Source organism: Mobula hypostoma, chromosome 20, assembly GCF_963921235.1.
Source record: "Mobula hypostoma chromosome 20, sMobHyp1.1, whole genome shotgun sequence".
In the NCBI taxonomy this organism is placed as follows: domain Eukaryota; kingdom Metazoa; phylum Chordata; class Chondrichthyes; order Myliobatiformes; family Myliobatidae; genus Mobula; species Mobula hypostoma.
Window position 1 is genome coordinate 27894123 of NC_086116.1, and position 144179 is coordinate 28038301.

Below are 144179 nucleotides of genomic sequence, written 5' to 3' on the forward strand. Positions count from 1 at the left end.
TCATTTCCTCTCTTCCATAAATGAAGCCAAGCAGTCTGTAAAATGACTCCATCAGCTTGAAGCGCTCACTAATGCCTGTGATGGCAGAGTCCACTAGTGGAAGGAAAACCTCTCTCTTGTACCGTTCCTCAGGTGCCACTGTCAGGGAAGAACCTGCCATTTTGGTTTTCTGATTCGTGCAGTAGGAAAGACCGTTGGCATCCCTATCTCTTCAGCTATGTCTCAGGCATCTGTTTGGGCGGATGAAAGGCCGTTCTCTCTGTATTCCTTGAGAAATTTCAGAACATATTCCACCTCGCGCTGTAGCACATCGATTCCCACTTGTGGGCGCTGGAACAGCTTGCTGACACGATTCACCTCATGTAAAACGTTGTACCAGATGATAACAGTCAGCAGGAATTTCCATGACATGATCTCCTGTTCTAGGCCTCTGGCTGCAGATGTGGTTTCACTGTCACCTTTCTGTGTGGCATGTTCAATCAGTGACAGGAGCGCGTTGCCAACATCGGGAAGCTGGTAGCACAGGACTTTCACACTTTCCACGTGGCACTCCCATCACGTGTTGGATATGGCCTTGAGGGTCATCTGTGGCACGTTCTCCTTGAAAAGCTTCCATCTCTGTGTTGATGAGCTGAATAGTGTGTATAGACATTGTAGCACCCCAAAGAAGCTCACAGACTCCACTGTTGATTTTGCAGCATCGACAATGACTAGGTTTAGGCTGTGGCTGGCACATGGCATGAGCGTGATTGTTTTACTCTCTCTGTTATCGCTTCCAGTGTCTTGTCTCCAATAAGTGTGATTAACTCATTTTGTATGGTTTTCTCCATGTAGTGGTCAGCAATCTCTTTTTTTCCTGTTCATCTGACATGTTTGCTCATCACTGGGTCGAACTCGGCAAGCAACTCCACCAGACCTAGATAGTTCCCATTATTTAGTTCATGTAGAGTGGAATTGTGGCCATGGAAAGCAAGGTTTCGTGCTGCAAGCTGACAGACTATGGCAATGAACCTCTTCATGACATCATTCCAGTGTTTTTTTGCCAGCATTTGCATTTCTTGGTACGTGCTGTCAATGGCACTATGCGTTCTTAAGCACGTTTCCAGCTCGTGCCAGCTATCCACGTTGGCACGGTGCGCATTTGATTTCTCATGATCCTAGAGTGTGAGAGTGAGTCGCTCCCACACTCTGAAACCTCCGCAAGTGAGACTGTGATTTTGCTTGCCAAATAGGATACAGCAGAAACAGAAGATTGAATCAGATGATTCTGAGTACACTAAACATGACCTATGAATGGTTTCTCCATTTTTCATCTTCATAAGATATCTGTCCTTGGTAAAACGATGGCGTGATTGGCTCCGTGGAAAGTTAATACTATAATAATTAATACTACAATTACTACCATAATTAAACCTCCAATTTGGCAAGATCAAGATCTACAACACCCTGGCGAAGCTACTGACCCAGCGGGAGACCACTGCACCAGAACTGCTTCTTAAACTTCGGACCTCACCTGGACCCGACTAATGAGGCCCACCATGTCCCGGAGACCCGCGGTCTGCTACCGTGCCGGAGCGCTTGGAGGCATAGCCCATTCCGACCAACACTTCTCCGAAGCAAACGACCACACAGAAGCGACGGCGGAGACCTCAAGGTGCCCCAGTTGCTTCCCCAGAGTGACCACTATAAAGCCACAGCTGTAAACTGATGGTGGCCATCCACAGCTGCCGGAAGTGAGGCCTCCGCTGCTAACCTCGGAAATTGAGCCGGAGACTATATACTATTATATACTATAATTACTATAATAATTAAGGTTAATACTATCGACCTCTGGCTCTGACATCAATTGCTATGAAGTGCTTCGAGAGATAGGTAATGGCACCCATCAACCACAGCCTACTGGTCAACCTCGATGCTTTGCAATTCGCCTACCGGAGCAACAGGTCAACGGCAGATGCCATCTCTCTGGCCCTACATTCCTCCTTAGAACATCTGGAGAATAAAGACGCATACGTAAGGCTCCTTTTCATTGACTACAGCTCTGCCTTTAATACCATCATTCCAAATAAACTGATTCCTAAGCTCCGGAACCTGGGCCTTAGCACTCAGATCTGCAGCTGGATCTTCAACTTCCTCACAGACAGGACCCAGGCTGTAAAAATAGGGGACAAGCTCTCCTCTACAATCACTCTGAGAACCGGTGCCCCACAAGGCTGTGTACTCAGCCCCCTGCTGTACTCACTGTACACCCATGATTGTGTAGCTAAGTTTCCATCAACTCAATATATAAGTTTACAGGTGATACAACAGTTGTAGGCCATATCTCGGGTAATGATGAGTTTGAATACAGAGAGGAAATTAAGAACCTGGTGGCATGGTGCGAAGACAATAACCTGTCCCTCAACATCAGCAAGATGAAGGTTGTTGACTTCAGAAGGAGTTGTGGACCGCACGACCCAATTTACATTGATGGTGCGCAAGTGGAACAGGACAAAAGCTTTAAGTTCCTCTGGGTCAATATCACAAATGACCTGACTTGGTCCAACCAAGCAGAGTTCACTACCAAGAAGGCCCACCAGCGTCTTAACTTCCTGAGAAAACTAAAGAAATTTGGCCTGTCCCCTAAAACCTCACTAAGTTTTATAGATGCACCGTAGAAAGCATTCTTCTAGGGTGCATCACAACCTGGTATAGAAGTTGTCCTGTCCAAGACCGAAAGAAGCTGCAGAAGATCATGAACATGGCGCAGCACATCACACAAACCAATCTTCCGTCCTTGGACTCACTTTACACTGCATACTGTCGGAGCAGTGCTGCCAGGATAATCAAGGACACGACCCACCCAGCCAACACACTCTTCGTTCCTCTTCCCTCTGGGAGAAGGCTCACTGTGATAAGACTGCTGAACGGATCCTGACCTGGATCTGGGCCATACCCTCCAAATATCCGGACCTGCCTCTTGGTTTTTTTGCACTACCTTACTTTCCATTTTTATATTTTATATTTATGACTTATAATTTAAATTTTTAATATTTACTCAATTTTACTATTTTTACTATTTTTAATGTTTAATATTTGTAATCCAGGGAGTGGGAAGCACAGAATCAAATATCGCTGTGATGATTGTACGTTCTAGTACCATTTTTTTGGTGACAATAAAGTATAAAGTATAATGTCCTCTAACTGAACGGGACCTCTCCTAACAATATTGATCCATTGGTCACTGGTAATATGCGTTAGCCAACATGCCGGATCGGTCTCTGTGAATGTTAGTGGGGATTTTTCTCTGTCTGGTGTGCTGGTGGTGGCATCTCCCTCACCTGTCTCAGTTGTAGGACTGTCATCATGCTGTGGTGCTCATTCATCAAAGAAAGTTTGGTCATCATTATCACCATCTGTTTGAGTAGAATTGTTCTTCTCATTTTCATTGCTCTGATTACCAACATCTCCTGTACCGCTCACACTGTCACTTGGCACTGTAGCCCCATGCTGTGACGATGGTGCAGCAGCAACTGCAGTCAGCGGGCCTTTTACAGATGCTGGACCAAAGAAAGATGTAACTTTTGGGAGACTATTTAGACGTTTTGTTTTGTTGTCTAATATTTTCCATTTTTCAGCACCACTAGGATAGGAGCATTTCATTTTCCTCTCATTGAAAAGTTGCCTTCTTTGCTAGGAGCAATGTTTACAAGTGAAGTAAATATTTTGATGTATTTTCTCAGATGTCAGTCAGCGAGTGCCCACTGGTGGTGCGGCTGGCAATAGCAGGAGAACTTTGTGGCATATGGGAGCAGTGCATTAAATTTTTGCATGTCAGTTGGGGGTCCCTGGGAGGGCAGGGCCCATTTCATTTGAAATGGGTGAAACACAGCTAAAGCCGCCTATGGCCTTGCAGTTGCCCCGTGTTTTCGCAGAGTCCTCTTACTAGGTGTAGGCTCCAAGTCAGGATCTGGGTCTACCTGCACCTTTTGTCCCAGGGGCAACAGGTGGTTCCGATGAAGAATCTTGACAGGCCCATTCTCCTCCTCTGGTTTCACCCGGAAAACTGGTAGGTTTGGCATTTGACTCTCCACCACATAGGGCATAGCCACCCAGCGGTCAGCCAACCTGTGCTTTCCTGGTAGCCCCAAGTTCCTTATGAGGACTTGGTCTCCCAGCAGGAGTTAGGAGAGCCTCACCTTCTGATCATACCTCCTCTTATTTCCATGATCCTGCTTGATGGCTGTGACACCAGACGATTCTTAAGCCCTTTTCAGCTCTCTCTTCATATCAGACACATATTTCAGATAAGACTTTGGTGGTAAGTCACCCTCATCAGTACCAAAACAAAGGTCAATGGGCAACCTTGCCTCGTGCCCAAACATCAGATAATATGGCGAGTACCCAGTAGCTTAATTTCATGTACAGTTGTAACAATGAACCTGACGCCCAATATGTTGACTCCACCTGCTCTTCTTGCTGATCTCCAGGGTCCCAAGCATGTCTAGCAAGGTCCGATTAAATCTCTCAGGCTGGGGATTGTCCTACAGGTGATAGGGCATGGTCCTCGACTTCTCAACTCCAAGCATGCCCAGTAACTCATAGGTGAGTCTGCTCTCGAAGTCCCATCCCTGGTCACTATGTAACCACCTGGGAAGGCCATAATAGATGAAATACTTCTCTCATAGCACTTTTGCCACCATAGTCGCCCTCTGGTCCTTGGTAGGAAAAGCCTGAGCATATCTGGTGTAGGGGTCTGTGATGACTAAGACATTCACCGTGTGGCTGGCATCGGGTTCTATGGACAGGAAATCCATACACACCAGGTCCAGGGGCCCTGCAGTCTGCAAGTGGGACAAAGGAGTTGCCCGCATAGGCAGTGTCTTCTACCATATGCAGCAAATGCACAACTTGCAGTATTCTTCAACCTCTGACTTAATTCGGGGCCAGTAAAACCGGTCTCTGAGCAATCCGTAGGTCTTTTCCACCCCCAAATGTCCAGAATCATCATGAAGTGACTTCAACGCAATCCTCCGATACTTCTTGTGAAGAACCAGCTGGCAAAGCCAAGGTCAGTCTGGGGGTGACGTGACCCGGTATAAGATCTGGTTCTTCAACTCCAACTGAGGCCATTCTTTCAGTAATGGAGGCACCAAAGCGTGTGCCATCTTCTCCACCTGAGCCATGTCTCCCTTTTCAACCGCGGACTAAATAGTGCCAATGCCCGGATCATCTCGCTGAGCAGCTGGCACTTCCCCAGGACTCAATTCCAGCAGCGGATTTGTCTTCAGAGCAGTCAGGTTACAGTAAACTTGTGGTCTGGCGTCATCAGAAGCCCCCAATTGATCTACTGCTCAATCCTGCCTCTCCTTTTCCTCTGCCTTCATGGTGATGGCAAACTGGCAAATGGAACTTCACGCCAGGGGCAGGAATGCTCTCCCACTCCTCGTCCTTGTCCAGTCCCTCACGCACCTGTTGGGACAAAGCATCTGCATCAATGTTCCGGCTCCCCGGCCGGTACTTCGGGTTGAAATCATAGGTGGACAACGCCGCCAACCATCAATGGCCTGTGGCATCCAGTTTCGCCAAGGTCAGGATATAAGTTAAGGGGTTGTTGTCCGTCCTTACCTCAAACTTGGCCCCATAGATATAGTCACTCAGCTTATCCACCACTGCCCATTTCAACGCCAGGAATTCCAACTTGTGCGTAGGATAGTTTCTCTTGGAGAGTGACAAGCTCTGGCTGACAAATGCCACAGGCCTCAACCCAGTGCCCTGATCCTGATACAGGATGCCCCCTAAACCCTCTCGGCTGGCATCTGTGTGTAGTACATACGGCAATGGGGGGTCCGCAAAAGCCAGCGCCAACGTCTGGGTCAGCAGCTCCTTCAGCGACTGAAAAGCCTCCTCAAGTTTTACATCCCACCTCTGTCCAAATGGCTCAGATGGGTTTAGATATTCTCCACCCTCCCATCCTTTCTTCCCAAAGGGAGGGTAACCACACAGAAGCTGATTCAAGGTGTGGCTCACTTTGGCGTAGCCTTTCACGAATCTCCGATAATAACCACAGAACCCAAAGAACGAGTGTAGAGTGCTCACAGTCTGGGGCCTTGGCCAAGTGGTCACCGCTTCTATCTTAGCTGGGCCTGTAACTACTCCATCCCGTGAGATTATATGTCAGACATAGCTAACAGATGTTTTGCAGAACTGGCACTTGTCCAGGGAAAGTTTTAACCCTTCAGATTTCAGGCGGCCGAGCACCTTCAGTAGCCTCTCTTCATGTTCTTCCAACTATGAGGTCATCCAGATACACCAACACCTCAAGCAAGTGCATATCCCCCATCGTCTTCTCCATGACCCGCTGGGAGGCTGCAGGGGCTCCCGATATGCCCGGGGGCATCCTTTTGAACTGGAAAAATTCCAGGGGACATATAAATGCTGTCTTCTCTTTGTCAGCCTCACTGATTGGGATCTGGTAATATCCACTCCTCAAATCCAGTCCACTAAACCACTTCACACCGCTCAGACAGGCCAGCGCGTCTTCAACCCTCGGGACCATATACTGGTCAGGGACGGCACGCCAGTTCAGAGTCCTATAGTCCACACGCATACATACCTTCCCGTTCTTCTTCCGGGCCACTACTATTGGAGACGCACAGGGGCTTCGGGATTCAGTGATGATCCCAGCTTCCTTCAACTTACACAAATCCTGCCACACGTCTTCTACGTCTGCAGGGGCCAGTCGCCACAACTTCCCTCTTAACGGGGTGTCCTCGATCACCCTGATAGTGTGACGAGTGCTCTTGGAACAACCCACATCAAACTTGCCAATGGAAAAGACACTTAATAATTTCAACATCTTTTCTACCAGCCTCCTTTTCCAACCCGGCAGCACCGGGGAGTCCCCAAAGTTGAATGACTCAGTGGTCAACTGTTCCCCCTTTTCCAGTAGTTTCTCCCCGGCATGCCTCACGGGGGCACTAAATATTACCGTCACTGGGAACAAATGTGCCAGGGGCATCCCCGGCTTGAAAGTGACCTCCCTCTGTAGTGTTCCTTTCGATCACTGCCATCCTGCTCGCCTGTACAACCGACGGCTTCTGCAATTTGGGCCTCACCAGTACGCCAGCTGGAAATTGCGAATCTTGACTCCCATTTGCTTCAGATACCGGTTGTAAAATGAATGGTACAGTAACGTGACCTGCGACCCGGTGTCGAGTGTGGCTTTAGCGTATATTCCCTCTATCTGTAGCAACACACAGGAGTATGGTCCCACTAAGCCTTTAGGAATAGGGTCTTTTGCTTTCTGGAGTTCCTTGGTACATTGCTGGGAACGTGTTCCCCCAGAGACACCAGGCTGTTCCCGCACTGGGTCTCCTCTAAGTTTCCTGACACCTCTCTCTGCTTAGATACCCGTGGGCTCACTCTCCGAGGGGATTCCTGCCGGTCACATTCCCACCGGAATTGTCCCTCTTCCTCACAGTTATAGCACACACTACTGGCCACCTTTCCTCTCACAAAACCCTGGCCACCCGCAGCCCTCTGCACAGTCCGTCCCCTTGGGGCGGGGCCCTCTCTACCAGTCCTATCATACAGACGGTCCACATCCACTGTTAACACCAGGGACATCTCAGTTCTCAGCTCTGCCACCATTTCCCGGGTTGGGCTAGCCTGGTCACTTTACCACAAGGGGCTACCACCGAGGTCTGTACCCTGCTGACGGAGTCCTTTTGCGGCCCCAACACGTTCTCCTCCTCCAGCACATCTCTGATCGACTGAACAAATGAAGGAGGGGGGTGCATTTCACAGGACTGCTGGAGACCCCAAGCAATCATATCCTGGGGCTGGGTGCCCTTGGCTAACTGGTCCATCTTTAATTTATCCACCTCAGCCGCCTGAATGACCCCCCGGCACCGCAAACAATTTAGCTGTCTCTCTAGCCGAAAAAGGTACAGGGAAAGCTTCTCCCCCTTCTCCTGACATATGTTTTGAAACCCCCCCCCCCCCAGGAGCTCCAGTGTGCTCCGTGTCATACCAAAAGAGCTTTCTAATGCGTCTGGATACTCAGCAAGGTAAACAGAAGGCTGGTTAACTGTCACGCCTCTTACTATCTCAGCGCCAACCCCTTCAAACTTTCAACCAATCTCTGTCGCCTTTCGTCATCATGGCACTGCCACTCATCTAACAACTGAGAGGTCTGCTCCACCTACGTCTCATACTCCTCTTCCCCCTCGGGGATGGGCGTTATTCCAGAGAATATTCTTAGCTTCCTGCGGGGACCCGCTGCCTACGCACTGGGCCACTTATTTGCCAGAGAGGTAAGGGCTGAAGCCAACTCAGAACCCTTACTCTTCACTGGGGGATGGGGACTAATTAAACTTTCCAAATCCAACCACTTTTTCCCCTCGCTCCTCAGAAACGATAGAACCCGGTCTCTGAAGTCTCTGCCCCAACTGTGGGCAACTCAGCTTGCGACCCAGCCTGCTAGGCTCCCTTCTCCTCCTCCCTGACAGTATGGACAGGCAATGGCCCCGTCTCACCTGGGGCACCGATAGACGTTGGCAGTCCCACCGCCGTTACGACAGTGCTAGTCTGAACTAAAACAAATGTCTGAGCCCGCCATTTTATCAAACTTTCGCGCTACGATTTCAACTTTGCCAACAGCTTTAACCATACTCAAAAATCAAACTAACAATACATCCAGGGTACAATTATCCACCCCACTCAACATGCATGCATTAATTACCGGCAATCCCACAGAGGCACACCAGCGTTCCACCTCAGCAGCATCCATACCAGCACTGATTTAAACAGGGCAATCACACAGCATCCAACAGAATCAATCCTGGACGAGCCTCCACAATTATAACCCTTAGGCTTACCCAGCTCGCATTCGTCTAGGGGAATCAGCCTTTGACCCCGCCAAACTAGGTAATCATGTTTGTGTGGATGCTGTGTAATGTACCCCCAGTTATAAACCTACAACACAAAATATCAGACAGTACACTATATGCAATTAAATGATAGACTTTATGAATCTTAATCTGAATATAGGGTTAGTAATGAAAATAAACAAAAAAAAATGGCCCAAGTCAAAGTCAAAGTCCCCGTTGGAGCCCACTCAGTAGTCATTCTTCCACCATGGGTCTCTGAACGTCGCTGACCTTCGAACCCTCAGATCCCAGTCCACTCTCATCTGGTGGTCTACCAGCTCTCTCCACATGTGTCTTCCCTCTTCATCTCTCCTCGACAAAAGACCACAAAAAATCTGGCTCCCAGACACACAAGAAAGAACATTTCTCCCATTGGATACCCACTGAATTCCAAAGTCCTGTTATCTCTAGTCATAACCCAAACATTGCTGCTACAGAGAAACCATTACTTTAACAGTGGAACATTACATAGAAGCCATTACATTAGCCTTAGCACTGAAACATTACAGCATGTTATATATTGTAAAGAATAGAAACTTTCTCTTATAACTGAGGAGAAAATTGCTTGGAAGCTGCAAATAAAAGTTCAAAATCAGATTTAATTACCTGTAAGTACATATAAGTCACCATATACAACCTTGAGATTCATTTTCCTGTGGGCATACTCAGGGAATCTATAGAATAGTAGTTATAACAGTATTAATGAAAGATCAACCAGAGTACAGAAGACAACGAATTGTGCAAACGCAAATATAAATAAATAGCAATAAATAATAAGATAAAGAGTCCTTAAAGTGAGATCATTGGTTGTGTGAACATCTTAATGGATGGGCAAGTGAGTGTAGTTATAACTATAATTAAGATTTCTATTGTTTTGAGACTTGACCACTTATAACTCCAGAACAACTTTGCAGCACCGAGTGAGGGTCTGTCACTTGTCCAACACCCATCCACACAAATCCTATTTATATTTCTTTCACGTCCTGAATAATACCTTCCCTAACTTTCCTCCCTCCCTACCACAATCGCTGTACTACTCTCCTGCTATGCACCTAAAAAGGAGAAACTAATGTTCATAAATTAAAGAACAAACTATCATATCTTTGCCCAAAGAAAGGAAACTGCAGCATCTCGAGGAAACCCACGCGAACAAGAGAAGGATGTGAAACTTATTGCAGACTGCACCGGAGGCCACAATTAAGTCAATGGAGGTTTGAGGTAGCAGCCCCAATTACTGCACCAGTGTAATTGCCATTGTGACAGATGGTCATCGACAGCTCAAATGTATTATACTGAAAGTTGAGTTTATTGCCATATGCACAACTACCTGCATGTACCAATGCAATGAAAAGTGTAGTTGCAACAGCATCACAGGCACAGAGCCTCAGATGCTCCACATACACAAGAAAAACATAAATTAAATGTACACAAATTATATACAACGTTTTGCAAGAAAATGCCATTAGAACAAAATTGTCAATTTCGGTGCATGATACCGTTAAGCTGTGGCGATTAGGGTTTTTCCAGTTGATTCAAGAACCAAGTAGCTGAAAGAAAATAACTGTTCTTGAACATGGGGGTTCAAAGACTTCAGGCTTTTGTACATTCTGCGCAACGGTAGCTGCGAGAAGATGGCCTAACTCTGAATGGATATTGCTTTCTTGAGCAAGCACCTCCAGTAGATACTACTCACAGCGGGGAGAGATGCTCCCATGATGCATTGGGCTGCTGACTGTCTCCACTGATGATTTCCCTATTCTAGTCTGGCACACGTTCATTCTTTTCCTCTTCCTGAAATTAACAACCAGCTTTTTAATTTTCCTCATGGTGAGTGAGAGGTGGTTGTGGCACCAGTCAACCAGGTGTTCTATTCCTCTCCACGAAGTTGACTCAATGGCACCTTTGGCTAGCAGCATGCTACTGAACTGAACTGGACTGAAAACTCCTGGACGCCTGACTGGATGTTTGATATTCTATGTGTTGTTTTCTCGCATTTTGCTGTTTGTACAAATTGTTCCTTTTTCGCATGCTGGGTGTTTGATGTTTCTTTGAATGTGTTCCATGGTGTTTCTTTGTTTCTTTGCTTTGTAGCTGCCTGTTGGAGGACAGATCTTAGAGTAGTATTCTCTGTACCTACTTTGATAATAAGTGTACTTTGAATCTTTAAAGAACAGTTGTGTCATCAACGAATTTGAATATGGCTTAGATGCTATGCTTAACCATACAGTTATCTGTGTATGGAAGGTAGAGTAGGGGATAGAGCTTGAATTTCACAAGAACATGTGGCAACACTTGTGGGCTACTCCCAGCATATCCTTAGGAGTGTTGGTTGTTAACACAAATGATTGATTTCATTGCATATTTTGATGTGCATGTGATAAATAAATCTGACATCAGACTAAGCACACAGCCTTGAGCTGCACCTGTGTTGACAGTAAGCGGGGAAAAGATGTAGTTACCAATTCTTGCTGATTGAGGTCTGCCTTTGAGGAAGTCGAGTGTCCAGTTGCAGAAGGAGGTACAGAGGCCCAGGTCTTGAAGATTGATAACCATTTAGATGGTATCATTGCATTGAATTTGGAGCTGTAGTTAATGAACAGCAACCTGACATAAAAGCTTCTGTTCTTCAGATGGTCCAGAGCACAGTGAATATCCAGAGAAATCGCAATGGCTATTGACCTGTTCTGACAGTAGATAAATTGAAGCTGATTAAGGTAATCTCTGAGACAGGAATTGAGTTGCTCCATAAGTGCGCTCCAAGCATTTCATTATAGTTGGTGTAAGTGCCAAGTCACCTCACTCTTTTTGGGCACTGGTACAATATTTGAAGCAGGTGAGATCCTCAGAATGCAAAATCATAAGATTGAACATGTTTGCAAATACTTCAACAAATTGGTAGGCACAGATCTTTAAGAATCAGCCAGGGATGCTTTTTGTGGATTTGTCCTCTTATGGGATCTCTGGATGTTGGCCTCAGAGACTGAAATTACAGTGTTATCCAGAGATGCGTAGGATGTAAGTACCTGAAGACTCATATAGATTTGACAACCACAATACTTGCTGTTATGGCATTAATCTTCAGAGACCTTCTTTGCCAAATTTGAATTATTGACTGACTAGGCATCCTTTCAAATATCTTGGTTCTATTTCAAAATGTTCACGAGCCAGTCCATGTACTGGGGCCAATGCATGCTAAGGCAATAAAACATTACTGCAAAACACCTACTGTATAAAACTCGAAGATACGTGAACGATAATATCGTTAGCTTTAGTCATGATGCTGACATACATTATAGAATACACTGGGACACGTCATCAGCGTTGTAACCTGGGTTCATCAGATATTTCGGGTCTTTCAACATCAGAGACTCTCAACTAGGTGACTCATCAAGGGATGATCAGGCCCTGTCTTAGGTCCCAGTGTCACTGGCCCACCAGTGACTCCTCTTGATCCACAGCCATCCAGAAACTTGCTCAGCAGCCACTCTGATGGTCCTGATGGCTCTTTTCTTTGCAGCCCCCTTAATGCCAAGGAGACATTTCCTTGAGATACACTGAAGCACTGTGCTGGAAGTCCTACAGTGGCCAGATTTTAGAGCATAATTGAGTAGAATAAGAAAATTCCTTCAATGTTTTATTTAGGTATAACTCAGTAACAGATACATATTACCCTATCTGCTTTCTGGATCCCACTTTGCCAATGTTACAGATCAGATATTCAACTAGAATCAGCAAATAACTGAAACTTCTGACCTAATCCTCAGTATGGGTGAAGAACATCTTTTCATTAGAACAGAGAGTACACCAGTAAATGGAGACACGAACGCTTCCAAATGATCTTACAGCTCCCCAATTTGAAGATGTGCCTGAGAAGACGGTTCCACATTTTAGGAGCATTATTTTCTAGGCAAATCAGGTGGGATATAGCTCTGGGCTGTGTCTGACCTGTTATTATTACAGCTTCTGTCAATACTAATTATCCTTTTTCTGAATAGGCCCGTCAAAATTAACTTTACCACATAAAGTTGACAATGACTGGCATTAAAATTTGTTCCCCTTGTAAATTAAACTAATTCCCACTGTTCTTCTTCTGGTTACTTCATCATTCTTGACAGGAAAGCTGTTGAACTTTCAGGGTGTTCTTAAGTAAGGTGACCTGCTACATCTTTCATCTACTCTGCATATTTATCAGTCTGTCTCCGTGTTCATGTTTTGACTGTTTAACTGAGGTCATTCTTCACAAATGTAATAACCACAGTTTCTGACAAGGATCTAGCTTAAGGCTTTGTTCCCGTGTGTTTTATCAACAGTTTACTCGTCTATGTTAGAGCTTTTTAACCATTGAGGAAAATATTTTAACTTTTTAATGTCCTGTTTCCAACTGTATGGGATAAATTAAGTGGCTAAAAAGCAGAGGAAAAAAAGTGCTGAGGGGAAGGCCATTCTGCCTTTCCAGCTTGGTCCTATAGTTGATTATTGCCTTCATAACCTTCTTCATGCCTTCACCCTATATCTCTTGACCCTCCCCCCCACCCCTTTACCAAAGGGATGGTCTGGCTTCCACTGTCTTCGGTGATAGAGAAGATTGCAATCTGGTGGGTGGAAACAAATCTCCTGAGACTGGATCCTGGTTCTAGACTCCACAAAAATTGGAAATATCTTCACTGCAGCTATTCTGTAAAGTGTTCTTCGAATTTTATAGGTTTCTGTAACATACTCTCTCAAGCTACTATACCCCAATGATTTTCAGTCAAAATGACCTAAATTCTCATATATCAAACCTGCCATCCAAGGAATCTGACTAGTAAACCTTCATTGCACTTCTTCCAAGGCAGAATATCCTTCTTCAGGTGATGAGACCCAATTATTCACACAACTTCTGAGATTCATCAAGGCATTTTTCAGTATAACCTCAGTAAGACATACCTAAGCCTGTACTCAGATCTTTTCCAACTGTAGAATAATTTGTCTTTCTGGTTTTATAACTTAAATAGATACCATCACATTTATGACGTTAAACTGTTGCATGTACCACTTAATGCAAACACGAGGAAATCTGCAGATGCTGGAAATTCAAACAGCACACACAAAATGCTGGTGGAACACAGCAGATCAGGCACTATCCATTGGAAGAGGTACAGTTGACGTTTCGGGCTGAGACCCTTCGTCAAGACTAAATGAAAGAAGAGATAGTAAGAGATTTGAAAGTGGGAGGGGGAGGGGGAGATCCAAAATGATAGGAGAAGACAGGGGGAGGAGGGAAGGAGCCAAGAGCTGGAAAGTAGATTGGCAAAATGGATACCAGGCTGGAAAAGGGGAAGGATCATGGCCAGGCAGCATCTATAGGAAGAGGTACAGTCGATGAGAATGAATGTCAAGATGAAGCCACACTCAGGTTGGAGGAACAACACCTTATATTCTGTCTGGGGTAGCTTCCAAACTGATGGCATGAACATTGACTTCTCTAATTTCAGTTAATGCCCCTCCTTCCCTTCTTACCCCAACCCTTATTTATTTATTTATTTATTTATTTATTTATTTATTTATTTATTTTTATTTTTCCCCTTTCTTTCTCTCTCTTTTTTCTCCCTCTGTCCCTCTCATTATATCTTCCTCTGATGCTTCCCTCCCCCCTTCTTTCTCCCTAGGCCTCCTCTCCCATGATCCTCTCCCTTCTCCAGCCTTTCGCCAATCTGCTTTCCAGCTCTTAGCTCCATCCCTCCACCTCCTCCTATCATTTTGGATCTCCCCCTCCTCCCCCCCGCTTTCAAATCTCTTACTATCTCTTCTTTCAGTTAGTCCCTGACGAAGGATCTCAGCCCAAAACGTCGACTGTACCTCTTCCTATAGATGCTGCCTGGTCTGCTGCATTCACCAGCATTTTGTGTGTGTTGCATGTACAACTTGTTAGTCTACTCATCAACTTGTCTAAATCAGACTGCATCCTCCTTCCATCCTCCTCAGAGTTTGCACTCACCCCTAGATTTGTGAAAAAAAAACAGGTGCTGGCTGTTTAGGGTGTAGGTTTAGGTTTAGCTATTATTTTTTGTAGGCTCCAGCGCTTACTGTCTGAACAGTCAGCAGACTGTTGTTTAATATAACTTGAAGTTAGATGAGTTACATTTTGTTACTTCAAAGTATCAAACCAATTGAAAAGAAGGCACAGGGGTATGAAATACAAGTCTGACTTTGAGTTTACTTCAAGTGAGGCACACGCGTATCTTGTGGTAGTGTGATGATGTATGCAATTTGCGTATTTATATACATAACCAATGAATTATTTAAACAAACAAGAATGCTCAATCAAACAATGTATTTATAATATTACTCAAATACTACTGAAGTATTAAATACACAGCAAGATGTAAAGTTCTTGTTACATATTAGGTCTTTAGCTTTGCAACATACAAATTGGGCAGAGAGTAACCAAACCCATACTGTATTACCTCGATGTTCTTTAAGGTTGAATTTATTTGCTCTGGGACTGAATATTAATAAAATGCCTTTATATAGTACTTACCTACTACATTTGCAAATTGTTCAGAGTTCTGTATTAGATTATGTATCTGCAGCTTCCTTTGGCTTTTGTCTCTCCCATTTCAATGTAGCTTACTAATTCACTTCTCTAAGTAAGCTTTCAAACACAATGTAAATTTTCACATGGGAAAATGACCAGAATATTATAGCTACACAAGAGTTTGCTATAATATCTATTTAGATCATAGGACCATAAGATATAGGACCAGAATTAGGCCATTTGGCCTATCGAGTCTACTTCAGCATTCAACCATGGCTGATCTAATTTTCCCTCAGCCTCAATCTCCTGCCTTTTCCTCGTATCCCACCATTCCCTGAACAATAAAAAATCTATCAACCTCTGCATTAAATATACATAAAACTTGGCCTCCACAGCCTGTAGCAAAGAATTCCACAGGATCACCAATCTCATGTAAAGAAATTCCTTTTCATCTCCATTCTAAAAATATGTCCCTCTATTCTGAGGTTGTGTCCTCTGGCCTTAGACTCTCCCACCATAGGAAACATCTTCTCCACATTCACTCTTTCAAAGCCTTTCATCATTCGATAGGTTTCAATGAAGTCACCCCTCATTTTTCTGAAATCCAGTGAGTACAGACTCAGAGCCATCAATCACTCTTCATATGACAAACCATTCAATCCTAGAATCATTTTTGTGAACTTCCTTCGAACCCTCTCCAGTTTCAGCACATCCTTTCTAAGATAAGGTGCCCAAAACTGCTCACAATACTCCAAATGAGGCCTCACCAGAGCTTTATAAAGTCTCAACATTACATCCTTGCCTTTGCATTCTAGTCCTCTTGAAATGAATGCTAACATTGCATTTGCTTTCCTCACCACAGACTCAACCTTCAAACTATGTTTAGGGAATCCTGCACAAGGACTCCCAAGTCCTTTTGCACTCAGTTTTTTGTATTTTTTTCTCCACTAAGAAAATAGTTAACTCTTTCATTTATTCTACCAAAGTGCATGACAATACACATCCCAGCACTGTTTTCCATCTGCCATTTCTTTGCCCATTCTTCTAAACTGTTTAAGTCCTTCTGTAGCCTTTGTACTTCCTCAAAGGGAGTCAGCTTCCTTTATTCCAACACTTTGCCTCCTGCCAATCAACCACTGCTTTATCCATGCTAGAATCTTTCCTGTAATACCATGGGCTCATAGCTTGTTAAGCAGCCTCATACGTGGCACCTTGTCAAAGGCCTTCTGAAAATACAAGTACACAATATCAACCAACTCTCCTTTGTCTATCCTGCTTGTGATTTATTCAAAGCATTCCAACAGATTTGTCAGGCAAGATTTTCCCTTGAGGAAGCCATGCTGACTATGGCCTATTTTATCATGTGCCTTCAAGTACTCTGAGGCTTCACCCTTAATAATAGACTCCAACATCTTCCCAACCACTGATGTCAGACTAACTGGCCTGAAGTTTCCTTTCTTCTGTCTCTCTCCCTTCTTGATTAGTGGAGTGACATCAGGTACCTTCTACCTGAAGGCACCAGTGAAAAAGCATGGCCTGGGTGGTGGGGATCTTTGATGAAGGATGGGCCTTTTCTATACAGCATTTTATGTAGATGTGCTCAATGGCTGGGATGTACTGGGCCGAATCCAATACATTTTTGTAGACTTTCCATTCAAAGGAATTGGTGTTCCCATATTCTAGTCTTTGATTCAAAGAACAGTTCATATCAAAGTACGTACACAGAATAAAACTCTGAGATTCATCATCCCACAGGCAGCCATGAAGCAAAGAACCATCGTCAAACTGTTAACAACAAACACTGAATGGGGGAAAAAGGAACAAATTGTGTAATCGTCAAAAATGTAAGCAAACAACATATAGAATATCAAACACCAAACCAGGAGTCCAGTAGAATTCAGCTTAGTTCAGTTCCGTGCCATAGCGCGAGCTCATTCAAGGTCACAGCACCACTCTTCGCCGAAGCGCCCCAATCCTGATTGATCACCTTGGCAAAACTGCTCAAAAACAACAAAAGAAAGAGTAATCAGAACCTAGGAGTGTATGCAACATAAACCGCAAAGTCCCCAAAATGAGTCCAAAGCCTCACCAACTAATCTTTGCAAAGTCAATGCCAAGAATCCGGAACTTCCGTTGTCCGTATTGCTACCTCTCCAGCATTGTTTTCCAGTGGTCTCATCTCTCTTTTACACTTTACCTATCTGAAGAAATTTTTGTATCCTCTTTAATATTATTGGCTAGCTTACCTTCATATTCCATCTTTACTTTCTTAATTACCTTTTTAGTTTCTTTCTGTTGACTTTTATAAGCTTCACAACCCTCTAAATTCCCTCTAACTTTTGCTCTATTATATGCCCTCCCTTTCGCTTTTATGTTGGCTTTGACTTCTCTTGTTAGCCATGGTTATGTCATCTTACCTTAGAATACTTCTTCCTCTCGGGGATGTATATATCTTGTGCCTTCCGAATTGCTTCCCGAAATTCCAGCCATTGCTGCTCTGCCATCATCCCTGCCAGTGTTCTTTTACAATCAATTCTTGCCAACTCCTTTCTCATGCATCTGTAGTTCCTTTTACTCCACTGAAATAGTTTTACTTCTGACTTGAGCTTTTCCTTCTCAAATTTTAGGGTGAATTCAATCATAATATGATCACTTCCCCTAAGGGTTCTTTTACCTTAGCTGTATAATCCTGGTTCATTGCACAACAGCAAATCCAGAACAGCTAATCACCTAGTAGGCTCAACCACAAGCTGCTCCTCCTCATCTCTGTTCTAAATGGACATCTTTCTATTCTGAGGCTGTGTCCTCTAGTCTTTGACTCCCCCATTATAGGAAGCCTTTATCCAGGCCTTTCAACATACTACAGGTTTCAGTGTGATCTTCCCTTTTCCTTCTTTGGTGAAAGTCTCTTCACTCATTACTGTTTGACAAGCCTTACCACATTTCACATAATCTAAAAATTTTTCCAAACTTTTCTGAAGAAACATTTGCTGATTCGATTTGCTCTTCACAGTAGCTTTTTCCCATCAAAATATGTAGCGTGAGAAATGTTTATGATGCCAACATATGATAAGTGGGAGGTAACAGTTCCTTCTGATTATTTCAGATATCCTTTTAGAATCAAAGCATCTGTTTTTTTTATGTCTACATGCAATGAGACAAAGAAACAACTGCTACCATATCAAGTGTTGAATCCATGCAAGATAAAAGTTCACTTTTCCAGAATATTTGTTTCTGTCTTTTTTCTGCCTCAGCTGGGTGTCTTGCTTGATGGAAGTACAGTACATATTGGATATTCGTGCTACACATAAGTTGTCAACCAAATGTTTGGGAAAACATATATTACCCAAATTTCTGAAGTACCTTCTGCTGGTTAAAGGAGCCTGCCAGGAAGAACAATCTCCCTTTACAGTCAGATTGCCTACAGCCTCTTGTAGATCACAGAAGTAGCAAAATAAAGAATATGTCTGCAGTGTTGAAGACTCTATTGTATGCCAAACAGTGTGTCTAATGGTTGCATCAGTACACACTTGGACAAGTTACAATATAACTGCAGCTTTTGAATGTAAATCTGAATGGCAAACAGAATTTCAATTCAAAGCATCGCAGACAAAATGCTAGAGGAACTCAGCAGGTCAGGCAGCATATAGTATATGGAAATGAATAAACAGTCAACCTTCCTTCAGGACTGAAAAGGAAGGGGAGGCGGAGACAATAGAATAAAAGGTGTGGGGAACAGAAGGAGGGTAGCTAGAAGGTGATAAGTGAAGCCAGATGAGTTGGAAAGGTAAAGGTGGGGGTGGAGCTACGGTGGTACATAACAGCGACTCCTTCAAGCTCATCTGTGGAAACAACTTAATTTCTACCCTTAATGTTTCTCTCTTTCCTTTCCAAGGTGGATGGGGTTCTGCCAAAGACCCTGACCTAGAATTCCACTCAGACTTCGGTTCTTTGGGGTGGTGGGGCCTGCTCCCAGTGGCTCACGACCGGCCACTTTTCAATATCCCAAGGACATAGCTTAGAAGATGAGCGTGCCTTTGGGGTTCTGAGGCTTTTTGGGCCTGCGAGCGAGCCAAATCCATGCTGATGCCACCGACTGAAGCTTTGCAGGAGAAAATGGAACATCGAGAAACATAGATCAGCTGTTAGGGGCTCTGTACTCGGTGAATTGCACGCTCTCTCTCCCTCATTGGTGGGGGAGAGTTTGTTGCTGATTCTCGAGTCCAAGAATGCGGGAAAAAAAGTGTCACAGCAGATTTTATCATTGCAAATCAGCAATTTGTTTTGTTATGTCTCCCCTCTTGCTGTGAAAGGGTGACACCCCTGTCTCTTTATTTGGGAGAGAGAGAGTTTGGGGTATGTCGAATTGTTGGTGAACGGTTAGTTTTGGTTGTACTGCAGATCATGGTCTTTTTCCGGGGCTTTGCTATTACTTGCTTGGTGGGTGGAAAACGCTGATGCTTTCTTTTGCTGAAATAAGTGGGGGAAGGAGAGGGTCATTGCTTTGTGCATGGGAGGGAGGGAGTTGGAAGCTTTGGGGTTCCAACATTTTTACTGTCACACATTCTTTGGGGCACTCTTTTCGTGGACGTCTACAAAGAACAAGAATTTCAGGTTATATATTGTATACATTTCTCTGATATTAAATAGAACTAATGATCTGTTTGAGTGGGGACATGGAAGAAGAATGGTGGGGGGAAGGAAAGGGAGTTATTTAACCCAACAAAGCTAGGCCCTTATTTATTAAAGATAGATCAATTACGCTTGATATCTGTGGAGATTGGGGAACAGAAGAAGAGGGGAGGGGGAGGGAATGTTTTTGCTGGAAGGGAGATATTGATATTCATGCCATCAGGTTGGAGGCTCCTCCGCCTTGAGGGTGACCTCATCTTGCGACAAAAGGGAGCATGGGCAGACATATCGGAACGGGAATGGGAATTGGAATTAAATTAGCGGGAAGTTCCACTTCTGGCAATTTGCAGTACTTCAGACTCTAGGATTTTGCCTATGTACATTCACCATAACACTGGTGAATGCCAGTGCCACTTTTCACCTAGTGAAGATCTCAGAGGTATAGTAAATCCAGGCCAATCAAGCACCTCAGCCATTGCTGTCACTCAGTCTGTTAATTTCGTGAATAGCTTTCTTCATTTGAAACAACAAATGAGCAAGCAATGTTCATGTACCATCATCATTATACACCGTGTTGTTTGATATAGGTGATCAGAATCAGAATCATGTTTAATATCACCGGCGTATGCCGTGAGATTGTTAACTTTGCAGCAGCAGTACAATGCATTATATAATAACAGAGAAAAAAACAGTGAATTACAGTAAGTCCTTCTCTCGCTCGCTTCCTATATATATATAGAAACACACACATATACGTATATAATAGTTAAATTAAAAAGATAGTGCAAAGCATACAAATAGAAAAAGGGAGTGAGGTAGCGTTCATGGGTTCAATCGGAGGGCAGAGGGGAAGAAGCTGCTTCTGCTGATGACCATGATTGTTCTTGGCATATTTTTCTGCAGAAGTGGCTTGCCATTGCCCTCTTCTGGGCAGTGTCTTTACAGGATAGGTAACCCCAGCCACTATCAAAACTTTGCAGAGATTGTCTGCCTGGCAACAGTGGTCGCATAACCAGGACTTGCGATACGCGCCAGCTGCGCGTACGACCATCCACCACCTGCTCCCCTGCTCTCATGGCTTCACATGACCTTGATAGGCGTGGGGGGGGGGAGGTGTGGCTAAATGTGTGCTACACCTTGTCCAAGGGTGACCAGCAGGCTAATGGAGTGAAGGAGTGCCTTACACCTCCTTTGATTGAAATGTTTCTCCACCTCACCACCTGTCCATGTATATCATCTTTGTTTTCCTTCAGTGCTCTTGGTTGTTGGAAGGATTTAAATTACATTGCAAAGTGGGGAGAATAAAAGTTCATGCTATAGCGATGTGTTTGTTAAATTAAACCCAGTACAGTGAGGATGAAGTGTAGTGATATGTCTCATCAGATACACTGAAAAATGACGTGCAATTTTACTGTTTATTTTTTAAGGATGAAGACTCGTTAGGTTTGGCTTAGCATCATCCTACATTATGGGGAATTTAGTCTGAGGCAAGAGTTTATGAACAGAATAATTCATGCAATTAAAACAAAATCGCTGATGCCATTCAATGTTTGCACTGTATTCACCTGTTAAGTGAGCTGGAAGGCCTGTGGATGGATCAGGGTTGAACATAGATTTGATTCTCTTTTCTCTGTGAGTGTTCACAGCCTCCCACATGCTGCCCTGTGAACTTCCTAGCACTCTGAGTCATATTCAGATTTGTAAATATTCCTTAAATTGTTTAGTTACAGGAGTCAGTGTTTGTGCAATGCATTGGAATGATCTAAAATGATTGTTTTATTTAAAACTGGACAATCCAGATTTTGTATTGGGCCTTTATCAAATCTCCATAGTTTCACTTTTCATTGGGGAAAAAAGCAAGTGAGTAATTCTTGAAGTGGATTGGAACTTCCAACTGCACAGATACTGCTGTTCAATACTTTTTTCAGTTAGACAGTTACATGATCTACTGCAAGAGACAGACTAGTAACTTCAACTTCAGCAGTTTGAGCTACATGGTTTGAATCATTGGCACATTCAATGATATGTTCAGGAGGCTTTTTTCTTTACTTGTTTTGAGGGTAATAGTTCTATTGGGTTGAGGATAGCCATCTTGCTATCACTTCTGGGTCATAAGCAGATAAGTCAAAGTACCCAGAATGGGGCATGGTTGAAGATGTGCAAGATGAATTTTTCCCTTCTACAGCCTAAGTCATAAGTAAATGAAAACCAGGGTCAACCAGCTACTTCCCTTCAAAAGCAATAATTTCAATGAAAGGGGAGCTCTACAGCTCCAGAATTTAATGTGGTACTCAAAGTCTCTTCTTTATAATTAACAGTTATTGTGAGAATGGATGGTAGGTGTATGGGTGTCTATGGTCCCAGTGCAGGTCAATGGGAGTAGGTAGCTTGGTTCAGCACAGATTAGATAGGCCAAAGGGCCTGATCCTATTTTCTGTGACTCTATGATCTCTTGTATTACAAGATTAGAAAGGATCACTTGGAAGATACAATTAAAATAGACAGTCCATTCACCCACAGACCTGTTCATAAACATCTAGAATAATTTTCAAGCAGGATAAAATCTATTATAAACTTGATCAAGTAAGTTTCCTTTCTAACAAATAAGTCTGAAAAGAATGCGTACAACCTATGCAGGATGTTGAACACATTGATCACTAATCAATTGTAGTCTGAGTGATGGGGCAAGTTCAAGAATTTGAATAGATTAATCTTGATTCTACCCTCTGAAAAATAGGCTGTGCATGTTCTTGCCTTGATAGTGTTGAAAGGCAAGTCTAGTTTTCAAAATACTGCTCCGGTGAAACAGCAGGAAAGAGAAGAATGATGGACCAAAGGCAGATACTGTAAATACTACAAAAAGTACGCAACAGTAGCGTGATGCTCTTACAGCCCGGGCCGTTCCAGAGTTCGGACTTCAATTCCAGCCTGTTCTGTAAGCAGATTCTGTGTGTCCTCCCTGTGGAATGCCTGGGTTTTCCTCAGGTGCTTCAGTTTCTTCCCAAAGAGGTACCAGGTTGGATAATTGGTCATTGTAAATTGTCCTGTGATTAAAGTAGGGTTAATTAGTTTTGTGCAGTTGTTGGAGCGACATGAGTCGAGGGGGCAGAAGGCCCTACTCCTTGTTGTATTGTTAAATAATTAAATGGGCCTTGATGACAACCTTCCATTAGGCTCAGTCTGCCCATCCCTACTATTCATGGTTTGTGAAAGATCCTCTTTCTTTTCAAGCTTCTAAAGTCTCAGCTATATAAAAAAACAGTTTCCTTGTTTTCTGGAATATGTTTTTGCCTGGTTTGCTGGCTTTTATAGCAAAATCTAAAGTTTATGTCTTCCATCATCCCTCCAAACTCCTGGTTAAATTCTTTATTTTGTGATCCATACCCACCTTATGTCAGGTAGCATAAAAATAAAATTGCTCACTTTCAATCTTTACAGCAACTTTGAAAATACTAGGATATACCAAAACATTTTACAAACATTAAAGTACTTTTTAGACCAGTTTTTGTTTTAATGTACAGTACTATGCAAAAGTCTTAGGCACATATATATAGCCAGAGTGCCTAAGACTTTTGCACATAACTGTGGTAATTTTATGTATTGCACTGTACTGCTGCTACAAAAAAAAACAAATTTCATGACATATGTGAGTGATGATTCTGATATGGGTCTCTATTGTGGACCGAGAATAGGAAGGGGACAGGGAGAGGCAAATCGTAGTTGGGAAAAGGGGAAGGGAGAGGGGAGGGAGCGGGAAGCACCAGAGCGTCATTCTGTAATGATCAATAAACTATTGTTTGGAATCAAATGACCTTGCTTGGTGTCTCAGGGCAGGGTGTGTCTGCACCTGCACCACCCTCCACCCCAGGTGCTCCTTCTCTGCCGTCTGTCCAACACCCATCCCGTGGATATCCACCTTTGCCATTATCAACGTCCTTTGTTCCCACCAGATTTTCAAACTCACTTTCCGCTCCATTTTGACAAAACAACTATATATATGTGCCTACGATTTTTGCGTAGTACTGCATGCAGAGTACACCTCAAAATTAGTTTGCAATAAGAGCCAAAATCACTACCATAAATGTGGAGGATGCAGTCATTCATAACATCTTTCGCTCTATTCCATCACTTGAAAGATTCTCATCCGTCAATAATGTCTATTGCTGATTATAAGGGATATTAGAAGTGTCTCATTATCAGAGAAGTTTCAAAGGACTAAAAGGCCTTTACCTGCTTCTATTTCTTCTGCCTGTGTCATGTTTTATTCTACCTGAACACAATTTTGAAAATTAATAGATGTTTTAAAATCAGAATTATTTTTCTATCATGACATTTGTTTAAGCTGATTAGTAGGCTGACATGTCTGTGGTGTAAATCCTTGCATTAGAATTTACTCTTGTTCATCTTCCCCCAGAGCTAGGATTTGATTCTGCCTGCCTTCATTTTTAACTCCTCCACTTGCAGCTGCATTGCTCCTGCCCTTAAGCAATCTGAATGGAGCAAATGCTCTTGGATGATCTGTTTTATTCTTCTCCTGTCCATTCCCCTGGCATCTTCCCATGCAGCTGCAAAAGATGCCACACCTGCTGTTTTCTTTCTATCCTTTCCAATTTTCCAGGTGTTGTGTATTTAATATTTGAATAATATTTGAGATATCTTGTATGTAATATATATTGGTTGACCTTTTGTTTTTTTTTATTCTTTGAATGAACATCAATTACTGAAATGCCCTTTAAAACCCAAAGCATTTTACACCTCTGAAAAGTTTCTAAAGTGTGGTCGTTATTGTGAAAAAATAATGGGAACCACAAATGCTGAAAAAATAATTTCCTCTTGGCTACCTTTACATCTCTCATGTAGCTATTAACCCCTTTTAAGAAGCAGTTCTTATTCTGCCCTTATCTCAGTTCCAAACTGTTTGGCAGAAATATACTACCGAGGGCTCCAATAAAATTGTTGCAGCTTACAATAAAATTTACATGAATATGAAGCAGCTTACTACTTGCCCTTACAATGGAGTTACTCAGAATTCAATATTTCCTGAGCAGTCTCAAGGGAAGTAAATTAACGTGTTTCCCTAGCAGACAAGGTGAAGAAGTATCCTAAGGGATTTGACAGAAATGTTAAGAGCAAAAGGATTGCAAGGGACAAAATTGGTCCTCTGGAAAATCGGAATGGTAAGGTAATCCATGTGTGGAGCCGGTAGAGATGGGGGAATATCTTAAATGGATTTCTTGCATCTGTATTTACTTGGGAGATGGACACAGAGTCTATAGAAGTAAGACAAAATGGTATCAACTTCATGGACACTATACGGTTTACAGAGGAGGAGGTGTTTGCTGTCATGAGGCAAGTTACGGTGGATAAATCCCCAAGGCCTGAGAAGGTATTCCTTTGGACCCTGTGAGAGGCAAGTGCATACGTTGCAGGAGCCCTAGCACAGATATTTAAATTATTCTTAATGGCAGGTGGGATACTGGAAGATTAGAGGATATTTAATGCTGTTCTACTGTTTAAGAAAGGCTCTAAAAATAAAACAGGAAATTATAGTCTAGTGAGCTTGGCAGTAGTAGTTGGAAAGTTATTGGAAGTTATTCTGAGGGACCAGATATATGAATATTTGAATAGACTGGGACTGATTACAAAGAGTCAACATAGCTTTTTGTGTGGTAAGTTTTTCTAGGCAGTTACCAGGAAAGATGATGAAGGCAAAGCAGTGAATGTTGTCTACATGGACTTCAGCAAGGCGTTTGACAAGTTCCCATATGGGAAGTTGGTCAGGAAAGTTCAGTCAATCGGCATTCAAGATGAGGTAGTAAAATGGATTGGACATTGGCTTTGTGGGAGAAGTTAAAGAGTGGTAGTAGATGGTTGCCTTTCTTACTGGAGGCCTGTGACTAGTGGAGTACCATGATGAAATGACGGATTAGACTTGATGGGTCAAATGACCTAATTCTGCTCCTATATCTTTTGGACTTATGGGATCAGTGCTGGGTCCATTGTTGTTCATGATCCATACCAACGATTTTGGATGATAATGTGGTTAACTGGATCAGCAGACTTGTGGATGACACCATGACTTGGGGTATAGTGGATGGCAAAAAAGACGATCAGAACTTGCAGTGTGATCAGGACCAACTGGAAGAATGGGGTGAAAAATGGCAGATGGAATTTAATGCAGACAAGTGCGAGGTGTTTGGTAGGATCAGTCAGGGTAGGTATTACACAGTGAATGGTAGGGCACTAAGTAGTGTGGTAGAACAAAGGGATGCAGTTTCCTAATTCATTCAAAGTGGCGACACAGGTACATAGGTTTGTAAAGAAATCTTTTGGCACATAGACCTTTATAAATCAAAGTACTGAATCCAGGAGAAGGGATATTATGTTTTGAAATTGTGTAAGATGTGGGTGAGGCTTAATTTGGAATATTGTGTGCAATTTTAGTCACCTACTTACAGGAAAGATGTAAGTAAGGTTGAAGAGTAGAGAGAAAATTTACAAGAATGGTGCTGGGATTGGGGGACCTGAGTTAAATGGAAAGTTTCAAGAGGTTAGGGCTTTATTTCTTAGAATGTTGAAGATTGAGGGGAGATTTGATGGAGCTATACAAAATTATGAGGGATATAGTTAGAGTAAATGCAAGCAGGCTTTTTCCACTGAGGTTGGGTGGGACTACAATTAGAGGTCATGGGTTAAGGGCAAAAAGTAAAATATTTAAGGTGAACCTAAGGGGAAACTTCTTCACTCGGAGGGTTGCAAGAGTGTGGAATGAACTGCCAATGCAAGTGGTGCATGTGAGCTAAATTTCAAAGTTTAAGAGATATTTGGATAGGTACATGGATGGGAGTGGTATGGAGAGCTATGCTCCTGTTGCAGATGGAATGGACTAGGCTGTTTAAATGGCTCAGCATTGACTAGATTGGCTGAAGAGCCTGTTTCTGTGCTGTACTTTACTATGACTCTAAGCACAGGATTGGACACAACAAGCCTCTGTAAATTGTTTCTTTCCTAATTATTTGCCCCAATGCATTCCCATATTGAAAAATATCATTTCATGAATCTCACCATGAACACAATTGCTAGCAATCTGATAGCGGCTATAATAAATATAAAAAGTAATCTATTCATGCTGTACTTGTTGATAAATTTATCCACAATCAGTGCATGCCATGATAAACAGTATGAATTATCCTTGAGAGAGATTTCAATATCTTTTTTTTTCAGTCACTAAATGTGGAGCACGTTCGAAGTTCAAAGTAAACTTTATTATCAAAATATATATATATACGTGACCCTATACAACCCCGGGATTCATTTTCTTGTGGGCGTACTCAGCAAATCTAAAGAATGCTAACTATAACAGGATCAGTGAAAGATCATCCAGAGTGCAGAAGGCAACAAACTGTGCAAGTGCAAATATAAATAGCAGTAAATAATGAGAACATGAGATAATGAGATATGGAGTCCTTAAGGTTAGAACATTGGTTGTGGAAACATTTCAATGATGTGATAGATGAGTGTAGTTATCCCCTTTTATTCAAGAGCTTGGTTTGTTGACATCTATCTATATTCGTTTATTATACCAATGAAATAAAATAATAGTATTTTTCTTTTTTGTAATGGCATATGAAGATGTGTCTGGCAATTAAATATTGCCATTGTCAATTGATACACTGTGGCATGTACACAAAGAAGTTTGAAAATTTATTGACCTTGCAAATAGAGAATAACAAGACAGCACTTGTTCAAAAAAATTACCTATGTTTGATTAACAATTGCAAACAAAATCACCACATTTCATCTGCTCCAAGCGACAAGATGATGCATTCGTTTGACTGTTCTGACAAAACTATAAAAATAAGAGCATCTGTTACTTGTCATGACGAAGTAAAGGTACAGAAATAAAAAAGACAAAGTATTTTCTGCATGGTCTCCCTATTTATTGTCTTTATTGACTTGAAGTTTGTGAAATCACTTCATACCTATTTTGGGCTTGTGTTCTTCTACAATATGAAATATGGGCTTTGGCCATCAGTTTTGCTGTCATTTGTAAAGCACGGTCATATCACAAAAAAAACCTTTAGCATCATATTGATTGACACAAAAAAAGGATGATGAAAATAATTCTTGCTCCTGGTCACTTGAAACATAGAACCTTCACTAAACACGCATTTCATAAATAGTATTTCAAAGTTTCTTAAAATATATATAAATTTACTGTTTTTTCTCCAATATCCTGACAAATCTCTTTTTTGTTACTACTCTTGGGCATCTTTTGAGATGGGGTGACCTGCAGATAATGAACACTAAGCTCTACTGTACTAAAATATGCCTTTTGAATTTGTGTTTTTATATTCTGTATTTTCGTTCACTATTTTTTGTTGCTGTTGGTGTGATTTTGTTTTGCGTGGTGGGGGAAGGGGTTGGACGTTTGAAGTTTCTTTTTGGGCGGGTTGGTTCCATGGTTCTTTGTTTTGTGACTGTGGGGAAAACGAATTTCAGGTTTGTATACTGCATGCATACTTCAATAATAAATGTACTTTGAACTTTAAACAAATCTGTTTAAGTTTGCTACAGCTTTTTATATTTAACCAACTAGCAATAGTCCATTCCCTTCTAAGAAATGGCTCATCATTATACATGTCCGGGACTTGAGTTTTTCCATTTATATTGATTTTAAAGCATGTAAATGCATCTCAAAATCCTTCATGAATATTTTGATTTTTTATTTATTTTTAAATAGCTCTTACTGCATCAGCCAATATTTTGCTATGAGAAATTTGGCTATTATCATTACAGTACTAATCATTTGCACTTGTTTGTGGGCATGCCATAGAATTGATAAATCAGTGGTGTGCCCAACTAATCTGAAGGCCGGAGAGGGATGAAATGATTATTTTAAAAAAATCAATAAGAGTGAAGACCACTGCAAAGATAGTTGATGTATTTGCCTCTTCTGTGAACAATTTTTCTGAACAATGATAATCTCTAAAGATAAACACTGTAAAGTGAACTAATTAAATATAAAAAAATCAAGATCTATTCACTTCTTAATCTACTGTACATATATAATGCTTATTATTGTGAAGTAACCTAAATCATTTACTTTTCTTTCAGCTATTTGTGGCTCAATGTTTATTTGCCTACTGCTCAATTAGATTTGCTATTGGGTGTGGCTGGGTGGCAGGGTGCAGATAAGTCTCTACCAAAGGAGGTGTAAGGCACTCCTTCCTCTGCTAACCTGCAGATCACCCTTGGACAAGATGTGGCATCTGCTTAGAACCACCCCCCCCAAAAAAAAATCAGGATCCTGTGAAGCCACGGGACCAGGTGGCGGATGGTCGTATGAGCAGCTGGTGCACATCAAAAGTCCTGGTTATGTGACCACTGACGTCAGGTAGACAATCTCTGAAAGCTATTGATAATGGCTGGGATCATTCATCTTGTCAAGACACTGCCCAGAAGGCAAATGACAAGCCACTTCTGTAGAAAAATTTGCTGAGAACAATTATGGTGAAGAAACCCCAGACTTTATTTTGACTTAATATCAACTATTTCAGAAGATTCAGGTATATATTGTGCACGTATCACAGAATTTAGACTAGCATAGTTGATTTTGGATCAATGGTAATCCTTGGAATGCTGATTGTTGGGAGCTTTGGTGATGGTAATTGTACTGACTATCAATGCAAGTGTCATGGTCCGGTCTGTGAAGTCCGTATTCCAGTTCACGGTCTGGCCCGTAGACTCAGGACTCCGGGTCTTCCAGCTGTCCCTTGTTTGAGTTAATCATAGGCACCTGATTCTCATCTTGATGCTTGGAATATAAGTAACCTTGGGGTTGAGTGTGGGCTGCTGGTTTGTCTTGTCAGTCCCCCTTGGAGCAAACTGCTGATGGAAGGCTAGTGAAACCATTTGTAATCTCTAGGCCTGGTTGGAGGACCACTGCTTCATGATGCCTTGTTGCCACTCGTTGGAGTAGTCTTTGCGGTATGGATCCGGCTGTTTCCCGGGCCAGCTGAGTGGCTGCCAGCCACTCTGAGCTAGGTAGGGATCCGGCTGTTTCTGTAGCCGACTGAGGTTGCTGGCCAAACTGAGATTTGGAGCTACACTGGAGCAGAGATGAAACTGTCTGTTGTTCTTTGGTGTTTGTCTTTTCTTGTCCTCGCCTCTGTGGGGTAAGCCAGGCTGTTTTGCTGTTGCCCTGTGGGAGGTCCTGTCTTGTTTTGTGCTTGCTTTGTCCTTGCCTCTGTTGGGTAAGTCTGGCTGTTCTGCTGTTACCTGACAGAGAGACCTGTCCCACCTTGGTGTGGAGGTGAAGTTGAGTCCTGGCTTGTCTTAGGATAAGTCCCAGCTCTATGTCTATGTACTGTCCTGTCTCATGTTGGTGCTGTGTTAACGATGAGTCCGGGCTTTTCGAAGGACAAGTCCCGGCTCTATGTTGATGTTCAGTTCCCAGTTGGTCTCAGCTCCAGCATCTGAGTTATCTGCCTCCGCATTTCAAGACGAAGATCCCGCAGCCAAGCTCCAAGAACCCAAGCCCTGAGGATCCCGCAGCAAGCTCCAAGAACCCAAGCCCTGAGGATCCCGCAGCCAAGCTCCAAGAACCCAAGCCTCTAGACCCCAGCTACGTCCTGTCCTGAAGCCATGTCATGTCCTTGCCTGGTTCTGGGGTCAAGCCCAAGGCAAGACCCAGGTTCTGGGTCCTAGTCCAGTCTCGGGCTTGGAGTCCAAGCCTTGTCTCCTAGTCTATGGTTCCTAGTTCTGGTCCTGCTTTCCTTAGCCCAAGTCTGCGTTCTTGTCCCTGCTCCTTGCCTGCGTCCTGTCACATCCCTACTCCAGTCAAGGCCTGTTCCTTGTATTTCAGTGTCTTTGTCTCACATTTGGGTCTGTTCCCAGCACCCCATTGTGACAGCAGGATGGTTGGTCATTCTCTCTTTGTGGGTGGTCATTGCCTGGTGATCATATGGCATGCCTACCACAATGCTCCTTACTTACTGCCCATTACACCATTGCTGTTTAGGCCAGCAATGAAGGTCCTCCTTCTCTATCGGTGTTCAGGACTTCCTCTGTCACATCAGTAGCTTTTTCTTGCTTGTCACTGCTGCCAGTCATGCAACTCCCAGGTGGAGGTTCAGGAATACTGTTGCACTCAGATGTATAAGGGTTCTTCATTACTGTTTCTGTAATAATATTATTTGACAAGTCAGGGTTGTTAGCTCTGAGCTGAACCCCTGAACCTAGAGGACTGGTGGACCACTCTTACTCTGGCCTGTATCCTTTGACCTGTTTGGCATGGGTGAGCCTACCAGGAGCCAAAGCAAAAGTTCTAATTCCAGTCAACGTAGCTCTCCATGTCATTGAGGTACATAAGCCTCCAAACCCTATGATGAAGTTGTGGTTCTTCCAGATGACAACATTTCTGGTTGTTTACAAACAACTTCAATTTGCTTTATTCAACTTTTCCCGAGGATCATTCATTTGTTCATTCATGATTGTTCTTGGCAAAATTTCCTACAGAAGTGGTTTGCCATTGCCTTCTTCTGGGCAGTGTCTTTACAAGGTTGGTTACCCCAGCCATTATCAATATCCTGCAGAGACTGTCTGCCTGGTGTCAGTGGTTACATCACCAGGACTTGTGATATTCACCAGCTTCCCATACGAACATCTACCACCTGCTCCCATGGCTTCATGTGATCCTGATTTTCTGGCGGAGGGGGCTAAGCAGGTGCTACACCTTGTCCAACGGTGACCTGCAGGCTAGCAGAGGGAAGGAGCACCTTACACCTCCTTCGATAGAGATATACCTTCACCCTGCCACCCTTCCAAATGATGTCTTTAAAAATGTACGAGTGAACGGATCAACTTTCAGCTTCTCTCATATGCTCCATCAGTTAATCGTTAGGACCAGAACAAAAGGAAAACTAATAAATCTAAAATTATGAATTATTAAAATACTCATGTCCTTGCTCAGCTGAAGCAAAGTGACATGGTCATCCATTTTATTGTCAGTCACTGGTTATAGATTCAATGGTTATGCATGTAGAGATGACTTAGGGTGGAAATATTTTACAAGATGAAAAATAAAATCGTTCATTGGATGAATAAACAATATCAAGCCTAAACAATCTTGACTTGACAGACAGATGGTTTAATAAAAGCATAATGAAGTGCAAAATAGATGTCAATAGTTCACAATGAAACAAAGTATGTGGAACAACTCGAAACGGTTATGAGAAATGTACTGCACTTGCTACTCTATTTGTGATGAATATGCTCTTCATTATGATGTCGTTGATATTCCCAGTCAGTACAAAGGTTACTGCGCACAACTTCCCAGCCAACCTTCCACACTACTGGGAGAAGTAGATGATGTAAATATAAACATTCCACTTGACTTCAGTTGCATGAATAAAATTAGAGTGCTCATGTTCAGAAAAAAGAAATCTCAAGGGCCTTTGATCAGATTTGAGAAAAATAATTAATTGTGGGAACTGAGGAATATATTTAACAAGATACTTAGTAGTTTTCACTGAGAAATGAAATCAGTGGTCTAAAGATGGATGAGGATGCATTCCCTACACATCCTCATGCTACAATATTATGTCTGCACTCAAACTACAAGCATAAATATCAAATTCACCTCAAATAATTAGATGTCTGACTGTGCTTGTAGATTATGTAGGTTTTCATTAATAATTTTATAACCAATAATATTATTACAATGCTTTGGAAGGGAGAATAAAAGTACAGCTATGAGGATCCTGCAGCACCTGGTGACTCTGTGATCTGTCTCGGAGCCTGACGTCAGACTGTCTTTCAAGAGGGCGAACGTGCCCTCTTCTCATTGCTACCATCAGGAATGAGAAATAGGACCCTGAAGGTACACACTCAATAATTCCGGATCAGCTTCTTCCCCTCTGCCATCCAATTTCTGAAAGGATATTGAACCCATCATCATCACCTTACTACCTTTTTGCACGACTTATTTAATTTAATATATATATATCTTTCTCACCCCTTATGGGTGTTGTGTACGTGTATTTTCCCTCAATTTTGGGTCCTCTACCAGAGGCCTGGGAGCTTGAGGGTTTGGCACGGTATCCTTGCAGTTCCTAGTAGTGCGCTCTTCTGCACCAACATCTCAGATGGTGTTCCAGAGGTTTGTTGGACTCTTTCTCCCAGTCCAGATGTCACAGTTCCAAGTGCTCCAATCACCACCAGGAGTACTCAGGCTTTAACCTTCCACATCATTTCTATCTGCTTTTTCAAGCCCGGGTATTTCTCCAGCTTCTCATATTCTTGCTTCCTGATGTTACTGTCATTCGGAGTTGCCACATCATTACCATTGCTTTCTTCTATTCCTTGTCCGGTGTAACTATGACGAGTTGGTTGGCCAGTACCTGATTATCAGTCAGTATTTGGAAGTTCATCAGGATCTTAGCTCTGTCATTCTGCACTACCTTCTCGGGTGTTTCCCATTTGAACTTGGGAGTGTCCAATCCATACTCAGCACAGGAATTCCTGTACAGAATTCCTGCGACTTGGTTATGCTGTTCAGTGTACGCTGTCCCTGCCTACATCTTGCACCCTACTACTATATCCTGGATGGTTTCAGCAGATTCTTTGCACAGTCTGCATCTTGGGTCTCGTCTGGTGTGATAGACCCCTCCTTCTATTGCTCTTGTGCTCAGTGCCTGTTCTTGTGTTGCCACGAGCAGTGTGTTCATGCTGCGGGCCCGCTGAGAGGACGTTGGATGCAAGAATCAGCCGGACGCCGCCAGCACTCGGGCTCTGCCCAAGGCTGCTGGGAGTAGATGCTGATACGGGGGACTATCTGGGCTCTGCCCCGCAGCCCTCCACGGTGCGGAGATCTGGGGTTCGGGTCCTGGTGGTGGCGGTCCGGTAGGAGTCCTGGACAACTTGCACTTATGCTACACCGGCCCACCAAAACAGCTGGATGAGAGTGACAAAAACAAGAAGAGTCATGCCGGCTTGTACGTCACCCCCACACCCCCCCTTCACCCCCTTCAACCCCTTCGCCCGGATTAACAAGGACCGCACCAACGGTTGGTGGAACTGGGTTTAATACATTTGTATATGTTTTGAGTATTGTTGTTTTTGCTAGCAGCAGTAGAATAACAACAACATTCACTACATATACAGGTGATATTAAACCGTATTCTGATTCCTGCAGGAATCTGCTTGAACTGTTTTCACTTCTGCAGGAGGGAAGTGATACACTTTCATTCCCACTTCCTCCTTTTCTTCAACAGGGTACAACTGTGCAAATTAATTATCTCTTTAGATATTATTCTCCACTTGATCCAATGCATAACGTGTCCACAGAGGCAGGTAATCCAGTGAAAAGACAAGAACCACAAGCGAGGTAATATGGCGAGATTCCACACACCCCATTCTCTAAGCGCCCCTCCACCCTCATCCTTTTCATGTGGATAACTGCAAACAGCAGAGTGTGCTGGAAAGCGAGTGAAAAGTGCCTGTTCCACCCTGCCCTCAATTTTACCTGGTCCAGTTCCCACACCTCCCTTCCTGTTCTTGAACTCTGTGTCCCTCTCTCTGGAGGCAGCTTACCTTCTGATGTCTATTATAATCTCACTGACTCTCACAGGCACCTGGACTATACCTCTTCCCACCCCGTTACTTGGGCCATCCCTTTCCCTCAATTCCTCCATCTCCACAGCATCTGCTCTCAGGATGAGTCTTTTCATTCTAGAATGAAGGGGACATCCTCTTTCTTCAAAGAAAGGGGCTTCCCTTCCTCCAGCATCAATGCTGCCCTCAACCACATCTCTGCTCTCACCTCATTCTCCCGCCACCCTACCAGGGATAGGGTTCCTCTTGTCCTCATCTACCACCCCACCAGCCTCTGCATCCAGCACATAATTCTCCGCACCTTCTGTCATCTCCAACGGGACCCCATCACCAAGCACATCTTCCCCCCACCCCCACTTTCTGCTTTCCACAGGGATCTCTCCCTATGTGACTCTCTTGTCTATTCATCCCTCCCCACTGATCTCCCTCCTGGCACTTGTCTTTGCAAGCAGAACTATACTACACCTCTTCCCTCAATACCATTCAGGGCCCCAAACAGACCTTCCAGGTGATGCAACACTTCCCATTGTGATCCTATTGGGGCCATCTACTGTATCTGGTGCTCCCGGTGTGGCTACCTGTATATTGGTGAGACCTGATGTAGATTGGGAGACCGCTTTGCCAAGCACCTACGGTCTATCTGCCAGAAAAAGCAGGATCTCCCAGTGGTAGCTCATTTTACTTCCATTTCCAATTATTATTCCAACATGTCAGCCCACGGCCTTCTCTGCTATCGCGATGAGGCCCCACTCAGGTTGGGGGAGCAACACCTTATATTCCGTCTGGGTAGCCTCCAACCTGATGGCATAAGCATCAATTTCTTGGACTTCTGGTAATGCCACCCCTACCGCTTCTCCATTCCCCATTTCCATTTCCCTCTCTCACCTTATCTCCAGAACGAGGGGTCACAGTTTGAGGATAAAGGGGAAGCCTTTTAGGACCGAGATTAGGAAAAACTTCTTCACACAGAGAGTGGTGAATCTGTGGAATTCTCTGCCACAGCAAACAGTTGAGGCCGGTTCATTGGCTATATTTAAGGGGGAGTTAGATATGGCCCTTGTGGCTACAGGGATCAGGGGGTATGGAGGGAAGGCTGGTGCAGGGTTCTGAGTTGGATGATCAGCCATGATCATAATAAAAGACGGTGCAGGCTCGAAGGGCCGAATGGCCTACTCCTGCACCTATTTTCTATGTTTCTATGTTTCTACCTCCCCTCTGATGCTCCTCCCACTTTTCTTTCTTCCATGGCCTTCTGTCCTCTCCTATCAGATTCCCTCTTCTCCAGCCTTGTATCCTTTTCACCAATCAACTTCCCAGCTCTTTACTTCACCCCTCCTCCCTCCTGGTTTCACCCATCACCTTGTGCTTCTTTCTCCCCTCCCCCTCCCCCCACCTTCTTGCTCTGATCCTCATTTTACTTTCTCCAGTCCTGATGAAGTGCCTTGCATTGAACCGTCAACTTTACTGTTTTCCATCGATGCTGCCTGGCCTGCTGAGTTCCTCCTGCATTTTGTGTGTGTTGCTTGGATTTCCAGCATCTGCAGATTTTCTCTTGTTTAGGAAAGTTGTCTGTCCAAAGAAACCACCCAATTATTGTGACCTGTGTAAACATTTCCTCTGCATCGATAGACAATCAATGGTGTCCCTTGGTGTACCTAGAAAGATCATTTGGTACAATGACCTAAAATCAAACCTAACTGAAAGCTCCTAAGGAATTTCTCACCATTGAATGTTTTTGGATTCAGTCATTACACTGCAATTGTAAAACTGAGAACCCTTCCACTTGTCTCCAGTGATATTCAATTATTGTTCAAAGTGGTCAAGGTTATGAATGAGGTTTATACTGTAATATACAAGAGCAGAATTAGAACATTCAGTTCATCACATCTTCTGATTTACTTTCCCTCTCAAACCTGCTCTCTTGCATTCTCCCTGTAACCTTTGCCCTATCAACAACATGCCATTCTCCCATAAGACCATAAGACAAAGGAGCAGAAGTCGTCCATTCAGATGATTGAGTCTGCTCCACCATTTTATCACGAGCTGATCCATTCTCCCATTTAGTCCCAGTCCCCTGCCTTCTCACCATAACCTTTGATGCCCTGGCTACTCAGATACCTATCAATCTCTGCCTTAAATACACCCAGTAACTTGACCTCCACTGCTGCCCGTGGCAACGAATTCCATAGATTCACCACCCTCTGGAGAAAAAGATTTCTTTGCATCTCTGTTCTGAATGGGTGCCCTTCAATCCTTAAGTCATGCCCTCTCGTACTAGAGTCCCCCACCATGGGAAACAACTTGTCCATGCCTTTCAACATTCGAAATGCTTCTATGAGGTCCCCCCTCATTCTTCTAAACTCCAAGGAGTACAGTCCAAGAGCCGTCAAACGTTCCTCATATGTTAACCCTCTCACTTCTGGAATCATTCCTGTGAATCTTCTCTGAACCCTCTCCAACGTCAGCACACCCTTTCTTAAATAAAGAACCCAAAACTACACACACTACTCCAAGTGAGGTCTTACCAGTGCCTTATAGAGCCTCAACATCACATCCCTGCTCCTATACTCTATTCCTCTAGAAATGAATGCCAACATTGCATTTGCCTTCTTCACCACTGACTCAGCCTGGAAATATACTCCCCTTTAAATATACCCAGAGACTTAGCACTACAGCTGCCTATGGCAATGAATTCCACAGATTCACCACTCTCTGATTAAAGAAATTCATCCTCATTTCTGTTCTAAAAGGATGTTCTATTCTGAGGTTCTTCCCTCTCATCCACTATTGGAAATATCCTTTCCACCTCCTCTCTATTTAGGGCAGAGTTTCCCAACTCGGTGTCCACGGACATCTTCAAATCAAAATCAAATCAAATCAAATTTAATTATCATTCACCATACATGGAAAAGGCCAAACAAAACAGCATCCCTCTGGGGCCAAGGTGCAAACCATACAGAGCACACTCAAAATAATGAACAGAAAAAAAATAGTCACACAGAAAAAGACACATATGTAGCCCAGGAACCTGAGTGACATAACCTGCAAATTGATGATACAGTTCCCGGCAGTGCGCAGATTCACGCAATCCAGCCTGTCATTTCACAGATTGAACACTGGAGGGCAACACCAACAGGAGAGGCCAACCACCAACTGAGCACAAACGCCATTCTGCAATGCCTCTGGTGTCTCCTCTACCAGACTGCAGCATCAGGCAAGCCCACGACTTGAGGCCTAGTCTTCACTACAACTGAGGCTACATAGATCCCACAGCACCTGTCTCATCACCAAACAATGGTGCTTGATGGTATTGGTCCATGACAAAAAAAAAGGTTGTGAATCCCTCATCTAGGGCTTTCAATGGAGTTGTTGAGTTCTCATAAGATTATTTATCTTCTGCTGGGATCATAGTTCTTCAACTGGATGCAGTGCAATGGAAACAACCATTTTTAGAAACTTGTAAACTTTCCTCATCTTTTGTTTCTTCGTGCACTTAGGGCTGTGCCTCATGTCCCTGCAGATCTGAGTCTGGTCTTCCTAGAATATTTGCTCCTGCCTTTATTTTACTGAGTTGTTCAGCGAACAGCACACCATGATGAAGTATCAACATCAGTTGGGATTTGCTGCAGGGCAAAGGAATATCATTTTTTGAAGAAAGAGGACAACTTTCTTTTAGTTTCCATGGCACTGTCACAGCTATAGTATCATATTCTGCCATTGTATTAATTGTGAAAATTGGTGTCAAAAGCCAGTAAGTCAAATGAATGCCCCAGGGACCATCACTCTAGGTAATACCAGTGTTAAAAATGTCTGATATACTGTGCAAGAGTTCCTGTGTGCTTTCTGGAAACTTAGCATTGACATAAAACAATTCTTTTAATGATTCTTTAACACCTGAACATTGAAGGAATTGAAGTCTTTCCTGTTGATTAATGAGAAACTGTAGCCAAGAGAATTCAGCAATTTTGGCAAATTCTGGGACTTGAAATACAGACCACTCTTTTCTGAAATCAAAGTGGATGAAATAATTATAATTTCTTCATAACTGCAGTGCCTTTGATGTGATGGTCAGTGGCAAATTGGGAAATGGGGTGGTGATTTGCCATCCATGCGAATGAAGCTGAGGGTCAAGATGGCCCTATTCTTAATGTAAAGAGCAGACCAGGTACAAAACATTAATCAAAATTATTCTAACACAAATTAAAGTTGCTGGTGAATGCAGCAGGCCAGGCAGCATCTCTAGGAAGAGGTACAGTCGACGTTTTGTGCCGAGCTAGTAAGAGACTTGAAAGTGGGAGGGGGAGATCCAAAATGATAGGAGAAGACAGGAGGGGAAGGGATGGAGCCAAGAGCTAGACAGGTGATTGGCAAAAGGGATATGAGAGGATCATGGGACAGGAGGCCCAGGGAGAAGGAAAAGGTGGAAGGGGGAAAACCCAGAGGATGGGCAAGGGGTATAGTCAGAGGGACAGAGGGAGAAAAAGGAGAGTGAGAGAAAGAATGTGTGTATAAAAATAAGTAACGGATGGGATACGAGGGAGAGGTGGGGCATTAGCGGAAGTTAATGTTCATGCCATCAGGTTGGAGGCTACCCAGACGGAATATAAGATGTTGTTCCTCCAACCTGAATGTGGCTTCATCTTTACAGTAGAGGAGGCCGTGGGTAGACATATCAGAATGGGAATGCCTTTTTGTTGGCTTTGTGGAGCAATCTATGTTCCAAACCTATTCCAGTATCCATCCCCCACTTTTCCTTTGCTACATCGACGACTGCATTGGCGCTGTTTCCTGCACGCATGCTGAGCTCATTGACTTTATTAACTTTGCCTCCAACTTTCAACCTGCCCTCAAGTTTACCTGGTCCATTTCCGACACCTCTCTCCCCTTTCTAGATCTTTCTGTCTCTATCTCTGGAGACAGCTTATCTACCGATGTCTACTATAAGCCTACTGACTCTCACAGCTATCTGGACTATTCCTCTTCTTGCCCAGTCTCTTGCAAAAATGCCATCCCCTTCTCGCAATTTCTCCATCTCCACCGCATCTGCTCTCAGGATGAGGCTTTTCATTCCAGGACAAGGGAGATGTCCTCCTATTTTAAAGAAAGGGGCTTCCCTTCCTCCACCATCAACTCTGCTCTCAAATGCATCTCTCCCATTTCATACACATCTGCTCTCACTCCATCCTCCCGCCACCCCACTAGGAATAGGGTTCCCCTGGTCCTCACCTACCACCCCACCAGCCTCCGGGTCCAACATATTATTCTCCGTAACTTCCGCCACCTCCAAAAGGGTCCCACCACTAAGTACATCTTTCCCTCCCCACCGCCCTCTGCTTTCCGCAGGGATCGCTGCCTATGCAACTCCCTTGTCCATTCGTGCCCCCCCCCCCGTGCCCCCCATCCTTCCCCACTGATCTCCCTCCTGGCACTTATCCTTGTAAGCGGAACAAGTGCTACACATGCCCTTACACTTCCTCCCTTACCACCATTCAGGGCCCCAGACAGTCCTTCCAGGTGAGGCGACACTTCACCTGTGAGTCGGCTGGGGTGATATACTGCGTCCAGTTCTCCCGATGTGGCCTTCTATATATTGGTGAGACCCGATGCAGACTGGGAGATCATTTTGCTGAACACCTACGCTCTGTCTGCCAGAGAAAGCAGGATCTCCCAGTGGCCACACATTTTAATTCCACATCCCATTCCCATTCTGGTATGTCTATCCACGGCCTCCTCTACTGTAAAGATGAAGCCACACTCAGGTTGGAGGAACAACAGCTTATATTCCGTTTGGGCAGCCTCCAACCTGATGGCATGAACATTGACTTCTCAAACTTCCGCTAATGCCCCACTTCCCCCTTGTACCCCATCCGTTATTTATTTATATACACACATTCTTTCTCTCTCTCTCCTTTTTCTCCCTCTGTCCCTCTGACTATACCCCTTGCCCATCCTCTGGGTTTTTCCCCCCTGCCCCTTTTCCTTCTCCCTGGGCCTCCTGTCCCATGATCCTCTCATATCCCCTTTGCCAATCACCTGTCCAGCTCTTGGCTCCATCCCTCCCCCTCCTGTCTTCTCCTATCATTTTGGATCTCCCCCTCCCCCTCCCACTTTCAAATCTCTTACTAGCTCTTCCTTCAGTTAGTCCTGACAAAGGGTCTCGGCCCGAAACGTCGACTGCACCTCTTCCTAGAGATGCTGCCTGGCCTGCTGCATTCACCAGCAAATTTGATGTGTGTTGACTGAATTTCCAGCATCTGCAGAATTCCTCGTGTTTGCGTATCAAAATTCTACCCCTTGAATATCATTTATGAACAATAGCAGTTTTGGAAAACCTTTGCCTGCAAAGGCATGGCTAAGTGGAGAGATCTTTAGGGGTGTAGGCCTTTTGCAGGTGGAGACCAATATACCCTAGGTAGCTAATCATGAACATCACCACATAAGGAAGTGTTATCGGCAGTGTCACTACTGGAGCGCTCATGGAATTCAGTCTTTCAGCAGTTGAATGCTGGAGGAAGTTTCACCCTGGTAATAAACTTTGATCTTTGGAAGGTGCTTGAGCATTCTGCTACTCTGTCAACATTCCCAAGGTCAGTAGAATTTTGTTGGTATTGGAGATGCTGACCATGAAGTTTTAAACTCAGATGAAGACCTTAAGCCCTGTCTGATATAAATAGCTACAGGTACCCACTGTCACGGTCCCGATCATTAATTCCCTATCTTCTTCGAATATCCTTTGATTGTGTGACAGCTCCGACCGTTAATTTCTCATTTGCTCCTAATTCTCTTTGATGATGGCACACCTGGTTTCCATCAGGACCTGCAGCATAAGAACCCCAGTGTTACAACCATTAGTTGCCAGATCATTGGTTTTGCCTGTGTGGTAATTAATGTTTCCTGGCTGCTTGGGACTGTGTGTGTTCAAAGTTTTGCTCCAGTACCAAGAAGTACCTGTGAAACTCAGTTTCTTCGTGTCAAGATCAGTTTCTCAGTTCTACTCCAGTTCCGAGGTTTACCTGTGAAAACCAGCCTCTCCGCGTCAAGATAAGTCTTCTAAAGTTTTACTTCAGCACCGAGCTCTCCCTCCTGTTTGCCGTTCACGCCTGCATCCTAACTAAGTCTCTGTGCCTGTGTCCTGCACTTGGGTTTGCCTCATTCCCTCATCACAACACCCTCTCTAAGGGGAGATTAGACTCTAGTTACCTAATTAGACTAATTTGCTTCCCTGTTTAACCTCCATGACAAATTTAGCTGGCAATACCTACTATTTGAGTTGTGGCCCCTCCCTACCAAGGAGTAGATATTTCCAGCTAACAAAGTAGTTTAAACATGGTTCATTTATTTTTAGTGATACATATTAAAATTCAAACAAAATTCTTAAAATACATTTAAAATTCAGTTTTTTATCTTAAAAAATTCCAAATTGCAAATGATTTCTAAAACACAAAGGATTTCCAAATCACAAACTAAACCTATAAGCTAAAAAAAAATATTAACTAGTTGCAGATGTATGAATCATCCATTGCAGAAATCAAAGGCAGAGGAATGGATTGTATTTCCCTGTCTTTCTGTTATTCTTCTTGATGTTTTATGACAATTCCTAATAAGCCTGACTGCTCTTCTTTTTTCTGCCACTTGGTGACTTCACACATTTATGATATTTTTTCAGATAACTTTTTACACAAATGGTCTGAGCACTTGGAGAGAGCGAACTCCCAGACCACCATAAACAATGCTGTGTAGTTGACTGTATGAGTACACAAACCTTCCAGCTATTAATAGATCAGCCATTAGATGTGCTAAGTGATAGTATCAATCTGGTCTGCAAGCTTCCTTGAACTAAATTACATATCCATTTTGTTTAGTTTGAAACAAGCCCAATTAAATAATCCCATTGGTTTACACTGCAACACTTGAGAGAAACAGCCCAGGTTCCATGGGCCAACATCTTGTATTCTATAGACATTGTGTTTGTTTGCTACTCTGACTTGTTAACTTCAGACTGAATAGTGCTTGCCATTTACATTAAGAACTAAGGACTGGCTCTCATTTATGACAAGAAGCTAAACAAAGAATATGAATTGGGAGTTTAACTTACTCAATATCAAGACTTTAATCTCTAGAAGCTTCAGCTGCTATGTTAGAAAGCTGAGCTTGGCAAAAAAAAAGACCTCCAGGCCCTGGACAGTGAATATCCTTAAATACAGTAGCAAGAAAGTCAACAAGTTAACTTGAAACTCTCCTGATTGTACTGAGACAATTCTGTGATACTCTTTAAGTCCAAACTAATACCAGGAAAGCCAAAGATGGGCATTGAACAGATCACAAAATTGTTGGAAAAAAAATCAATGACCCACTTTTGTAGCCTATGCACAGAACTGCCTGCTTCCATTTTGTGATGGATGTAATTTCACCTGGAAATAATTATTAGCTTAGTTTACCCTTGATAAAATCAAGGTTTGTACAAAAAAAAAATCAGATGGCTGATCAATCCAATTTGAATTGGGTTCTTTGGGCAGACCGTGTATTAAATTCAGCAGGGGTAGGATCTAGTTTAATTATTGCATATTTTCCTCAAACTAAGGTTTTGTACAATCATCAATGTCATTTATCAGCTTGCTAGTACTCAAGCTTTTAGCCTGGATACAAAAGACTGACTGGCTTTCTTCAATGATCCCTGAAGAAACAATCCCCTTTTCTTTAGTTCATTTTACAGCCTTATTAACTTGGTCACTACCTTTAATGGTGGTGTAACTGTATTTCAAGATCCATCTATTCCTTTACCCTATTTAGTACTTACTCAACCTGCATAATATGATTTTCTTCATTGAATGGTGGTGCTTCTTGTCCATATTGAAGTGCAGTTGACAATGAAAGTGCTAATGATTCTGTATGTGTGCAATGCTAATAATACAATCATTATTCATTTCCATGTTCCATGCATCCATGGTTTTGAATGAATTATGAATCATGAACATGTGAATAAAGAAGTATTATTTTACTATGCAGCAAAATAAAAATAGTATCTCTGTTAAATGTTAACAATTTCAAAGTAAAAGGAATAGTTCTAGTTGGTTCTGATGAACGGTCTTCAATTTAATATGTTAAATTTCACTCTCCATAAATGATGCTTGAACTGCTGAATGTTGTTTTTACAGTGTCACTATTTTATTTCAGATTCCCAAAGTCTGCAATATTTTGCTTAGTTTTGCAAAGTTGAACTTCATTATTTTGCAAAGTTTAAAGTAAATTTCATTATCAGAGTACATATACTGTAAGTCATCACATATAACCCTGAGATTATTTTTCATGTGGGCATACTCAACAAATCTATAGAAAAGTAACTGTAAACAGGATCAATGAAAGGTACAGCATGGAAGACAACAAACTGTGCAAATGGAAATAAAATAAATAGCAATAAATAACCAGAGCATGAAATAACAAGATAAACAGTCCTTAAAGTGAGATTATTTGTTATAGGAACATCTCAATAGATGAGCGTAGTTATCCTCTTCTGTTCAAGAGCCTGATGTTTGAGGGGTAATAACTGTTTCAGTGAACCTGTTGGTGTGAGTCCTGAGGCACTTGTACCTTCTACCTAATGGCAGCACCGAGAAAGCTTGGCCAGGGAGTAAGAATCTTCAAAGATGCATGCTGCTTTCCTACCACAGCATTTCATGTGCTCAATGGTTGGGAGGGCTCTACCTGGGATGTACAGAGCTGAATCCACAACATTTTTTGTAGTATTTTCCATTCAAAGTAATTGGTGTCCCCATATTCTAATATTTCAGAATACAATGACCAAAAATTAAAAGATTCAACATAAAACTCTGAGATTTATCAGAGGCAGCCATGAAACAAAGAAACTGCAGGGAACCTATTCAAGAAAACATCAAACACCCACCACATGAAGAAAGAACAAATTGGCAAAAAAGTAAGTGAACAACACATAGAATATAAAACATCAAACCAGGAGTCCAGTGGTATTCAGCTTAGTTCAGTCAGCTCCATGATAGGCTGCAGAGCCATCCTTCGTTGAAGTGTTCCAGTCCGGATTGACTGCCCTGATAAAATCGTTTAAAAACAGCCAGAGAAAGCATAATCAGAATCTAGGAACACGTGCAACATGAACTACAAAGTTCTCCAAAATGCCTCCAAAGCCTTGCCAATCAATCCTTGCAAGGTGGATACCAAGATTCCTGCACTTGCCTCCGACAGCAGTTAGTGAAAGGGAGAGAAAGACCAGTCAAACACAAGCAGATGATGCTGAACACCCACCCATCCTTCGCTCTCATCCTTGTCAACTTCATCCTTGCTTGATGAAACAATTGAGTCTATCATGGTCTCCAGGCTCCCAGACCTTTAGCCCACACACTTAGCTCAAAATCACCAGCAAAGTGTCAGTTCGCTCAATCGGCCCAAAATCATACCATCAAATTTAAATCAGTAGTTTCAATTGCACACAGCTTAGTAGTAGAATCATACTCTTTGAAAGGAGAAGAGGTAAAAGAAATAGTTTCATGAACCATCCGCAGGATGTAGCCATTGGTTGCGTTGTTTGCTGGGCCATCTTGAAGAAGCAAAATAAAACGTCAGTAAATCAAATTAAAACATGCAACATGAAGCACATGTTTAATATGGATTTAATATATTATTTCATTTGCCCTCAATCTCTTATGAACGTCTAATACCAAAGGATGAGGAAAAAGTTAAAAATGCTGATAATATATTTTCTAAAAATGGTATCTAATCCTGTGATGAAATGCACCTCCTATTCATTTTTGTTTTAAGGAAGGTGAACTCGCAAGTTGGTAATTCCGTATTTCTTTGAAATGCTGGTGATTGGATCACCCTTCTTTATAATTTGCATCCCCTGAATGAAGTTGAAAACATAGGCTTCCAGGCATGCAGTTTTTGGGAATACAAAGGATTCAAATTACATTTGTTATCTAAGTATGTATGCAACATGCAATGCTGAGAGTCATCTTCTTCCAGACATCCACATATCAAAGAAAACCATGGAACCTGTTCAAGGAACAACATCAGCCCCCAAAGTGAAAGAAATAAATTGTGCAAACAGCAACAAGGACATCAACACCAATCTCCCCACCAAAAAAAACACAAATCGTGCAATTGATAACAAGAAACAATGAACAAAGGCACAGAAAATGAAAATTGTAACTGAAAGAGACCATGTTCAGTATAGCTCAGTGTTCATTATCTGATTGTCAACTTCAGTGATGATCATTCAATGCTTCTTAAACAACTTACAAGCTATTTTGAGAACTTTGTTCGTATAACGTTGAAATGAATCTCTTCTACTCAAACTGGCATCACTAAGGACTTTACTGAATTAGGAGGAGAAGTTTGGCAAGTTTCAGCATAGCCCTGCTGGTGAAGAGTGACCTTTCGATGCAATATTCTTCAGAAGCTGATCCAGTGTTGGTGTAGTCCTGCTGATGTATATTTCCAACCTGCCAGATACATGCTTCAGTGGATGCATCACCTTGTCCATTTCCTGCACATTAGGGTGTACAATTGCCCCTGTAATATAAGCCAGACCCTCTTGGTTCCCTGTAAGATATTCCCTTCACTCTGACTTTATTGAGATCTGATGTCACTCTGACTTAAATAGTGCTTTCAAATCATCATTTATAACCATTTGACATTATGCTAAACCGATATTGCCAAACCAGCAAAACAACTTTATTGCACAAACTATAATTTTCACTTGGCATTAACTTGGCAGTAAAATTAATGATAATCTCAGAGACAGTGATATAAAAGTACAGCATACATTTGTTCATTTAACTGAACTTCACAGCTGACACTTTCATCATTCCAATGGCATAAGAGCCATTATGATCCATCAAGTATTCGATCATCTGTCTCTACGTTTTAACCTCCAATCTCATTTAGAACATGATATTTATATTCAGCTCTTTTCCAGGAGTTATGCAGCAACATTTCAAAAAGAAATTTTAATGTGTACACATGTTATTCTCATTGAAGGAAGGCTGAGCATTTGTATCAGTAAAATTAATGCATGTACAGTACAGTGCAAAAGTCTTATGCACATGTGTACAGCTAGATTTTCTAAGAGTTATTCACAGTACTGTATTTGACAATTTGGAGCAGAAAGTAAGTTAGTAAATTTGGTGGGAATAAAGAACGTTGGGAATTGTGAGGGTGGAGCACTGCGAGAGTGGTGTGGGACAGGTGGCAAGGAAGGAATGCCATGAGACACCAGGTAAGGACATTTGATTCCAAGTAATTGGTTTATTGATCATTACAGACTGTCTCTTTGGTGCTTCCCACACTCTCCCTTTCCCTTCCCCTATTCCCAACCATAATTCCCCTCTCTTTGCCCCCTTCCCACTCTAGGTCCACAATAGAGACTCATATCAGAATCAGGTTTATCTTCACTCGCATGTCATGAAATTTGGTTTTTTTTGTGGCAGCAGTACAAAGCAGTACTGTACATGTATCTGAAGAATCCATAACATATATGAAATGGTGCCATAATTATGCTGGGGTCACCACGAGAGTTTAGTTCGGGATTACCTGTCTCGTCTCTTAGGTCTTATTGGGTACAGAGACAGACATTGTACATGCCTGTCTATATCAATTTGCCAAGCTCTTTCAACTCTCTGGGGAACGTGCAAGCTCACATCATGAAAAGGACTAATGATTAAAAAGTACAGACAGATTCATTGAATAGCCTTTGTACTTCAAGCGGCCTAATTGTATTTGCCCCACATTGTACATGAAGGGTGTGTGTGTGTGTGTGTGTGTGTGTGTGTGTGTGTGTGGGTTAGTGGGTGGGGTGTATACTTCCAATATCAAAGTGCCTACCCAGATTCTCAGTTTCTTGTATGTGATTCAGTTTGTATGAATAACCAATATTTAATCAATTACAGAGCCAGCTGGCGGCGTAGTGGCATCAGTGCTGGACTTTGGAGCGAGAGGTCCCGAGTTTGAATTCAGCCGGCTCCCATTAAGAGCTGCTGATCTCTTAAAAAAACTCCCCTGGCAGAAGGCAGTGGCAAACCACTGCTGTAACTTGCCTAGTACGCGATTTCCCAATATGTCAGAGCAGCGTGGAAGGAAATTGTCTGCTACCTGGAAATAATTCCGGATGTGACATACCTATAAAAAAAAAAATCAATTACAGTGCCAAGCAAGAAATCTAGTGCACCATTGGACCCTGTTTTTCTGCAAGCCATTCAGCTGGAGATACAGTACAGCAAGAGAATGAAGATCAGGTGAGCATATTTACTCCCAACTCTGGTGATAGGGTATTCATTAGTTAAGGGAGCACACAGAACAAGATTTTCGGATGGTATGTTGCCTCCTGGGTGCTAGAGTTGGGGTTATCTCAGATCTAGTCCTCAGCATGCTTAGTGGGTAAGTGAACAGCCAGAAGTCGTGGTCCATGTAAGTACCAATGACAAGATTAGGACAAGTATAGGGAGCTCATGGAGTTAGGTGCTAAATTAAAGGGCAGGACCTCCAGAGTTGTGATCTCAAGATTGCTACCCATGTCATGTGCTAGTGAGGCCAGAACTAGGAAGATTATACAGTTTAATATGTGGCTAAGGAGCAGGTGTAGGAGGGAAGGCATAAGATGTTTGGATCATTAGGCTCTCTTCTAGGATAGGTGAGACCCGTACAGATGGGATAGTTTGCACCTGAACCAGAGGTGGACTAATATCATAGTGCGAAGGTTTGTTAATGCTGCACAGTGGGGTTTAAATAGAGTTGTAGGGGAATGGGAACCTGAGAATTAGAACATTTAGTGAAGATGTTGTGGAGGCAGATGTTGGTAACACCTCAGACAAAGTTAGGAATCAAAAGGTTGAGCATGGTGTGACTAGTGTCCTGAGCTGTGTATATTTCAATGCAAGAAGTATCATTGGAAAGGCAGTTAATGGTGCTCTGATGAGGCAGTTGGTTTACAAACAGATGCAATGTGTACTGAGGAAGGGCTGTTGATAGGGAAAAAATGAGTTGCAATTTAATAGGCAGATAAAAACGAAAGTGGCAAATACAGGACAAAAGGGTTGTATCTGAATGCGCACTGTATACGGAATAAGATAGATAAACTTGCAGCACAGTTCCAGATTGACGGGTATGATGTTGTAGGCGTCACTGAATCATGGCTGAAAGAATATAGCTAGGAGCTTAATGTCCAAGGATACACTTGTCTCTAAGCATTGTATTAAAAGGATAGGCAGGAAGGCAGTGGGGTTGCGTTGCCCTGTTGGTAAAAAATGAAATCAAATCATTACAAAGCGATGACATAGGGTTGGAAGGTATTGAATCATTGTAGATAGAGTTAAGGAACCGCAAGGGTGAAAAAAAACCCTGATGGGAGTTGTATGCAGACCGCCCAAACAGTAGTAAGGATGTGGCCTACAAATTACAACGGGAGATAGAAAATGTATGCCAAAAGGGCAATATTACAACAGTCACAGGGGACTTCAATATGCAGGTAGATTGGGAAAATCAGGTTGGAGCTGGATTCCAGGAGGGGAATTTCTAGATTGCCTATGAAATGGCTTTTTAGAGCAGCTCATAGTTGAGCCCACTGGAGGATCAGCTATTCTGGATTGGCTGTTCTACAATGAACCAGAATTGAATGAAGAGCTTAAGGTAAAAGAATGCTTAGAGACAAGTGATGTCCAAATGATCAAATTCACACTGAAATTTGAGAAGCTAATGTCAGATGTATCAGTATTACAGTGGAGTAAAGGGAAATACACAGGCATGAAGGAGGAGTTGGCTAGAATCGATTGGAGAAGAGTCCTGGCAGGGATGACATCAGTGCAGCAATGGCTGGAAATTCTGGAAGCAGTTCACAAGGCACGGAATATACATATTCCAAAGAGGAAGAAGTATTCTAAAGAAAAGACAACACAACAAGGAAAGTCAAAGCCACCATAAAAGCAAAAGAGAGCAAAAATTTGTGGGAAGATAGAGAATTAGGAAGCTTAAAAAACCAACAGAAGGCAATGAAAAACATCATTAAAAATGTAAAGATGAAAATCAGAAGTAAGCTAGCCAATAATATTAAAGAGGAAACCAAAAAGTTTCTTCAGGTACATAAAGTGTAAAAGAGAGGCAAGAGTAGATATCGGACTGCTGCAAAATGATGTTGGAGAGGTAGTAATGGGGGACGAGACTATGACGGATGAACCGAATAAGCATTTTGCAACAGTCTTCACTATGTGAGACACTAGCAGTATGGTGGAAGTTCCAGGTGCCATGGGTCATGAGATGTGTGAAGTTACCATAGCTGGTGAGAAGGTTCTCGGAAAACTGGAATGTCCGCAGGTGGATAAGTCACTTGCACCAGATGGTGTACGCCACAGAATTCTGAAAGACGTGGCTGAACCAATCATGGAGGCAGTAATGATCTTTCAAGAATCACTAGATTCTGGAATGGTTCCATGAGACTGGAAAATTGCAAGTGTTACTCCACTCTTCGAGAAAGGTGAGAGGCAGAAGAAGGGAGACTATTGGCCAGTTAGTCTGACCTCAGTGGTTGGGAAGATGTTGGGTCTGATTATTAAGGATGAGGTCACAGGATACTTGGAGGCACATGATAAAATAGACCGTAGTCAGCATGGTTTCCTAAAGGGAAAATCTTGCTTGAATAATCTATCTGAATTCTTTGAAGAAACAACAAGCAGGATAGACTGGAGAAATGGCTGATGTTGTGTACTTGGATTTTCTGAAGGCCTTTGACAAAGTGGCACACATGAGGCTGCTTAACAAGCTGTGAGCCTATGGTATTACAGGAAAGATCCTGCTTTGGAAAAAAAGGTGGCAGTTTGGCAGAAGGCAAAGAGTGGGAATAAAGGGAGCCTTATCTGGCTGCTGCCGGTGACTGGTGGTGCTACACAGGGGTCTGTGTTGGGACCGATTCTTTTTACATTATATGTTAATGATTTGAATGATGAAATTGATGGTTTTCTTGCAAAGTTTGCAGATGATATGAAGATAGGTGGAGGGCAGGTAGTTTTGAGGAAGTATTGGCTACAGAAGGATTTATGCAAATTAGGAGAACAGGCAAAGAAGTGGCAGATGTATTACTGTGTTGAAAGTGTATGGGTCATGCACTTTGCTAGAAGAAATGGAAAGGTTGACTATTTTCTAAATTGAGAGAAAATACAAAAAAAGAGACTTGGGGTCCTTGTGCAAGATCCCCTAAAGGTTACTCAGATAGGTATCTGAATAGGCAGAGCATCAAAGTTTATGGTGAGAAGGCGGGGGAGTGGGACTAAATGGGAGAATGATAAAATGGTGGAGCAGACTCGATGGGCCGAATGGCCAACTTCTGCTCCTTTGTTTTATGGTCTTACGGTCTTAATTTGCAGGTCAAGTTTGTGGTGAGGAAGGCAAATGCAATGTTAATGTTCATTTCAAGAGGACTAGAATAATCTGAAAATGGAGATGGTTCAAAGAATGTTCACGAAAATGTTTTTAGGAATGAATGGCTTGTCATATGAAAAGCATTTGATGGCTCTATTCCCTAGAATTCAGAAGAATAAGGGGTGACCTCATTGAAGCCTGTTGAATGGTGAAAGGCCTTGAGAGAGTGGATATGGAAGGGCCTAATTCTGCTCCTTTATCTTATGATTTAATTCCTCTGAACTCTGTTTCCAAAATGTCATATATACTATAGTACTGCCACTCCTACTAAAAGTGGAAATTCCTGGTGGCCAACCATTTTATTTCCCATTCCTGTCCCTGTTCCATGGCCTTCTCTTTTGCCATAATGAGGCCACCCTCAGAGTGAAGGAGCCAAACCTAATAATCCCCCAAGGTAGCCTCCAGCCTGATGGTATGAAGATCAATTTCTTTATTCCCTTTATTCCCACTCTTTGCCTTCTGCCAAACTGCCACATTTTTTTTCCAAAGCAGGATCTTTCCTGTAATACCATAGGCTCATAGCTTGTTAAGCAGCCTCATGTGTGCCACCTTGTCAAAGGCCTTCAGAAAATCCAAGTACACAACATCAGCCAATTCTCCAGTCTATCCTGCTTGTTGTTTCTTCAAAGGATTGGAGAGTGGCTCATGTTGTTCCGTAGTTTAAAAAAGGATCGAAAAGTAATCCGGGAAATTATAGGCCGGGAAGTTTAACGTCAGTAGTAGGTAAGTTATTGGAGGGAGTACTAAGAGACAGAATCTACAAGCATTTGGATAGACGGGCTTATTAGGGAGAGTCAACATGGCTTTGTGTGTGGTAGGTCATGTTTGACCAATCTGTTGGAGTTTTTCGAGGAGGTTACCAGGAAAGTGGATGAAGGGAAGGCAGTGGATATTGTCTACATGGACTTCAGTAAGGCCTTTGACAAGGTCCCGCATGGGCGGTTAGTTAGGAAAATTCAGTCGCTAGGTATACATGGAGAGGTGGTAAATTGGATTAGACATTGGCTCAATGGAAGAAGCCAGAGAGTGGTGGTAGAGAATTGCTTCTCTGAGTGGAGGCCTGTGACTAGTGGTGTGCCACAGGGATCAGTGCTGGGTCCATTGTTATTTGTCATCTATATCAATGATCTGGATGATAATGTGGTAAATTGGATCAGCAAGTTTGCTGATGATACAAAGATTGGAGGTGTAGTAGACAGTGAGGAAGGTTTTCAGAGCCTGCAGAGGGACTTGGACCAGCTGGAAAAATGGGCTGAAAAATGGCAGATGGAGTTTAATACTGACAGGTGTGAGGTATTGCACGTTGGAAGGACAAACCAATGTAGAACATACAGGGTTAATGGTAAGGCACTGAGGAGTGCAGTGGAACAGAGGGATCTGGGAATACAGATACAAAATTCCCTAAAAGTGTCGTCACAGGTAGATAGGGTCGTAAAGAGAGCTTCTGGTACATTGGCCTTTATTAATCGAAGTATTGAGTATAAGAGCTGGAATGTTATGATGAGGTTGTATAAGGCATTGGTGAGGCCGAATCTGGAGTATTGTGTTCAGTTTTGGTCACCAAATTACAGAAAGGATATAAATAAGGTTGAAAGAGTGCAGAGAAGGTTTACAAGGATGTTGCCGGGACTTGAGAAACTCAGTTACAGAGAAAGTTTGAATAGGTTAGGACTTTATTCCCTGGAACATAGAAGAATGAGGGGAGATTTGATAGAGGTATATAAAATTATGATGGGTATAGATAGAGTGAATGCAAGCAGGCTCTTTCCACTGAGGCAAGGGGAGAAAAAAACCAGAGGACATGGGTTAAGGGTGAGGGGGGAAAAGTTTAAAGGGAACATTAGGGGGGGCTTCTTCACACAGTGGTGGGAGTATGGAATGAGCTGCCAAACGAGGTGGTAAATGCGGGTTCTTTTTTAACATTTAAGAATAAATTGAACAGATACATGGATGGGAGGTGTATGGAGGGATATGGTCCGTGTGCAGGTCAGTGGGACTAGGCAGAAAATGGTTTGGCACAGCCAAAAAGGGCCAAGTTTCTATGGTTCCTTCTGACAATAGACAATAGACAATAGGTGCAGAAGTAGACCATTCGGCCCTTCGAGCCTGCACTGCCATTCTGAGATCATGGTTGATCATCTACTATCAATACCTGGTTTCTGCCTTGTCCCCATAACCCTTGATTCCCCTATCCATAAGATACCTATCTAGCTCCTCCTTGAAAGCATCCAGAGAATTGGCCTCCACTGTCTTCTGAGGCAGTGCGTTCCACACCTCCACAACTCTCTGGGAGAAGAAGTTCCTCCTCAACTCTGTCCTAAATGACCTACCCCTTATTCTTAAACCATGCCCTCTGGTACTGGACTCTCCCAGCATCTGGAACATATTTTCTGCCTTTATCTTGTCCAATCCCTTAATGATCTTATATGTCTCAATCAGATCCCCCCTCAATCTCCTTAATTCCAGCGTGTACAAGTCCAGTCTCTCTAACCTCTCTGCGTAAGACAGTCCGGACATCCCAGGAATTAACCTAGTGAACCTACGCTGCACCTCCTCCATAGCCAGGATGTCCTTCCTTAACCCTGGAGACCAAAACTGCACACAATACTCCAGGTGTGGTCTCACAGGGCCCTGTACAAATGCAAAAGGATTTCCTTGCTCTTGTACTCAATTCCCTTTGTAATAAAGGCCAAGATTCCATTAGCCTTCTTCACTGCCTGCTGCACTTGCTCATTCACCTTCAGAGACTGATGAACAAGTACTCCTAGATCTCTTTGTATTTCACCCTTACCTAACTCCACACCATTCAGATAATAATCTGCCTTCCTGTTCTTGCTCCCAAAGTGAATAACCTCACACTTATTCACATTAAACGCCATCTGCCAAGTCTCTGCCCACTCACCCAGCCTATCCAAGTCACCTTGAATTCTCCTAATATCCTCATCACATGTCACACTGCCACCCAGCTTAGTATCATCAGCAAACTTGCTGATGTTATTCACAATGCCTTCCTCTAAATCATTGACGTAAATCGTAAACTGCTGTGGTCCCAATACCGAGCCTTGTGGCACCCCACTAGTCACCACCTGCCATTCTGAGAAACACCTATTCACTGCCACCCTTTGCTTTCTATCTGCCAACCAGTTTTCTATCCATGTCAATATCCTCCCCCCAATGCCATGAGCTCTGATTTTACCCACCAATCTCCAATGTAGTACCTTATCAAATGCCTTCTGAAAGTCAAGGTACACCACATCCACTGGATCTCCCGCGTCTATCTTCCTGGTTACATCCTCGAAAAACTCCAGTAGATTAGTCAAGCAAGATTTGCCCTTGGTAAATCCATGCTGGCTCGGCCCAATCCTATCACTGCTATCAAGATATGCCGCTATTTCATCTTTAATAATGGACTCTAGCATCTTTCCCCTACTGATGTTAGGCTAACAGGGTGATAGTTCTCTGTTTTCTCCCTCCCTCCTTTCTTAAAAAGTGGGATAACATTATCCATTCGCCAATCCTCAGGAACTGATCCTGAATCTAAGGAACATTGGAAAATGATCACCAATGTATCCGTAATTTCCAGAGCCACCTCCTTTAGTACCCTAGAATGGTAAAAAACATCCTCCCCTTTTCATCTTCTTCTATTCCCCACTCCGGCCTCTTACCTCTTCTCCTCACCTGCCTATCACCGCTTGCAGCTGCACTCTTTCTTTCCTTTCTCCTATCGTCTATTCTCCCTTCATATCAGTTTCCTTCTTCTCCAGCCCTTTACCTTTCCTACCCACCTGGATTCAGCTATCATCTTCTAGATATTTCTCCATCCCCTTCCCCCAGCTATTTTTTTCTCGTCTTCTACCTTCTTTCCATCCTGGTGACGAATTTCGGCCCAATACGTCGACTGTCTATTCAGTCTATTCAGCATATAGATGCTGCCTGATCTGCTAAGCTCCTCTACATTTTGTGTCTGTTGCTTGTTGTTGTTGTCAAGTGCCATCAAGTCATCGTCGACTTATGGAGACGCTATAGATAGTTGCCCTGAATGATTTTTGATCCTCGCAAAGGCAGCTCATTGTTGATAATATTGTGTTCGTAGCTATCCTGATTGTGTCCAGTGTGTCCGTCCACCTGATTGGTGGCCTTCCTCTTTTCCATTGTCCTTCCACCTTGCTGAGCATGATATCCTTTTCCAGGGAGCTGTTTCTTCGCATGATGTGCCCAAGGTAAAATAGGGGGTGTGACGGGGTCCTGAATTACCCCTATAAACTGTGCTTGATTACCCCTATGAACTGTGCTTTTGTAAAGAGAAAGAGAGAGTTATTTAACACTGACATCTTGTTTTTAAGAGAGAGAGAGAGAGAGAGAGCGAGAGAGAGAGAGAGACGAAGACTGCTCACAGTATGTTTATACTTTCCCAAGGAGATTGCCTGCTTGTACATTCTTACGCAGACAGAGAAGGGAGGAGCTGTTATTTGAGAGACAGTTGGTACTCAGTACGGTGAGATAAGTAGAAGGTCAAGTGATAGATCTGACACACATGACTTTGGACACTGAATGAGCTTTGTTGTGCCCACAGAAAAAGTGGGTTTTGGAGGATCGATCAGTGGCTCTGGTAGTGTGAACAGGGCGTGACTGGTGGGGAGTTTTTTGTGGCCAACCCTCACCTGGGTTGATAGCTCCACCACAGAGGAATGGTCCCCTTTGTTGTGATCACAGTTGGTGACCTCTAAACGATTTTGAAGGACAACGGGAAGATCAACGGCATTAGCTCACCTGAAGACTCAAATCTCTCCCTCTCTCTCTCTCTCTCCATCACTACTCAACTCAATACCAGGAACTGAACTGAACTTTACTCCTCATCATAAGACTATCTATTTACCCCTAGACTTGAAGAATCTTGATTTTCATATATTTCCACACTTACTGATATACTTACTTATAGACTGTTATAATCATTGCTAACCTGTTTGATATATCTGCATTTATATTACTGTATTGCATAGTTACTAATAAATACCATTAGTTAGTAGCAATACTGGACTCCAAAGTGTTTTCCATTTCTGCTGGTTCTTTAACCCATCGCGGGGTACGTGACAGGGGGAGTCTTGTCATTTGAGCCTCCAGTTTGATCTCGCTGAGGACCAGTCCATTTGTTCTGTTAGAGGCCCACAAGATGCATAGTATTTTTCTCCAGTACCACAGTTCAAAGGTATCAATATGGCTCCTTTCCTTCTTCTTTACCATCCAACTTTTACATCCATATGATGTCGTTGAGAATACCATCGCCTGCACAAATCAAATTTTTGTATGTAGAGTTGAATTCCTGTTCCTGAGGATCTTCTCTAAATCCTTCATGGCTGCTCTGCCATTGGCAATTCTTAATTGGATTTCTTGACTGCTTACCACTTTGATGTTAATCATTGATCCAAGGAAGCTGAAACTGTTAACCACTTTCCTCACCATCAAAATTGAAATTGGTTGTGCTGCCAGTAGTCATAGTATGTTACATACAATATATTATATTTCAGATTTATGTTAAAGTACCAGCTTGAGGGATCCTATTTGGAACAAATAGAAAAATGTTCTGACCATTCAATTACTGCTGGCAGACTTTCAGATGATGATGAGAGGGCAATCGGCAGTGAGGCATTTAAGCTAGCTGAGTGGTGATACAGCAACAATTTTGCACTCATCGCCAGTAAGACCAAAGAACTGGGTGTGAACTTCTGAAAGGGTAAGATGAGGAAACCTACCAGTCCTCATAGAGGGACCAGAAGTGGAAAGGGTGAGCAATTTCAAGTTCCTGCATGTCAAGATCTCTGAGGATTTATCCTGGGAGCAACATATCGATGCATCTACAAAGAAGGCATGACAATGGCTATATTTCTTTATAGAGTTTGAAGAGATTTGTTATGTCACCAAGGCACTCACGAATTTCTGCAGATGTACTGATGTACAAGTGTTCTAACTGGTTTGGAATGGGGGGGGCTACAACGCAGGATTGAAAGAAGCTGCAGAAAGTTGTGAACTTTGTTACGAGAATACACATAAAATTAAGATGTTTGCTGGCCTGGGCTAGCATCAGTGGCATCAGCAGTTGGTCTGCCACCTGCCCTCAGGGGAAGGAGAGATAAGGAACAATGGAGCAGCGTCTGGAGATGTGTAATGAAGGGATGTGGGAGGAAGAGCTGTCTGGAGCGGCTCCCCCCTTTGAACCCTGAACTGTTTGAAGTGATGGACAGGCGACACCCCAGCAGGGGGATAAAAAGGGACAGGTTCGCTAAGACAGACACACACGCCACCCGAGGTAACGAGACCCTGGAAGCGGTGCGCCTCTCACGAGTGGTGAGAAGTATCGGACAACGCACAGGGTGGAAAGGTACGATCAGCGGGAACCCGGTGTGTGTCCGCCCTTGCCTGGGTGCCGGGTTCACTGCAGAGGATCGACCGCATCTGGAGGAGGGGTCACAGTCGGTGACCTCAGGTGACATCACCAAGGACCCGCCCAAATGCTGTTTGTGAGCCATCTCGCTGGTCTGTGAGTGAAGCTGTGCTGAATGATGAGTTGTTCCTATTCTATGTCTCTCTTCCCCCACCTTGTCCATCGCCATGGCAACGATTACTGCGAACTGAACTACTAACTGGATGAACTTTGAGTCATTTTGAAATTGGTCATTTACCCCTAGACAACGATAGAGCTTGATTGATGCTGTTATCTTAATTCTGTGCACATGTGCGTTTATCATCGCTGAACTGTTGCATTTATTATCCTTTCGATTAATGTGTTGCTTGTTTCTTTAATAAAACTTTCTTAGTTCTAGTACTCCAGACTCCAACTGAGTGATCCATTTCTGCTGGTTTGGTAACCCAGTTACGGGGTACGTAACAACTTAGTCAGCTCCATCATGGGCACTGGTATCCATAGTATCCAGGATATTTTCAAGGGATGATAACTTAATAAAGGCAGCATCCATCATTAAGGACCCGATGCCTTTTTCTCATTGCTACGATCAGGGAAGAGGTGCAAAAGCCTGAAGGCACACACTCAATGATGCAGGAATAGCTTCTTCCCCTCTGCCATCCAATTTCTGAATGAATATTGAACCCATGCACACTACCTCACTGCTATTTCAGTTTTTATTTTTTCACTACCTATTTAATCTCTCTCTCTCCCCCCTCTCCGGCTCTCTCTCTCTCTCTCTCTCTCTCTCTCTCTCTATTTATTTATTGTAAATCATGTTTTTCCCACTATAATCATGTATGGTATTGCATTATGCTGCTGCTGAAAAGGCAACAAATTTCGTGACTTATGCCAGTGACAGTAAACCTGATACTGATTCTGAAATGTTTTCATAAAAATACTGGACTCAGTATTTTTTCTCATTCACTTACTAAGACAGTGGAGTAAGATATTACAAGAAAATTACTACAGGAACAAATTTTCAGTGGGGATAACAGTGTTTAAAAGGTAGTAAAGCATTTCATGTTGTGTGGAAGTCGTAACATGGGGTGGGGTGCAGAGCTGGGATGAGCATCAGAAAGAAGACTGAGATTCACTGATTTATCTTCGAGCAGAAATATGGACCAGAATATGGAGTCATCAAGTTTCTAGAAAAGGACAGCACAGAAACAGGCCTTTCAGCCCATCCAGTCCTTGCTGAGCCAATAAACTACCTACTCCCTTCAACCTGCACCAGACCCAGTGTCCTCCGTACCCCTACCAACCATGCAACTATCCAAGCATCTCTTAAACCTATGACCTTTAGTAATCCCACCCAACCTCAGTGGAAAAAGCCTGCTTGAGTTTAGCCTATCTATACCCTTCATAATTTTGTAGACCTCTTTCAAATCTCCTTCCGATCTTCTATGTTCCATGGTATAAAGTCCTAACCTATTCATTTTTTTCATATAAATCAGGTCCTCCAGACCCAGCAACATTGTTGTAAATTTTCTTTATATGCTTTCAACCTTATTTACATCTTTACATACTCCAAATTAGGCTTGACCAATGTCTTAAACAAACTTCAACATAACATTCCATCTCCAGTACTCGATTCTTTGATTTACGAAGGCTAATGTGCCAGAAGCTTTCTGTACGACCTTTTCAATCTGTGACACCACTTCCAAGTAATTATGTATTTGTATTCCCAGATCCCTTTGTTCTACTGCACTCCACAGGATTCCTCAAGTCTAATAACAGGAGATGTTGGCAGAAGCAATGAGGGCAACCTCCACATAATGCGGAAGAGGCTTAATAATCTCAACATGACTAAAATATGAAAAAACAGTGTTGTTCATGAGCTCAAATAAAGGTAACAGAAATATAATGCATTGCCAGTACCATCTTCTGAGTATCCAGAAGATGGAGTAGGAGGTAAGGTGCCGGTCACAGACCAAAGAAGAATTTCATTCTGTATATATTGCTGAAGTCTGGAATAGGCTACATGTAGACACATATACACACACACACACACACACACACACACACACACACACACACACACAGGGACATTTGAATTTGTAGACGCTTGATCAATGGACTAACTTACAAGGACTCTTCACCTCATGTTCTCTTTATTGCTTCTTTCTTTCTTTTTGCATTTTCAATTTGTTGCCATGTTGCCTTTTGCACACTTCTCAGATTGTTTATTCTGGTATGGCTGTTATTCTATGCATTTATTGAGTATGAAAATGAATCATAGGCTTGTACATGTTGACATATATGTACTTTGTTCACAAATTTACTTCGAACATTGAACTTCAAACTTGCATTTGTGAAGTGCTAGATGACTTGGTGATGGGGTAGGAGGGGCAAAGCCACTTACTAAGTTTAATAAGATTCACATCTCCCATACCCACAAAATTTTTTGAGCCAAGTTACATGCCTCAACAGCAAATTAGCTAATTCAACCTGAAAGGAAGAGATAGCAAGAAGGCTCTTGGCAAGAGGCCAGAAACTAATTGGAATAAAGGCACATTTAGTGAAGGATCCATCATGGTAAGTGAAAAGTGTCTACAGTAATTGGTATACTCATAGCTCATATGATATATATGATATTGTGAATTGGACTCTGTAGTTCACATTAGAATTGGTTTCTGGTCACTTATTTTTGGTTATTATTTTGGGCCATTTTGAATCGGTGTGGCCTACAAATAACAAATACTGAGCTGAATTGAATGTGCCTGGACTCTTTCAATTTTGTCTTTTATATTCTGTGTTTTTCACTTTTTTTTGTTGCTGTTTGCGTGATTTTATTTTGCACGTGGAGAGTGTTGACTTCTATGCTTTGAACAGGTTCAATGACTTTCTTTGTTTCATGGCTGTCTGCGGGGAAGATGAATCTTAGGGTTGTACACTGCATTTGTAGTTTGACAATAAATGTAATTTGAAATTTGAATAAATGCAACTTAGGTTTAAGAGATAAAGTGTTTCAAAGAACTCAGTAGTATGATGTCTGGTGTAGCGTTCAATGGTAGACATTTAAATGGGAGAAATCCACAGGCAAAGCCAATTGCAGAATCAAAAGAATGGGAAGTTTTGGGGAACATTAATTACCCCCATTATATAAAATACAGAAACAACATTATTGCCTGCTGAGAAGAACCAGAGCCTAGAACAATGTGTTTTTACAGTGCTTTCTCTTTGGCCTAGCAGTGTAATCTCTCAGGGGATTGGATACTTGAAAATGTTATTTAAATATAATGACCTCATACCTCATCCTGATCCTGTACTGATGGTCTTAGGTGAGAGTGTCGAGAATTTAATTGAAAAAGGTTTTGCCCTGGTTCCCCAAATCCTCTCCAGCATCTCCAGGATTCAAGGATATAATTAAAAGCACTCTTGGTTGGAGGGAATTAGCTGTAACAAATCACAAGAGGTTTGATATTAGTCAAGAAGGTGATAACTTTGAGAAGTGTGCTTATCAAAATACTCTCCCAAAGGTAACATTTAAGTGCTAAATGAAGTGCAGAAGAGTACACTGCTGAAACAGCATCGCTTAAAGAAAAGTACCTCTATCATTATAAGAAGTGAAGTGCTATCCTTGCAATTATTTCCATCTACTGCTCCTCTTCACCCCTATTTAGAAATTTGGACCTAGGTAAATCTCTTTTCCATGGATTGAAATCATTGAATATCCTACCTAACACCACTTTGGAACCACCATCCCCCGATGAGCAGCTGTAATTCAGAATAAAAAAACATACCTTTTTCTCAATAAATCTAAAGTGATTGCTAAAATTAATGATTCATAAAAGATTTGTGGAGTAGTTTCAAATTTGTAGTTGGGTTTCACAGATCCTGATTCAAATTCAAAATTGTTACAGGATTATTAAAACATCAAGGGATTGAATTTCTGGAAAGATTCTATGAATACAGATTAAACATTGTTGGAATATCCAGGCCATCCAAAAGTTTCGATCACCTGAAAAACAGACAGATATGGATGGTTATTTCGAGAGGGTAACTAATCATTTTGTGCAGTCTTGGAATCAATCTAAATAGCAGATTATATATATATATATACAGTATGTGTCTAAGACTTTTTGCACAGTACTGTGTGATATATGATATCGAAGGATAGAAGAATACAAAGTTCTCAATATGTTCTCTGTATTTAGAGGAAAGTAAACTACAAATTTATTTATGAGGATTTACAGAATAGTGTCAGATGTCTTGGGACTGTGAGGATTCTTGAAAGATAAAGGCAGAACACACATGCACAAGAATGCCACTACCTGCAAGTTCCCACTAAATCATGCTATTTTGACCTTGAAATGTAACAGTATTTATTCATTATTGGTGGTCAAAACCCTGGAACTTGCCACTTGACAGCTCTGAGGGATTAACTGCTATGGTCCCTGAACACACCTCACCACCAGCTTCTCAAGGGCAAGTAGACATCCTCAGTAAAAGTTGGTCTTCCCATCATGCCATGTTTGATGTTTTGTTACAAAGTAATGGTAATGATATAATATTACTTTGATGTTATATTCTGATGTCAAGGTGTCAAAGGGTTTTTACAAATTATAATTATATAAACATACAGGAGTGAAACTATTCACAAAAAATAAATTCAAGATTGTTTAATTTCATTTCCAGTACACAAGTGTAAAGGAGAACACAGTAATTGTTACTCAAGATCAAATGCAGTGTAAAAAACACATTAAGATAAAGAACACAATACAAAACACAATAAGTATAATAAGCTTATATACATAGATTGATTGTATGTACATAAAGTAACTCTAGGTATAGAAGTGTCTGTACGTAAGGTGACTCTGACAGGAGATGATAAAGTAGTGTTGGTGGGGGATGTGATGTAGTTGGTTCTCGGGTGGAAGTATTAATCAGCCTTACTGCTTGGGGTAAGCAACTGTTCTTCAGTCTAGTGGGCCTACTGTAGATGCCACATAGCCTCCGCCCTAATGGGAGTGGAACAAACAGTCCATGAGCAGTGTGGGTGGAATTCTTCATGATATTGCTGACCTTTTTTCCTGCATCTTTCTCTATATAGAGTATTGTGCAATAATCTTAGCCACATATATACAGTATAGCTAGGGAGCCTAACAGCTTTGCATAGCACTGTCGTAATTTTATGTATTGCACAGTACTGCTGCCACATATAAAAAAAACAAATTTCATGACATATGTGAGTGATGATCAACCTGATTCTGACATGGGTCTCTATTGTGGACTGAGAGTGGGAAGGGGGCAGAGAGAGGGAATCATGGTTGGGAAAAGGGGAAGAGAAATGCGAAGGAATGGGAAGCACCGGAAAGTTGTTCTGAATGATCAATAAACCAATTGTTTGGAATCAAATGACCTTGCCTACTGACTCAAGGCTGGGTGTCTCTGCACCCGCACCACCCCGCACCCTGGCACTCCTTCTCTGCCACCTTTCCCACACCCCTCTCGTGGCGCACCACCTTATCCTTTCTCAACATCCTTTGCTCCCGCCAGATTTACAAACTCACTCTCCATTGCATGTTGACAAATACAGTACCGTGCAAAAGTCTTAGGCACCCTAGCTATATATATATGCCTATGGCTTTTGCATAGAACTATATGTCCTTGATGGTGGATAGGGTGGTGCCAGTGATGCACTGGACAGTCTTGACTAATCATGTAGAGCCTTACTCTTCACCTCAGTGCAGTTTCTGTATCATGCAGTGATGCAGCATGTTAGGATGCTCTCTACCCCGCATCTGTAGAAGGCTGTGAATATTGATGTGCATTGCCCAGCTCTCCTCAGCCTCCTTAGAAAGTGGAGGTGTTGGTAAGCTTCCTTGATCATGTAGGATGTAATCTGGGACCATGAGAGTTTGTGCGAGATGTAACCAAAAGTGAAGCTAACAAGTGTCCAAGCAGTTTAATTTCTCAAGTTCATACACATGAGTAGCCTCCAGTCTTCCATGAGCCCAAGTCTATTTTTCTCTCATTATTCTAAATCTTCTCTGGCCAAATAACAACTACTGATCACATTAGCTCAGATATATGAATAATGCAGTATTTATTCTTCTAATTAAATTGTACTCAATTTTCCAAATTGTAATATCAAAATGTAATAAGCTCCATGATGAAACCATATTAAAATAATTCAAGTTAATTTTCACTTGGTCCTTTAATTATTGTAGCTTGTGGCCGTTGAAAATTCATTAAAAGATGTTTGCTAAATATCTTGATGAAAAGTAGGCAATCTATGTTATTGTTTCTCTTTAATTGTTAAGTGACAGATTCAATCATTAATTTGTAATTAATTTAGCGAGTGGTTTCATTCACATATGATGTTTTGGGCTCATCTGTTCTGAAGATTTGACTGTTACACTACATGAAGCATGAAAGGACACATTCCAATCATCTTTCATACACATCACATTTGCAATGCACAAGCTTCCATTGTTTATAATTAACTGTAATTTATAAGGAAACCTTTTATATCTGAGACAGGATAGACATGAAATCCTTAAATATTTCACACCTCCTTTTGACACAGAGGAGACCATTTGACTCATTGAGTTTATGCCACCTGCTGGTGTCTACATTCTTTCAGTATTTAATTTTTGAGGGTTTTATATTTTTGTGGGGGAGGAGCAAGTGAAGAAAATTAGGGATAAAATACTTGAAAATAGAGGAAAGACAGCTGAAGAACCTTTTTACTATATCTGGCAAGTGAAGGGTCGAGTGGTTGCAGAGAATTCTGTGATTGGAGGCAGTAATTATCCTTCAATTCTATTTTGATCGGTCCCTGCATCCAGATGTCAATGAAAAACACAGTGGAAAATCAGACTGTGCAGAACTAAACTGAATATTCCCAGACTGTTTCAATGACTGAGGTCTGATGTTTTATATTCTGTATATTGCTTATTTTTTGTCATTTATGTGATTTCTTGTTTTTTTGTTTTTTGCACATTGGGTGTTTGATATCTTGTTTGAACAGGTTCCATAGTGTTTCCATGTTTCATGGCTGTCTGTGGGAAGACAAATCTCAGGGTTGTAAAGTGCATGATAATTTGATAATAAATGTACTTTGAATCACTGAATCTCTCTAATTTAGGGGAGATTACAAGGGGCCATTAAGACAAACAGGACAAGAATACGGATCATCGGATGGAATTGTGCAGTATACTGGAAGCAATGGGCTGATTCAATAATTTGCTGAAGTTGGAACTTCTGAAAAATGGAAGTGCAAAGTGAATTTGGAGCCTGTTCAATTGACATAATTTTAATGTAACTAAAATAAAAATAAGAATGAGAGCAAGAGAGTTTAAAAGAGGTAGGTCTACCCTATAAGGCTAGAACTTGCAGGTGTGAATTGGGATGATGTTTTTGCAGGGAAGTGTACTATGGACATGTGGTCGATGTTTAGGGATCTCTTGCAGGATGTTAGGGATAAATTTGTCCCGGTGAGGAAGATAAAGAATGTTAGGGTGAAGGAACCATAGGTGACAAGTGAGGTGGAAAATCTAGTCAAGTGGAAGAAGGCAGCATACAGGAATTTTAAGAAGCAAGGATCAGGTGGGTCCTATTGAGGAATATACGGTAGCAAGAAAGGAGCTTAAGAAGGGGCTGAGAAGAGCAAGAAGGGGGCATGAGAAGGCCTTGGTGAGTAGGGTAAAGGAAAACCCCAAGGCAATCTTCAATAATGTGAAGAAAAAAAGGATGACAGGAGTGAAGGTAGGACTGATTAGAGAAAAAGGTGGGAAGATATGCCTGAACGCTGTGGAAGTGAGCGAGATCCTCAATAAATACTTCTCTTCGGTATTCACCAATGAGAGGGAACTTGATGACCATGGGGACAATATGAATGAGGTTGATGTTCTGGAGCATGTTGATATTAAGGGAGAGGAGGTGTTGGAGTTGTTAAAATATATTAGGACGGATAAGTCACCGGGGCCTGATGGAATATTCCCCAGGCTGCTCCACAAGGCGAGCAAAGAGATTGCTGAGCCTCTGGCTAGGATCCTTATGTCCTTGTTGTCCACAGGAATGGTACCGGAGGACTGGAGGGAGGCAAATGTTTTCCCCTTGTTCAAAAAAGGTAGTAGGGATAGTCCGGGTAATTATAGACCAGTGCACCTTACGCCTGTGGTGGAAAAGCTGTTGGAAAGGATTCTTAGAGATAGGATCTATGGACATTTAGAGAATCATGATCTGATCAGGGACAGTCAGCATGGCTTTGTGAAGGGAAGATCGTGTCTTACAAGCCTGATAAAGTTTTTGAGGAGGCATATAGATGAGGGTAGTGCAGTGGATGTGATCTACATGGATTTTAGTAAGGCATTTGACAAGGATCCACATGATATGCTTATTCAGGAAGTCAAAAGGCATGGGATCCAGGGAAGTTTGGCCAGGTGGATTCAGAATTGGCTTGCCTGCAGAAGGCAGAGGGTCGTGGTGGAGGGAGTACATTTGGAATAGAGGGTTGTGACAAGTGGTGTCCCACAAGGATCAGTTCTGGGACTCTACTTTTTGTGATTTTTATTAACGACCTGGATGTGGGGGTAGAAGGGTGGGTTGGCAAGTTTTCAGATAACACAAAGGTTGGTGGTGGTGTAGATAGTGTAGCGGATTGTCGAAGATTGCAGCGAGACATTGATAGGATGCAGAAGTGTGCTGAGAAGTGGTAGATGGAGTTCAACTCGGAGAAGTGTGGGGTGGTACACTTTGGAAGGACAAACTCCAAGGCAGAATACAAAGTAAATGGCAGGATACTTGGTGGAGGAGCAGAGGGATCTGGGGGTACATGTCCACAGATCCCTGAAAGTTGCCTCACAGGTAGATATGGTAGTTAAGAAAGCTTATGGGGTGTTAGCTTTCATAAGTCGAGGGATAGAGTTTAAGAGTTGTGCGGTAATGATGCAGCTCTATAAAACTCTGGTTAGGCCACACTTGGAGTACTGTGTCCTGTTCTAGTTGCCTCACTATAGGAAGGATGTGGAAGCATTGGAAAGGGTACAGAGGAGATTTACCAGGATGCTGCCTTGTTTAGAGAGTATGCATTATGATCAGAGATTAGGGGAGCTAGGACTTTACTCTTTGGAGAGAAGGAGGATGAGAGGAGACATGATAGAGGTGTACAAGATAATAAGAGGAATAGACAGAGTGGATAGCCAGCACCTCTTCCCCAGGGCACCACTGCTTAATACAAGGGGACGTGGCTTTAAGGTAAGGGGTGGGAAGTTCAAGGGGGATATTAGAGGAAAGTTTTTTACTCAGAGAGTGGTTGGTGCATGAAATGCACTGCCTGAGTCAGTGGTGGAGGCAGATACACTAGTGAAATTTAAGAGACTACTAGACAGGTATATGGAGGAGTTTAAGGTAGGGGGTTACATGGGAGGCAGGGTTTGAGGGCCGGCACAACATTGTGGGCTGAAGAGCCTGTACTGTGCTGTACTATTCTATGTTCTTGAGGCTTGCTTGTGAATTTCACGTTACAGGACTTGAAGGGGCAAGTTTTCTAACTGTTAATTAATTGCAAGTTGACTAGCTAATTAGCAAATTAACAGCAGCCAATAAAAATGAAGGTATGATCAAACAGAGTGGCCAGAGAAATAATGAAGCATATATTGTTTAAATGTAGTGCCTATGGGGTGTAAAAGAAACATCTAATTTTGAAGTTGAGATCTTTGGGACAGACACAGCTTACCATGGAAAGTTTATTAATATATCACGGCTATTGTAATGTATATTCTGTTAGTGTGTATTTGAGTTTCTGAAAAGCCTTAGACTTCTTGTTATTATTTAAGTTTTTGGGGGAGAGGGTAATTTAGTTGGTATCCTATCTGCCTCTTTCCTCCATATACCAATTCGGTAGGTGGTGGGGAGAAGGAAGAAGAAAGAGAAGAAGGAGAAGAAGAAGGAGGAGGAGAAGGAGGAGGAGGAAAAGGAGAAGAAGGAGAAGTAGAAGAAGAAGGAGAAGGAGATGGAGACTATCAGAGGTCCTTATGAGATTTAAATGGAACATTGTTCACAAGGCTTGGTTGAGTGATTATGGTTGGAACAAATGACTGAGCCTGCTGTTGGGAGATTTCTCTCATGCAGGAATGGGTGTAAAGATGGTAGGAAGTGACGGAGAAGACAGAGGTTGTGAACAGAAGGTGGTATTATGTGACAGGAATTGTATGGAGAAAGATGAATGGCAGGTTTCTGAGAAACAGGAGAAGTACGTTGCTGATTGAGAATTGTAGTGGCTTATCATTCAGTGATGAAGGCAGTAATCAGGATTTAAATGAAAATGGAAGGAAGTGTTTAAGGTCTTATTAAGATTTGAATGTGACCTATTTCTGATGGCAATTCAGTTAGATGAACTAAGGATTTGAAAAAAAAAGCATTAGAACATATTGTGGGTGCAACATCTTTAAGAGTTGGGAGGCAAGGTAAGCCATTTGAGGAAAGTTTTGGGGCTAAAAGCTGTGGGAGGAAGGAAATTAACACCAATGAAGTATATTGAATGATTGTGGCTTTGGGGAGTAATCCATGGAGTGCCTCATTCAGGGTTCCCAACCTGATGTCCACGGACCCCTCAGTTAATGATTTTGGTCCAAAGCATTAAAATGTTTGGGAACCTCTGCTCCAGATGTATCCAGCGGCCAAGTTGAAATAATTTAGTCAGGGAGGGGGAAAAATTGTGAATACTAAATGTTTAAAAGGGTTTCATGATGGAGTAAGAATAGATAGCTTATTGACATTGTTAAATTTGTTGGGGGAAAATTGTTGACGGATAATGTTAATTTAGGTTGAATAAGTTAGATGGTTCAAGTCTATGTGTCACCCCCCTCTGAAATGTTTTCAATGCCGGAATTTGGCCAGCAGTAGCTGTGTGTAAGGGTAAAGTGGTGTGGTAAATATGGTGGAGAACATAATTATGGCAATCATGGAGAGAGTGTTTGGCTAAAATGTGGCGATGGTGGAGAATATTGCTCTGCTCATGCAGGGTGTCCTGTATATAAGAAAGCTGTGGAAGGGCAGTGTGTTTGGGTGGATATGGCATATCATATGCAAAGGCTGTTCGGAAAGTGCAGAAGACAGGGTCAATGGGACCTATTAATATCCAGCATACAGATAGATTAAAAACAGTGTATAGAGTGCTTGATTATATAACAAAAGATTCTCTTATTGCTGATAAACTAAAGTTTTTCACTTTCATGGCAGTTGTGTAGACTGCACAGTACAAACTGAAAGTAGGACAGAAAAATTAATATTGTATTAAAATCTGCAGAAAAACTTCCAGAGACAGAAGACTTAACTATAGAACTTAGTAATGATGCTTTACAAGGAGGAATAAGTAATGATAATTGTTTTACTAATCGTGGAATGGAATATTAAGAACCTGTTGGCTAATGGTCAAGAATTTAAGAAATTCGTTTAAGATTTACCAAATAAACCTGATGTTGTGTACAAGAAACCTGGCTGAAATCTTGTCTAAGTTTCTAGATATAAGGTATTCTTCAAAGGTTTAAAAGGCACATTTAATGTCAGAAAAATATATACAATATACATCCTGAAATGCTTCTTCTTTGCAACCGTCTACAAAAACATAGGATTGCCCCCAAAGAATGAATGACAGTTAGATGTTAGAACCCAAATGTACCCCCCCCCCCAGCTTCCCTCCCTCCTCCGCGTAAGCGGCAGCAAGCAACAGTCCCCTTTCCCCCCACCGGTAAAAAAGCATCAGCACTTGTCACCGAGCACTCAAGCGTGAGCAAAGCAACAGCAAAGATAAAGACTTGCAGTACTCCCAAAATTACTTGTCACCTGGTGTTTGACAAACCACAGGCTCTCTCTCTCTCTCCCTAATAAGGGAGAAAGGGATATCTCCATTTCACAGCAAGAGGGGAGACATAACAAGCAACTCACTGGTTTACAATGTTAAGAGTCTGTTGTCTCACTTTTTCTGAGCTCTGTGCCCAAAAATCTCAGGTCTCCGGGCACACAGCGTTAGATCTTCTAACTCCCACGACACACTGACCTCCAATCCCCCTCTGTCTCCAGAACCATGAAATCTTGGGCACCTGAAGGTGAGTGAAGCTCGTAGGCCGCGCCCTTGGCATGCCTAATAACGGCCAGTCTTGATACCCCGAGATCGGGTCCCATTCCCACAAAAAAACGTAGTCAGCGTGTAACTCAAGGTCAGGGTCTTCTAAAGAACCCTGAAAGGGAAAAATAGAACTATTAAAGACAGAAATAGAGCTGTTTCCGGAGATGCAAACAAAGGAGTTGCCGTTAGGTGCCATTGATTCTCCTAAGCTCTTGATATAAGACATGATCGGAAAAGGAGGAGTGGCTACTTTTGTCAAAAATGAGATAGCACATAGTTATGGAAATTAGAGTTGTTTATGGTGTTTGAAATTTGGGGAAACAATACTAAACTACACATAATAATTTTTTATAACATCTGTGAAAGGTTCACGCCTGATATATTGGAAAGTGTGGGTGGAAATGGGGAAAAATGAGGTTATATGGTGTGGGGATTTCAATGCTCATTGCACTCTGTGGGGTTGTAGTGGCATAGGTGTGAATAGGACAGTGGTGGAACACTTTCTGAAGGAAAGTGGTGCGCTTGAATGTTGGTAGGGGTATATGGATAAATCTCTTTAACAACGGTGTTTCTGCTGTAGTCCTTATGCTGGCACCTGAGGATATAACGAGGGTGTGTAACTAGGATACAACAAGGGGGAGTGATCATGATACAAAAATGTAGAGTGATCATTTCCCATTATCTGTACAATGAGAATAGATGCGTATCAGATGAAAGGTTCTCATATCTCAAGATGAAATTTTAGAAAGGGAAATTGTGATGTATTTGATGATTTATGTGTAAGTAGATTTCTTGATCATTTGGCTTCGGAGGATATTGAGTTGAATAATATTACTTTTTGCTTTGTGCTCAACTCAATAGCTAAGGAATCAATTTCCAGAACATTGGGAGATAATAAAAGGAGAGCTGTTCCGTGGCAGATGGATGAATGTAAAAGAGCTGTGAAGGTGCCAAATAAATCTTTTATGAGAGTTAAGCAGTGGTACTCCTGTTCATTTTTCATACAATATAAAAAAAGGTTTAGCTATAGTTAGAAAAGTTGTAAGAAGGGCAGAGAAAATTCATTGAAGTATGTACTGTGATAGCATTGAGGAAGAGATCCAGGCAGGGGAAGTTTGGGGTATGATACAGAAAATGGGGGTGAGGATGGTGGGGAGAAAACTTGATGCATTACCAGTTTTATATGATGGGGAGAAAGTTGCAATTACTGACACTGGAAAAAGCAGAATTATGAGCCAAAACAGATACCAGTGGACATAGTTGGGTCAATTTAAGTAAAGAAAAGAGGGCTTATAAAGAAGCAGTTTTAGCAAGCAATCCTCAGATTGATGAGAAAAAAGTGTGTTCCAGTTCCTGCTTCAATGTCAAATTTACATTGTCTGAATTTACAAGGGCAAGTAATAGTGCTGGTCAGACATCACCCGGGAAAGATGATATTTGTTATAATATGATTCCACGGTTATCAGATTTGAAACTTATGTTGGTTTGAAATTCTTTAATACAATATGGGTTAAAGGGCAACTTCATGCTTTCTGGAAATTTGCAGTTATTATCCTATATTGAAACCTGGTGAGGATCAATCAAGTTCTTGTAGTTATAGACCTATTTTGCTAACTTCACATGTATGTAAGATAATGGAATGAATTGTTATAGCAAAGCTTTCTTATTTAGTGGAAAGTAGTAGAAAATTAGCTGTATACCAATCTGGAATTCATAAAGGGAGAATGACCATGGACTCGGTGTTAAGTTGGAAATCTGATATTCAAAAGGCCCAAGTTAATAATCAGTGGTAGCAGTTTTCTTTGATTTAGAGAAAGCATATGATACATTATGGACACAGGGGGTTGCTACTTAAACTGGAAAAGATGAGATAGGTGGTAGAATTTTCAATTGGATTCAAGATTTGTTGTGTGATAGGAAGATACAAGTTGGGGTGGGAGCAACATTCTCTAAGGAGTATGAGATAGAGAATGGGATTCCACAGGGGAGTGTATGTTGTCCACTCCTTTTAATGTTATGATTAATGATATTTTCTATATATATTAGCTCAGACATTTCCAAATCATTATATATGGATGGTGATGCAGTGTGAAAGAGAGGCAGGAATATGAATTATATAGTTAGGAGAATGCAGGCAGGTGTTAATGAAATACAGTAAGGAGGATGTTGGTGGGTGCTTAAATTTTCTGTTGCAAAGACTAAATTATTTGTTTTTCTAAAAGGAACATTATACCCACAATTGAACTTAAGTTATGGTAAATCTCTTAAACAAGAGTTCCTAGATGTATGGATGGACACAAGTCTAACATGGAAGGTGCATGTGAATAAAATCCTGGAGAAGTATATATTTTAAAAAAACATTAATGTGTTCAGGTGCTTAATTGATTCAGATGTGAATAGGAAGTCACTTAAGCAAATGTATATTGCTCTAATCAGATGTGTCTTTGATTATTGGCACTTTACTTGTGGGTAAGCCTCTCCAGTGATCATAAATCTCCTAGATAAAGTTCATGCTCAGCATTCAGATTATGTTGTGATGCTGTTAAATCATCCTGAATTTCAGCATTACTGATTGAAATGGGTGAAGTACCTTTACATCTATACAAGTTACTGTCAGCAGGGTTTATTGGGTTAATGTGAGAGGGCATAAGGTTGGTCATCCAATAGTGGCAATATCTGTAGAATGTTGGGAGCATTACATTCATAAGGTCTTCAGATTTGGGTGGATGGGAAATGAATGGGCGTAAAATTTTAGGTTGTTTAATATGTTTATGGTCTCAGGGTGCTCCTTTCTGACACTCCTCCATGGTTTTCCCCTTTGCCTGTGGTTGATTTAAGTTTTCAAGAATCGACAAGATGAAGAATGATTGTTTACCAGTGGCACAGGATGTTCTGCAATAATTTGGAGTGACACTGTAGCTTAGTGGTTAGCATAATGCTCTGCTGTCCAAGCAACCTGGGTTCAATTCCAGCTGCTGCATTTGTATATTTGCCCTGCGTCCACATGGGTTTCCTTTGGGTGCTCCAGTTTCCTTCCACAGTCCAAAGACATACCGGTTAGTAGGTTAATTGCTCATTGTAAACTGACCTGTGATTAGGCTAGTGTTAAATAAGGAGTTGCTGGGCAGTATGGCTCAGAGGGCCAGAAGGGCTTACTCTGAGCCGTATCTTAATAAATAATAAAAAAATATGCAAGGCAGACATTATGGCTTCTTACGTATCTACACAGATAGTTCAAAAGTTCTGGTGACAGTTCATTCAGGTGATACTGTTTGTATTCCAAAGTTTCTGGTGACTATCAGACAAAGATTATCAAAGTATGAGTATTTGTATCTGAGATGGTTGCTATCATTTTAGCCTTGAAATGAATCAAAGAAGTATGCCCTGATGATGCACTACTTTGCTCTAATTTGTCCTTGCCTTTGACATCTATTAAAATGGATATTTCAAATTGTAGGCCAGGTATTCCTATTGAGGTTGTAGGCTGCAGTGTCCAGGCTTGTGGGTTACTTACGGGTCCCTGCCCAAGTTGGGGTTGAAGGAAATGGGGTGGCATTCCAAGCAAATAATCACAAGTCAAAGGTATAAGAGTCGAATTTTGCATCCGCTTTTTGCATTAAGGGGAGGTGAAAGTCATAATTAAGAAGTTTATTTGATCACTTTGGCAACAAAGTAGGAATACAGAAAAGGAAGGATGACACTTACAATATATAAAATTTGAGGATGGTGGGAACTCAACTGGAAAGTGGGAATAAAAGGAGGGAAGAGGTTATACTTGCATGTTTACATATGGATATACGAGGTGGAATAATTCCTTGTTCAGAGTTAATAGGTGTGATACATTGGCATTTGTAGGGGTGCACTTATCAAGAAATGGTGCAGCATTTATTGAATGTTTGACTGCAGTTCCTGTGAGGTGCAAAGGCAATATCTAATTGCTAAATTGAGATCTTAGGGTCAGACACAGTTTAACATGGAAAACTGGTTAGGATCTCATTGCCATCGTAATGGATGTAAGTGTATATTTGACTTTGTGAAAAGCTTTAGAATTTTTTGATACTATTTGAGTATTTTTGAGGGGGAACTTTGCTCCACATTCCAACACAATAAGTGGTGGTATTGCACCTTATGTTGGTCTGCCAGCTGTCATTAAATCTTACAAGAAGAAACAGTAGAGTGGCCATTTAGATGTGGCCAAGTGTGTGATTGGGGAGATAAGGCTTTAGTATGAAGATGCAGAGTAAGTGGTCCAGGTATTGGAAGTGAGAGTAGATTATTAAAGAGGCTTTGGTCAAATGGCACAGATAAGGATTCAAGCTTCTGTTGATTATGTGACTTATTGTAAGCAGGGTTACAGAAAGTTCAAAGTCAATTTATTATCAAAGTAGTTATATGTCACCATATACAAACCTGAGATTAATGTTCTTGCAACCATACTCAATAACTCCATAATAAAATCAATGAAAGACCTCACCAGCATGGGCTTTCAACCAGTGTGTAAAAGACAACAAACTGTAAATAGAAAAATAAATAATAATAATAATAAATAAATTTATTAGGAGATTTGATAGAGGTATACAAAATTATGAGGGATATAGATAAGGTAAATGCAAGCAGGCTTTTTCACTGAGGTTGGGTGGGACTATACTAGAAGTCTGGGTTAAGGACGAAAGGTGAAATGTTTAAAGGAAATTTCTTCACTCAGAGGGTCGTGAGTGTGAGAAATGAGCTGCGAGCGCAAGTAATGCGTGTGATCTCCATTTCAACGTTTAAGAGAAGTGTGGGTAGGTGCATGGATTGTAGGGGTATTAAAGGCTTCAGTCCCGGTGCAGGTCAATGGAAGTAGGCAGTTTAAATGGCTTCGTTCAGACTGGATGAGCTGAAGGGCCCGTTTCTGTGCTGTACTTGTCTATGAATCTATAACTTGAAATAAGCAATGACTATTAAACATGAGATGAAAAGTCCTTGAAAGTGAGTCCCTAAGTTGTGAGAATATTTCAGTGATGAGGCAAGTGAAGTTATCCCCTTTGGTTCAAGAGCCTAATGGATGTTATTCCTCCTGCAAGATGTAGGAAGTTGGGGAACCTCACAGACTCCTTCATGACTAGATCTGTGGGATGTGCACCCAGCTGCAACTCCTGACAGATTAGATCAAGGAATTGGAGAAGGATTTAGTTGTACTCATACTTATTTAGGAAGTTGAGAGCTTTATAGATGAAACTTTTATAATAAAGTGCTCACATCCAAGGTGCATGCTGCAGATAGATGAATGACAGGCAGAAAAAGTACTAGGAATAGGCAGTCTGAGCAGGGTTCACCTGTGGCCATTCACAAACAGGTATGTCTCTTTGCAAACTTTGTGGGATGTTCTTTCAGAGACTAGCAACAATACTTGGGTCTCTAGCACTGTGACTTGCTCTGAAGCTCAGAGAGAAGTGGTGCAGTCAGACAAGGGTTGTATTAGGTGGAAGATTTTTATTTCTGGGGTATTGACTATGGCCACACATTTTAATTCCACATCCCATTCCCATTCTGACATGTCTATCCACGGCCTCCTCCACTGTAAAGATGAAGCCACACTCAGGTTGGAAGAACAACACCTTATATTCCGTCTGAGTAGCCTCCAACCTGATGGCATGAAGATTGACTTCTCTAACTTCCGCTAATGCCCTACCTCCCCCTCGTACCCCATCCGTTATTTATTTATATACACACATTCTTTCTCTCACTCTCCTTTTTCTCCCTCAGTCCCTCTGACTATACCCCTTGCCCATCCTCTGGGCTTTTTCACCCCCTCCCCCTTTTCCTTCTCCCTGGGCCTCCTGTCCCATAATCCTGTCATATCCCTTTTGCCAATCACCTGTCCAGCTCTTGGCTCCATCCCTCCCCCTCCTGTCTTCTCCTATCATTTTGGATCTCCCCCTCCACTTCCACTTTTAAATCTCTTACTAGCTCTTTCTTCACTTAGTCCTGACGAAGGGTCTTGGCCTGAAACGTCGACTGTACCTCTTCCTAGAGACGCTGCCTGGCCTGCTGCGTTCACCAGCAACTTTGATGTGTGTTGCTTGAATTTCCAGCATCTGCAGAATTCTTCGTGTTTGCCAGATTAGCAATGTTTTTTTGAAGTTTGGAGCAGGCTCCATGGGCCAGATCCCCTGCTCCTGATCCAATCGCTTATGTTATCAATTCTTATCTTATGAGGAGAAGGATGTACCAATGTTTTGGTAGATAGTCTGATTAGGAGTCAGCATAGCATTGAGCATGGGAAATCGGGCTTGATGAACCTTCTCAGTTTCTCCAAGAGGTTATCAAATTGCAGTTAATGTGTTTGGTTCATAATGTAAAATCTGTGATGACAGACTGAAGCACCTGAGAAAAAATCTTAGAGGTTTATTTCATGTGTTGACCTAGTAATTTGATGATAAATGTAGGATACTCCACAATAGATGTCAAAAACTGCATTTTATTGTATAACGTAGTAGCTTCTATAACTGGCAGGTACTTTAAGTATGAGGAAAATTACACTTAAGGTAATTAATTACACCTTATGAATGAATTTGAAATAAATTTCTGTGGCTACTAAACTTGAATCCATCAGGCTGAAGTGAGTGCTCTATCAATTCATCCGAAAATGTTTTCTTTTGTATGCAGTGCAATTCTGAGGTACTTCCTCATGAGAGCTGCAGAAAATGTAGCTCCAGTAGAAGACAACATGTCAAATTTTCATACTTGGTTCTTGACACTGATGTCTGATATACTCAGCCAAAAAGGTCCTACCTTTCAGGACAGTGCTTACTCTGAGAGGAAATTGCTTTTACATAGTCACATAATGAGATTATAATGAGTGCTGTGGAATCAGTTGTCCAAGATAGAAATAGGGCCTTTGACCTAACTTGTCTGTGCTGACTGTGATGCCTGTCCGTGCTCATCCCATTTGTCAGCGTTAAGCTCTTTCCCTCTGTTCTTCTACCTGAGTAATTGTCTAACTGCCCTCTGGCAGCATACTTAATATACCCAACATCCTCTGTGCGGAAAGTCCTGCTCCCTAGATCTCCTCCCACCTTAATAATATGCCTTGGATTTTAGACTCCCAGACCCTTGGAAGAAGATTTTGTCTATCTACCCTACATTTATCTTTAATTTTATCCTCCAAGGTCTCCTCCTAATGTCTTTTGTGTCATTCGAAACAAACCCAGCCTATCCAATCTTTCCTTGTCACTAAGATCCTTCATTCTGGCCATCCTCTCATGGAATCTCTTCTGCACTTTCTCAAGAACCACCACATCCTTTACATCCTTTACATCTTTTTCTTTCTGTTGTGGTTCTGGTACTGTCTGAGATCTACAGTTTGACAGTGTGTTTTCAGGCCTGACTGGGCGATCTGGTGCTTTGCCCTCTCCAAGAGGGTTCCGGGAAACGAGTGGCCTCGAGGCCTAGAAGCTTAGAGATAGGGCGTGAGTCCGTGATCGGCTCCATTCTCCCTGACCTTGCCGAATACAGCATCGAGAAAGACTGAAAACCTCAAGCTGAGTGTGGAAGGTGAGCGTGTGTTCAGCACCGTCTACCTGCCTAGTGCTTGCTGCTGCTAGAGGAAGGTATCTGCATGTGACAGTCTCTCTCTCTATCCTGCTCACTGCTCCCGCTGGAAGGTCTTATGTTTGAATGACACCTCTCTCTCCCTCAATGCTGTTGGAGGCCTGCAGATAATAAACACTGAGCTGAACTAAATATGGACTCATGCAATTTTATGTTTGTATTCTGTGTTTTCACTTGTTCTTTCTTGTGGCCATTTGCGCGGTTTGTTTTTATTGCCTGTAGAGGGAGTTGATGTTTTTGTTCTCATTTGTGCGATATACTTTTTATTTTTTTTGTGCATGGGGGGCAGTTGATGTTTTTCTCTACACTGACGCCCATGGTTTCCTTTGTTTCATGGCTGTCTATGGGGAGGATGAATCTCAGAGATCTATATGGCAATATACAACATCGACAATAAATATAATTTGAATCCTTTCTGTAGTGTGCAGACTGGATGTTGTGCAACAGTCTAATTTCTTAATCAATTTCCTGATTGGCTGCAACATTTCCCTAACCTTACACTTGGTACCCCTGCCTTTAAAGGCAAACAAACTAAAAACATCTTTGCTATTCTTTCCACCTGTTCTGCCATTTTCAGTGAGCTATGAACACTCATCCCAAGGTTCCTCTGTACATCAATGTTTCAATAATCGCTACTATTGACTAAGTCCAGCCAATATTAGAAGACCCAAAATGCTTGAACTGGATTGCATTCCTTCTGCCACCACTCTGCCCAGATTTCGAACTGATCCATGACCTAAGACTTTACTCCATTATGTCTGTAAGCCACTTCTAATAATTCAAACCTCAGCCCAAAAGAGTGCAGGGACTGTACAATCTGTACTTTTCATTATTATTAGAGAGTGCATGATACTTGCTGGAAGCATGAAGTCAGTTGTGAGGTTTGGTTATAATATCCCTTCCCATAGTTAAATATCCTTCTGCTATTCATGCCTGTTCTGAAGTGTTGCGGTTACTTGAAAACAAATCAGACCTGCCGGGAGCCAGGGTGCAGGAATTGAAACTGTATGACGTGCTTCTGTATAATTGAGTTCCAAGTCCAAATAAAGTATGTTTCGATCCTTTATTATGAAGCCAGCAGTGATGAACAATCTTAAAGTGTAATTAGAAATTAATGAAACTAAATTAGCAATGTAGTGGAATAAGCATAATTAGTGTTGAAGTTAGCGTAATTAAGCAGTCAGCGATAAAACGTTATCCCGGTCCCTGGTTCCCTTTAAGCTAAGTATGACAAAGCTATAACTATACTCATTCACTACTACAACACTCTGACCCACACAACAAATCACTGTGACCAATAATAAATGTGCAACATAAAATACAATACAGACAAACAGAAAATAGATACATGGCTTCTATATTAAGTATTATCAATTTGGCAAGCTAACCAATCTGTAACTGATTCAGAATCAGGTTTTTATGTCATGGGCATATGTTGTGAATTTGTTATGTGGCAGCAGTACATTCCAATATACAATAATAAAAACTAAAAATTGCAAGCATATATTTAAAAAGATAATTAAATTAAACAGTGCAAAAAAGAAAGAAAAATAATACTAAGGTCGTGTTCATGGGTTTATTGTCTGCTGGTGGAGGGATGTGCGTTGAATGTGTGTCTTCAGGCTCCTGTACCACCTCCTTGATAGTAGCAATGAGAAGAAGGCAGGTCCTAGGTGATGACGTCCTTAATTGGGGCCCTCCTGATACTGGGTGGGTTCTTGCTTTGCCTTGAACCAGGTTGTTTCCCCAGAAAGCAGGTTATGTAGCATAGTTTTAAGCAATCTCAAGGAAATTTTATCTAGATCAGCGCTCACAGGTGAAATTCCTCAATCACTGAATTGCACCAGGCATTCATAAATAATCCGTTTTATTTCACCTCACCTATTTGTCCCAGCATCAGGCTGATCATGTCACACATCATGCATTGATCTTTCTGCCCACACCAATGTAAATTGGAGCTCGGAACTTCATTACAACTTCTTAATCTAGGTGTCAGTCATGTTCTATTCTTACCTTCCTTGCTATTTGAAGATACACTCTGATATCAGAAGGACTGATTGGACAGTTTCAGAATTGACTAGTTAGAGATTTTCAAATTCCACAGTGATGACAAGAGAGACTATCCTCCAGCATTACTCACCTGAGATATTGAATGGCTGCCTCAGTGGTTATACTACAGCACCATTCTGTCACCGGGTAGCTCCTACTTCCAGAGTCACCAGTAACCTACCTGGACCCTCAAAATAAAAAGGACATACATTAAAGTGCAAAATCCTTGGATATATGTATATGTCATGCCTAGACATTTACACAATACTGTATTTGTCAACGTGGAATGGAGAGTGTGTTTGTAAGTCTGGTGGGAGCAAAAGATGTTGGGATGATGAGGGTGGAGAGCCGTGGAGGGCTGTGGGACAGGAAGCAGAGAAGGAGTGCCAGGAGCAGGGGTTGTGGCACGGGTGCAGACACACCCAGCCCTGACACACCAGGCAAGGCTATTTCATTGCAAACAATTGGTTTATTAATCATGACAGAATGTCTCTCTGCTGCTTCCTGCTCCCTTCCCTTTTTCCCAACCATGATTCCCCTCTCCCTGCTTCCTTCCTACTCTCAGTCCACAATAGAGACACAAATCAAAATCAGATATGTTATCACTCACATATGTCCTGACATTTGTTTTTTGTGTGTGTGTGGCAGCAGTACCATGCAATTACATAAAATTACTTCAGTACAGTGCAAAAGTCTTATGCACCCTAGTTTTATTTATTAATTACATACTATTTAAATAAAACTGTGATGCCTAAGACTTTTGCCCAGTACTGTTGAAGCAGAATTAGGCCATTTTTGCCTATCAATTATGGCTGATATGTTTTTACTCTCAAATTCATTCTTCTACCATTTCCCTATTACCTTTGATACCCTTACTAACCAAGAACCTATCAACTTCTGCTTTAACCCATCTGATAACTGGACATTTGCACGCTAAGTTCATAAAATACCTATTACAGACATTTGTAACATCTTTCAGAATTGCCTTTTGACATAATCTCAAGCAGGAGCTGCTCTCCCTGCAAAGGTCCAAGCAGCAGTGAGTTTGAACATCCTGTTAACAATTTCTTAGCTACTGGATCACTCCAGGTGACATCAGCAGTAGATCTAATTCTATCTGTTGCTTAACATTGCGTGAAAAGACAGCGACCCTTTACTTAAAAAGGTTTAGTTTCATCCATTCTGATCAATTAAGAACATGTGGGGTCAGTAATGCTGGTGATTCCCAATGTGCAGTGTGCAATTGGCAGCTCGTGTGCCTAGTCAGACTTTCATCAATACAATGGAAATGGTTTTAATTATCCAATGTGCAGATAATCATTAATAAAAATATTTTCTCAATGGTCAATGCCATGTTTCATGTCAGGACCCATGATTCCTTCATCCTTGGGAACTTGCATTGCTGTATATTCGTTTAGTAGCCAGCACTGTCCAAAAGGATATTTTCTGATGACCATTGATTACTTTCCACTTCCTTGGCTCCTGGCATGAGTTTGGACTTCAACAAGCACAGATGAGCACAGAAAACTGCAAAAGTACAAGAAATAATCTCCCACTGTTGTGCTGAATGCTGCATTTTGTTATCTTGATCTGGGGTCGACCTGAAGTACAGACCATTGAGGTGCAAAGGCTCTACTGAACTTGGCTTATCAGTGGTAGAAGCACAATGATTCAATCATCTCTCTCAGCTACTCATTTTGCCTTCAATCCCTACAAATGATGAAGGTGGGTTTTTGAATAAGAACTGATGTCTCATCCTACTATCTCACAGCCTTTGCTTGACTCTGCCCCAGAGGTTGCCATGATAGTTATTGTAAGAATAGACCAAGTCTAGATAAGAGCCTCTGTAGAAGAGTTAGCACTTTTGGAGATCATGCATAGTCATTGCCAAAAAATTAATGATGAATGATTTTAAGATAACATATCACAATTGATTTTACAACTTTTGTTGTTAAAGATTCACTCAATCACTCACTGTACGCAAGAATTGGTTGGCATATTTAATTCAGGTGCAAGAAATGGCAATCTTTGTGGGTGCAGCATGCACACTAGGGTATACAGCAGGTGTCAGCAGCTACCACATCAGTGTCACTTATCTTGGCACATTGAAAGATGTTATTTGCTCAAAATAAGAATACAGTTCAACAGTGCTGGAGACTTGAGAATAGATTATAATAAATGAAATTCAAATAATACCCAAATGGGATACCTTATCTCTGAATTTACACAGGCTGCTGTCTTTCCTATTAAACAATCTTAACAATGGGTTTAATTTCCTAACAGGATGTCACAGTGCTGAGTATAACCAGAATCTGGCTGTTGGAAGACTGCATTTCCACTGGGGTAATGATAGAGACCAGATCATAGCTGTCTGGGTCCTGCTATCTTCTCCGTCCCATCAGCTGACAGTTTGATCTGAGCACAGTCTCAAACTTGGATTCCTCTCACTGTGGTGGTCCAGGTGATTGTGATAATTCCCTGACAATCATGGGTTAGAGTCACATCTACCGTCCCATGGAAGAGTTAACATGCCCTATTGCCGTCAGTTTTAGAGAGACCTGCGTAGGTTGAGCATCTTTGCAGAAAAATAATCTTTTAGCTTTTAGCATCCCTTTCCTTCTATAAAACCAAGAAGTGCTCAGGAAATTGCACTGCTGTGCCCATTCACAGCAGTAATCTGGTTACATATAGCACAGGACTGATAAAGGATTCCTTAACAAGCATTTGTTATGGAATGGTATCTGTTTTCTCAATGAGGGCAAGAGCTCGGAGTTAATTGCAAAGGTTACGTATCATCCCTCGAGCAGAGGTTACAGATTTGCTCTGCCCATCTTCCAGAGAGAGCATCACAGTGGGCTCCTCCAAGCCACTTATCATCTATATTCAGTAATGTTGGTAGACCTAAGAGCTCAATTATAGCCTTACTGTCTATTTGTATTAGCCTTAATGACAAAACATTAGAGTGCTCTGTGCCAAATGTATTATGTGATAAATCCCTGCATCCACTCTGGTAGGGAAAAAAATAGAAAAACTGTTCTTTTTTAAGTGGCGAGAGATTAACACTTGTACACTTACATCAAAATGCTTCTTTTATTTTCCATCATGCAGGTCACCTGTGCTGATCTTAACCTGATATCATCCTGAGCTTATATCAAAGGTCCAAGGATTTCAACAGTGCATTTTTCATGATATCAGAACCTTCCTTCCCTCACATTTGCACCCCTTGTCTATATTCTATGTATAAAATTCTAAAGGGATTGGACAGGCTAGATGCAGGAAGATTGTTCCTGATGTTGGGAAAGTCCAGAACGAGGGGTCACAGTTTGAGGATAAAGGGGAAGCCTTTTAGGACCGAGATGAGGAAAAACTTCTTCACACAGAGAGTGGTGAACCTGTGGATTTCTCTGCCACAGGAAACAGTTGAGGCCAGTTCATTGGCTATATTTAAGAGGGAGTTAGATATGGCCCTTGTGGCTAAAGGGATCAGGGGGTATGGAGAGAAGGCAGGTACAGGGTTCTGAGCTGGATGATCAGCCATGATCATACTGAATGGCGGTGCAGGCTTGAAGGGCCGAATGGCCTACTCCTGCACCTATTTTCTATGTTTCTATTGTCTTTTCCTAAAACAAGACTGATTACAACCATTCCCTAGTTTGACACTGTATATGCCGTTTTATACAATGCTCTTGAATATGTTTTTACAAATTCAAAGTTCAAGGTAAATTTTACTATCAAAGTACATATATGTCACCATATACAACCCTGAGATTCATCTTCCTGTGGGCATACTCAGCAGACTGATAGAATAGTAACTAACAATATCAATGAAAGACCTACCAGAGTGCAGAAGACAACAACATGTGCAATTGCAAATATAAATGAATAGCAGTAAGTAACATGAACATGAGATAATGAGATAAAGAGTCCTGAAAGTGAGATGATTGCTTGTGAAAACTGTTCAATGATGGGGCAAGTGAAGTTGAGTGTAGTTATCCCCTTTTATCCAGGAGCCTGATGGTTGAATGGTAGTAACTGTATTTGAACCTGGAGGTGTGAGTCCTGAGGCTCTTGTACCTTCTACCTGATGGCATTAGTGAGAAAAAAGCATGACCTTTTTGGTGAGAATCTCTGATGGATGCCGCATCCATCAGATAAAAAATGATGAAACAATGTACAGGAAGGAGGTCAAACACCTAGAGAGCTGGTGCAGTGATAACAACTTGATGCTTAATGTCACCAAAACCAAGGAGGTGATCGTCGATTTCAAACGGTCTCAGCCTGAGCACACACCCCTCAGCATCAACGGCTCCACAGTGGAGAAAGTGGAAAACATCAAGTTCCTTGGGGTGCAGATCTCGGACAATCTCACCTGGTCCAGGAACACCACTGGGATTGTGAAACGGGACCAGCAGAGATTGCACTTTCTGAGGAAGCTTAAACAAGCATCACTCCCCACTAACATCTTAACTACATTCTACAAAGGCGTGGTTGAGAGTGTGCTGACCTATAGCATCACAACCTGGTACTCCAGCTGCAGTGCTGTCGACAAAAAAGCCTTGAACTGTTTGTTCTTCTGCCATCAGGCAAACGTTACAGGAGCATCAAAACTAAAACCACAAGGCTACTAAACAACTTCTTCCCACAGGCAGTCAGACTGCTAAATAGCTGCTCTACCTGACTCTGCTGTGGACACATTTAACTTGCACTGGACACTTATTACTTGATTTTAACTGATATGTGGCTGTTGTGTTTTACTAATTATTGTTATGTTTATTATTTAGTGTTGCGTTTGTTATGTTATGATTGCACTGCTCCTGGGAAACGCTCTCTCATTCTGCCCTGCAGAGCTGATGTACGGTTAGAATGACAATAAAGTTTTTTGAATCTTTGAATCTTTGAATCTTTCTTATGATAGCATTTCATGTACATCTGCACAATGGTTGCGAGGGCTTTGCCCATGATGGACTGGGCCATATCCAATACTTCTTGGAGGATTTTCTGTTCAAAGGCATTGGGCTTTCCATACCAGGCTGTGATGCAGCCAGTCAATATACTCTCCACTACACATCTATAGAAGTTCCACCACTTCTTGCACTCAGGTAATATTCATCAATATAGGAAAATATATTGGGAGGAGAAGATGGCGGCGTGACGCAGCGCGTGTAGCCTCTCCGATGAAATGATATCGTATTTGTTAAATGGGGCTGTGCACAATTCTGATTTGATGGCAACAGACGTGAGAAGCATGGAGGAACATCTGGGGAAACTTCTGAAATGCCTGGTTCACATCCGCTGCTACTGTGCGATCGAGAATCTTCGGAGGGAAGGCCCTAAGTCCTCGGCTTTTCCTGTTGCTGGTGGCCGGGGTTGGGGTCGAAGCGCTCAGCAGAGATGGTGCTCGGTGCTCAGTGTCGGAGGGCTGGTCGGAGGCTCGAAGTTTTCGAACGAATCAGAGTTGGACTGTGGTCGGGTGCTTCCAGGATGCTGCATCGGCAAGTTTGCGGCACTGGTAGCTCATGGCAGGAAGAGAGTTTTCTTCCTCCTCCCGGCTGTGTGAGATGATGGGACTTTCGAGAGACTTTGAACTTTTTTTTACCATGCCCATGTCCTGTTCTTCATCAAGTTACGGTATTACTTGCACTGTTGTAACTATATGTTATAATTATGTGGTTTTTGTCAGTTTTTCAGTCTTGGTCTGTCTTGTGTTTCTGTGATATCACACTGGAGGAACATTGTATCATTTCTCAATGCATGCATTACTAAATGACAATAAAAGAGGACTGCATGTCCTCATAATCTAATCTAATCTAAATTAGTCTTCTAGGCTACAAATTCATGTTTTAACACCCTATTGAGACGTATACATATCAGTTCTTCTAATTTATGCTGTTTAGTGATTGTGCCTTCCTTATTTCAAAGTTCTATCCATATAGCCTCATTGAAATGAAAGTTCCTTCTATACAAGTTAGGTAAAGCTCCATAACATTACACTTATGTAGGAAATAAATCTTACTGTTGTTATCCTTTTGAACATTCATTTAAAGCAGGGGTTCCCAGCCTTTTTTATGCCGTGGACCCTTACCATTATCCGAGTGGTGTGTGAAAGTAGCAAAAATAATTTACTCTTTTCCATAGATGGCCTGCTGAGTTCCTCCAGAATTTTGTGTGTTATTAGCTAAAATAATTTAATCTCTTTTGAAACTGAGATAGGGATTTTACAATAGTGATTGAGGAAGTGACAGAGATCTTAAATATTTGTCTTCACGGTAGTAAATAATGAAAACTTGGCAAAAAACTGTGAATTGGAGGTTAGGAGGAAAGAATGATTATCACTGGAGAAGAAGTGTTGACAGACAATTTCTATAGGTCTACCGTTCTTGGTTCCTGATTCAGAAATGAAAAGGCTGCAGAAATGATGGATGTAAATGTTTCTTGTTTCATCAATTATGGTTACGTGACAGCAGAATGGAAAATCATAAACATACCAGCATATTTCAGGAAAGGAAGGAGTGAAGGAAAGACATAGGGAACTGCAAGAAGTTTATCTTATGTCTGTTATGATGTCTATTTTTATAGGACATTGATAGGGTGGCAGGGTGGAGGTAGATTTCTACCAAAAGGGGTGTAAGGCACTCCTTCCCTCCACTAGCCTGCAGGTCACCCTCGCGCAAGGCGTAGCATTCCCTCCTCTGCCCACAATCGGGGTCATGTGAAGCCATGGGTGGAGGTGATGGATGGTTATATGAGCAGCTGGAACATACATATCAGTCCTGGTTATGCAGCTGCTGATTCCAGGCAGACAATCTCGGAAGAGTATTGATAATGGCTGGGGTCATCCATCTTGTAAAATATTGCCCAGAAGAAGACAACAGTAAACCACTTCTGTAGAAGAATTTGCCAAGAACAATCACGGTCCTGAGACCATGAACACCTACGTCATATGACATGGCACATAATAATGATGATTGATAGAACACTTAATAACCAAAACACAATTGTGCAGCAGCAATATAGTTCTATGGAAAGAAAATTGTGTTTGACATATTTATTACAATTTTGGAAGTATATTACTAACAGGCTGTATATTTGCATTTAGATAAACTGTCACAATAAAAAATAAATAACTCCACAAGATAAGGACTCAGGATATTAAGGATAATGTATTACCATGTATAGAGGACTGGTTAACTCATAAAAAGTATAGACTAGGGATAACTAGATAATTTTGAGATTGGAAAGCTGTAAATAAAATGATGGTCCAAGGATTAGAGTTGTGCTTTTAAAATTATATATTAAAGACTTAGATGAAGGGACTGAGGGTATTTCATTATCTCATCTCTTTATCACATTATCTCATGTTCTTGTTATTTATTGCTATGCATTTATATTTGCATTTGCACAGTGTGCTGTCTTCTGCACTCTAGTTGATCTTTCATTGATCCTGTTATGGTTATAATCCTGTTATGGATTTATTGAGTTATGCCCACAGGAAAGTGAATCTCACAGTTGTATATGGTGACATACATGTACTTTGGTGACAACGTTTACTTTGAACTTTTGAACTTTGTATCCAAGTTGCTGGCAATAGAAAAGAGAGCATTTAGGTTTTGACATGTTTATTGTACTTGTAGATCTTGCACCCAAAACAAATTCTCTGAATGGACATTATATTAACTGATAACAATAATTTCACTTAATACACACAAATATAATCCATTGAATAATCGTATCTGATAAATATAGGGAATACTTCAGCTTCAGAGTCAGTATCAAGTACTAAATCTAGTGTATTGAGAACCATCTCACTATGCTTCTCTCTGACTATTTTATGTTCTTTTAAAATTTAAAAAAATCTTTGTTTGGTATCATTCAACTTGTATAAATACTATTATCAAAGAAAATTTCAACATGTTTATCATTTTCAGTTCATACATTGTCAATGACATCTTTATTACACTCTCCCACTATCTTAAGTCAAATCAATCAATAAGTTTTGCAAGATAAATTATTAGTTATGTACCTGATTGATAATGATGCTTGTCCAAAAAACTAAAACAGTGAAGCAATGTAACAAGGGATGTCCATGTTTACACAATGTACTCTTCCAAGTATGTAATGCATTTTCATGCATTAAATAAAAATTCATTTTTGATGCTTTGTATAAATTCAAATAATGTAACAAAGCAAATTTGTTGAAAACTGGTTTATAGTCCCCCGGATACTAATGGTAGTTGCTTCTTAACAGAATTGAGTTATTCGTGCATTTCAAAGAAACGTTACTGAGTGAAATTTGCAATACTGGTTTAACAAGGTGCTAATTATTAGTGGCAGTACATTAATAACATTTAACTGAGTTATTGTGGGATGAGTCCAAACACTTGAATTATTACTCGATTCAGCTGACTCTCTGAAACATGTTTTATGACACATACTTAGCACTGATTAGCGTAATGAAAGTTGTTTATTATGATGCGCAGTGCAGCATTTAAAACAGGTTTACAGCCCTTTCATCATCATCCATAAAATTATAGTCAAATGCAGCAGCATCGTTTTGCCATGGTCATAGAAAACTACAGCACAGAAACAGGTACTTTGGTCCCTTCAATCCATGCTGAACCATTTGAACCATTTAAACTGCCTACACCTGTCACCCATAGCCCTCCAAACCCCTACCATCCATGTATCTATCCAAACTTCTCTTAAACCTTGAAATAGCTCATATGCACCACTTGTGTTGGCAGCTCGTCCCACACTCTCACGACCCTCTGAGTGAAGAAGTTTCCCTTCATGTTCTTCGTAAACTTTTCACCTTTCACCCTTTAACGTCACGAGAGAATGAAATATTGAGACAGCAGGCGGTGGGTGCCCTGCTGTTGAAATAAGGCCCCTGCACTCCAGCGAACTCCTTCTCTCGCTCTCACTCTCGATGGTGAGCGAGAGTCTGTTGATCCCCGAGTCAGAGAATTGGAAGAAGTGACAGGGCAGATTGTAGCATCAAAACAGCGAGCTGTTGGCCTCCCTTCTCAGTGCTGCAGAATTGACATCTTTCTCTCCCTTACTAGTGAGAGAGAGCCTGTTTGAGATGTTGAAGTGTTGGGATGGACAGTAGTTTTTGATGGACTCTAGATCACGGTCTCTTTCGGGACTTTGCGGGGTGGGAGATTGATGTTTTCGCTGCAGCAGGTGGGGAGAAGGTTGATGCTTTTACTGCTGTCTATGCATGGGAGGGAGGGAGGGATTTGGGGTTCTAACATTTTCTGCCATTCAATTTTTGTTTCTTTTTCATGGATATGTCTGCAAAGAGTAAGAATTTCAGGTTCTATGCTGTATACATTCTCTGATATTAAACGGAACCTTCTAACCCATGAGCTCTGGTTGTAGTCCCAACCAACCACAGTGGAAAAAGCCTGCTTGCTTTTTACACTCACAATTTTGTATACCTCTAACAAATCTCCTCTCAATCTTCTAAATTCCAAGGAATAAAGTCCTAACCTGTTCAACCTTTCCATATAATACAGGTCCTCCAGACTTGGCAACATCCTTGCAAATTTTCTCTGTACTCTTTCAACCTTAAGTTGCTTCATGGAAGTGACGGTTATGAGTCTGACAAGAGATGGTTAGGGATTATGCAGGCAAGAAGGAAGGGGCTGGAGTGGCTACTAAATAAGGACAGGGGAAAAGCAAAAGTTTGTGAAAAAGTAACAATCAAAAATTACAGGTACCTGAAATCCAAATAGGAGCAGACACTCAGCAGGTTAAGCAACTCCTGAGGATAAAAAAATGGAATTTGCTTTTCTGATCACATTTCTAGCTAGTTCTGATACGTGAAGAGAAAACAAGTTCCTGTGTTTTCCATTAGTTTTTTAAAAAAAGAGTTCATCAGCAACTAGAAGCTTTCCCACTATCCACAGACACAGACAACCCTTGCAGTTGAATTAATGATTCCCTTCCACTTTCAGTCTGCATTTAGCATTCACACTGTGATCTCCTTTACATCCGAGAATCTAAACACAGATTTGGTAGCTGCTTTGTGCAGGACCAGCCTTCAGTGTAGGGACGTAAACTCGAGGAATTAGTCCTGACGAAGGGTCTCGGCCCGAAACGTCGACTGTACCTCTTCCTAGAGATGCTGCCTGGCCTGCTGCGTTCACCAGCAAATTTGATGTGTGGCTTCAGTGTAGAGAATTGGTGCCTGCAAATTTAATTTTCTATCCCACTACCACTCTGATAAATCTGTCCATGGCTCCATGCACAGTTATAGCAAGAGCCAACAGATAGCCTTAGCAAGTCAAAACAATTGAGACATAACACATATTCATTACCTCAAGCAAGTCAATGTTGGCCACATTCTGAAAAATGAGATGTGCTCTAATCCTGCAACTCATTCAGGCTGACAACTTCAATGTCGAGTTCTTTTCCCTCTGTAAACTGGTGGAGCATTTTATAAAGCAGTCTATTTTAGTCTTCTCCATGCCACATAGAAAACATTTTGATCATTGCTTCCTTGAATGCCTTCCGTCAGTCTTTAAATTTGTCTGATCTTCTGGTCACTTCTCGGCTCTGTAAGACTTTATTCAGTGCTGCCTGTTTTGCTGAGTATTTCTGTGGTTTTTTTTACCTACCCCAGTTCATCTTCATTAGACTGCACTGCTTGAATTAATTTGCAAAGATATTTTCCTAGTAGACTTGCCTTCTTGGTACATAAATCCAAAATCATGTCAGTAATTTACAGCCATATTAATTAGAACATTGGTATATGTTTTATATTTGTCTGCATGGGATAATAAATATGCATGTATATCTCAAAATATATGATTGCAAATGTACTATTAACTTGGCTTTGTTACAGGTAGACAGTAAAATTGAATGGTAATATTACAGGAAATTTGCATACTTATTAGTGCAACAAGAAATATTCAGAAATGCTGATCTTTGCATCTTCAAAGGAGAGCACACTGTGCTGGGCACCTCAGCCACAAATTCTAGTCCAATGCTAACCATCAGAAGGCCACTAAATGTAAATGTAGAGTATCCCATGAATCCAGTTTAGAGTTATAGAAAATTCTTCTACTATTGAACAATACAGGGATCTGTGTGCCTTGGTGGAATGTAAATAATTGCAAGTAGATTTGGCTACAGAGGTAACATGAAAGAGCTGTCTCTTCGCAATTATGCACTAGGGTAAAGGTGAGATCAGAAGTCTGTACACTACAAAAGACTGCTCCATGGGAGAATGATAATGGTTATATAGTGCTTAATTACTACAGCTCCCTTTTCAACGTTGTTGAAATATTATAAAATTAGGTCGCAAAAGGTTATTTTTCCATGAAAACTAAAAGTAAAATGACATGTCTCTGAGCAAGGGCTTGATTTAAAAATGGAATTACACTTTTGGTCTACTTCCATTGGGAAAGAATCAAAAGAGGACTATTATGTTAGTACTTTGGAAAGCAAACTTTGCTTCTCCAGGAATGCCTTTAAGTCATGGAATTCCGATTGATTGTGGAAGCATAATATACAGTCTTTCTTCCTTCATTCCAGGTAAATTGGTAATTGAGACACTTTCTACTGCCTTGAAGTTGAAGGTAAATTAAATATTCATCTGTATTTGAAAAAATATATAATGAGGATATCTACCTCAGTCACCTATTCACACAGCACGTTCTTTTTTTTGTAATTCAAATTTTTATTATTTATTCTTATCTTACAAAGCAGCACAGCATATCATAGAGTAGATACAGTACAGCATATTTATACAGCCATCCAATGATAGGAAAATAAAACTTAGAAACAGAAAGAAGTTCTAATTTAAGTTTAAATTAACATACAACCAAAATTGTTCCTACGCGTCTTGCACTTTTCCCTCACTGTTAATTCTTCCCAACGTGTTCATATGATGAAATCTCAATCATTTCTTCAGTCCATTCCTTCACAGTGGGATATCTGGGTCTTTTTTTCAGTTTTGCAATATAATTCTTGCAACTGTGATGAAACCCAACTTTAAAATAGTAAATTTGTCATTGTTTACATTAGGTAACATAGCCCTATCACCCAAGAGACAAAGCTGTGGGCACAAAGGCAGTGTAGAACCCAGTCGATTCCCCAACAGATCAAGAACTTTACACCAAAATGGATGAACCATGGAACAGTCCCACATCATGTGAAAATATGTGCCCACCTCATTTTTACATTTCCAGCATAAATTATTATCCAAATCCCTATTTTGTAGAATCTAGTTGGTGTCCAATAATATCTGTGTACTATCTTATACTGAATAAATTTCTCTCTTGCTTCCCTAATATGTCTACCCACATTTGATGAAATATTTGACCACTCATTATCTTCAATATTTTTTCCAAGATCCTTCTGCCATACTGCTTTGTGACTGTTACACGATTTACCCACAGAGTGCTTGAAGATTTTATAAAACACTGATGTTTTATGAACTTCTTGTGGTAATGTAAAGTATTCAGTTAAAGCGTTACTTTGTGGGTCACCGTTCTTGAATATGCTACTAATGCAATGTCTTATTTGTAAATACTTCCAAAAATTCCTTTTATCTACAAAGTTATATTTCCTCTGCAAATCCGCATATGACATAAAAATCCCATTCTCATAGAGATCACCTACTGTATTTACACCTTTAATCTTCCATTCTTTCTCCCCAATGCATAACTCAGGGTTATTCGAGAGTGAGGAGTATAACTGGTTTAAAAGTGACATTCTACAGGCTTTACAAATTGTACTCCACACACTCCTTGATTGAAATAGTATAGGATTTAGGTTAGTCTTGTTTTCCACATGTTGTGAGAGGATGTTAAGGGGTGAAAGTGGTGCAGCCAGGCTCCATTCTATAATTACCCAATCTAAATCAACATCAGCCCTATCCCAATGTTTAGCTAACTTGGTCATTTCAAAGGATAATTTATATGCCCTGACGTCTGGTAGACTGAGCCCACCCATGTCGCTGGACATCTTGTTCATTTTAATTCTGGGCTTCTTCTTATCCCATAGAAAATCACTGATAATTTTGTTGTATTGCTTGTAAATCAAATCTGATATATTTAAAGGAAGCATCAGAGAAAGATAGTTAAACTGAGGTGCTATGACCATTTTAACTACATTGACTTTACCGCAGAGTGACAGTCTCAGTGGCCCCCACTTATCCAGATTATTTCTTATCCTACTCAATAATGGATCATAATTTTAAGTAATTATTTCATCCAAATTCTGACTGAGTTTGACCCCTAGATACTTCATTCCAACTGGCACCCGTCTGAAGTTACACTGAGATGCTGAATTTGAATAACACAATTTTGACATTGGCATAGCCTGGGATTTATTACAGTTGATTTTATAACCAGATATCTCAGAATACAATTGAATAGTTTTCATTAGTGGGGGTAAGGAATTAGGAAGATCAGTAATCAATAATAAAATATCGTCAGCATATAGCATCAGCTTATGCTCCTTTCTGCCTCCCTTCACCCCTCTAATATTTGGAGCTGCTCTAATCATGATTGCCAACGGTTCCAAAAAATTGTAAATAACCATGGGGAGAGGGGACAGCCTTGGTATGTACCCCGTGAAATGTTGAAAAATGAGGATATGATACCATTTGTAATAACTGCAGCCTTAGGGTTTTTATACAAAATTCTAATCCATGATTTAAAGATAGAGCCAAACCCAGAGAATGACAAGGCCATGGTAAAAAATCTCCACTCAACCCTGTCAAAAGCCTTTTCAGCATCTAGGGAGATGGCAGTAACTGGGATACGACTTGTGGAGTTCAGCCATATTAAGTGCAGTAATCTCCTTATATTGTCAGTTGGGGATCTGCCTTTAATGAAGCCAGCCCGGTCAGTATTAAGCCTTAAGTCATGGAATTCAGATTGATTGTGGAAGCATAACATACAGTCTTTCTACCTTCATTCCAGGTAAATGGGTAACTGAGACACTTTCTGCAGCCTTGTAGTTGAAGGTAAATTAAATATTCATCTGGATTTTTTAAAAATATGTAATGAGGATATCTACCTCAGCCACCTATTCACACAGCATGTTCTTGATACCTCAATCCTCTTTGGTTGAAAGTACGTCTTCAAATCTCCTTTAATATTTCTATCCATAATCTTACATCAATTCTTCCTAACTATTTTGAGTGCTATTCAAGAGGAGTAACTAGAAAAGTCAATGATGTATACCATTTCATTGCTTGATCCAGAATCACTGCTTGACTGAGCGGTCGCTCTGCCGCCTGTTTGGTTTCTAGAAGACAAATTAATAGGCTATATGCTATAATAGATGAGGTATTTTGATTTTCATACTCATTATGGTTTCGATCACACAATAGGTAGACATTGGATCCATGGCCTCTTGTGTCAGGATGAGGCCTCCCTCAGGTTGGAGGGACAATACCTTGTATTCTGTCTGGGTAGCCCCCAGCCTGATGGCATGAATATCACTTTCTCCTTCTGGTGAACATATATTTCCCCCCCCCCCCCCCAACTTCCCTCTTCCTCTATTGGGTAGCAGACACCAACAGAATCAACAAACTCTTTCGTAAGGCCAGTGATGTTGTGGGGATGGAATTGGACTCTCTGAAGGTGGTGTCTGAAAAGAGGATGCTGTCTAAGTTGCATGCCATCTTGGACAATGTCTCCCATCCACTACATAATGTACTGGGTGGGCACAGGAGTACATTCAGCCAGAGACTCATTCCACTGAGATGCAGCACAGAGCATCATAGGAAGTCATTCCTGCCTGTGGCCATCAAACTTTACAACTCCTCCCTTGGAGGGTCAGACATCCTGAGCCAATAGGCTGGTCCTGGACTTATTTCCCAAGTTACTGGCATAATTTACATATTGCTATTTAACTATTTATGGTTCTATTACTATTTATTATTTATGGGCAACTGTAACAAAAAACAATTTCCCCCGGGATCAATAAAGTATCACTATGACTATTCCCCACTCTAACCTTTCCCTTCTCACCTATACCTATTACTTCCCCCTGGGTCCCCTCCTCTTTCCCTTTCTCTTATGGACCATTCTCCTCTCCCATCAGGTTGTTTCTTTTCCAGCCTTTAGCCTTTCCCACCCATCTGAATTCACTCATCATCTTTCAGCTATCCTCTCCGCCCCACCACCCAACTTATTATTCTGGCATCTTTGCACTTCATTCTCAGTCCTGAAGAAGGGTCTTGGCCTGAAACATTGACTGTTTACTCTTCTTCATAGATGCTACCTGAGCTGCTGAGTCCCTCCAGAAGTTTGTGTGTGTTGCATTAGTTAAAGTGAGCAGTTAATATCTAGATGTTATCTATTCTCATAAAACTGGGATTTCTGCTCACTACCTAGCCCATCAGTTAGAAACAATGGTTGTAATATTTAACAGAGCATCAATTCAAGAGTTAAACTATGTAAGCTACAATGGTAAGCAGGCTATTAGTATATTTTCTTCCATATGGAAACATTTCTTAGCCTCATCTTAATGTGCATGGTTAATTTGACGACCTTGTTTCTTAGAAGCAGATGGAATACAAATGTGTGATCTGCCACCAGAGTTGGGTATCCTCAGAATCCCAGAGTTAGAGTTGATCTTGGGCATCTAGTCAGCTGCGGATGTGACCCTTTCTGCCCTGCAAAAGCGTGCACCTGTATTTGTTAATTGTTGTCTTATCTAGAGTCTTTAAGCCCTTAAGCTTTCTGTTTAACCTTGTCAAGTTAATTAAAATACTGTACAAACTCCATCATCTGCTTTGAGGTCAGATTATTCATTGCAAACCTTTCTAAACCCCATATCTTACCAATATGTCAGACTACCTCTTTAATAAAGACTATTTCTTAATTATATCACTGGAGGGTACTCCAACACTCCAAGTAGCAAGTTACAAAAGTGAATCTTAAATACACATACCTTCCATTCTGTTCAGAAGTTGACAGACTGACTCAAGATCTTGACAATTTTTGAGTTGCCATGTTCCTGGTCTCTTTGTTAATGAAGCCTGTCCCTTTCTATGAAACCTGGAGCTAGAATCTCCCAGCCTGCTCCTATGCTGAGCTTTTCTTGGTGAGTTGGACAACTAAATAGTAGGAGGAATGAGGACATCTGTTTAAGTGGGACCTTGGCTATTTCTGGCATCTTTTGACTCAGTCTGGATTGCCAAGAATGGGAGAGGAAGGGGCTCAGGGGTAAGTGAATTTTATGAACATACTGTGTCCATCCTATTGTGTCTCACAGGATCAGCCAATTAGAATGAAACTGGCTTTAATTAATTCAGATAATTTTGTAAGTTTTTATATTTATTCTTATCTTCACATAACTCCCAAGGAGACTTAATGAAATTGCTCGCCTATGTATTGTTGTGGAGTAAGATGTAGCTATGAGGACACTCCCAAACCCAAAATTAAATACTACTGAGAAAAGTCACAGAGTTTTTCATGTCAATCACCTGCACATATTAGAAGGATCCCCCATTGTCACACATGCCAGATGACAGTCATGTGTTTGCTGCAAGCATTCAGGCACAGAACTTGCCACAGGGCAGCCTGCCTAACTGTTTTGAGAGTTTGGCAAGATTGCTTATATTTCCCAATCGATGCACACTGTAACCCCATCTGTAAGAGTCTAATGTCTAACTTATTTACCTATCATCCACCATCTCTTGTTCCACCCCTTCTCCCCACCTTTTTATAGTAGCTATCTCCTCTCTGGAGCTGTCTCTACCAAAGGAAGTATAAGGCACTCCTCCCCTCTGCTAGCCCGCAGTTCACTTCTGTAGAAAGATTTGCCCAGAACAATCATGGACAAGATTACGATCATCCATGTCATACAATAGGGCACATAATAATGATGATGAAGATTACTAAAGATTACTATTTCTGAGCATTGCTGGGTTAGAACCATTGTTGCCTGAGCAAGTTACAAGCAGTGATTAGGCTTCAGGTAATGGATGCTGATGCCCTTCTTCAGATCGTCCTAATAGCTTTTTGACAACTTCCCATTGGCGAAGACCTTGAACTATTTTTAATATTTCTGCTTGTCAGAGATATTTAAAAATTGCTCGGATAAGCAAGAATAATTCTAACACTCACAGATTTTCCAATATTTAAAAGAAATTTCCAAAATGCTACAAATTAACCAAAATACAAAGATATAGCATAATAAGTAAGCCATATTTTTACACTTTACATTTATAGTTTTACTAATAGTTAATGATCCAAAACATGTGAATGGGACATTGCTTCTCATGCCAGCTAAATGTGGCATGAAACTGGAGAGATCAAATTTAAGTTCATGTTTATTGTCATCTGACTGTACATATATACAACTCAACAAAACAATGTTCCCACAGTGCACCCACAAAAAGTATAACACACAAACAGCACAGAAATCAAATTATTACCACAAATAGGTTAACAAAACATAATTCAAAATGCATATCATGCACAGCACAGGTAAACAGTAAACAGATCAACCTCTGAGGGATGATCGTGTTAAAAACCAAGCTGTCCTAGCAACGAGACCTCAGTGGTGACGAAGTATTCATTAGTCTCACAGTCTGAGGGAAGAAGTTGTAACCCGGTCTGGCAGTCATACTCCTGCTGCTTCTTTATCGCCTTCCTAATGGTAGTGGTTCAAAGATTGTGTGATGGGTGGTAGGGATCCTCAACAAAGCTTTGGGCCCTTTGTCTATAACGCTCCCAGTAAATATTACAAATGTGTCATAATGGGGGGGGGCAGCACTGATGGCGGGCCCAAATGCAAGACACAGACACTGAAGTACTAGGAACTGGACTAGAGTTAGGGACGGGACTGGATGCGGACTAGGAGCAGTGACAAGAACACAGACTTGGGCTAGGGCTTGACTAGGAAAGCGGGACCTGGATGAGGAACTAGGAACTTGGAACCTGGACAAGGACTCTGAGCCAGAGACTGGATAAGGACCTGAAACCTGGGTCTTGACTTGGGCTCGGAATCCAGATCTAGGTGAGGACGTGACGAGGCTTGGGTTCCTCGAGGTGAGGACGTGGCGAGGCTTGAGTTCGGACTTTGAGCCAGAGACTGGACAAGGACCCAGAACCTGGGTCTTGACTCGGGCTCAGACTCCGGAACTAGGTGAAGACATGACGTGGTCTTGGGAAACAGGAACCTCCGAACACAAAGCCGGAAGCCTTGACTTGGCTAAGGGAGAGGTGGGGATGCAGGGACATGGAACACAGAGCTGGGACCTCTCCTTGGGAACAGGACTTGGGGCCGGGGCTCTGCACAGAGTCAAGACCCCTCCTAGGGATCAGGATGGAGGGCCAGGACTCATACACAGAACACAGAGAGACAGTTCCCAACACCAGGTAGCAGCAAACGACCAGACCTACCTAGCGAAGGCGTGGACACAGAAACTGTTCCCAACACTAGGTAGCAGCAAACAGCCAGACCTACCTAGTGAAGACGTGGCTACAGAGACAGTTCAAAACAATGATAGACAGTTCCTATCTTGCTCCGGCAGTCGAACTTGATAGCGGTGCAGCCAAGGGTTTCAGGCGAGGCAGGGTTTCAGGCGAGGCAAGGCTTCAGGTGTGGCAAGGCTTCAGGCGAGGCGAGGCGAGGCGAGGCTTCAGGCAGGGCTCTAGGAGGAAGATGAAGGGAACAGTCCAACAACTGAAGCTGTCTGTCTGTCTGTATCTTGTTTTACGGCGGTTGGCATCCAGCTTAATGGTGCATTACCACCACCCTCTGCTCCAGAATGTGCACTAGACATACATTCTAAATCCCTTCACCCAATCGCACACACACACACACACACACACACACATATATATACAAACCTACACTTCACCCTCCCATCTTTGACCATCCTAGTATCCTATTCCTGTTTATTCGTCATATTCTATAAAAAACCCCTGTACCCCTTAAAAACGCTAAAAATACTCGGACTTGTGCTCTCTCACCCATGCCCAGCAACCCTTTTAATGTGAATTCCTGCATCTCCAACTCCCTTAATTTATTTCTCATCATCTCTCTCTGTATCCCATACTTCCTGCAACTCAGAACTACATGTTCTACTGACTCCTCTTCCTGACATTCCTCACACAATCCTGTCTGGTGTTTCCCTATCATTTTCAATGTTTTGTTTAATGCACAATGCCCCAGCCTTAACCTAATCCACACAATTTCCTCTCTTCTGTTTCCATTGCCTACCCTAGTAACTGCAACACTCTTTTGTATTTGATATAAGTGCCTCCCTTTCCCCTCCCTGTCCCATCTTTCTTGCCACATTCAGTTGACTTTTTCCCAGATTACACACTTAACCTCTGCTTTACTGATACTAATGTGCATTTCCACATTTTCTTTCTTTAACGCCCTCTTTGCCAACTCATCCACCCTCTCATTCCCCTTCACCCCTATATGTGCTGGAGCCCATAGAAATTTTACCTGACCTCCCTGATTTGCAATTCTTGTAACTAACTGAAGGACTTCATAAAGTACATCTTGCCGACTGTTTGTGTGAAAAGACCTTAAACTTGCTAGAACTGAGGATGAATCTGAACATATCAATGCTTTGGCTTGTCTGGCTTTCTGCACCCATTGCAACGCAACCAACACTGCCAGCATCTCCACTGTAAACACCCCTAACTTATTAGATGTTCTTCTGCTGATTCCAATTTCTTTTGCTGGTATTACCACCCCAAACCCTGTCACTCCTGTTTCAGGTTCCTTCGCACCATCTGTATAAATGTGAGTATAATCACTATACTTTTCCATCACATGACAGTTAAATGCATTTACCAAATCTGTTTTATATCTTTCTTTCCTTTTTACCTGTAACAAATGCCAGTCTATGTCAGGCCATACAAGCTTCCATGGAGCTACAACTGGAAAAACTACTGAAGGACTTATCCTCAGATCAAACACTCCACATTCTTTTGCGATATCATTCCCTACCCGACTAAAGGTATCCCTCTGAAACCTCCCATTTTCCCAGCACTCCTGCAACACTCCTTTCGTAGGGTGAGAATCATTGTACCCCTGCAAGTTAGCCCAGTAGTTTGCCATCAGTTGCATCCTTCTTAGTTCCAAAGGCATTATTCCCATTTCTACCTGTAGTGCTGACACTGGTGACGTTTTAAAAGCCCCACTGCACACTCTCAAGGCCTGAGCCTGAATCACATCCAGTTTCCTTATAAGAGACCTAGCTGCTGATCCATATACTATATTTCCATAATCCAATACAGATCTTACTAAAACCACATACATTCTCTTCAAAGCTGAACAACTTGCTCCCCATTCCCTACCAGTCAAACATCTCATCACATTTATTACTTTTTTACATTTCTCCTCAACTTTCCTGATATGGTCTGCCCATGTTAATCGTGAATCAAATATAACTCCCAGAAATTTAAATGATGCAACCCTTTCTAATTCAACCCCATACATCCTTAACTTCTTCCCTACCTCAACCCTTTTCCTGGTAAAAAATACAGTTTGAGTTTTATCTACTGAAAATCTACATCCCCAATCATAACCCCACTCCACCACTTCATCAATTGCTTCTTGTAGTTTCCTGATTATATAGTCCATGTTCCTGTCTCTTTTCCACAAGGCCCCATCATCCGCGAACAGTGACCTACCTATATCCACTGGTACCTTTGTAAAGACATCATTGATCATAATGATGAAAAGTAACGGGCTAATCACACTACCTTGAGGTGTGCCATTTTCCACTATGTACTGTTTTGATAATTCTGATCCAATCCGAACTTGAATTTTTCTACCAAACAAAAAATCTTTAATCCAATTAAAAACTCTCCCACCAACTCCCATCTTGTGCAGTTTAATTAATAATCCTTCCTTCCACATCATATCATAGGCTTTTTCAATGTCAAAGAACACTGCCACTACTGACTCTTTATTTGCCTGGGCCTTCCTTATTTCAGTCTCTAACATAATCACTGAGTCCATGGAATTCCTTCCCTTTCTAAAACCACTCTGATAACTTGCCAGCATTCCCCTTTTCTCAAACTCATATGATAACCTTTCTGTTATCATCCTTTCCATTATCTTACATATACTTGATGTTAATGCAATTGGTCTGTAGCTAGTGGGTTTTGACAGATCCTTGCCAGGCTTCCTTATTGGAATTACTACTGCTTCTTTCCATGCACTTGGTAATCTTCCCTCCTCCCACACTCTGTTATAAAAATGCAGCAACTTCAAGAGCGCTCCTTCTCCTAACAACTGAAGCTGAACCCAGGAGCTGTTTATGTAGCCAGCCCAAGATCAGAATCATGTGCCACAATTAAGGCACACAACAGGAAAAGGGTAAACCAGAAAACGTGGAGTACGGATCGATGGACCTGACCGTGAACCAGAATGCGGACCATGGACCGGACCATGACAAAATGGGGGGAAAGGCTGATCCATTTGGTGTTTTTTTTTGTCTTCTATAGGATCTTTGGATATCTTGCAGCTTCTGTACCAGACAATGATGCAGTCAGACAGGACACACTCGATAGAGCTCCAGTAGAAAGTTGTTAGAATGGGTGCAGGGACCCTTGCAGTTACAGCAAGGGGCATTGAGTCCCAACAAGGACAATTGACCCACAAACCTCTGAGGAATGATCATGTTAAATGCCAAGCTGAAGTCAATGGACAATATCCTGGTGCATGAGGAATCATTTTCCTGGTGGGATAGGATGCAGTGTAAAGCCATGGCTCTACATCATCAGTGGAATTGTTTGAGCAGGAAATGAATTGGAAAGGGTTCAATGTAGCTGGAAGTTGAGATTTTATATGATCCATTACCAGCTGTTCAAATCGTGTCATGATTGTTGAGTCAGATGCCATTGCTGTCTCGGACACCAGTAAGATGGCAGCCTGTGAAAGCCTGCAGTGATAATGGATTGTTTCAAAGAGATGTTAAAGATATTCATTAATACCTCATTAGGTGGGCCAAACAGTTGCTCATCACCTGACCAAGTATGTTGTCTGGCCCTGAAGCTTTGTGTGGGTTTACTTTGGTTAGGATCTACATTTACTGCATCTTCAGTTGTACATCTTCTGTTCATTCATTTAAATAAATGAAAGACTGGTTCGAGTTTGTTATGGATGTAGTTCCCTCTACTCACTGCATTGAGGGAACAAGTAGGTATATATAAAAACTTAAGGTGATAATGTTGAGAAAACAAAAAAATAATAATATTATGTTGTATATTTATTTTTCTGCACTCTGTGTTTTTGCCCATTCTTTCTTGTTGTTTGGTGAGATTCGTTAGATTTTTGTGCGAAGGAGGGGATTGGGGTTTGGATTCCGATGTTTTTATTCTTGCTCGGTTCAATTTGTTAGTGTTTTATGTGATGGATGGCTTGGGGTTTGGGGATTGTTGCTGTTTGGGGCAAATGTGAGATTTGTTTTTTATGTGGGGGGGGGTGATGTTTTCCTTTAAATGACTTTCATGGTTTTCTTTGTTTCCTGGCTATCTGGAGAAGACAAATCTCAGAGTTGTATACGGCATGCATACTTTGATAATTAATGAACCTTTGAACCTTTATATTTTCTTTAATATACTGCTTCCCATTTCTTGAAATCAATGCCAAAACACAAATAAGAATATTAATAATCTGGCATAAACTTTAATGCCATTAATGAACTAAATTTTAAAAATAGCATTGCAAACCAATTTTGATAACATATTCATCAATGTAGTTAATTAATGCCCAACTATATAAAAACAATTTTTATCTTTAACGGTATGTAGTTGTAGGTAAAATCAGTATACTAGAGTACCACTATTAATCTAAATATTACTAAAGTAGATCATAAAATTGACAATATTATTTTTTTAAGAAACAAACACAACTCTTTTTAATCAACGAGAAATAGCAAGATGTATTTTCTACTCCATTGTGAGCAATGTAACGCTCGTTAAAATACTAAGAACCTATTAATATACAATTTGCTTCAATTTCATATTTCTGTGTAATATTATTTATTGAAATATCTTGTAAGGGTACTTATTCATCTGTGCTACGACAGCATGTTGGACGTAATCCAAAATCTGGCTGAATGCCATTTCTATCTGATTACAATTCTAGGAATTGTTGTGAACCAGTTTCCCCACAGTGAATGTTAAAAGTGCCTAAATAAATGTAAATTGTAATTGGTTGTAATCTAAGGACAGTTTGCAAAATTGAGATGATCCATCTGGTCTTTTTGAGAAACTATTTTGCCATGTTTGTTGCACAAGATGTATTATAAGGTTGAAATTATTTGCAAGTTTCTACAGATGTACTGTGGAGAGCATTCTAACAGGCTGCATCACCATCTGGTATGGAGGCGGGGGCTACTGCACAGGATCAAAGTAAGCTGCAAGGAGCTGTAAACTTAGTCAGCTTCAACATGGGACCTAGCTTTCATACTACCCAGGACATCTTCCAGTAGCGGTTCCTCAAAAAGGCGACGTCCATCATTAAGGGCCCCCATCATCTAGGACATGACTTGTTCTCATTGCTACCATCAGGAAGGAGGTATAGGAGCCTGAAGGCACACACTCAATGACTCAGGAACAGCAGCTTCTCCATCTGAATCCTGAATGGACATTGAACCCATGAACACTAACTCACCACTTTTTCATTTCTATTTTTGCACTACTAATTTAATTTAATGACTTAATATAGATATACTTCCTGTAATTCAGTTTTTTCTGTTATTATGTATTACATTATCGTACTGCTGCAAAGACAACAAATTTCACAACATATGTCAGTGATACAAACTTGATTCTGATTCTGACATGTTTGCAAAATATTTGGAATGTTCATATATAATTCATGTGTGCACTATTTTAACACGTTCAGTAATTAGTTTATATTGACAATGTTTGTTGCTTAGTAGCTAAGGATCAGAAGAATCAATAGCTAATGTTTGGGAACTGTTAAATCATTATTTCTCACATAACAAGTAATACCATGTGAAGGCTGCCATCTTGCCCTCCAATAGCTATGGTCAAGAGTAGACCATGGATCACCAATCAAATCATTGCCTAATCCATAAAATCAAATGTCTCATTGCAATACATTCTCTGAATCTTTGTGTAATTATCTAGATAAAGCAATTTAAAGTAAAAATATAAATCTTGTCTTCCAATTACACACCCATGTAAAAATAAAGTGTTTGAATAGGCTATTAAGTGTGTTAAATATAACACACATGAATTCCTAGTGAACAGGTAAATCTGTTCTCTATGTATGCTTGTGTAATAATTTTATATCTGTTCCTCATTCCTCACATAGTTAGGAGTGCTTCAACCATTTTACAACCTCATATTTGTTAAAGCTGTTTTGGTATTCTTAATTGCAATTTCTTTCACAGAAAACTTGAAAATTTCAATTTGCTTATATTAAAAGTAACTAAACTTTTGTTTTGTGCTATTTCCTTCTCACAATTTAATGGTAGCTTGAATTCCATCTGAATGCAAGCAACAATGTTTCATCCTAGCCATCCTGACTAAGTGTTTTGCTTAATAGGCCATAAGTCCATCAGATATAGGAGAAGAATTAGGCCATTAGGCTCATCGTGTCTGCTCTGCCATTTGTTCATGGCTGATCCATTTCCCTCTCAGCCCCAATCTCCTGCCATAATCTCTGTAATCCCTTCATACCCTGACTAATCAAGAATCTATCAACCCCTGCCTTAAATATACCCAATGACTTGACCTTCACAGTTGCCTGTGGCAACGAATTCTACAGATTCAACATTCTCTGGCTAAAGAAATTCCTCCTCAGCTTTGTTCTAAAAGGATGCTCCTCTAGTCTGAGACTGTGCCCTCTGGTCTTAGACTCCCCACTATAGGAAACATTCTCCCCACATCTATTCTATCAAGGTCTTTCAATATTCAATTGGTTTCAATAAGATAATATTCAACTCCAGCAGTATATAATTTGCTTTCTGTCATAAACTCAGAAATTGATAAAGTAAGCTGTAAACTGACCAGCCCATTTGTCCCCACCTCTCTCCATACCAACATAAGGAGAAAAAAAGAAACCAAATGTTTAAAATTGCCTTGCCTTCCCCAAACTATTTTGCACTTGTCATATCACAAGGAATGAAACTCAAAATAATAATGAATATGCTGGAAATATGAGCCTTGAGCTGAAATGAAATGAGTTTTTTTTGTTCTACAGATTCTGCCTGGCCTGTTGAGTTTTACAAGCTTTTTGTTTGGTTTCTGTGTTATTTCACAGTGTACCCACATATTGCAAGAGTTCACCAACAGGTTAAATCAGCCAGGGATTGTAAATAATATCTATGGCAGAAATTAAAAAGCATGGTGGTATGGCCTTGTCAAATTTTAGAATGTATTACTGGGCAATTAATATTCGATATATTTTGTTTCGAATTCATTACTCAGAGATACATGATTGTCCTTTATGGGTAGATTTGGAGAAAAACTTTGGTGAAGGGGTATTCTTTGGCCTCTTTACTGGGAGCTTCTCTTCTTTTTTTGCTTCTAAGATTGGTAGATGAGATCTCAATCCAATTATTAAGCACACATTAAGAATTTGGTTTCAGTTTTGTTGAAGTTTTGAGTTTAATAACTTTGTTCTTTCTAGTAAAATCCATCTTTATTTTTTTAAACCATCAGTTTCTGATCAGACCTTTTTAATTTTGAAAACTAAAGGAATGATAACTTCTTTGGATTTGATTATGAAGAATGATTTAATGACTTTCATTCAGTTAGTGGACAAATATGATTTATCTAATGCACACTTTTTTAGATATTTACAAATTAGGAATTTTTTATATAGTTTACTTCCAAATTTTCCCTCTGCTTATCCACTCAATATGATAGATACTCTTTTTCAGGTTAAACCATTTCAAAAAGGACTGATAGCTATAATTTATAAATGATTATTGAATTTGCGAAAGGTATCTAACGATGAAATTAAAGGTGCGTGGGAATTGGAATTTCGAGAGTCAGATAAACAATGGGATAAAATTTTTCATTTGGTAAATACTTCATCTATTTGTGCCCGTCATTCTTTGGTACAGTTCAAGGTAGTACACCGGGCACATACATCAAAGGATAAATTTTTCCTAATACGTTTGTATTAATCCTATTTGTGACAGATGTAATACCAAGGTGACAACTTTAATTCATATGTTTTAGTCTTGTCTTAAGATAGATAACTTTTGGAAAGATGTCTTTAAAACTTTATCAAAAGTTTTGTATTTGGACCTACAATCGAATTTATTTACAGCAATTTTTGGGATCATTCCATTGGAAGCAGGATATGTTCCTGTTTCCGCTCAACGGATGATAGCATTTACAACTTTATTGGCTAGGAGAGCCATTTTACTTAAATGGAAGGACTGTAATCCACCTACTGATTTATATTGGCTTTCCTCCATTATGTCCTGTTCAAGTTTAGAGAAAATAAGAAGTCGGACATTTGATACAGCCTTTAAATTTGAAGAAACCTGGCAACCTTTTATTCAATATTTTCATATGGTTTGATTTATTGCTTTCACAGTTACTCTCTCAAAACTTTGGATTTGATCAGAAAGGTTTTTTTTCTTACTTTACTCTGAATACGTGTGCCCAGCCCCCCCTTTTTTCCCTTTTCTTTTTTTTTTATTATTTTTTGTTTTTGTTTACAGAGAATAGTGATATTTTCCCTATATATAAAATTATAAAAGTTTCTTTACCTTTTTTCTCTCTTTATGAAATGATAAGAGGAGTTTATTATTTTTTATTATATACTATTAGATTAATACTATGTATCATCTTAATAATGTTTATTTTACCTTTTATATGTATTGTTATCGATATAGATATTGGAGATAATCCTCCTGTTGTTTGTATATATGTACTTTTTTAAAAATGAATAAAAAGATTGAGAAAGAAAGAAAGATAATATATGTAAAATCATGTGCAGTCTTTTTATTAGTGATATAGTCATAGAAAAGTCCAACACAAAAACAGGCCCTTCTATCCATCTAGCCAGTTCCAAGCAATTTAATCTGCCTTGTTCCATTGATCTACACCGGGACCATAGCCCTCCAGTAGAAAAGGCCTGTTTGCATTTACCCTAACTATATCCCTCATAATTATGTATACCTCTATCAAATCTCTTCTCTATCTTCTATGATCTAAGGAATGAAGTCAAATTGTACCCCAAAAGAAAACTTTTATTGAAACAGTGTTTTTTGAAATCACATCAATTTATATCTTGAGTCTTTACGTTATTTAGCCTGAAAAATAGGATGAATCATCACACTGCTTGTATTTAGATGAAATTATAGCTGCAGGAAATAACACACAAGGCAAGTAACTTCAAGTTCAAAGTAGATTTTTATCATCAAAATACATATATGTTTCACTTTTTTCTTGCTTAGTAGGGTTTTTTCTTTTTTATCACCAAAATGTTTTCAATCTTCATAATAATGTTTTTTTTCTTGAGACATTGTAAGTGTTGCTTACTTTGATGTACTCTTGTAAATTTTGGATAATAATAAAAAGATTTGAAAAGAAAAAAATAGATTGCTATATTAAGAAACTCATAAAAGTTACATGCAACTTGAGTTTGCTGTTATAATATGGATTATATGGTATGACTAACATCACAATGATATCTGTAACAAGTAATTATCAGAGAATAAAAATAACTCACTCACATTTATACTCATTGAACTCATTGAAGTACTGTCTGAATGTTAGTTATTGTTCTGCCAATTTGAACAAAGTAAGCTTCCTCAGCCCTCATTGAAATCTATTGAATGTTGAAAAGCCTCGATAGAGTGGATGTGGAGAGGATATTTCCTATGATGGGGAAGTCCAGGATCTGAGGGCACAGCCTCAGGATAGAGGAGGAATCTCTTTAGCTAGAGAGTGATGAATCTATGGAATTCATTGTTAGAGTAATTCCACATTGAATTCCACTTCTACAATCTTACTGTAGCCTGACATGATGATTCTAAACTTGATGAATAGGAAAGGCAGGATTTACTTTTACCTTAATGTACTTGTGCTTAAAGGCTTTTTCTGTTTTTGTGGTTAATGTGCATTAATTCTTAATTTATTAATTATTTTGATTATTTTTCAACTCGTTAAACTTTTTAGAAAACTTTTTTCAGAGCTGTTTATAAACTGTAAAATTTTACCAAAAGCAATTTACCAAATTGCTCTATTTTCAGCTTTGTCTACTGTGGAAGTTAACCCAAGTGTTGTGAAGAAGGAATTCAGCTGCACAGCATCTGAGGCCTGTCTGTATGACTCTCGGGAATGGAGAGACAGGATGATCAGCCTTTTGCATTAGGTCTAGGTAAATTTGGGAACCTTGGGTAATGGGTCAATAGATGCAAGCTGAAACCACACGACTTGACCCAATATGGTCTATTGTTTGGACTTCTCCTCAGATCCGCTCTTCTATGGGCATGGGTTTTGCATTCTAACCACTTTCTATGAAGGAAGCAATGGGTAAAGGAGAATTTAATTTGTCTAAACCTGTGTAAATTCTACTGTAGGAAAGATCACAGGAATAATTCTCCTATGCATCAGAGTGTCATGATGTGTGCTGGCATATCAGAACCCAAGTGCTGAAGAAATACAGACTCCGAAGTAGAGATGGTAACAAGAGTTTATTCATAATAATTCCAAATGAACATTGGTGACTTAGCTAACTGATATCATGGAGAAGTAACATTCCCAAAGCTAGGACCCCAAGATTAGCACTAATCAGGCATCTGCTTAAATAATACAAGTAACGCAGAATCCTCGAGCCTATCCAAATAAACAACAAGTTTAAGCAGAAAGCACCAGAAGAGCACATTACAAAGAAGGAATTCAGCTCGAGAAAAATACAAGGAACTCTAAACGATTAACAACGTACATCAAACAACAAATAACCAGTTCAGGTGCTCCTAAAACCTTGGAGCCCAAATCTCTTTTGCATAGGCTTGATGAATTCATTACACAGAAAAAGTGGACAGAAATGCAAATAAGTATGAGCACTGATTTAGTGCATAGGAGATAAAGCTAAGAATATGCTCGCAACATTCAAGCCAACAGATGACTAAATTAAAACACAAGATACAGCAGAAGACTTGCTGAATCTTTCACCAGGAGAACAAATGTGATTTATGAAAGGGCTAACTTAAAATAGGGAAGATAATTTCCAAAAGAAGATGACACACTTGGACAGCAAGCACTAGACCATCCATAATGTAATCAGGGACACGCTGAGAATAAAATGATTTAAATTTTCATAGAATCATGTGGTTGCTACAGAACAAACAGAGACCACTTTGCATCAACTGGCTCTCTGTCCACAACAAATTCACTACCTCCATCTATTGACTTTTTTGCTAAATAATTTACATTTCTTTTCACCATATTATTACCCAATTTTCTCTGGAAGACTGGAATGGAATCTGTCTCCACTACACCTGCAGGCAGTGCATTCCAATTTCATCTCTATACTGTGTACAATTTTTCCCCATCACACTTTTCCTGCGATGTCTAGTCCTTTATACCACTACTAAAGGTTAACAACCTTCCACTCTGTTCAGAGCACGCAACAATTCTTATCTCCCCCAGCTTTCTCTGGTCCAAACAAAATTGTCTCAGATTTTCTCATCTATACTCAGAACTTAGTTACTCATCTAAGCACTATTCTCAGTTAATCTTTTCTGGACCTTCTCTGAATCCTATCTATCCCTCCCATAATGTGATGGCAATACTCAGGTTGATGCTATGTGAACATTTTTAAAGTTTACATTTCCATTAATATCCTAATAAACATCCAGTCTGTTCCTGGTAACTTATCTATTTTACCTCAGCCAAAATTCTTAATTCTTCCATGATGTCCAATTTTAATATATCTATTGTCTCAACTATTTCTCCTTCAGTATTACTATTCTATTTCAGATATTTGTTTGTTCGTTACGTGCCGTGTCATATGACATGGGCGATCTTGGTCTTTCTATGTCTATTATTGTTCTTGGCAAATTTATCTACAGAAGTGGTTTGCATTGCCTTCTTCTGGGCAGTTTCTACAGAAGAAATACATTTGCGATAACTTGCGATAGCTTTGGGTTCCTTATTTTAGGAAGGATATACTGACGTTGGAGAGGGTTCAGTGAAGATTCACAAGACGGTTGATCGTAGTCATTATCAATATTCTTTGGAGATGTCTGGCTGGCATTAGAATTGATAATGGCTTGGAGTGGGAGGTGGGGCCACCCGTCTTGTAAAGACACTGCCCAGAAGAAAGCAATGACAAACCACTCCTGTAGAAACAATTTGCCAAGAACAATTGTGGCCATGGAAAGATCATGATGGCCCACGCCACATGACATGGTACACAGCAAATGAAATATGACGCAGGAATTTTCAGCACAAGTCAACAAACAACATTGGAAGTGTAAGTGACAAAATGTAAGTAGCGGTAACAAATACATTTGCAATAACTTGGAGTATTGGATGCAGCTTTGGGCTCCTTATTTTAGAAAGGATATACTGATGTTGGAGAGGGTTCAGCGAAGATTCACAAGAATGATTCCAGGAATGAAAGGGTAGCCGTATGATGAACATCTGGCAGCTCGTGGGCTGTATTCCCTGGAGTTCAGGAGAATGAGGGGGGATCTCATAAAAAACATTCTGAATGTTAAAAGGCCTGAACAGATTAGATATAGCAACGTTATTTCCCATGGCAGGGGATTATAGGACAAGAGAGCATGACTTCAGGATTGAAGGATGTCCAATTAGAACTGTGTTGCGGAGAAATTACTTTAGTCAGAGGGTGGTAAATCTGTGGAATTTGTTGCCATGAGTGGTTGTGGAAGCCAAGTCATTGGGTGTATTTAAGGCAGAGATAGATAGATTCTTGTTTATCTAGGGCATCAAAAGGTATAGGGTGAAGGCAGGGGAGTGGGGATTGCTGGAAGAATTGGATCAGCCCATGATTGAATGGTGGAGCAGACTTGATGGGCCGAATGGCCTACTTCTGGTCCTATATCTTATGGTCTTATTCAAAAACATGAGTATTCCATTGAAATGTGAAAACCAGAACAGGCCATCTTCACACAGACAAACAAAAACAAAAGAATATCTGTACATACAGTTTCTTGGGTAGGAGGGCCAGTTGAGGTCTGTTAATGCACCATTTTCAGGAAAAGCAAGATCATAAAACAAAGAAGTCGCTGCATATAAACAACAAAATGTTTTGTGTTTGAAAACATTATACATCAGGACTTTACAGCAAATCTTGGAATTACTTGCCCAAAGCAAGGTTAATGGTCCAATGAATCTAAATCTCATGTTATACTGATCAGTTGGAACAGACGTTCTCCCTGTCACTCTCTGAAGCACAGCACATTGCTGTAGTTCTCTCTTTAATGCAGCTTTCAAAAAACATCATGCAGATGAAATAGGGGCATTTGCTTATTTTTAATTTTTTTTAAACTTATTGACATACAGTGCAGAATAGGCCCTTCTGTCCCTTCGAACCACACTGCCCAGCAATCCCCTGATTTAACCCCAGCCAAATCCGGGGACAATTTACAACGACCAATTAATCTACCAACTGGCATGCCTTTGTACTGTGGGAGGAAACTGGAGCACTTGGAGCAAACCCACGCGGTTACGATGCAGGCAGCTGCGGGAATTGAACCCGTGTTGCTAAAACTGTAAAGTGTTATACTAATTACTACGCTACCATATGCAAATAAATAGTAAGGCAACAATACTGATACATAGATTCAGAGTTTTAATGTTGTTTCTAGCCAGGATTGATTTTGTAATTTGAATAAAGCTCTATAAAAGCAATGTTCCATGTACACGGTGAGTTACTTGTCCCACACTCAGAGGAAGCACAAGTTTTAAATCTATTATTCAAAGTGCTTTCTGGGATTTTTATTTCTAAACAAAGAACTTAGAGAATGTAGAACAGAACAGCCATTTGGCCCACTATGTTGTGCTGACCCTTTAACCTATTCCAAGATCAAAATTTCATAATCAAGAATTTTTTTGTCATAGTAATATCATAGTCACTGACTCTGGACTTAACCAATTTCTGCTGAGTCTATTTAAAATGTTTAATACAATTTAAACCCCCATTGTGAGAGGTGGAAATGGGTAAGGCTAGCCAACAGGGCTCTGGTGAAGCTGTATAGGCCAATACCCTGTCCAGTGGATGCCATGGATTGAAGAACTCTAACCATACCCTTGACTTTCAACGATGGAGATGAGAAGTTATCAATGGCCTATGCTCCACTGGGAGTCAAGGGCCCAAGGAAGTAAAAAAGCAATAAAATTTAAGTGCCTAATTCTGACCTTCTTGCAAATCCTGTTCCATTATCTTCAGTAGACTAGGCCATAATCTCCATATTTCCTCTGAAGCTTTCTAATTTTGCTCCACCCTTGAAGTAGAATCAAAGTGTTGTACAGCACTGAAACTTGCCCTGTGTCATTGTGGACCTTTGAGTTCTGCCCATGATGCTCCCATTTATGCAGCACCTAATCCATAGCTTTCTACACCTTGATGAAATTCTTCTTTTAAATCCCTTATTCCTCCCAATAAACCTATACCCTTTGGACTTCGTTACCTCAGCCATGGTGAGTGATTTCTCACAAGCTATCCGATATATGATGCCCTTCATAATGTTGTGTCTCCATGAGGTCACCTCTCAGCCTCCTCTGCCCTAAGAAAGAAAAGCCACTCTAGGAACCATGCATCTGTTCTTTATCTGCTTTGTACTGTGTTGTGCGTTTACTGTGTTTAATATGGTAACTAGTCGCATGATTTGGGGCATGGTGAAAAGCAAAGGGAGTAAGTAAGATATTCTTGCTTATTTTATGTCAGATTGTAGCTTGGGACCAGCGGAGGTCCTATCTTTAGCTGACCACTGAGATATTGCTGAGATAATGCCCAACTTTGACTTTGACTTTGGAAATATTCCAACCAAGGCAACGTCCAAGTGAATCACCATTACTTCCATGTGCTTATGCACTTTGGCCCACCTAATGAAGCATATGATATGCCTTCTTCACAACTTTATTAACTTGTGCTGTGCTTTTCATGGATCTTTCTTGGTACATCTTTCTTAACCTTGCTTTGGACATCAGCCTTGGTAGTTCATCAAAATTTACTTGACAAGTCTCCTGTGAAGTGGGCTGCAAAGGTTTACCACAACAAAAACGCTCTATAAATGTTAGTTTCTGTTTCAGATTATGGTAAGCAGTGAGAAGGCATAGTGAAGCATATGGACTTCACAAATGCTAAAGGCCAACTTAGATTCCAGGAATTTATGTTGATGCATAACTCAATGGCACTTCATTAGGTATATTTGTACGCTTTGTTAATGCAAATAGTTAATCAACCAATCATGTGGCAGCAACACAATGGATAAAAGCATGCAGGCAAAGTGAAGCAGTTCAGTTGTTGCTCAGACCAAGTATCAAAATGAAGAAGAAATCAATCTAAGTGAGTTTGACAGTTGGTGTCAGACAGGGTAGTTTGAGTATCCCAGAAACTGCTGAACTCCTGGGGTTTTTACACACAATAGTCTATAGAGTTCATAAGGAATGGTGCAAGAAACAAACAAAAAACATCCAGTGAACAGCATTTCTGTGGGTTAATAAAAGCTTTGTTAATGAGAGAGCTCAGAGGAGAACAGCCAGACTAGTTCAAGCTGACAGGAAGGCAACAGTAACTCAAATAACCATTTCTTACAACAATGCTGTGCAGAAGAAAATTTCTAAATGTACAGCACTTTGAGCCTTGAAGAAGATGGGTTACAGCAGCAAAAGACTACACTGGGTTCCACTCCTGTACCAAACAAAGTGGCTACTGAGTGTTATTTAAGTCTGACTGGCTGAAATCAATCTGTTTACATTATGTTCACTGAATTATAGGGATTGTTAGAAATATGTGAGTGTATAGACGATGACCTTTTATAGACCTCACCTGAAAAATGTTCTTTTTAGAAAACTACAGTTTATTCACACAAAAATACATGAAATACAAACATCGAGTATTTCCAAGACAGTGAACAAAATCAAATTAAAATATGATTACTACTGTATCTAATATGTTCAGTTCCCTGGGGGGGGGGGGTGCACCATTCCTGGAAATCCCCCACTGTACTGCATGCTCCCTCTTGAGGGAAGCTTGGGCACAAACGTATCCCTAGAAGAGGGACAGGCAGTCGGCCCCTCCAGGGCTGCTGGGAAAATCTATTCACACAATCTGACTTATATCAGGGATAAAAGAATAATATATAAAATATAATGCTGTAAAGAAAAATTATTGCAACTGAAAAGTCACCACTAAATAGTCCATTAGCACTGCATTTCATGCAATCAAGTTTGAGGTATTTATGTAGAAATCATCAGCCTGTACAGATTAGGCATGTTACTGTCTTCAGAGTGAGGTCAACAAAACAGGGTCCTTCTTGGAAAAAAATCCTACTGGATGTTTATCTAAATGTTAACTCAAGTTTCAAAATGAGCATTAAGAGTTCACGGGTATCAATGAAAGTCTGAAGATGCTGCAGAAAGTCTCTTGTAAGTTTGAATTTATAAATCCCGAGGCTGAGTTGTTAAATGGATTTCGAATGCTGTCACCAATAATAAAGGAAATCCAGAAATAGCTGGGTATTTTAGCCACATAGTAAGATACTACCTGAGTATTTCTAAGAAATATTTTGAATCACTCTGTAGAAACCGGAATGGATGGGACATGTTTTGGATAAAAAGAGCAAACTGTTAGGTGTGCAATTTTGCGGTAGTATCCATTCTGAATAAAGCCTTAAGGTCATTGCTATAACATATGGATGTCCTGATGTTCATTACAAGCGTCACTGGAACACTCACAATTCAACCAGTTGATAATTTTGTCTATGCCGGCAGAGCAAAGTTAAAGGAGAAAAATATCTTATCTTTATGCAAGTGTTTCCAGATCCACCTGCAAAATCTGAAAAATTGATGTAAAACTTTCCAAATTCTGAACAGTACTTTTGAGAGCTGAAGTATTAGGATCAGCTAAAATGTTGGAACCATTTCTCCAAATAATTGACTAGATAAAATTAGTTGGTCCCCAATGCTAACCAGCTGAAGGCAGATCATCTAGCACTTTTTTTCTAGTGCACTCCTTTTCAACTACCATTATGTTTCCCTAAAATACTATTGTAAAAAAGCTTGAAATGGTAAAAGAATACTTGACATTGAAGCTCTTTTTTATCACTAATATACTCAGTCAATCCTTCCTTTCATCATGAATGATGAAATGCATTTTTATCAGTTCCACTGACCTAAAATTAATCCAGGAACTGGTTGATTCAGATTGAAAATAGATTGATTTACCTCAGACTGAGTTTCAGGTGAAAGTACAGTTGCATTATCCAAAACAGTTAACTTGGCTGGACTAAGTGCAAACCCATGAAATTAGTTTTATCACTATTACAGTATTTTGACTTGATTTTACTCTGGATGAAGAGAAAGTATTCCATCTGGGCCCCCAAGTGAGTGAAAGGCATCTAGTGGGTGAGCTCGGGATGCCGGGATTCACTGCTGAACCCTCCGGAGGTGTCGCGGGCCTATCAGCGAAACACTGAGGAAAGAGGGCGCCCACTTGATAACCCAGAGGATGCCACCACTCACTTGGCCACCCCACAGAGTCTAGTCTGCAGGTCTCAGGAGTGCAAATAAGGGATACTAACATCTAGTCCTACATAATATACCAAATTACTTTATCATTGGAAAATATTATAGCAGCATAAAATTGATCACATGGGTAGGTAAATGTAACATACATCATTTAAATGCAATTTGAATACATTTATAATTGGTCAATTCAAATCTGACCATCCTTTGACATTTCCCTCATTCTATGTAAGATTTTTCTAAGCTGTGAAAACAAGGTCTAGCGAATTTGTTTTCAATATTGTGTCATTATTTTATTATTTCGTTTAAAGATTGAATGAAAGCATCATTGAAATCTATGGCCCAGAGCTGAGAAAAAAAACATTGCACAGCTTCCTTTAACAGCCTTATCATGCAACTTGATCAAAGATTTTGTTACTTAAGTTACATCAAACATTATCAATCTGATCTCCCCCCCCCCCCCATAGTTAATGTTTGATTTTGGACTCTGACATCAATTGCCTGCACTTGAGGGCATATCTTATGAAGATAGTTTGAGGAAGCTAGGGCTTTTCTCATTTTGGGTGAAAGAGGATGAGAGGTGACATGATGGAAATGTACTCGATGATAAGAGGCATAGATCAACCAGATAGCCAGACACTTTTTTCCCATGGCAGAAATACAAGGGTACACAATTTTAAGGTGATTGGAGGAAAGTACAGGGGGGATGACAGAGGTAAGTTCCTTACACAGAGAGTGGTGAGTATGTGGAATGCCCTGCCAGGGCTGGTGGAAAAGGCACATACTTTAGGGACATTGAAGAAGACCATGAGACATAGGAGCAGAATATGGCCATGGGAGGTTATGGAGGAGGGAACAGTTAGATTGATCTTAGAGTAAGTTTAGCGATCAGCACAGCTCGAGTCAAAGGGCTTGTGCTGTTATATTTTCTGTTCTAGTTTATATTTCAGGTTGCTAAGAATTCGGCTTTAGTTTTCAATCTTGATCTGGAAGAATTAAATAAATTCAAGTAGTTTTTCTGCTTCTATGAAGTAATTGCACAATCACGAAAAGCATATTTAATCTTTTCAGTCAACTCCTACAAACTGTATCATTTTTCTAGAATAGGCACTGCATTATCTATTTAATTTCTTGAAACAATGTTCCTTATTATCAATCTAATTCCCTAATATGATCAGGTGACACTGTCCACAAACTGTCCATTTCCAATTGCAATCACAAACAAGAAAAATCTGCAGATGTTGGAAATCCAAGCAATACACACAAAGTGCTGGAGAAACTAAGCAGGCCAGGCAGCATCTATGGAAAAGAGTACAGTCGAGGTTTCAGGCCAAGACCCTTCAGCAGGACTTCCCAGTTACAATCATTCCACCCTAGTCATGTGTCCTCCACTGACCGCACACCTCCCTTGCACACGCACAGATCGCATACCTCCTGTCTCACTCCCACAGATCGTACACATCCTGTCTCACTCCCACAGATCGCACACCTCCTCTCTCACTCCCACAGATCACACACCCCTCTCTCACTCCCAGAGATCGCACACCCCCTCTGTCACTCCCACAGATGGCACACCCCCTCTCGCACACCCACTGATCACACACCCCCTCTCTCACACACACACAGATCGCACACCTCCCCCTCACACCCACTGAGTGCACACCCCACTGAGCGCACACCCACACATCGCACACCCCCCTTGCACACCCACAGATCGCACACTTCCTGTCTCACTCCCACAGATCGCACAGCCCCTCTGCCACTCTTACAGATCGAACACCCCCTCTCTCACTCCCACAGATCGCACACCCCCTCTCTCATTCCCACAGATCGCACACCCCCTCTGTCACTCCCACAGATCACACACCTTCTCCCTCACTCCCTCAGATCATATACGTCCTCTCTCACTCCCACAGATCACACACCTCCTCTCTCACTCCCACAAATCGCACACCATCTCTCGCACACCCACAAATTGCACACCCCTTCTCGCACACCCACAGATCGCACACCTCCTCTCTCACTCCCACAGATGAGGAGACATTAATACTCATTTGTAAAATAGGAACTTGTCATACCATTCCCTCTTCAAAAATACATCTGAATGGAAAGCTAGTGTGTCTATTGCTCCAGATTTCTAGTATCTGCAGAACCTTTTGTGTTGATATTAATTTTCTTGCATTGATTTTAACTTAACCAGGCTTTTGATAATCTGAAGCTATTGGATCACCCACTGTTCATGTCACTCATTTTATTTTCCAGGGACGTCAATAGAGCATGATATTTTTGAAGAAGAAGTGTGAATGTTGTTTCATTATTCAAAGAGCAGCACAAAAAGAAATGGGGTGAGGACAACTTTCAAAAGATTTAATAGGAATGTTTTGGAAATGCGTTTCAGTGCAGTTAGATATCACCTCACTTATTACAGCAATCTCACTTAGATTACATTTTATAGGAATCAATGGATATTGTCACTTTTTTTTGTTAAAGGAGAAGACAGGGCACAAAAGGTTGATTGGAATTGGATGCTTAGTCTGGCTCTCTCAAATTGTATAATGGGACTACACAGGATTTAGTGCAATGGAGAGAAATATTGTGTGTTGAAGTCAGGGTGGTCAAAGGATAGAAACAAATTGCTGATCTTTATGATGCTCAACAGTGTCCTGGTGTTCTGCAAACTAGATCGTCGTGGTCTCATGCTATATATTTTCAACAATGCGCTCTGATCTTTGCTTTTTTTCTCTGACATTTAGTCTCTTGCAAATTCACGTCATGCAATTCTCAAAAGCTCTTCCTTCATGTTCCGTTAGTTATTGGACTACAACTGTCAATCAAAGTTCCATATGTGTACCATCATGGCAAGAAAAAATCTTTTACAGGTTGATGGCAAAGCACTTCATTATCCTGTAGAATTATGAATTCATTGACAATCTGATTGTAGTGACAAAAATATGATATAAAATCAAAACAATTACCGCCAGCCTGTGACCCCACAGAGTTATCATACTTGAGTGACATGCCCACACCTCCAAAGAGTCAAATTTCCTATTTTGATCCCTTGTTAGCGATTAGCAAGCACACAATTAAGCATTATTGAGTGCTATATCAGCAGTCAACAAGGCTATGACCTCTACAGTCCCAAGCTACAAATTGCCATGAAATAAGCAAGAATACGCAACTTATTCCCTTCAATTTTACCACGTCCCTACTGATGTGACTAGTTACCATAATAAACATGCAACACATAACGCAATGGCTCCTACTGATTTTATTTTTCTATTTGAATAAAGATCCAAATTGAGCCAAATTAATATGGGTTAGTGTGAGGCTAATTTGATGTAACATCCAATATGTTAGTCTGTCTTTAGCTATGTTTGTGAATTAACTTGTTCGATGATATCATCCCTAAGAGAACCCAGACCATTGTATCTCACTTTATTGGTATTAATTAGACTGTACTTAGAGAATTGTGTGCTGGTCTGCTAGCTGTTCTACAAAAAGGATATGGTGGTAATAAGACGGTACTGAAGACATTCACCAGAAAGTTGCCTGGAATGGAGGGTTGCAGTTAAAATAAACAAAATGTGCTGGAATTACTCTCACTGGAACAGAAGGCTGATGGGAGACCTTACAGAAGTTCATAAAATTATGAGGTGTCCGGATAGGATAGATGGTCAGAATGTTTTTACCCAGTGTAATGTTATCTAAGTTGTATGGTGCAGATTTAGGTGAGATGGGATAAATTTAAAGAAAATTTGAGGGGTAAATCTTTCATTCATAACATGATGGATATCTGACTTGAGCTGCCAGAGGTGGTGTGGAGGCAGATACGAATACAACGTTTAAAGGACATTTAGAGAGATACTTGGATGGGAAAGGAGTGGAGGGATATGGGTGTAGTTGGGCAAATGCAATTAGATGGAAGGAGCATCAGGCCACTTCTGTGCTGTGCATTCTATGACCCTGTGATTCTACGGTTAATCCTAGAATATCTTCCAGTGTGCCAGAGTTGCGATTATCCATCATGACTGATGATGATAGGAAAGCTATGCAGGAGAGTTTTAAAAGTGGAAAAACCATTGTACTGGTACATTTCTACTCTCTCGACCTCAGAAGTATAGGTCCAGTGGTACGAACAAGCTGAGGTCTTAGCAACACATACAAAATGCTGGAGGAACTCAGCAGGCTCAGCAGCATCATTGGAAAAGAGTAAACAGTTGACTGGGCCGAGACCCTTCATCAGAACTCACGTACGGTCAGATTGGGAGACCGCTTTGCCGAGCATCCACACTCCATCCGCCAGAACAAGTGGGATCTCCAGTGCCTGCCAGTTTTAATCCCACTTCCCATTCCTATTCTGATATGTCCATCCATGGCCTCCTCCACTTTCATGATAGGGCCACACTTAGGTTGGAGGAACAACTCACTATATTCCATTTAGGTAGCCTTCAACTTGATGGCATGAACATCGGCCTCTCAAACTTCCAGTAATGCCTCCACCACCCCCCCTTCATCATTTCTCATCCCCTTGTCCCTCTCTCATGTTATCTCCTTGCTCACCCATCGCCTCCCTCTGGTGCTCCTCCCCCACCTTTCTTCTTTCTTCCATGGCCTTCTGTCTCTTTCATCAATCAACTTCCTAGCTCTTTGCTTCATTCCACCCCTCCAAGTTTCACCTATCAACTGGCGTTTCTCTTGCCCCTCTCCCACCTTTCCCTCAGATTTTTTCTCCAGTCCTGCTGAAGGGTCTTGGTCCAAAACTGTACTTTTTTTCCATAGATGCTCTCTTGCCTGCAGAGCTCCGCAAACATTTTGTGTGTGTTATTGTATTTCAGTTTTTTTCTCTCTGTTATTATGTATTGAATTGTACTGCTGCTGCAAAGCTAACAAATTTCATGACATATGCCGGTGATGTTAAACCTGATTCTGATTCTGATTTCATCCTGGACCCACTATGAGTGATGTTGTAAAGACTTCAAAGTACTTCTGCCCATTCTTCATGTGCTAATGGGGCAAATCATCCTAGCATTCATCATTCATTTCTGGACTTCTATGCACGACCTGTGGAATTATGTTGGAAAGGTGGCACTTATGACCTGCATCTGTCCAGTCTTAATGCAAAACCTGAAGCTCCACCAGGTTTGAGATAATGCTGATAAGAAACTGGAGGAATTATGTTACCTTTAGTAATTTAACAGAAGTTATCATGTCTGACAATATTTTTAAAAATTATTATTGCTTTTGCAAGTTTTACTGTACTGTATGTTCAAAATGTGTCTCATTTTTAACTTATTTGCTTCCATTAATAACAGATTCAATACATGGCAAAGTGCAGCCACAAACTTTGCTTCTTTCAGAGACTGTCAGAGTTGTTTGGGAGTGGGGTCTATAACTAAGTTCCTGCATCATTCAGATGACAGTGTTGATATCAACAGTGCAGACAGCAAGCAAGACAGGTCCTTGCTACTTGGCCCTGATAAATGTCTATGTGCAGTGATGATGCAAAGCAGTTCCGGACAAAGGGAATCTGACTCTTGCACCTTATTCACTGAAATTTGTTTTCCCACTTTTTTTTACACTGCTTGCTCTTCGTTATATTTAATCTCTTATTTGAGCTGAAGCTCAGGCATTGGTCATCTGCACTTGGAGTATCTTGAGCAGTTTTGGGCCCCTTATCTAAGAAAATACATGCTGGCATTGGAGCAGATACAGAGAGGTTCCATGCATGAAAGGGTTCACGTATGAGGAGCATTTGATGGCTCTGAGACTATACTCGCTGGAGTTTAGAAAAGTGAGGGGGGATTCCATTGAAACCTATTGAATATTGAAAGGCCTTGACAGAGTGGTTGTGGAAAGGATGTTTACTATAGCCAGAGTGTCTAGGATCAGAGGGCACAGCCTCAGAATAGAGAGATGTCCCTTTAGAATAGAGATGGGAGAAATTTCTTTAGCCAGAGGGTGATAAATCTGTGAAATTCATTGCCTCAAACAGCTGTGGGGGTTAGGTTATTAGCTCTATTTATAGCGGAGGTTGATAGTTCTTGATTCAAAGGAGAAGGCAAGAGGATAGGGTTGAAAAGAATAATATGTCAGCCATGATGGAATGGTGAAGCAGACTCGATGGGCTGACTGGCCCAGTTCTGCCTTTATATCTTTATGGTCTTGACAATGACAATTTCAGAGTACTGCAAACAGAAGTAATTGAAATACAGAAAACTAGAGTCTTAATTTTTAAAAATATTTTATTTATACATTTAGTTACCTTGATAATTTGGGAAAATGTCCCAAAGTGGTTTGCAGATGTGGATTGGGTGCCAACTGGCAGTAGAACTGGAATGATGATCAAAATCATTTTGAAGACAGCTTTATAAAAGTCATGAAGTGTGGGTGTTGGTGGACCTCAAGTGCATCCAGATGACAAAGGAATTAGAATCAGAATTAGATTTATTGATACACCATGAAATTTGTAGTTTATGGCAGCAGTAAAGGCTATGAGTTCACAACCATTCAGAAATCTGATGCTGTTGGGAAAGAAGTTTTTTCTAAAACTTTGGGTATGAATCTTCAAGCTCCTGTAATTTCCTCCCCGATGGTGGTAACGAGAAGAGTAAATGTCCCCGATGGCGAGGGAGCTAAATGATGGATACCGCCTTCTTGAGGAGGATGCCCTCGATGGTGGAGAGGCTAGTGCACATAATGTCGCTGACTGAGCCTTCAGCTTACCGAAGCCTCTTCCGATCCTGTGCATCGGAGCCTTCATGTCAGTCAGAATGGTTGCCACCATGCATTGGTAGAAATCTTCCAGTATCTTTGGTGCTGTGCCAATGAAAGAGAAGTAGGAAGTCAGAATCAGAACACATTTGACACTAAGTTGTATGGCCAGAGAAGATTCAGGATGAGGGAGATTTTTATTTTGATATTTTGAAAGACACAAGGTGATTGAGGTCAATAAGGAACAGTTGATTGACAAGGGTCAGAGCACAAAATCACTCAAATAAGAGCAATTAAAAAAATAAATAATGAAGAGTGTGTCCAGGAATTTATAAGGTTAAAGGGGTGATAAAATTCAGGGGCTTAAAATGATTCCATAGGCTAATCAAGGGTTTCCAAACTTTTTATGCCATGGGCATGTACCATTAAATGAGGAGCCTGTGGACACCAGGTTGGGAACTATTGGAAGACGCAGGGAAAAAAAATACATTTGTACTTTTGGTGAACTGGGAACGGGAGGAACAAGAGAACATGAAATCAGAGGAAGCCCATTCTGATATAATCAAAAGTTACGTTTACACTCAATTGTAATTAAGACTGAGAATGCACTGCCCTGAGATGCTATGCTTATCAGATCAATGGGAAATTTCAATGTAGAAGTAATTTATTCTTATAAATGAGGACTGATGTTCATTTTGATGAAGATTAGATCATATTCAGTGGGTGTAGTGAAGTGGCAACTCATTTGATTTGTCCCGAAAAACAAAACAGAGTGTAAGTTTGGATGCTCAATTGGAAAATGCAAGACATGATGATGTTCAGTAACTTGATGTTGGTTGAGGACTTGAACATTATTTTATGGGAATTCCAGGAAAAGAAGAACTCCTGGAAGAGAATGAGGTTGCTATATCAAACAAAAGCAGGATGGACTGGTAGCTACATTGATTGGCAGTGTTGGTATCAGAGGAAGTAAACTGAGTTAATGTAGGTATTACACAGAAGATGCTGGAGGAACTCAGCAGGTCAGGCAGCATCTATGGAAATAAATAAACAGTTGATATTTCGGGCCAAGACCCTTCATCACAGGAAAGGAAGAGGGAAAGTGCCAGAATAAAAAGGTAAGGGAAGGGGAAGGAGGATAGCTCGAAGGTGATATTGTATCCAGCTGGATTAGAAAGAAAAAGGGTGGAGAGGAAGGAATCCAATAAGAGAGGAAAGTGGACATGGGAGAAAGGAAAGGAGAAGGGGACCCAGGGGGCAGTGATTGGCAGGTCAAAAGAGTAAGAGGCCAGAGTAGGGAATAGAAGAAGAGGGGAGGGGGGAAGGAAAAAATTACCGGAAAGAGAAATCGAGATTCATGCCATCAGGTTGGACCATTATAGGTATTAATCTTTATTTAAATTGTTTGCAGAACATGTTTGAAAGGCCAATCTTGTTCCAAGTGAGGGAGTTCAGCTGAGGTAGAACATAAAGCAGAATTGACGGAGGAGCTTGGAATGGCTGATAAAGGACAAGTGAAAATGCTTCCTGATGTATCCTAGAAGATTTTGTCCACGACCTTTACTAAGGCAGTCTTAAACTTGAGCTGCCAAAGTTAACTAAGAACCTTTGGCTACAGCTGGATACTAGTAATGCTTTCACAGAAACTGAAATCAATATTACAATTTTTAATGGGAGAGGAGGTGGTGATTATGGTTTTGAAAGCCAGAGGAAAGGAGAGTCAATTATTCTCAAACTCGAATCAGAATCAGGTTTAATGTCACTAGCATATATTGTGACATTTGCAGCAATCGTACAGCACAATACATAATAATAGGAATGACTGTGAATTACGGCAAGTATATATAGAAAAATAGAAATAAGAAGTAGTGATGTAGTGTTCATGGGTTTAATATCCATTCAGAAAACGAATGCCAAAGGGTAAGAAACTGTTCCTGAATCATTGAGTGTGTGCCTTCAGACTTCTGTACCTGTTTCCTGATGTTAACAATGAGAACAAGGCACGATCTGAGTCATGGCAGTCCCTAATGATGGATGCTGCATTTTCGAGGCATTGCTCCGTTAAAATGTCCTGGATACAATGGAGGCTAGTGCCCATGATGAAGGTGACTGAGTTTACAACTCTGCAGCTCATTTCAATCCTGTGCAGTAGCACCCACTCCCTCAACCCCATACCAGACAGTGATGCAGCCAGCTAGAATGCTCTCCACGGTACATCTGTAGAAATTTACGAGTGCTTTTGGTGACATACCAAAGCTCTCCAAATATTCAGATTCAAAATAAAATGGTATGTTTGATTGTTATTTGATGACAATTTGATTTGCAAAAGAAATAAAATTTATTTTCTCGGCTGACCCCCAAATCGACAAAAAAATTTACATTAATTATAGCTGGCCCAGGGCTTAATTTGTTTTTATATCAGTAAACTTGTTTTGTTGTGGTGTTAAATTTTATAAACAAAACTAACAGTTAAAACATGTTCCTGCACCTGTTATCTGAAACAATTATTGGTCTTCATTATGTTTTAAGCAAACATAAAATTACCAGCTACTTTAATATTTTCTCTCTCAATTTATAATTGACATTTATTCATAATGTGATGTAAAATATTCATGTCAACTTCCTGATAAATACTCATTTTGTTTCTGATTTGCTACTGTGTTGTGCTTTTTCAATAGAATAATAATAATCGGCGGGAGGAGAAAGAGCAGCACACCGTGCGTGCGCAACCCTCTGGTGAAAAATGATATCGCATCCGTTAAATAGGGGCCGTGGACAATTCTGATTTGATGGAGACGGACGTGAAAGCACAGAGGAACATCTGGAGAAATTTCTGAAACGCTCGTTCACTGCTGTCGTTACTGCGCGGTCAGGAATCTTCTCGAGGGAAGGCCTCAAAGTCTCCAGCTTTGCCTGCTATTGGCGACCAAGATTGAGGTCAAATCATTTGGACAGAGATGACGCTCAGTACTCGGTGTCAGAGAGCTGATTCAGAGGCTCGAAGTTTTCGGATGACTCAGAGATAGATTGTGGTCGGGCATGGCAGGGAGAGTTTTTCTTCCTTCTCCCGTCTGCGTGAGATGTGGGACATTTGAGATATTTTGAACTTTTTACTGGGCTCATGGACTGTTCTTCATCAAGTTACGGTATTGTTGCACTGTTGTAACTACATGTTATAATTATGTGGCTCTGTCAGTTCTTTCAGTCTTGGTCTGTCCTGTGTTTTGTGATATCATACCGGAGGAAATATTATATCATTTCTTAATGCATGCATTACTAAATGACAATAAAAGAGGACTGCGTGTCTTCATAATCTAATAAGGCTATCAGCATTAACTGGAATTAAAGAATACACTGGACCACAATATTTTACCTCTGCTTAATGCAGATAACAGGTAGTTACTGTGCATATTTTCCTCTACTTCAAGAAACCTTGTTCTGACACTGAGACCCAAGTCATGAAGTGTGTAGATATGTAATGCTTCCCCCCTTGATACCCTCTATATGGTCAAATATTTTGCATCTTATCCATTACGCTTTAAGCTTGGTTTCCCTATCTTCCTTGCGAAGGAAACTTCATCAGTTTTTTGCAAATGTGAAGTTATTCTTAGAATATGTCGAATATGTTCTTAAACTTTTCACATTTTTATCCCACTCTCTTAAATCTATCTTTTTCAACTATTTATTTTTCTTTCAGCTCATGACTTAAAATGTAATTAAATATTTTAATTGAGATTTCCAGGTTTAGGACCAGGTGTCCCTTAACAATTCTTCAAGTTCATTGATTAAACAGATACAACATTGCTTCTCTGATCCTCTATCACTGATGGCTCATTGCTTTGACTACATTTGCTTTTGATCACATAATCCATGCTCATCCACATATTAAGGCTTAATCCACGACCTGCTCTGAGTTAATTGATGCCAACCAGGCCAGTAGCGTCTTGTCACAGTGAGTCCCAGTTTCCCAAACTGTGAACAACAAGTAACATGAAGTTTTCCTGATTCTGCTATTCTTGGCTCCTGAGGATGTCAATTCCACTTTTGATAATTTACTTAATTAAAATAAAAAGTGTGCTAATTTCAGTATTACATCTTTGTAGTTTAATTTCTTAACAAAGATATATTGATTTATTGACCTACCATGGTAACGTGAGTCCTAAAGAAGGGTCTTGGCCTGAAACATTGACTATCACTTCCTTTTCATAGATGTTGCTGGACCTACTGACATGTGTTCAAATCAATCAGATTTATAACCAAAATGATCGATTGATACTGGATCATGTGGGGATTAATCAAACCTTTTGTGATTTTTATTCTTCTTTATATCAATCAGAGTCTCCTCGAGATTCTAAATATATGAATGATTTTTTAGATAAGTTAGACTTCCCTCAGATTTCACAGGATATGTCTTCTTTATTAGATACTTCCATTACAATGGATGAGATTAAGAATGTTATTTTTTCTATGAATCTGGGGAAAGCTCCTGGCCCTGATGGGTTTACCGTTGAATTTTATAAATGTTTTGCTTCTTTATTGATTCCTTGGCTCTGTAGGGTTTTTGAGGCTTCTTTGAAACTTGGTAAACTTCCTGAATCTTTTAATAGAGCATCAATTTCTCTAATACTAAAGAAGGATAAAGACCCTGCTCAATGTGCATCTTATAGACCAATATCTTTATTAAATGTTGATTCTAAAGTTTTTTCTAAGTTATTAGCAAATAGACTAGAAAAAGTACTTCCTTCTATTATTTCGGAAGACCAAACGGGTTTTATTAAAGGTCGTTACTCTTTTTATAATATTCGTACATTGTTAAATATCGTTTATACTCCCTCACAAAATGTTCCTGAGTGTGTTATTTCTTTAAATGCCGAGAAAGCTTTTGATAGAGTAGAATGGCCTTATTTATTTAAGGTGCTTGAAATGTTTAATTTTAGCTTGAAATTTATATCCTGGATTAAACTGTTATATCACTCCCCTGTAGCCTCGGTTCGTACTAACTCTTTAAACTCACCTTTTTTTCCTCTCTTTCGTGGTACTCGACAAGGCTGTCCTCTTAGTCCCCTATTATTTGATATTGCATTAGAACCTCTTGCAATTGCTATTCGAGAATCTTCAAATATTACTGGGATAACTCGGGGATTAAAGTCCCATAAATTATCACTCTATGCTGATGATTTACTTTTATATATTTCTAATCCTGAGAGATCCATTCCTGCTGTTTTAGAGTTATTAGCACAATTTGGTCTTTTCTCAGGTTATAAATTAAATCTTAGTAAGAGTGAACTTTTTCCGATTAATAAACATCTTCCCCTATATTATAAATTTCCATTTAAATTGATTAATAATTACTTTTCATATCTTGGGATTAAAATTACTTGTAAATACAAAGATTTATTTAAGACTAACTTTTTACCATTAATAGACCATATTACTCAACTTTCATCTAAATGGTTTCCCTTATATTTAACTTTGATTGGTCGTATTAATGCAGTTAAGATGTTCTTTTTGCCAAAATTTTTATATGTGTTTCAGGCATTACCAATTTTCGTTCCTAAATCTTTTTTTGATAAAGTTGACTCTAAAATTTCTTCATTTATTTGGCAGAATAAGAATCCGAGACTGGGTAAAATACATTTACAGAAAGCTAAGAGAGATGGAGGTTTAGCATTACCTAACTTTAGATTCTATTATTGGGCTATTAATATTCGACATATGAAATTTTGGTTACTTGACCAGGACATACTATCTATTCCTAAATGGGTAGCATTGGAATTACAATCAGTTCAGGGTTATACACTTGGTTCTATTTTAGGCTCCTCTCTCCCTTTTGATTCGAAACGTCTTAAGCAGGTCTCTAACCCGATAGTTAAATATGCTTTGCGCATTTGGTTTCAATTCAGAAAATTTTTTGATCTTAATCAATTCGGGTTAGCGATTCCTATTTTAGGTAACATATTTTTTCCTCCCTCTTTTACGGATCGCGCTTTTCAAACTTGGAAGACTAAGGGTATTTTACGGTTTTTGGATTTATTTTTAGATGGTTCCCTTATGTCTTTTGAACAACTATCTAATAAATATAACTTATCAAGAATACATTTTGTTAGATATTTACAAGTTAGAAATTTCCTAAGTACTATACTTTCTTCCTTTCCAATGCTTCCTCCTACATATATTTTAGATTCGATAATTAACCTTAATCCATGTCAGAAAGGTGCATCGGCTATGATTTATAATATTATTATGAAACTTAGGAAAGCTCCATTTGATAAGATTAGGGTAGATTGGGAACAGGAATTGGGGCTTACCATTTCTGTGGATGATTGGGGGCAGATTTTACAATTAGTTAATACTTCCTCTATTTGTGCTAAACATTCCCTAATTCAATTTAAAGTGGTTCATAGAGCACATATGTCCAAAGATAAGTTAGCGCGTTTTTACTCGCATATTAATCCTTTCTGTGATAGATGTTCGGGGCAGATAGCCTCTTTAACTCATATGTTTTGGTCTTGCCCTACTTTGGAAACTTTTTGGAGAGATATTTTCAATATTATTTCTAAGGTATTAAATATAGATATCTCTCCTCACCCTATTACTGCTATCTTTGGACTACCTAAAATTTCTAGTAATCTTTCCCCTTCAGCCCGTAGAATGATTGCATTTCCTACTTTAATGGCGAAAAGATGTATTTTACAACATTGGAAAGAGTTTAATGCTCCAACTACCTTTTTTTGGTTCTCTCAGACGATTTTATGTTTGAATTTGGAGAAAATTAGAAGTAACCTTTATGATTCTTCATTTAAATTTGAACAGATTTGGGGACCTTTTATTCGATATTTTCATTTAATGTAATATTTACCCTTCTTGTTTTTTTTTCACTGTTTTTAATGGAGGTCGGGATTGAGGACGTGATTTTAAGTTTAACTCTGTTTGGTTTCAAGTTAGCCCATTGCTTTGCTTTGCTTTTAGTTAGCTGCACGGTGGGTTTTTTTGGGGGTTTTTTTTTCTTTTTTTTCCATTGATATATATAAAATTTAGTATACTATTATGTTATCTTGGTTTCTTATGCTTAAATTACATTGTTTGTAGTATTTTCTTTTTGGTATTGATATCTTTTGGAATTTTATTATACTTTAACATTGTATTAATGTTTATATGGCTTACCTTTTTGTATACTTACTCAATAAAAAGATTTAAAAAGAAAGAAAGAAAGACATGTGTTCAAGATAACAATGAAGTGAACAGCACCACTTCAATCGCAGGGTAAATTGAACTGAGAAAATAATGTCCACCAATAGTTTTATGCAGATACCATTGACTTCACCACTGACAAGGCAAAGTCCATCTCTTGTTTCACCAATAAAGCTGTTTATATTTAAGGAGATACAACATTCAATATTTGCCATCTCTGGAATTTTTTCAATAGTCATGGATTTAACTTGCATTCTGTGACATGTTCTGCATGGTTTCTAAGTTGACAAGTTCTGAATGTTTTTTTTTGTTCTTTGTACGTTGAGGAAAGAGTTTAAAAAATATATATTTTCCATAATTCTTATATTCAGTTCCCAGTTTTCACTCCTTTGAACAAAAATTAAATAAATGTAGTACATACTTATTTCAATCAAATGAATAAAAAGCCTAATTTGGTTGCTAAAACAAGATTTTTATTTAAACAATAAAACCTCAAGCATTAAGCCAGCAAGACATTTCCAATTAACTTCATCATTACGATCCATTGGTTAGAACAGCAATGAATTGTAGATCAGCCACCAACTAAATGTGTGACGATATATAATATTTATACTTAACATACCAGATGATTGACAAAAAAAATCCCAGTTACAAGATAGTAAGTGTGATATTGATTGTCTAAATATATATGCAAATGACAGATAATCAAATAGTTAATTCAGCTATTTTTCTGAAGCTGCAGATGTGATTACAAGAAGATCGAAACAGAGCACTGATTTACAGTAGTACTTGTCGGCACTTTGACAGGGTCACCAGGAAACCAGAACAGGCTTGTTTTTAATATGGTAATGACATATGTTTTCAGCAACAATTACTGAAAAGGTGCTAAAATCTTTGCTGAATATTACTAAGTGGCAGACTTTGCTCTGCTTTGAACATTTGCTCCAGTAGTTAAATTAGTGCACCAAAAATAATGAATTAGTCTGATAATATTTTGGATTTTCAGTTAAAATTACAAATCCTTTCCAAAATGTTTAAGTATTATTCACAGGAGTTCAGAATAATGAGGGGTGACCTCATTGAAACCTGTCAAATGTTGAAAGGCCTCAACAGAGTCGATGTGGAGAAGATGTTTCCTATGGTGGGACAGTCGAAGGCCAGACAACACAGCTCAGAATAGAGGGGTGTCCTTTTAGAATAAAGATGAGGGGGAATTTCTTTATCTAGAGAGTGATGAATCTGTGGAATTCATTGACACGTGGCTGTGGAGGCCAAGTCTTTACGTATATTTAAGGCAGAAGTTAATAGATTCTTGGTTGGTCCAGGTATGAAGGCTTACAGGAAAAAGGCAGGGGATTGAAACTGGGAGGAAAAATGGATCAGGCATGATGAAATGGCCTAATTCTGCTCCTATATCTTATGGTGATCAAAATGTAATATTGAAGATAATATATAATAAATGGCATGCCCTACAAAAACATTAATGAATTATTGTGGTATATTTCATTTTTCAAAGATCTTGTTTTTACAAATTATCACCTACACAAAATTGATTTACAAAAGTGAATGATAGTTTATATTTTTCTTCCCCTTTAATTCATGTGATTGGGATGTTTTTCATTTCTAAAATAAAAATAATGAATAAAATCAGTTTAAAGAAATAATTCATGTCATTGCAAAAAGAGTTCAAAAGTTATTGGATTTAAGCAATACTTTGCTATTCTATTCTGTCTAAATCAGAAGAAAAAAAAATATAAGCAGTCACCCACATCTCCAGTAATTGAATGCATTATAGATTTTCTAATTCAGGAAGCCAGTTTCATGGGTGGGTTCATTTACAAGGACTACCACAAAACTTTACATAAATCTGATGTGATTTTGTATTGCACAGCATTCACAGAGTATCCATATATTTTTCATTTTTTTAATTGAGCATTGTCTAAAGAAGTTATGTACTGGTATGTCCTTTCAAGGGCAACATCAGAAAAAGAGGGTTGATGGGTGAACAAATTAATATCACTAGTAAGTCTAATTATTCACTTCCAAGTTGTTCCAGGGGAGTGAATAGTTGAAGAGAAATCAATGCAATAGAATGTTCAAAATATCACGATGTGCTTCCCTTGATCTTCTCATTTACATTCTGCCCAGCATTTGCACAAACTATATCCGCTTTCAGGCTTTCCTAAGAACACCACTTCTCCAGGATCTAATCCCTCATGAGTCCTAAATACACTGCAACAAACAGATTGAAATTCTGACAGTGGAGAACACACCAGGCTGGCTGCAGCTCAAAAAGGCAGTGGTGGATGGGTCTGATGAAGTAATGCTGAAAAAGACAAAAGAGCGGAAGAAAACATGGATGACAGATGAAATTCTAGATCTAATGAAACAGACAGAATCTCATGCCAAAGGACAAAAACAAATATAAAACTTTGAACAAAGAAATCAAACGAAAATGTAGGGAAGTGAAAGGCAATGGAGACTGTGAAGAGGTAAAGAAACTGAGAAATTCTGGCGATATGCGCAAGAAGGTGAGGGCGCTCACAAATACTAATTCTTGTACATCTAGAGGGTGTTCAAAGGCAAAAGGTGGATTGATGCTCATGGGAAAACAGATATACTGGCTCGATGGTCTGATTGCATTACCAACTTGTTTGAAGATAAGAGAGGAGAGAAGTCAATAATTACTAAGAACTTGGATGACCCAGCAATTATGAAATCAGAATTTAAAGCAACAGTGGGGAAAATGAAAGAGAATGAGGCATTAGGACCAGATGGCATTGGAATAGAAATGATTCAAGCTTTAGAAGATTTTAGAATTGAAAGGTTGACAGATTTGCTGACCAAAGTATATGATAGCAGGGAAATGCCTGACAAAATGACTATTTACTGCCGGAGAAACCTAGAGCCACTGAATGCGAGTTGCACCAGCAACTAGTTTGATAAGTATATTGTGAAATAAACAAAGGGTATAAAAAGTAAACAAAATAATATGGTTGTGTTCGTGGACCATTCAGAAATCTGATGATGGAGGGCAAGTAGCTGTTCCTAAAATGTTGAGTCTGTATCTTCAGGTGTTGCAAGGGGGCGATGGTAGCGGACCCAAACACAAGACACAGACACAGCGGAGGAAAGAACACGGAGAGACAAAACCACATAAGGATAGACTGTTCTTTATCTTGACAAGAAAAGGCTCCAAGTAGTGGCAAGCCCTCAAAGTGGCTGAGGAACAACAGTCAGCAGCTATAGTCTCACTCCGGCGGGTTAACTTGACTGGGATTCTGACGAGGACGGTCTAGCCTGAAACAAGAATCAGGTGCCTCAATTAAGGCACCCAACGGAACGAGGGAAAAATGGAATAACCAGAGTACAGAATCCACGGACCGGACTGTGAACCGGAATGTGGACTTCACAGACTGGACTGTGACATCAGGCTCCTTTACCTCCATCCTGATGGTAGTAACGGGAAGAACGTATGTTCCCGCACCCCTCCCCCGATGGGAGCCTCCTGGTGATCCAACAGGCTTGCCTGGATTATCGGCGACCTGGGCAGGTGGGGGGGGTTTCAACAGGAGGGGACACTGGATGGGGAGAGTTTAACGACAGTGTCTGTGTTGCTGGGTCCAGTCTGACTGGGCTGTTCTGTTGCAAAGGGGGTGATGGTAGCAGACCCAAACACAAGACACAGACACTGAAGTACTAGGAACTGGACTATGTTTATTAAGAATGCTAGAATGCCAATGAGCGAGGACAAAATGATAACACGGAGGTAGGTGTAGAGTGACAAACCGAAAAACCTGGACTTGGACTTGGGGCTTGAACTTGACAGGCAACTCAGGTCATGACTCAGAACTCGGGTCTTGGCAGGGACTCGGTACCTGGGTCGAAACTTGGCTCTCGACTAGAACTCAGACAAGTCTTGTACTTGACTTGGACTTGGCTTGGACTAGACTCAGACTTGGCTTTGACTTGACTCCGACTTGACTTTGACTTGACACTTGACTTGGACTTGGAACTTGACTCTGGACTTGGAACTGGACTCTTGACTTGGACTTGGAACTGGACTCTTGACTTGGACTTGGAACAGACTTGACAGACAAAGGTCACAGAGCACTGAGCTGGGGCACCTCCTTGGACACAGGACACAGGAGCCAGGACTTGTCTTAGACACAGGGCACAAAACACTGAGAGCGTTCTCCACTCAGAGTAGCAGCAAACAGCCGGACCTACCCAGCGGAGGAGAGAACACAGAGAGACAAAACCACACAACGACAGACTTTTCTTTATCTTGACACGAAAAGGCTCCAAATAGCGGCAAGCCTTCGAAGCAGCCCAAGAACTACAGACAGCGGCTCTAGTCTCACTCTGGCGGGTTAACTTGACAGGGATTCTGATGAGGTTACTGGCGAGGTTACTGATGAGGATGGTCCAGCCCGAAACGAGAATCAGGTGCCTCAGTTACGGCACCCAACGGAACAAGGGAAAATGGAATAACCGGAGTATGGAATCCATGGACCGGACAATGAACTGGAATGCAAACTTCATGGACCGAACCATGACATCAGGCTCCTTTACCTCCACCTTGATGGTAGTAATGGGAAGAAGGTGTGTCCTGGCCGTGTGGGCACGTGGCCAAGTGGTTAAGGCATTGGACTAACTACCTGAAGGTCGTGAGTTCGAGCCCCAGCCGAGGGAATGTGTTGTGTCCTTGAGCAAGGCACTTAATCACACATTGCTCTGCGACGACACTAGTGCCAAGCTGTATGGGTCCTAATGCCCTTCCCTTGGACAACATTGGTGTCGTGGAGAGGGGAGACTTGCAGTATGGGCAACTGCTGGTCTTCCATACAACCTTGCCCAGGCCTGCACCCTGGAGAGTGAAGACTTTCCAGGCACAGATCCATGGTCTCGCAAGACTAACGGATGCCTTACATGTCCTGGCTGGTGAGGGTCCTTAACGATGGATCCAGTTGCAGAGGAAGGTACAGAGGCCCAGGTTTTGAAGCTTGTTAATTAGTGCTGGTGATGATGATAGTGTTGAATGCTGAGCTATAATCAATAAACAACAGTCAGACATAGGTATTACTATTATCCTGGTGTTCAAAACCAATTGAAGAGCTAGTGAGAGTGCATCCGCTGTAGACATATTCTGGCAGAAGGCAAATTAGTGGGTCCAATTCCTTGCATTGGGTCCAGGTCCTAAAGTTAATTTTAGCAATGGCTAACATCTCAAAGATTACTTACTTCCTGCCCATTATGCCACTGGTTATGCCATCAGCAGTAATGACGGTGCTCGCTTTCTATCAGTATTCAGGGGTTGCTTCATTATGTCAGTAGCTTCTTCTCAGTTTCTACTATTGTCAGTCATACATGTCCTGGGTGGAGACTCAGGAACAATGCCACATTCAAATGTAGAAGGATGCTTCATTGCTGTTTCCATATCAATTTTGCTTTACCAGTCACGGTTGTTAGCCCTGAGCTGAACCCCTAAACTTATAGTACCTGTCTTAGTCCGGCCTCTACCTTTTGACCTGTTTGGCATATGTAACCCTACCAAGTGCCAAAGTGTAAAGCCATATCTCCAGCCAACATAGTGCTCTGGGAAATTAAAGCATGCAAGCTTCCCAACCAGGACAAGGTTGTGGTCTTATTGGAGGAACCTCTCAAAACACTTCATCAGAGTAGATGTTAGTGCTACTGGATGGCAATCTTTGAGGCAGCTTACCCTGCTCTTTAAAATCTTATAAATAATGTTGTGTCCTTCAAACAACTAATTCTTCTGTTTTGGAAAATAACTTCATACAAAAGCCTGTGGATTGAGAGCCTTCACTTCCAGGAAGTAGTCAGATACCATTTAGCGATATATGCATGGATAACCTCCACCTGGTATGTGCTGGGTAGTAAAAATGAATTCATAGTGTTAACAGCAATAGTTGCCAAACATGATAATTCCAGATCAAATTAATCCTGTGATAGATATTAGTGGCAATGACTCTGCTAATGCATCCAATTTGTTACAGGTTAGAATTTCAATAAAATTAAAATTTGACCTTACTTTCCTCCTTTAAGTTTTTGCAAGCATAAGCTATCCTTTCTCAGCTGAATCTTTTTTTTTGATTTTATAGGCCAAAAGGATTCAGAATCCCATAATGAAACTGAATGCAACACAGCAAGACTGTAGCTTAGCTTGTATTTCTTTCTATCACTCTTATCTAGATTAGTACATTTACAGGTCAAACTCTTTGGAAGCTATACAATTTCCAGGGAAGAGTTGGATATTGGGTAGAACATCAGATCAAATAGTGGACTGGGGAGATCAGTTGGTCAGGCACTTGAGAGAAAGCAAGCAGAGACCAAATATCTTCTCTATTCTCTACCACTCCTGACTTCTCTAAGGGCAGGCAGCCCGAATGTAACATACCTACAGTGCGAATAGTGCTTTGGAAATGTGACAAAGGCCATAAGCTTGCTATAACTTGATTTAATAGCCGCTGAGCACTAATTTAGGATAAGTTCACAGTCTCCTGCTTTGGGTGTACATCACTGTTCCCTCTAATTTGCATAGGTTCATGCCGTACAGTAACTGAAATGCTCCCATACACATACCCTTGCTGCTGCACAGCTCAAATTTTCTTTTATATATGCTAACATAATTTTGAAGTAATGCTAATTTGATTTAGAAATCTGTTAATATAATTGTGAAGTACCCTGTAATCAATTATGTCAATAAATATAATCCATATATTTTCTAAATAATAAATGCACCATAACCTTTACTTTGACAAATTTTAGAGCTTCAATGCATTTACATTGTCAGTGTTTCAAGTTACAACTCTGCTACAATTTGTAACAATAAAGACAGAATGGAAGTCAGTAGCTCATTTTTAATAATGCCAACACCATCTAGTCAAAACATTTTATTTTTTCCATTGTGCTGGTCATTTATTTTCATTGTCTGATGTCGTTGACTTGTGTAGTGAGTTATGGTTTGTGTTTGTTTGATGTGCATATTAACAAAAAAAAAATTAAAATTCCATGCAGTTTTTAGACCGTGTAAAAATTTCCTGCTCACAGCTGTTAAAAAAAATAGAGGGAACTTTGGTGTACACTGTTATTCACACCCAATGGGCTTGCGGTTTCAGACATGGCAATGAAATTGGGATGAAGGATACTTGGGTAATGCTGCAATAGCGTTCTGGAACTACAAGTTAGTGATGAATGATGAAGTCCAGAGGCAGATTGGCAGGGTGGTGAGTGGCTTTGCTATATGTATATTTCACCAGAAAGGGCCACATAGAGTATAAAAATGCAGAAGTCTTCTGTGTATATCTATACACACACACACACACACACATATATGTAGGTAGGGTAACTAAGAGTTTTGCAGAACACTGCATTTGTCATTGTGGATTGGAAAGCAAGTTTGTAGATCTGGTAGGAGCAAAGGCTGTTGGGAATGACGAAGGTAGAGTGCCGGGACAGAGGCATGGAGTGGCAGCAGACACCAGGTAAAGTAATTTGATTCCAAACAATTGGTGTATTAATCATTACGGAATGTCTTTCTGGTGCTTCCCACTTCCCCATTTCCCAACCATGATTCCCCTCTCCCCACTCCCTGCTCACTATCAGTCCACAATAGAGACCCATATCAGAATTAGGTTTATCATCCCTCACATATATCATAGAAACGTCGACTGCGCCTCTTCCTAGAGATGCTGCTTGGCCTGCTGCGTTCACCAGCAACTTTGATGTATGTTGCTTGAATTTCCAGCATCTGCAGAATTCCTGTTGTTATCATAGAATTTAGTTCTTTTGTGGCAGTAGTACAGTGAAAAACATAAAATTATGATGGTACTGTGCAAATGTTGGTATATGTACTTATATACGTGTGTGTGTGCGTGTGTGTGTGTGTGTGTGTGTGTGTGTGTGTTTGTGCGGGTGCAGTACTATACTTGTACTTCGGGGGGGTTCATTTCTGGAAATTGTGTTTAATCTATGATGATAAATTAGTAAAAGATAGAAAGTGATGAGACATTCCAACAGTCCATCAGAAACCCAATGACATATAAAAATAGGACATAAAAGGAGAGCAGAAGGCAAAGCAGAAACATAGATAACAGGAGCACAAGAGAGTGGAAGGTTTTGGTCTGCAGGGAGAGTCTCAGTGTAAAAATATCCAACTCTACAAATCTAAAGTACCCAAGAGAGTGTGGGGCCCGTCTGGGTAAAAATTGTCAAGGCATCTTCTTGAAATGCCAGAGGTACTGTATATGGTCAATGATTTTTATGGAGTCATTATTTGAGGCTCTTTGGGGAAAGAAAACTATCCATTGAAACAATGGGTCACTGAACTGTTACTGAGAGTGGAGAGCAGAGGTCAGCTTTGGCTGCGAGCTTATGGACTCTGCTCTCTGTGCCCCTGAAGCAAAGCAAAGGATACTGTCTTCTTCATAATGTCACTGATTGCAAGGGCAGCTTTCAGTACAGGTCCACAATCCCCTATCCGAAATCTTTGGGGCCAGTTGCATTTCGGAATTCAGAATTTTTCAGATCTCAGACCCCCCCCCCCCCCGATACCAAAAAGCACGTATGCTCGAGACCCTTATTTAACCTGTCTCAGTGCGGCGGACTTTAGGACCCGGCAGTGCACCAAACCTATGCACAACCTCCTGTATACTTTAAATCATCTCTAGATTACTTATAATACCTAATACAATGTAAATATTATGTAAATTGTTGTTATACTGTATTGTTTAGGGAATAATGACAAGAAAAATGTATTTCCAACAAAAACATTCAATAAAACATAAAAATATACAGCTTCAAACAAACCAAATCAAACACATGGTAAATGACTTATTGGAATAAATGTAGAACGTCACTGTCACTGTCACTATAAAACTTCAGTAACTTGTCTTTCTGTTCATTTAAATCATATACAGTGGTAGTTCCGACACTATTTTCTTCAGTAAGACACTGTACAGACATACCACGATCAAGCTTCTGCAATAACTCCACTTTCTGCGTTATTGATAATGTAACAGATGCTTCCTTCTCTTTTTCTCATTGTTACCCAAAGGGGTACCTGCAGCTCGTTTTGACATTTTCACAGTGAAATTAAACACAAAGTCAACAGTGAACACAAAATATCAGCGAACAGCAAATGCACGTGTAACCAATACAAGCGCTGAGCCACAACTGACATCTGGCGGCCTCTGCTAGTGCTGCCACGTCACACCTAAGTGATCTCAGCTATTGGCAAGAAAAGCTTCGGTTTTCGGAGTTTTTTGGATTTCAGAATTTCGGATAAAGGAATGTGCACCTGTAGGCATTCCGAATTGGCCATCAACCAAATGGCATCAGAGGTAGTCACTTCAGGTTAGCCTGGATCACTTTCCTTCCCTGGAAAATCCACTCAGCTAGATTTTTTGACAAATCGGTGTTGTTCTTGGTTTACACTAAGACTTTATACAGAATTATTAAATTAATTGAATTTAAATTCAACAACTAACAGGCTAAGATTTGAACATTTCTGTCATGAGCCCTGCAGGCCTCTGTGGCTTGCTGTAGAGCATTGGGCTTCTAGATTTTTCGAGCACCTGTCCAAAACATGAATTGTTCCATCGATACTGCCTGATCTGTTGAGTTCCTCCAATATTTTGTGTGTGTTGCTTTGTATTTACTAATTATTGCTTTCAGTAGAGTCATTAAGCTCTTCGGCTTTCTGTTTAATCTTGTCAAATAAATTGTGACTGGCATGGGTTTTCTGTATTCTGTGACTATTTAATTCAGACTCTTAACTAGTGCTGACGTTAGATTTCTTGTGTCTGTGGAAAATGATCTGTCTCGTGGTGCCACTCAGTCATGTCTCTGATGCTTTGTGCTATTCCAATGTATAACCTTTTGTTTCCTTCTCTTCATGAGGAGTCTGCCATCCCTCCACTCCTTGATTGAGTCGCTGCCAGCACTCACTCTGACAGAGCCTGCCCTCCGGCCGCTCCTGGGTTGAGTCATTGACAGCGTACACGTACACCATGATACTTCCGCAGCTCATTGGTTTAGTCCTCTGGATGACTTGTCGACTAACATAGCCAGTATACCACCATTCAACGTCATACTCACTCAGATGGCAAAGGCTGCATTCAAGTCCTTTGCTACTGTTTACACCAAGATGGACGCCATGGAAGCGTAGCAGTTAGTGCGATGCTATTAAAGGTATTATAGCTCAGGGCGTCCAAGTTCGGAGTTCAGTCCTAGTGTCCTCTGTAAGGAGTCTATATATGCATGCCCCGTGGGAAGTGTCAGTTTTCTCTGGGTTCTCCAGTTTCCCCCCACAGTCCAAAGACTTATTGGAAAGGTTAATTGGTCGTTGTTAATTGTCCCGTTTTAGGTTAACGTTAAATCAAGGTTGGCATGGGTTGCTGCATGGTATGGCTCAAAGGGCTGGGAGGCCCTTTTGAATCTCTAAATAAAAATTAAATTAAATTTGAGTAAAATACTCTGCTGCTGACTGTTTGGGAGAATCACATATGTCTACAGTACATTTATAAGAGACTTCAGAACCAATTATTGAATTCAACATGCATGCTTAAGTAATCTTTAGATGTTGGATGACTACTTGAACGGAACTGATTTAGAGGTACAACCAAGGAATTAAACTAATTCCAGATTAAGATAGGCTTCTGGTTTAAGATGGCACTGGTGAGGCCCAGCGACGACTTGCTGTTGGCAAACAAAACAAAGAATACAACCAAATACTTTATTAATAACACATTTTCCTGTAAAATTGATGTTAAACAATCAACACAAACAATGGAGAGGCGAGTGAAGGTAAGGCTGAGTCAAAGGTTGAAGAGCGTGTCTGTGAGGCGAAGTCAAGGTGAGGTCAGGGTTTATTCGAGATAAAGTTGGGGCGAGCAGAGCGGAGGAGAGGCAGATTCAAGGCCCGTCCACCTAAACCAAGAGTGGTATTTGATTCATCTAAACACTGGGCCAATTTGGAAAAGCACAAATGGGCTGAAATGTGGTGGCGAAGTCCAGGCCCAGAGCTTATTGATGTGACAGGGCCTGGGTCCTAGTACAGGGATGACCTGATATTCGGTCAATATAAACACTGGGTCAGATAGATTGAAAAGGAAGGATTTCGGGACAAGAAGTGAGGGCTAGGTGGATTCTGCTTGCTGCTCCGTAACGTTTCCTTGGCTCTGTGCTGAACTGGGGCTGCGACCGACTTTAGATTCCGTGATGTTTACTCAGCACTGAGCTAAACTGAGGCTAAGCCTGTGGCACACTCTGGGCTCCACGTCAGAGGGCTCGGCGATATTTACTCGGCTCTGCATGGAACTGAGGCTGAGGATGCGGCCTGCTTCGGCTGCTCTAGGGTTCGTGTCTATAGCGCAAACACGAGGAAATCTGCAGATGCTGGAAATTCAAGCAACACACATCAAAGTTGCCGGTGAATGTGAGTCCTGACGAAGAGTCTCGGCCCAAAACATCGACTGTACCTCTTCCTAGACAGTCCTGACGAAGGGACTCGGCCCGAAACGTCGACTGTACTTCTTCCTAGACAGTCCTGATGAAGGGTCTCGACCCAAAACATCGACTGTACCTCTTCCTAGACAGTCCTGACGAAGGGACTCGGCCCGAAACGTCGACTGTACCTCTTCCTAGAGATACTGGCTGGCCTGCTGCGTTCACCAGTAACTTTGATGTGTGTTGCTTCGTGTCTATAGATTCACTTTTTTGTTCTGAATGCTATTTGCTTACTTTCATAGATTGCATGATTTGTTTTTTTCTCTCTCTCTTTGATGGTTTTCATTGAACGTTTGCTGGTCTTTTTTTAATGGGCTCATTTGGGTTTCTTCGTATTGTGACTGCATGTAAGGAGGCAAATCTCAAGGTTGTATAATGTATACATACTTAGATAATAAATTAACTTTGAACTTTGAACTTTAATTCCAAGTAGTCTAGCCTATCATTTATCAGTCAAAATGTTAAATAGAATCCAGCCTTCAAATTGAGTAGCAGAATGATTCAGCATGATGGCTCGCAGCTCCACAAATTGGGTCAATTAGGATCGCTGCTGCTGTCTGTCTGAAGTTTGCAGTTTCTTGCAATAACCTTGTGGGTTTCCTCCAGATGTGTCAATTTTTCCCCACGTTCCAAAAATATGTATGTTATTAGGTGTATTGTGGGTGGCAGGGCACAGATACATCTCTTCCAAAGGAGGCGTAAGGCGCTCCTTCCCTCCGCTAACCTTCAGGTCGCCCTTGGGCAAGTTGTATCACCTGCTTAGCCCCTCCACCCCCATCCTGAATCAGGGTCACTGAAGCCATGGGAGCAGGTGGTGGATGGTCGTATGAGTAGCTGCTGCAATCAATCACAAGTCCTGATTATGCGACCACTGACGCCAGGCATATGAACCCCGAAGAGTATTGATAATGGCTGCAGTCACCGGTCTTGTAGAGATCACTACTGAAGAAAAAATTGCCACATCCATAGAAAAATTTGCCACTTCCATAAAAAAGTTTATATGATTTTGCATAGAAAGCCCATGATCGTCCACCTCATACGACATGGCACATAATGAACTAGTTGCATTGATCATTGTAAACTGCCTCTTGTGCAACTGTGTTAGGCAGAATCTGGGACATTTAATGGGAACGTTGGGAGAATAGGAATAGTGTAAATATGCTGAAAATCAACCAAGACTTGATGGTCTGATTGGCTTGTTTCAAAACTGTATGGCTCCATCATAAAATTCTTTCTCTCAATTGATTCTTCTGGTCTTATCAGGGAGAAGGCAGGAGAATGGAATGGAGAGAGATTATAAATCTGCCATGATAAAATAGTGGAGCAGACTCGATGGGCCAAATTGCCTGTTTCTACTCCTATGTCTTATGGTTTTAATGGCTTATAACTGGTGCTAATTTATCAGTCAGCCGTAAGTATACCAACAGTCAGCATATCTCCTCGCCATCCCCTGTGTAATTTTTTGTAAGACCGTTACCACATCCTCAAGGCAAGCATTAATTCAGATCCAGCACAGTTCCTTATTTCTTTATAATCCTCTCTTTATTTTCAACAACTATCTAGTGAAATTTTAGGTTCTTCTACCAAAATTATTTAAAAAATATCCCCACAAAATGGCTCTGTATACAGAATGGATTAACTCTTGGCTTGCAAGGTAGATAATTTCTACTCTATATTGAAATGGATTTTTATATTTTCATGAGGCTAAAGGTTAATTTAGTTAAAATTCCCAGGAGCAAGTTGAGGCATAGAGTTGTCAAAGGCTATAACAGTGCTTTAAGCATGAAAATCTAGTGGTTAAGCTGTAGTAGCAGACAGGCCAGGGACACACTGGTATAGGCAAAGCATACACTAGATAAAATTTTGTGCCAGTTTTCCAGAGCTCGGGTGGAGAGAAAAAAATAAATATTATTAATCATCATAGCATTTAAGGTTTATAGATATTGAATGGAGCAATCCATGTAAAATTTTGAGGTCGCAAACACGAGGAATTCTGCAGATGCTGGAAATTCAAGCAACACACATCAAAGTTGCTGGTGAACGCAGCAGGCCAGGCAGCATCTCTAGGAAGAGGTACAGTCGACGTTTCGGGCCGAGACCCTTCGTCAGGACTAACTGAAGGAAGAGCTAGTAAGAGATTTGAAAATGGGAGGGGGACGGGGAGGGGGAGATCCAAAATTATAGGAGAAGACAGGAGGGGGAGGGATGGAGCCAAGAGCTGGACAGGTGATTGGCAAAAGGGATAGGAGAGGATCATGGGACAGAAGGCCCAGGGAGAAGGAAAAGGCGGAGGTGGGGGGGGGAAACCCAGAGGATGGGCAAAGGGAATAGTCAGAGGGACAGAGGGAGAAAAAGGAGAGAGAGAGAAAGAATGTGTCTATATAAATAAATAATGGATGGGGTACGAGGGGGAGGTGGGGCATTAGTGGAAGTTTGAGAAGTCAATGTTCATGCCATCAGGTTGGAGGCTTCCCAGACGGAATATAAGATGTTGTTCCTCCAACCTGAATGTGGCTTCATCTTTACAGTAGAGGAGGCCGTGGATAGACATATCAGAATGGGAATGGGACGTGGAATTAAAATGTGTGGCCACTGGGAGATCTTGCTTTCTCTGGCGGACAGAGAAGGTGTTCAATGAAACGAACACCACTAAGGAGCACCAGGCCATTGTCTCCCATGCTATCACTGACTTTATTTGCTCAGGGGATCTCCCATCCACTGCTACCAACCTTACAGTTCCCACACCTCGCACTTCCCATTTCTACCTCTTACCCAAGATCCACAAACCTGCCTGTCCTGGCAGACCTATTGTCTCAGCTTGCTCCTGTCCCACCGAACTTGTTTCTGCATACCTCGACACGGTTTTATCCCCCCTTGTTCAATCCCTTCCTACCTATGTTCGTGGCACTTCTCGCGCTCTTAAACTTTTCAATGATTTTAAGTTCCCTGGCCCCCGCCGCTTTATTTTCACGATGGATGTTCAGTCCCTATATACTTCCATCCCCCATCAGGAAGGTCTCAAAGCTCTCCGCTTCTTTTTGGATTCCAGACCTAATCAGTTCCCCTCTGCCACCACTCTGCTCCGTCTAGCGGAATTAGTCCTTACTCTTAATAATTTCTCCTTTGGCTCCTCCCACTTCCTCCAAACTAAAGGTGTAGCTATGGGCACCACTATGGGTCCTAGCAATGCCTGCCTTTTTGTTGGCTTTGTGGAACAATCTATGTTCCAAACCTACTGTGGTATCCGTCCCCCACTTTTCCTTCGCTACCTCAACGACTGCATTGGCGCTGCTTTCTGCACGCATGCTGAGCTCGTTGACTTCATTAACTTTGCCTCCAACTTTCACCCTGCCCTCAAGTTTACCTGGTCCATTTCCGACTCCTCCCTCCCCTTTCTAGATCTTTCTGTCTCTATCTCTGGAGACAGCTTGTCTACTGATGTCTACTATAAGCCTACTGACTCTCACAGCTATCTGGACTATTCCTCTTCTCACCCTGTCTCTTGCAAAAATGCCATCCCCTTCTCGCAATTCCTTCGTCTCCGCCGCATCTGCTCTCAGGATGAGGCTTTTCATTACAGGACGAGGGAGATATCCTCCGTTTTTAAAGAAAGGGGCTTCCCTTCCTCCACCATCAACTCTGCTCTCAAACGCATCTCTCCCATTTCACGCACATCTGCTCTCACTCCATCCTCCCGCCACCCCACTATGAATAGGGTTCCCCTTGTCCTCACCTACCACCCCACCAGCCTCCGGGTCCAACATATTATTCTCCGTAACTTCCGCCACCT

The 144179-nt window shown here is 40.9% G+C and overlaps 1 long non-coding RNA gene across 1 annotated transcript; it reads left to right on the forward strand.

Annotated features, from left to right (window-relative positions):
* The first annotated feature begins 47883 nt into the window (after positions 1 to 47883).
* LOC134359191 (uncharacterized) lies at positions 47884 to 103113 on the forward strand. The gene is made up of 4 exons (XR_010021061.1): positions 47884 to 47939; positions 90834 to 90877; positions 93230 to 93273; positions 102569 to 103113. It is a non-coding gene; the product is annotated as an uncharacterized LOC134359191 (long non-coding RNA).
* The last annotated feature ends 41066 nt before the right edge of the window (positions 103114 to 144179 follow it).